This window comes from Chlorocebus sabaeus, chromosome 20 (genome assembly GCF_047675955.1).
Source record: "Chlorocebus sabaeus isolate Y175 chromosome 20, mChlSab1.0.hap1, whole genome shotgun sequence".
Lineage (NCBI taxonomy): Eukaryota > Metazoa > Chordata > Mammalia > Primates > Cercopithecidae > Chlorocebus > Chlorocebus sabaeus.
Window position 1 is genome coordinate 18,030,168 of NC_132923.1, and position 144,179 is coordinate 18,174,346.

The following is a 144,179-nucleotide window of genomic DNA, read 5'->3' on the forward strand; positions in this document are numbered from 1 at the left end:
ACGCATTATTCTTTACTGTTGTGTCCAAATGATGCTGTAAATAGCATGGGAGCTTTTAGCATACTGTCTGTCCCATTCAATTGGGATACACCAGAAGTGCTCCCGTGGCAGAATCATGATGACTGGGTGCCCGTCATGTGATGTCATCACATAAATGTGATATACCCTTTAGTTCATACAGTTCAACTCTGCTCTGGAGAAGGGATAAGTTTCTTGCTAGTTCATTCATATCTTCATTGAAAATTGGCATCTAATGGTGGAAAAGTCAGAATTCTTGGATGTCTCTTGATGTTGAACAGACCCCATACTTTAAAAGGTAAAGGCTTCCAGGGTCTGGAATCTGTGAGGGGAGGGCAAGTGCAATGGCATTTTTCCTTTCAATAACTATTTGGTGGTAGGAAAAATGGAGTTGGAAAAGGAGATTCCCGTTTGTGCTTAGAACAATTGTACATCAGCCTTCTGTGAAGAATTTTTGTCTTGTTCCTTCTAAGTGCATCCAGCAACAAGTTCTTCCCCACTTCCACTCCTTAATTTCTAAGCACTTATTTATCTTAAGGTATTTAGGGGGCATCGAAAGCTGAACACATGTGTTTCTGTTTAATTTATAATTAACTTTTCAAATCTGTTATCTTGTAAGAACCATTGGATCTTATTTGTAGCCTTATTTTCTTAAAAACAGGAAGTCCCATTTCCTCTGAAGTGAATTAAAATTCCCTGGCATTCCAACTGGTTTTGAACTTACAACACAGTTGAACAGAGTGATTTGGAAATTGGGTATAGGTCTCAGAAACAGAGTTGGATTTAGACTGCTAGACTCAGCAAATATTTCTCATTTGTTTTAAGAAAAAAAAAAATGATATCTGGATTCCCAAATTCACTTTTATAGGAAGTTTCAAATGAAAAAACCAGTGACCAAGCTAAATTGCAAAACTGAGAAGATGGTAGTTTGAATTACTTTGAACAAAGAATACTGTTTTAAATTAAATCTGCCTTTAAAGATTGTATGAACCACAGAACTTCTCGGTATCTTAGTTTACCAGCCGGCTCAGAAACCTAAGAGAAAAAAATTGGGAAAAAAACACAATGTGGTTTAAACTACTATTTGGAATAAATATTTCTTTTGCTTTGTTAAATTCAAGACAGATCTCTTCTTGAGCTGAAATGCTCTTCTCCACTTATGGAGGTATGAACACCAGGGACATAGTTTAGGGTACAACCGGGTTGCTATCTCATGGCTCTATTCTTTTGTCTGGGCGTCAACCTTGCTGATGGAGAGAAAAAGCATGGGGTTGGGGAAGGCCTGGTGGGACAGAGGCAGTATTTCCTCCTCTGAGCAAACCAGCCATTCTAGAATGGGAAAAGGAAAGTGAATGCATTATCCTCTCTTAAAATCCACTTGATTCCTGAAGGCAAGGAACTGAATAATTGGCAGTAAGCAACTAAGAGGGTAATTGTCTCCATGTTTTGATGTGCATTACAATAGTTGCACATCAGTGTCCTTATAAATTTAGCCACAGAGGAACTTTCCACCTGGGTGAGTGGAAGACTATATTTCAATTATAGTTATATATATATGTATAATATATATGCATATATATGCATGCAAATATATATGCATATATATATGCAAATATATATATATGACTATAATTGAAATATACAGTCTTCCACTGACCCAGGTGGAAAGTTCCTCTGTGGCTAAACTTATAAGGACACTGATATATATATACACACATATATATACACATATATATACATATGACTATAATTGAAATATATAATATATTTCAATTATATTGAAATATAAATATATAAATATATAACATATAATATATTTCAATTATAAAGGCCAGAATAAATATACATATATATGTATGTGTATATATATCTATGTGTGAGCAAGTTTGTGCTGCCTCTAAATTCATATATATATATATATATATTTTTTTTTTTTTCTGTCATATAGTCTTTACGTAATGTGGCATTGACACTCCTTTACTGAGAAGTAAAGTTCATATTCCCTCCCCTTAACCCTGGGTGGACCTTTGTAACTGCCTTGATCAAGTATGTGGTAGAAGTAATGTTGCATGACTTCTAACATCAAGGTGCAAAAGGCAACGTTGTTTCTGTCTTGACGTTCTCTCTCATTGGATGCTCAATCTTCAAACAAGCCAATGAATCTAGAGGCAGCATAAACTTGCTCACACATAGATACACATGGGCTGGGCATGGTGGCTCAGGCCTGTAATACCAGTGCTTTGAGAGGCAGAGGCAGGAGGACGGCTTGAGGCCAGGAGTTCAAGACCAGCTTGGACATGGTGAGACCCCATCTCTACAAAACAAAAACAAAGATACCACATGGAAAGGCCCATGAGGATAGAAACTGAGACTCAACAGCCAAAATCAGCCACCAGATATGTGGTGAGAGAGCCATGAGATGTCTCAGTTTTCCATCCTAAGAGCCAGTTCAGTGACAACATAGGAGCAAAGATTAACTATTTCTACTGAGCCCTATACAGATTGTGGATTTTGTAGCAAAATAAATGATGTAACAATTATAGAGTTAGATAACAGGAATAGAGATCATTAATAAGTCTACAGAGAACTTCCAGTACAGTTAGTATCCCCAGGGGATTGAGTGCAGGATTCCCCAAAATACCAAAATTCATGGATGCTCAAGTTCTTTGTATAAACCCTATAAATATAAACACTTATAACCTACACACATCTTCTTGTATACTTTAAATAATCTCTAGATTTCTTAAAATACCTAATACAATGATAATGCAATGTAATAGCTGCTATACTATATATTTTTTTATTTGTGTGGTTATTTTTTGTTTTTAATTTTTTTTGAATATTTTTGATCCGTGATTGGCTGAATCAATGGATGCAGAACCTGTTGACATGAAGGGCTGACTCCCTAGTGTTTATACCAACCTGACTTCTTACTATAGGCTTTAAACTCAAGCTAAAAAAAAGGTAGTATTAACATATTTTTAGTGACATCAAATTGTGTGTGTGTGCCTGAATGTGTCAGCCTCATTTATTTTTCTCCATAAAAGCTAAGGAGAAAGCAAAAGTAATTATCCTTTTCGTGACTTTTAAAAGAACCTGTTTAAACTGAGCCACTAGGTAGAGGAACAGAAAAGAAAGAACCCTTTGGTAATGCTATTTACATTTCCAGCAGCTACTAGCCTGCTGTTTGAGTAACTGTTTTAATTTTTCAATCATAAGCCAAATTTACCTTTGCAGCAAAACAACTTGGTCAAATTTTGCCTAACAGCAATTCTGTAAATTTTTAAATAAAAGAGGAAAAAAGCCCACTAATTGCAACTTTACCAGGTGCTTTTTACACAGTGAAAAAACTTTATCCCTAAATTAATAAAATCCACAGGCTACCAACAGAAATCCAGTTAATAAAACTATTCCTAAAAAGAAAACCTGAAAAATAAAACTTTAAAACTATTTAATATATGAGGTGTGGGGATAACCGGAGTGGCAGAAAGTGCACAAGAGAGAAGGTGACAGAAATCTCAGCCCAGTGGTTTGGATGTGGTATAAGGTCAATGAATGAACATCACAGTGATGACAAACCGTGATAATGATAAGGAATATAGCTTGATCACTTAGAAGATTATATATTATCCTGAAATTACTTTCATCAAACCTTACCATGCACTTAGAGTTATGGAGTTTCTAGATCAGTTCCCTGAAGAGACCCAGTCAGAGCCAACTCTGCCCTTCCCTCTTGATTTAGCTGCCTTGTTTCCAGCAGTCACAGGCCCTTGTCACCTTGTTCACCTATATGGATTATGTATGTCTTGAACCAATACTTCATTTTTACAATCTGCTTTCCAACTTCTCCCTGATCTTCTTTGTGCCTAACTACTATTTTTATTTTCCTTATTCAGTTTACACTAATATATTGGACTTGGGAATTAATATTTCTCCTTTGGCTCTGATCTGTGGCTTCCCTCTGAAGGTATACTTTGATCTCGCCCATTTAATAATGCTGTTTCCAGTCTCCCTCAGTCCAGTCCAGGGTTGCCCTTCTCTCCTATTCTTGGCATCATTTCATGTGGCTAGCAGCCCGGCTCTACAAGTGGGATGTAGTCAGGGACCAATTTAACAATCATCAAGACAGATTCTTACTGCATAAATATGAAACCACAACCCCAAAGAGATGGAAGCCCTATATCAGGTTACATACTCAGCATCAAAAGGATCAAACTTACCCTTGATCTCTTGAATCTACTCATTTTCTAATTTTATCTTTACATATCACTGTGTTTGCTTCCTTACACTTGAAACCTGGTCTATCTTGGACTATTCAAAGAACTCAATAGCCAGATCTTTGTAGGAAGATGCAATAAGAGTTCACACAATGTTCTCAGACTTACACATTTTAAATACTATTTCGTATAGGTGTGCACATGGTTAGAACTGATAGCCTACCTGCCTGCTTGCCTGGCCTGTACTTCAACCTAGAGTTTGGTATCACATTAACACTACACTCCCCTAAAGTCAAACTGATCTTGATTCTTCTTTTTCAGTTTTCCAAATGAAAGACTGATTAAAGACACAAACTTATTGCATACTGCAACCAAATACAATATTTGATTCTAATAGAAAGTTGGCATAGACAACTTCTCCATGGTTCAAGTTTATATCCACCAAAATTAAGGGTTCTCTGCAATTTTTCTGACCACTGTACCTAAGCCCAGAGAAGAGACTGACTGGGAGGAGGAAAGATGCCACTTCTGGGCAGCTAGCACTGCAGGGCCCTTCCCCAAGAGCTTACTGATAAAATATGCTCTCCTGGAGCTCTGAGATTTAACAAACCTGTATGGATCACAATGGAGATTTTACACTCAAAGGCTGCAAGTTGAACATGACAGACTAAAAAATGTGTCCAATTGGCATAAAATACCTTGTATTTTTTACGAGTGAGATTTATACTTTTACATGTGTTCATGTTGCTATTTAGAACCCTTTCTCTTCAACTTGAAGAGTTCCCTTCATCATTTCTTGTAAATTAGGTCTAACGGTGAGGAACTCTTTCAGTTTTATTGTTTGTCTTGGAAAGTGTAGATCACTCCTTCATTTTGAAGGTATAGTTTTGCTGGTTATAAAAATCTTGGTTGACAAGATTTTTTTCTTAATTTAAGCTTTAACTATATCATCTCACTCTTTTCTGGCATGCATTTTTTTCTGCTGAGATATCCATTTATTGAGAGTCTTCTGCAGATTTCCCTATGTGCAACAAGTCATTTTCTCTTGTGTTTTCAATATTTATTTTGTCTATGACTTTCGACAATTTAATTATAATATCTTGATGTAGGCCCCTTTAGGTTTAATCCACTTGGGATTTTGGGCTTCATCAATTTGGGTTTTCATTTCTTTCTATAGATTTGGAAATTTTTCAGTCACTGTATCTTTAAATAAGCTTATAAGCTATTTTCTCCTTTCTGTCACTCTTTTCTTTCTGGTGCTATTATAATACATATATTAGCTTACTTAATGGTGTCCCATAACCTCAGTTGATGGTGTTCCACAATTCCGAAATGCTTTCTTTGCTCACCTTTTATTCTTTTATTTATTTTTGTTCTTCTGACTGTATAACTGCAAATGAGTCATCTTCAAGCTCATTGATCATTTCTTCAGTTTGATTGAATCTGCTGTTGAAGCTCTTTATTGAATTTTTCAGTTCAATCATTGTGTTCTTCAACTCCAGAATTTCTGTTTGTTTCTTTTTAATGATGTCTACCATTTTGATGAACTTCTGATTTTGTTCATGCATTTTTTGTTTCATTTTGTTGTCTATCTTTATTTCCTGGCAGCTCAGTAAGCTTCCTAAAGGTGACTATTTCGAATTACTTGTTGGGTAGTTTGAAGATCTCTATTTCTTTAGGGCTGTCTCCAGAGCTTTATTTTGTTTCTTTTGTCGTGTCATGTTTCTCTCATTCTTCATAATCATTGTGGACTTGCATTGGGATCTGTTTATTTGAAGAAGTCATCATCCCTTCCAGACTTAACAGAGTAACTTATGTATGGAAAGCTCTTCACCAGTCATCCCAGTTAAGGGTTTTGGACAAGCCTGCCTGCTGCCAAGTGGACCTGATGCCAGAATTCATGGCTAGCAGGTCTGGTGCCAGTGTCCACAATTGAGTGGGCCCATTGTCTGGGATCATGGCAAAGTTGAATACTCACTTCACTCTCACTTTCCTGGCTCTGTGCCTAGGATTGCAACAAAGCTGGACACTAACTTTACTCTCACTTTTCCCCCATGGGAGAACTCTTAGGTTGAGGGATCTCTCTCAGTGATGCACTGTGTGGGTTATATTCTGGAGCTCTTGTGAAGATATTTTCATCTGTGGATGATTGTCAAATTGGTAAGGAGATAGATGGGGACTAGAAACTTCTACTTCTACGCTGCTGTCTTGCTGATTTTGCAAATAAGTTTTTATTTTAAGCAGATCCAATTTACAATTGTTTCTTTTATATTTAGTGCTTGGTATGGCCTATATAAGAAATCTTTGCTTGCTCAATGATGACAAAGACACTCTCCTATATTTACCTTAACCTTTTTATGATTTTATATTTTATGAATGGAATTCACCTTCAATTAATTTTGTGTATGGTGTAGCTTTATAGAAAATTTTGAAATCAGATAGTATAAAACTCCAAGCTTCTTTTTACTTTTAAAGATTCTTCTGGCTATTTCTTTCCATTTTCATATAAATTTTAGAATCAGTTTCAGTTTCTTCAGAAAAACCTTTTTGGCATTTTGATTGAGATTGTGTTGTAGATCAACTGAGGACAACTGACACCTTAAAAATGAATCTTTGACTGCATTAAATGTCAAATATATTCATCTTCTTTACTTTCTCTGCAATGCTTTGAAATTTTCTGTGTATTGTATTTCCAGTCTTTTATTATGTTTTCCTATTTCATGTTTTTGGATGCTTTATACATGTTAATGTTAAAATTCATTTTTCTAATTATTTGTTGCTAGATTCACAAAAGTACAATTGATCTGATATATTGATCTTGCATCTTGCAAATAAGCTAAATTCATTTATTCTCATAGTTTCTTTGTAGAGTTTTTAGGATTTTTCATATAAACAATAAAATTTTTTATGAAAATGATAGTTTTATTTATTTTTAAACTCTATGCATTGTAGTTTTCTCTCTTGCTTTATTGTACTGGCTAGGGATAGCTGCACAACATTAAATGCAAGTATTAAAAGTGGACCTTCTTGCCTTGTTCCTAACCTTCAGGGATAATCATTACATCTTTCTTCATTAATTATGATGTCCGTCATGACTTTTGAAGTTCTCTTACATTACTGGTTCTCTCAGGGATTTTTAAAAATCATAAATTGACACTGAATTTTGTCAAATGTTTTTTCTAACATATTGAAGTGATCATATGCTTTTTGTTTTAGTCTACTAATGTGGTAAATACATAGATTTATTTTTGAAAATTGAACCAGCCTTGCATTACTGAAATAAATCCCACATGGTAGGGTATGTTATCCTCTTGGTAATTATTTTGTTCACTTTCTCAGGAATTTGTGCATCTGTGTTGATATGTACTATTGGTCTGTAATGCTAATTTTTTGCTATGTCTTTATCAGGTTTTAATATCAGCATTGTGTTGGCCTCATAAAATCAGTTGGAAGTATTTTTTACTCCTTTTTCTACAGTGAGGCTGTTCAGTAAGTGTAGAATGAATATCACACTACAGGCAGAATCAGGTTTCTTTTTCTGCATTGCTGTCTTTTCCATTCATGTCAACTTTTACTAGTTTCTCCAACAAATAGACAAAAACCAGGTATGACTCACACAAAATATTCATGAATGTACAAAATACTATTTAAAAGTTTGGACAGTGATAGTGTCACAAGAAAGGGTCACACAATAAACAAGAAAGGGTCACACAATAAAGAGAATAGAATTGATAATTCTATTCTCAATTATCCTTGGTGTTCACCCTTGCTTCCAATAAGGTTCTTTTTCCCTTGTTTTTGTCCTCCACATGACACCTATTTTCTTCTCCCTCCTTTGTTTATATTTTAGCTTTCCATCTTCGTCTCTAAAAAAAAAAAAAAAAAAAAAAAAATTTCTTATTTTCATCCAGTACAGAGTAATTGTATCATTTCCTATTATATTCTGAACCCTAAAATACATAGGCTCTTAATAGCTTGCCTTTATTTCTAAGCACAGAGCAAGGTATTTTTCCAAATAGAGAGTGTTCCTTTTTTAAAAAGAATTTTGATGCTAGATGATAAGATAGTTTTATTACATAATCCCATGAAAAATATATGTATGTGGCATGTTGGTCTTTAAGGAAATGTCTGCTAGAATTTCCCTATCAAGCCTGGTAGTCCTCTGTAACATGCCCCTGATACCCCTAGAAGAGGAAAATATCCTCATACTTCTCTCAAAACTTTCACTGTTTTTGATGTCACCTGGACAATGTTAAAAAATTCTTGGAATTTTAGCTGAGCACATGCAGAAATTTTGATGACCAGTTTACACACTGGCTTGAAAGACTGCTTTTATAATTGCCGGAGTAAAGTGGCAGGGGTAGAGCTAGCATCCAAAGCCTTATATGTCTTCTTAAGAGAGTGACAAGATCTCTTAGCTGGGGGATACAACCACTGATTTCTGTGCTACTTCTGCCATTAACCTGCTGTAAAATCTATCATGTTTCTCCTCCTTCTGGACCAGGTTTTCTTGGACATGAAGTGAAACAGATGGCTTAGATATAAGTATAGAATCTAAACTTAAGACTCTGAATGGTATTAAGTTCTAAAATCTTACATGCTTGTATTATTAGCAAGCTATATACCTTAACCTTGCCCAAAGTTCTACCACAAACACTTGCATGTGTAGGGTTCAGTGGTGAAGGAATAAAACCAGGAGCATTTTCTTCCTGTTTCACTATAAAATGTTTACAGAGTCACTCTTGATCACTTCTTTTATGTTAATCTTCATTCTGATTTGGTTTTTAGTTGAAGAACCAAAGTTGACATGGTTTATCCTTAACCTAAGTAGAGAATCGTTCTCCCTGTAAGCTATCCTTTCCCACTACATACACCACTACTTGAGTAACTTAGGCTCTTTAGAACTTGCTTTCAGTTCAGTGAAAGTTACAGAAACTCAGACAATTAGTGAAAGTTAAAGAAATAGCAAGAAAGTTATAAGAAATCCAACTTTAAGTATCCCTAAAAGCATCCACTGTCTACTATATTGTGTTACAGTGGATTCATTTATAATGAGTACTGAGTTAGGATTCACATTTTCAGCACACTTCTTCCCACATATAGCTACTTTTTCTCTCTGCCTTCTGTCTGAGGTGGGGAACAATGGGGAGTGGTCATTTGCTGAGAAAGGCATGGTATACTAGTGGGAATTGCTTTTGAATCAATCGGATCTGAGCTTGAATGCTGCCTGTGCTTGCTGCCCATACTTGGGCACATGATTTACTTTCTCTAAGCTTCAGGTTTTTCCTCTGTAAAATGGGGTTAGTAAGTTCTACTTCAAACAATAGCAACAAGGAAAATGTATCCAAATGGTCTATTATGATGTGTAACACATGTGAAACACCAAATAAAATATAGTTCCTTTCTTTCTTTCTCCTGATTCTTGCTTCTATAGCCTTTAATAATGTAGCTCCATTGTAGAACTCCATTCTTTTAACATTGTGTAATAGACATTGTGTTTGGTTTCAAGGTTACAGAGGTAAGTAGGGCAGGGACTCTGATCTCAAACAGCAGGGACACTGCTTTTAAGGAAAACGTGTCTATCATGTTTCTCCTCCTTCTGGACAAGGTTTTCTTGGACATGAAGTGAAACAGATGGCTTAGATATAAGTATAGAGTCTAAACTTAAGACTCTGAATGGTATTCAGTTCTAAAATCTTACATGCTTGTATCAGCAAGCTATATACTTCAACCTTGCCCAAAGTTCTACCACAAACACTTGCTTACATAAGGTTCAGTGGTGAAGGAATAAAAAACATTATGTAATTGACATTGTGTTTGGTTCCAAGGTTACAGAGGTAAGTAAGGCAGGGACTCTGATCTCAAACAGCAGGGATGCTGATCTCAAATCTAGTCTACTAGGAGCGTCACACATATAGACGAAGAGCTGTCCTCTGGCATGCTAAGGACCCTTTGACAAGCCACAGAGGCAGTATAAAGACGAGAGGTTTAGTTCTCAACTCCATTTGTCCTTTTGCTTTTTTCTCTCTTCCCACCTAATCCCTTCCCTTCCTGTAGCCCTTCTTTTCCCTACAGCCCAAAGTGACAGATGGGCCAGGCTGTGGGGAGCAGGAAAGTTTCAGTTCCTTTTTCTCCCACCTCAAGGCTAGTGTATGGTAACATTACACAGAGAACCATAAAAAAGTTCTTTCTTGTAGCACATTTCAGGGTTTTTTCCAGTGACATCATGGGCCATCTGGATTTGAAGACAGCAGCCTCATCCAGGAGACACACACACACACACACACACACACAGACACACACACACGCACCCCCCTGCCAGGCTCTGCAGGCCTGCCCTTTAGGATCAGGAGCACTATAAACGTCCTGTAACGCTGTCTTTTTAATAGCCTCCTCAGAAGCAGCCTAAGGAAGATGGTCTTTTCCTCCTGCAGTCACATGGATGGCAGATAAAATGGATTCTCAGCACAGAGGCCTCAGAGGAGAAGGTGAGAAGTGAGGTTTCCAGATTTTTGCCAAAATATCACACTGCCTCCTGCTGGGAAAAAGGAAGCCATTTTCCAACAGGAAACTTAATTTAACCCTTACGACATAAGAGATTTAGGTTAGATGTAAGTACATGCTTTTAATACAGGAATGTTTTAGATATTATTTCTGAAATTGTTTCAGAGGATTTTGAAAGAGAAACAAAAACCACTGTATCTAAAACCACAGAGCTGTAGTTTGATCCTAGCGTTTTCCTAAGAGGGAGAAGATTCAGAAGTTCTTTCAGGGTAAGTTTCTGTGCTGTCTTTGAGTGATTACAATTCCTATGCATGATTGGAAGATACCATACACATTAGCTGATTGCCTTCTGTGAACTAGAAAACATGAATCCCTCTTCTTACCCGAGACATATATTCAATCCATGGAACTGATTGGTTCTATCACCAAAATATAACTTGACTCATTCACTTCTCCTCATCTCCAGGGTCCCCTCTCCGAACCCAGGCCTCTCTCATCTCCCATTTGCACAGTGTATACATTTTCCTAATTAGTCTCCAGTTTTCCACCCTTGCTCCCTTCCATTCATCCTCCACACAGAAGCCAGAAGGATCATTAAAAAAAAAAATCTAAACAGAACTGTATTATTTTCCTGCTTAAAACCCTATAATGGCTTCCAGTACACTTAACATAAAATTCAGTCATGAGTAATCTGCAAAGACCTGTAGGACTCCCTCATCTCTCACCCCTGCTCCACCTTAGAGCTTCAGCTCCTCTCACTGTCACCTGACTCACCACTGACACCCTCACTGCCCCTGTTTCTGCTATTCTAAGCCCATGCTCCTGTCTTGTGCTTACTTCTACCTGGAGGGCTTTTCTTTCTAGTCTTCTCTTCATCTTTCAGCTTAGATAGCACTTCCTCTATTGCCCTTGCTGATTACCCTCCTAGCTTAAACTGGCTCTTCCCCTCCCATATTATTCTGTCTCGCAGACACTGTTATTTCCCATCATAGCGTACACCATTTGTAATTGTATGTTTGGAATTGTGTTTATTTGTTGACTATTGAGTTTGCACTAAACTTGAAAAGTTTTCACTAAGATTCATGTCTGTTTTATTGGCCACTGAATCTTCAGTGCTCTACAATGTAGGCGTACAGCAAGCATGGGATGAATATTGCAATTGGGTGGGAGCAGAGCTAAGAAAGGAATGAGGCCTGGAGCTCACTCTGCCTGTGCCTGAGAACACCTTGAAACATGCTCTACATGGAGTTCACTCATACTACACATCCTCTCTTTGGAGGGACAGCATGGTGCCATGATAGGTGTGTAGTGGTACATCACTGTAGTTTTAATTTGTTTTTTTAAGATGACTAGTGAGGTTGAGACCTTTTTAATATATTAAATTAGCCTGGTACCCTGGATTCTTTCTTTTATGCCTAGCATATTTTGTAACATGTTTAAGAAACCTTTGCCTACTCAAAATTATGAAGATGTTTTATATCTTATTCTAAAAGCTTTGTTGTTTTGCATTTCACATTTAGATCAGCAATCCATTTAGAGAATTAATTTAGGAGCATAATGTGAGACAGGTTAAAATTCCTTCCCCCTCCCCCTTATTTATATCCACTTGACCAGAACCATTTACGGAAAAGGCATGCTTTTCCCAAGGCGTGGTCATGTTTTGTCAACAGGTCTGGGTTTGTTTCTGAATTGTTATTCTATTCATTATTTACTTAGTTTTGTTTATTCATTTCCTGTATTATTCTTCCTCCTTCTTCCTTCCTACAACTTTCACCCTCAACCTGAAATAAAGCAATTTACATTCACCACTGTGTCTTGAGGGCCTTGAACGTTGCCTGACATATAATAGATACTTAATTTAAGAGTATTTGTTCATGAATGTGTCATATAAACCAAGGTGAATAGCCAGACAGTATACACACTGCGGCTGAATTTACTATGAAAATCTCACAGAGACAGCAGCAGAATGGCATACAAGGATATATAGCAGGACCAGAGTCAGATCCGGGGATAGGATCTGAATGAACTTCCTGTGGCTACTATAACAAATTACCACAAATATATGGTGGCTTCAAACAGTAATTCTGGAGACCAGGCATCTGAAATCAGTATCACTGGCCAAAATTGTGTTGTCAGTAGGGCAGTACCCTGTCCAGAGGCTGTAGAGGGAATCTGTTCCCTGCCTCTTCCAACCTCTGGGGGCTGCCCAGATTCCTCAATTTCTGGCTGCATCACTCCAATCTCTGTCTCCATGGTGACACTGTCTTCTCCTCCTTTGTGTGTCTTTCTTCTCTCAAATCTCCTTCCACACTTGTTCTATAAAGACAGCTGTGGTTCCATTTAGGTCTCACCCACATAATCTAAGAAAAATCTCTCATCTCAAAAATCATTAATTTAATTTAATCAGATTTGCAAAGATCCATTTTCCTTACAAGGTAACATAGGCACTGATATCTTTGGGGGACTATTGTCGTGCCTACCACAGAATTTTTGACTTGGTTGTGGGGCTTTTAAACTGTGTGACTGGGGAAGCACAGTCTGTCTCCTGGTATAATCGGAGCTGGGAACCCAAGAGCAGCATTGTGAGCAGCACTTGGCCACAGCCTTATTCCATCAGCTCAGCACTTTTGGTTTGGAGTTCACCTCATGCAGTGATTTTTAACCAAGGGTGATTTTGAGTCCTGGGAGGATGTTTGACTACGTCTTGAGACACTTTTGATTGTCTTGCTAGGGAGAGATGGTTGCAACCGGCATCTAGTAGTTAGAGGTCAGAAATGTTGCTGAACATCTTATAATGCACAGGGAAATCCCCCATAACAAAGAATCGTCCAGTTCAAGATGTCAATGGTGTGAGGTTGAGAAGCCCTTCCCTTGTCATGAGGAATCCAAACTGTTTAACTGCAACTGTATGACTTGGTGTGCAGATGGCATCATTTATCACCTCAGCATTCATGGATGTAGAAGCACAAACCCCTCTCCATGGCATCATGAGGACTGAGATCAAGGACCTGGGGCTGCAGCTTTTATCCCTTAGCAGTCTGGAACTTGATTTGCCCCCTCAATGTTCTGCCAGGATTGATCACCTTAGGTATTTGGCTGTATGTTGCTGGATTCCATTGAACTTCTCAAGGAGTCAGGCCTTGGGGAGTAAGTCTCAGACAAATTAACCTTAAAGCTCAGGATGACTCTTTACCTTCACCCTATGTGGGGGATTCTCTTATTATTTTCATGAGGAAATGAGTCTTGGGAAAATTAAGTCTCTTGTTCAAATTGAGACAGTAGTGGAGACAGAATTCAGCCCAAGGACATTCTGACTCAAGAGCCCTAGTTTTAAATCTCTGCAGCACATTACTTCTCATGGATCCAAAGAAGGTCAGGCCGAGGCCCTGCAGATTAATTAGTTTTGATTTTTTCACACTCATTTTGAAGAATTGAAAAGAACTGAACCCTTTTCCACAGAATTCTTATACAGACATTCTGAAATGTTAAAGAAAGAGATAAATAAAAGTGATAAACCAATGGGTTCCTCAGGAAACAGAAGTCTTTATTATCTGGTAGAAAACATCTTTTTGTTTGCTGAAATCCTAAAGCACCTCTGTAACACTTAGTAGTTTGGAAAGCATCATTTGAAAACAAGCGATGTACTTCTAGGACATCATCTTATGGATGCAACACTGAGCTGTAGTTAGGTAATGGGTTGGTTTAGGCTACACAGGTAGCTAGCTTCACAGTCTCAGCTGGACTTCTGGATTTCTCATTTTTATTTCATACTCTATGGAGTCTCTCTACACCCACTGCATCTCAAGTAGCACTGCTCCTTCAGAATTGGTTATGTTGTGTTACAAATTTGCATCTGAACAGAATTACATGCCGGTAGATAGGTGTCCTCTGAAACTCATTGTTAGGACAATTCCTTGACATGGATATTAAAAAGGCATGCTCCAGTATAATAAAGGCAACATCACTAGGGGTCAATAGGTCAAAAAGAAAGTGCTTTTTCAGCACCTTAATAACTGTGTAACTGGAAGAGTGGGGCTGCCTACAGTGGCTATCATGAGTTGCTCATCAAAAGAACAGTTGTTTGAGAAAAAGAAATAATCTTCCCAGCAACTGTTCATGCCAAATGAATGACACATATCCTCACCTACCTTTCCTTCCTGTGGTGAATATACCCTAAGGTGACCCCCCAGTGAGTCATGCTCTTATATAATCCCATTCCTTTGAATGTAGACAGAACCTACATTGCTTGTAGCCAATAGAAAAATGGCAAAGGTGATGGGAAAGTTTTCCTCTGATTACATTAGGTTTGGTGAGATTTCATCTTAGTAGACTGTATGACAGAGTGAGACCCCATCTCCTAAATAAATAAAGGACAGTTCCTTTATTTGTTGTCAAACATACTTTTGAACTATTTACATGCATTATTTTTCAATACTCATAACTTTGTACAGTAAGGTTTTATGGTTGTTCACCATTTTATAGATGAGGGACTCAACCTTAGGACATTAATTTGTGCACGTTTATGTAGCAAATAAGCATTATACATAACAATATAAAGGGCTTTATAAACTGCAAATTACTCTACCAATGTGAGTTGTTATCATTATTGTCTTTTGCTTTTGTCTTTGAGCCCTTTGTCTTCCCAGATTTCTCCCAATTCACTCATGCTTCATATGTAGACAGGAGGAAGCACAATTCCAAGAAAGGGAGAGAAAGTAATAATATTAAATGGCTGCCAAGGGATCTGAGCAATGGATTCAACAGGCTGGATCAGTTCAGCTCACCAGGGTGGCCCTTTCCTAACTGGGATCCTGGGCCCACCACAAGCTACTTTACAGCCTGAGAGAGGCGATGACACAATTTAGTGTTAGTGTTCTGCCTCATCGAAGACATGGCATTGTCATTTTTCATTTTGGAGAACAGCTTGCAGTACAGAAAGAAATCATGTCAGACAGAAAAGGGGAGTCTTTCAACATAGCATTCCATCCTGAGGGAGAAAAGAACCAGAACAAGTAGGCAGTACTGACATCTGATTCCATCCTCCAATGGCAACACATATGCTAAGCCCCAGCCTTCATCCTCTGCCCAGTGAAGAAGCAACAATGGGAAAGTGACATTTTACATTATTCAGTGATTTCCAATTTGTAAACTTCTTTAACACATCTTATCTCATCATCTCCATAATTAATCACGAAGAAGGCAGGGTAGCTACAATTATTTTCATTTTACAAATGAGGATTATGAGACTTTACACGTTTGAGATTTATTCAAGTGCTTGGTTAATATGCAGTCAAGATACTTTTGCATATATTATCTTAGAAACCGCTCACAGTAAAACTATTGCATTATTTTATCCCCATTCTGCAGGTGTGGGAGTTAGATCTTAAAGAAATAAAGTGTCTTGCGTAAGGTCATGTTGCCAGTATATGGTAAAACTGCATTTGGAGCTTAAGTCTTTTAATTCTCTATGTCCAACATTCTTTCCAATAAGCAAATGATATACCTAAAGTGAGTAACCTTGGAGTTCTATGTCTGGTGATCTTAGAGAGAGAGGAGAAGAAAAGACCCAATGAAAAGTGCAGGAAGGATTAGACAGAGGGAAATAGTATGGGGAAAGAAGAGGTGAAATAATATGGGGAGAGAATCATTTAAGAATGCATTAAAATCCCCAAAAGGCATTCTACATTTTGGATTTAAGCTGTTAAGAGTGGATGGGATGGGATGATACCCCAGATAAAGTACGAAGGAAGCCAACTATGTATAGCTTAGGCCCTGACTGGTGAAATCTCAGAGGAATCTCGGTCTGAAAGGGCTTCCATGGAATATGAGGCAATGGGAACAATTTTGCCAAAGAATTTCTAAAATATTCAATTCAATACAAAATATGCCTGAGCATGCAGACAAAGCAAGGCAAAGAAATGGCCAATTATATAACGTAAAGTGCCTGTGTTTGCCATATAATTTAAGGTCTAAGTCTCCCCTTGCTCTTTGTGGTGTTGTTGTTTAAATTCAGACCACAAAAAGCAGGCAAGGAGAGACTTTGTTTTTCAGACTTTTAAATCCCAGGAAAGATATAACTTGTTCAGATGCCTAGGCCCTAAACTCTAACCATGAAAATAAAACAGCAGATCTACATATAATCCTGTGCGCAAAGCTAAGCAAAGGCCAAAATAAAAGCTTTACAGCCAAATTCCTTGGTGTTCCACAGCTCAAAAACATCCTAGTGGGTGAGTCTAGATTCTCTCAAAATATTTCCTTGAAATCAAGTCTCAGAAATTGTTGCTTGAGCATATAGTGATGTAAATGCTTGAGCTACCCAGCTTGCGTGGCTGAACCTTCAACTCACTCAGCTCTTCTTTCTTGCTAAGGGACCCCAAAGACTCTGCTTTTGCCTTAATTCACTGTCACAGCTCCTGGGAGTGAAAGATGATATTCTATCCTCATTTGCTGATTAGGAAATTGAGCTGTGGAGCCACTAAAACAGCCAAGGCCACACAGCAAGTCCAGGGGAGCGCCAAGGCCAGACCACTCCTCCCCAGCTCACACCTCTGGCCACACTCACAGACTAAAGTTCAGCTTTACTCATCCCAGAAGGGAAAATTTAAACTCAGCTTTCACACAAACATCTCTCCCTGGACAAGATTTACTTATCATTCCTTTTGCTTTTCGGAACAGTTTTCTGTCCAGTAATGATGTATTTATGTCCTGACTATTAGCAACATGCTACATGCTGGTAGGACTTGAAGGCCAAGATATGAAAATCCCAGGAGAAAGTATGCCACGCAAGGGAGCGTTGATCAGAAAACTCAGATCACAATTTTTCAGTGTTATTTGGGCTCAAAGTCACTCTTAGGGCAGTGAAGGCTTTGACTAAATGTAGTATGTAGAACTCTCCCCTCAACTGACATTTTAATCTTGATATAATAAAGTTAGAAAGGCATATATTTGAAGAAAAAGGGCAGTCACAAAAGAGGGTAGTGGAGTGGGTAAGAAGTAGTTTCTGAGATGATGACTTCAGGGGCTGATGATCTTCACTGTGTCTGAAAAGGCCAGTGTGTTTATCTCCTGTCACACTCCTCAGATGAGGACAGATAATTAATGCTTGCAACTGCTGCTCTTGAGTGGACATTGATTTGGGCCTTTGTGAGAAGGCTATTATTAATTAGGAGGCTATTATTAGAAGGCTATTATTAATGCTATTATTAATCTCATTTCATAAATGGGGAGAGATTGAAACACAGAAAGGTCATGCCATCTGCCTAAAGTCACACAATAAGTAGCAAATCAAGAATCAAATTCAGACGGTCTGGCTTCAGAATCAACATGGAAGACTTATTACACCTGTATCTGGGTAAAGTAAGGAGAGTGCCATGGATAAGTTCTAATTTTTCTCATTATGTAATCAAATGTTTGAGTGTAATGAAAATAAAAAAGTGTCACAACTTGGCAGTGAGCTAGAAGGGGTCAGTTTGATGCTTGAAAATTAGGAAGGATATTTAGACGAGACCTGTGCTATGTACAGCTTTAATATTAGATCTTAGGTTTTTATTGGTAAAATAATATAATGCAGTGATTAAAAGTCTGAGCTCCAAAGTAGACAAATCTACATTATCCTAGATATAACTAGCTGTATATACTTGTTTCACTACTCATATTCCATTTCCTTATCTGTAAGTGGAGCTAAAACAGGTATCTATATTAAGGAAAATATGTGTAAAGCATTTCATTTTATGTAAAGTAGTATCATTCAGTGAATGTTGCTATTATTATTACTGAGCTTTTCACTGGGACCAGCTAGTATCTGAGTCAATAAAAAAATAAAGGTCATTCATATTTACTACTTCATACCCATGTGTCTATTAAGTTCCTGGGTAGCAATGATGCCTCAAATGGGTGGAAGTGTTCTACAAATAAGCAGGATTATATTGCTAGCCATCGTATTAATTTGGCCACTGTGGTAATGTAAATGCAGTGTGTGTGTGTGTGTGTATGCGTGTGTGTTGGGGATGGATGGAATACAGGGATGATGGAGAAATGCTATACACTTTAATCATGAGTTTTTTGGTACATACTCCGATGGCGTTCCTGCCTCTTTCTTTGGTGGTTGCCTCCATAAATTATGACCTAGCCTGCCCACAATAAGAAAACTCTAAAGCACCGGAGTAACAGTCCTGATTATGTCCCAGGAAATTTTTTGGTACTCCTGTTCATGAAGCCGTTTCTAATTATTAAAGCTTAAATGCTAAACTTCCCTTCTCTAAGTAATAGTTTTCTTCCTAATTCACTAACAATCTCATTAGACAAGTCTGTTTCTTTGGGATAAAGGAAAAGGGCAGAATGCAGAGCCCAGATTGTTTTCCTTGGTGCATAGCCCTGGGACGATAGATCACCAGAGTTGAAGAGTGACCTGCTGAGAAAGTATGGGAAAGCTTCTGGGTAATGCACGAAAGAAACTCAGGATGAGGGAGCAGAAGGGAACAAGCACTGGAGAAACCTACACTGTTATCACTTGAGTTAGGTGGGCCTTCTTGATATGGGTGGGAGTCCATCCATCAAGGTGATGATCTGGAAGTGGAAGAATCATAGATAAATGGGATGCTGAGCATGCAACAACTTTAAAATAATTTAATATTTGCTCATACCTATTCCATTGGCAATACTTGGTAGAAAACTGATTTTATAGAAATTTATTTATTCATTTCTTTCTTCCTTATTGAGGTAAATAAATTACTCATGTCTAAAATCTCATCTTTTTTTTCTTCTTTTTCTTGTTCAATTTTTAGATTTTTATTTTAGGTTTGGGGTACATGTAAAGATTTGTTACATAGGTAAACACATGTCATGGGGGGTTATTGTACATATTATTTCATCACCCAGATATTAAGCTGAGTACCCAATAGTTATTTTATTTTATTAATTTTTTTGAGACAGAGTCTTGCTGTGTGGCCCAGGCTAGAGTGCAGTGGTGCAATCTCAGCTCACTGTAACCTCCGTTGCCTGGGTTCAAGCCAATCTCTTGCCTCAGTCTCCCGAGTAGCTGGGATTGGGATTACAGGGACTTGCCACCACATTCAGTTAGTTTGTGTGTGTGTGTGTGTGTGTGTGTTTTCTTTCTTTTATTTATTTAATTATTTTTTTTTTAGTAGAGACGGGGTTTCACCATATTAGCCAGGCTGGTCTCGAACTCCTGACCTCGGGTGATCTACCTACCTCGGCCTCCAAAAGTTCTCGGATTACAGGCATGAGCCACCACATCTGACCCCCAATAGCTATCTCTTCTGCTCCTCTCCTTCCTCTCACCCTTCCTGCTCGAGTTGACCCCAGTGTCTGTTGCTTCTTTGTGTTTATAAATTCTTATCATTTAGCTTTCATTTATAAGTAAAAGTATGCAATATTTGCTCTTCTGTTCCTGCATTAGTTTGCTAAGGATAATAGCCTTCAGCTCCATCTGTGTTCCCACAAAAGACCACATTTTCTTTATCTAATCTGTCATTGATGGGCATTTAGGTTGATTCCATGTCTTTGCTGCTATGAATACTGCTGCAATGAACATTCACATGCATGTGTCTTTATGGTAGAATAATTTATATTCCTCTGGGTATATACCCAGTAATGGGATTGCTGAGTCAAATGGTAGCTCTGCTTTTAGCTCTCTGAGAAATTGCTTTCCACAATGGTTGAACTAATTTACACTCCACCAACAATGTATAAGTCTTCCCTTTCTCCATAACCTCATCAGCATCTGCTATTATCTTTTTTTAATTTATTTTTTATTTATTATTATTATTATACTTTAAGTTCTAGGGTACATGAGCATAACGTGCAGGTTTGTTACATATGTATACTTGTGCCATGTTGCTGTGCTGCACCCATCAACTCGTCAGCACCCATCAACTCGTCATTTACATCAGGTATAACTCCCAATGCAATCCCTCCCCCCTTCCCCCTCCCCATGATAGGCCCCGGTGTGTGATGTTCCCCTTCCCGAGTCCAAGTGATCTCATTGTTCAGTTCCCACCTATGAGTGAGAACATGCGGTGTTTGGTTTTCTGTTCTTGTGATAGTTTGCTAAGAATGATGGTTTCCAGCTGCATCCATGTCCCTACAAAGGACACAACCTCATCCTTTTTTATGGCTGCATAGTATTCCATGGTGTATCTGTACCACATTTTCTTAATCCAGTCTGTCACTGATGGACATTTGGGTTGATTCCAAGTCTTTGCTATTGTGAATAGTGCCGCAATAAACATACGTGTTCATGTGTCTTTATAGCAGCATGATTTATAATCCTTTGGGTATAGGCACAGTGGCTCATGCCTGTAATCCCAGCACTTTGGGAGGCCGAGGCGGGCAGATTACGAAGTCAGGAGTTAGAGAGCAGCCTAGCCAACATGGTGAAATCCTGTATCTACTAAAGATAAAAAAATAAATAAATAAATTAGCCAGGCATGTTGGCATGCACCTGTAATCCCAGCTACTTGGGAGGCTGAGGCAAGGGAATCACTTGAACCCAGGAGGCAGAGGTTGCAGTGAGCCGAGATTGCACCATTGCACTCTAGCCTGGGGGACAGGGCAAGTTTCCATCTCAAAAAACAAACAAGCAAACAAAAAAACAAAGAACCATTCTGACTGGTGTGAGATAGTATCTCATTGTGGTTTTGATTTGCATTTCTCTAATGACCAAGATATTGAACTTCTTTTCATATGCTGTCAGTTGCATGTATGTCTTCTTTTGAGAAGTATCTGTTCAGGCCCTTTGCCCACTTTTTAATGGGTTGTTTTTCTCCTGTATATTTGTTTAAGTTCTTTATAGATGCTGGATATCAGACTTTTATCAGAAGCATAGTTTGCAAATATTTTCTCCCATTCTGTAGGTTGTTAGTTTACTCTGTTGATAGTTTTTTCTGCTGTGCAGAAGCTCTTAAGTTTAATTAGATCCCACTCGTCAATTTTTGCTTTTGTTGCTGCTACTTTTGGTGTCTTTGTCATGAAATATTTTCCTGTTCCTATATCCGGGATGGTATTGCAAGTTGTCCTCCAGGTTTTTTATAGTTTTGGGTTTTGCATTTAAGTTTTTAGTCATCTTGAGTTGATTTGTGGGTACAGTATAAGGAAGGGGTCCGGCTTCAATCTTCCGCATATGGCTAATCAGTTATTGCAGAACCATTTATTGAATAGGGAGTCTTTTCCCCATTGCTTGTTGTTGTCAGCTTTGTCAAATATCAGATGGTTGTAGATGTATGGCTTTATTTCTGAGCTCTTTATTATGTTTCATTGGTTTCTGTGCCTGTTTCTGTATCATTGTCATGCTGTTTTGGTAACTAGCCTTGTAGTATAGTTTGAAGGTGGGTAACATGATGTCTCCAGCTTTGTTCTTTTTACTTAGAGTTGCCTTGGCTATTTTGGCTCTTTTTTTGGTTCCATATGAATTGTAAGGTAGTTTTTCTAGTTATGTAAAGAATTTCATTAGTAGTTTGATAGGAATAACACTGAATTTGTAAATTGATTTGGGCAGTATAGCCATTTTAATGATATTGATTCTTTCTACCCATGAGCATGGCATGTTTTTGCATTTGTTCGTGTCTTCTCTGATATCTTTGAGCAGTGTTTTGTAATTCTTATTGTAGAGACCTTTCATTTCCCTGGTTAGCTGCATTCCTAGGTATTTTATTCTTCTTATGGTGATTGTGAATGGGATTGCCTTTCTGATTTGGCTCTCAGTTTGGCTGTCATTGGTGTGTAGAAATGCTAATGATATTTGTACAATTATTTTGTATTCTGCAACTTCACTGAAGTTGTTTATAAGCTGGAGGAACTTTTGGACTGTGACTATGGGATTTTCTAGATATAGGATCATGTCATCTGCAAACAGAGATACTTTGACTTCCTCTCTTTCTATTCCTCTTTTATTTATTTATCTTTCCTGATTGCTCTGGCTAGGACTTGCAATACTATGTTTAATAGAAGTGGTGTGAGAGAGGGCATCCTTGTCTTTTGCCAGCTTTCAAAAAGAATGGTTCTGACTTTTGCCCATTCAGTATAATGTTGCCTATGGGTTTATCATAAATGATTCTTACTATTTTGAGGCATGTTCCTTTAGTGCCTAGTTTATGAGAGTTTTTGACATGGAGAGATGTTGAATTTTATCAAAAGCCTTTTCTGCATCTATTGAGATAATAGTGCTTTTTATCTTTAGTTTGTGTTATAAACCACATCTATTGATTTGCATATGCTGAACCAATCTTGCGTTCTGAGAATGAAGCCTACTTGATCATGATGGATAAGCTTTTTGATATCTGAAGATTTGGTTTACAAGCATTTTGTTGAAGACTTTTGCACTCATGTTTATGAAGGATATTGGCCTGAAGTTTTCTTCCTGTGTGTGTATTTCTGCCAGGTTATGGTATGAAGATGACTGGACTCATAGAATTATTTGGGAAGGAGTCCCTCCTCCTTCATTTTTTGAAATAGTTTCTGTAGGAACCATATCAGCTTATCTTTGTACATCTGGTAGAATTAGACTATGAATCCATCAGATCCTGGGCTTTTCTCCATTGGTAGGCTATTTACTACTGATTCAATTTCAGAACTCATTATTGGTCTGTTTGGAAAATTAATTTCTTCCTGGCTCAGTCTTGGAAGGGTATATGTGGCCAGTAATTTATTCATCTCTTCTAGGTTTTCTAGTTTGTGTGTGCGGAGGTGTTTATAGTAGTTTCCGATGATTTTTTTTATTTCTGTGGGGTCGGTAGTAACATTTCCTTAGTCATTTCTTATTGTGTTGATTTGGATCTTCTCTATTTTCTTCTTTGTTAGTCTAGCTAGTGGCAAACCTATTTTATTATTTTTTTCAAAAAACAAACCCTGAATTCATTGATCTTTTGAATGGTTTTCTGTGTCTCAATTTCCTTCAGTTCAACTCTGATTTTTTGTTATATCTTGTCTTCTGCTAGCTTTGGGGTTGATTTGTTCTTGCTTCTCTAATTCCTTCAGTTGGGAAGTTAGGTTATTAACTCAAAATCTTTCTAAATTTTTGATGTGGGCATTTAGTGCTATGAATTTTCCTCTTACCACTGCTTTATCTATGTCTCAGAGATTCTGGTATGTTGTATCTTTGTTCTCATTATTTTCAAAGAACTTCTTGATTTCTGCCTTAATTTCATTATTTATCCAAAAGCCATTCAGGAGCATGTCATTTAATTTCCATGTAAATTCCATGTAAAATGACATTGAGTTATTTTCATAGTCTTGACTTCTGTTTTTATTAAACTGTGGTCTGAGAGTGTGTTTGGTATGATTTGGATTCTTTCATATTTTTTGAAAATTGTTTTATGTTCAAATATGTGATTCATTTTAGAGTATGCGCCATGGTGATGAGAAGAATGCATATTTTGTGGTTTTTGGGTGGAGAGTTCTGTAAAGGTCTATCAGACCCATTTGGTCCAATGTTGAGTTTAGGCTCTAAATATCTTTGTTGATTTTCTGCCTTGATGATTTAATACTGTCAGTGAAGTATTGACATCTCCCACTATTATTGTGTGAGAGTCTATATCTCTTTGTAGGTCTCTTTATGAACCTGGGTGCTCCTGTGTTGGGTGCATATATGTTTAGGATAGTTAGGTATTCTTGTTGAATTGAACCCTTTACCATTATGTAATGCCCTTCTTTGTCTTTTTTTTATCTTTGTTGGTTTGTAATCTATTTTATCTGAAATTTGGATTGCAACTCCTTCTTTTTTCTGTTTTATATTAGCTTGGTAGATTTTCCTCCATCCCTTTATTTTGAGCCTATGAGTGTCATTACATGTAAGATGGGTTTCTTGAAGACAGCATACCATTTGGTCTTGCTTTTTTTTAATCCAGCTTGCCACTCTGTGCCTTTTAAGTGGGGGCATTTAGCCTATTTACATTCAAGGTTAGTATGTGTTAATTTGTGTGGATTTGATGATCTTGTCATTGTACTGTTATCTGGTTATTTTGTTGGCTTGTTGGTGTGGTTGCTTTACAGTGACATTGGTCTGGTCTGTGTGTGTAAGTGTATGTTTGTATTAGCTGGTAGCAGTCTTTCCTTTCTATGTTTAGTGCTCATTTCAAGATTTGTTGGGAAGCAGATCTGGTGGTAATGAATTCCCTCAACATTTGCTTATCTGAAAAGGATCTTATTTCTCCTTTACGTAGAATGCTTAGATTGGCTGGATATAAAATTGATGGTTGAAGATTTTTTTTTTCTTTAAGAATATTGAATATAGGCCCTTAATCTCTTCTAGTTTGCAGAATTTTAGCTGAGTGGTCCATTGTTAGTCTGATGCAATTCCCTTTGTAGGCAACATGTCCTTTCTCTCTAGCTGCATTTAACATTCTTTCTTTCATTCTGACCTTGGAAAATGATGATTATGTGTTTTAGGGATGATCTTGTATAGAATCCTGTAGGAGTTTTCTGTATTTTCTGAATTTGACTGTTGGCTTTTCTAGCAAGTTTAGGGAAGTTTCCATGGATGACAACCTGAAATATGTTTCCCAAGTTATATGCTTTCTCTCCCTCCCTTCCAGGGATGCCAATGATTGTAGATTTGGCCTCTTTACATAATCTCATGCTTCTCAGAGGTTTTGTTCATTTCTTTTTATTCTTTTTTCTTTAATTTTGTCGACTATCTTATTTCAGAGAATCAGTCTACAAGTTCTGAGATTTTTTTCCTCAGCTTGGTTGTTCTGTTGTTAATACTTGTGATTGCACTGTAAAATTCTTGTATTCTGTTTTTCAGCTCTGTCAGACCCATTAGGTTCTTTTTTATGCCAGTTAATTCATCTTTCAGCTCCTGTTTCAGTTTATTGTGATACTTACTTTTTTTAAATTGGGTTTTGTCATCCTCCTAAATCTCAATGATCTTTGTTCCTATTCATATTCTGAATTATATTTTTGCATTCTAGCTAGTTCAGTCTGGTTAAGAATTCTTGGTGAAAAACTGGTGTGGTTGTTTGGAGGATATATGACGCTGTGGTCATTTGAGATACTGAAGTTTGTTTTTGTTTTTGTTTTAATTATACTTTAAATTCTAGGGTACATGTGCACAATGTGCAGGTTTGTTACATAGCTATACATGTGCCATGTTGGTTTGCTGTACCCATCAACTCATCATTTACACTAGGTATTTCTCCTAATGCTATCTCTCCCCCAGGTCCCTGCCCCCCAAACAGCCCCAGTGTATGATGATCCTCGCCCTGTGTCCATGTGTTCTCATTGTTCAAATCCCACCTATGAGTGAGAACATGCGGTGTTTGGTTTTCTGTCCTTGTGATAATTTGCTTAGAATGATGGTTTCCAGCTTCATCGATGTCCCTGCAAAGGACATTAACTCATCCTTTTTTATGGCTGCATAGTATTCCACAGTGTATATGTGCCACATTTTCTTAATCTAGTCTATCATTAATGGACATTTGGGTTGGTTCCAAGTCTTTCCTATTATGAATAGTGCCATAATAAACATACATGTGCATGTATCTTTATTGTAGAATGATTTATAATCCTTTAGGTATATGCCCAGTAATGAGATTGCTGGGTCAAATGGTATTTCTACTTCTAGATTGTTGAGGAATCACCACACTGTCTTCCACAATGGTTGAAGTAATTTATACTCCCACCAACAGTGTAAAAGTGTTCCTATTTCTCCACAACCTTTCCAGCATCTGTTGTTTCCTGACTTTTTAATGATCGCCATTCTAACTGGCATGAGATGGTATCTCACCTTGGTTTGATTTGCATTTCTGTGATGACTAGTGATGATGAGCAGTTTTGCATATGTCTGTTGGCTGCATAAATATCTTATTTTGAGAAGTGTCTGTTCACATCCTTTGCCCACTTTTTGATGGGGTTGTTTGTTTTTTTCTTGTAAATTTGATTGAGTTCTTTATAGATTCTGGATATTAGCCCTTTGTCAGATGAGTAGATTGCAAAAATTTTCTCCCATTCTGTAGGTTGCCTGTTCATTCTGATGATAGTTCTTTTGCTGTGCAGAAGTTCTTAAGTTTAATTAGATCCCATTTGTCAATTTTTGCTTTTGTTGCCATTGCTTTTGGTGTTTTAGTCATGATGGCTTTGCTCATGCCTATGTCCTGAGTGGTATTGCCTAGGTTTTCTTCTAGGGTTTTTATGGTGTTAGGTCTTACATTTAAGTCTTTAATCCATCTTGAGTTAATTTTTGTATACAGTGTTAGGAAGGGATCCAGTTTCAGTTTTCCACATATGGCTAGCCAATTTTCCCAGCACCAATTATTAAATAGGGAATCCTTTCCCCATTTCTTGTTTCTGTCAGGGTTGTCAAAGATCAGATAGTTGTATATGTGTGGTGTTATTTCTGAGGCCTCTATTCTGTTCCATTTGTCTATATATCTGTTTTGGTACCAGTACCATGCTGTTTTGGTTACTGTAGACTTGCAGTATAGTTTGAAATCAGGTAGCATGATGCTTCCAGCTTTGTTCTTTTTGCTTAGGATTGTCTTGGATATGTGGGCTCTTTTTGGTTACATATGAACTTTAAAGTAGTTTTTTCCAATTCTGTGAAGAAAGTCAGTGGCAGCATTGAATCTATAAATTACTTTGGGCAGTATGGCCATTTTCATTCCATTTCCAAATGGAATGTTCTTCCATTTGTTTGTGTCCTCTTTTATTTCATTGAGCAGTGGTTTGTAGTTCTCCTTGAAGAGGTCCTTCATATTCCTTGTAAGTTGGATTCCTAAATATTTTATTCCCCTTGTGACTCTGTCTTTGTCTGTTATTGGTGTATAGGAATGCTTGTCATTTTTGCTCATTGGTTTTGTATCCTGAGACTTTGCTGAAGTTGCTTATCAGCTTAAGGAGATTTTGGGCTGAGACAATGGGGTTTTCTAAATATACAATCATGTCATCTGCAAATAGGGACAATTTGACTTCCTCTTTTCCTGATTGACTACCCATTATTTCTTTCTCTCGCCTGATTGCCCTGGCCAGAACTTCCAACACTATGTTGAATAGGAGTGGTGAGAGAGGATGTCCTTGTCTTGTGCTGGTTTTCAAAGGGAATGCTTCCAGTTTTTGCCCATTCATTATGATATGGGCTGTGGGTTTGTCATAAATAGCTCTTATTATTTTGAGATATTTTCCATCAACACTTAGTTTATTGAGTTCTTAGCCTGAAGGGCTGTTGAATTTTTGTCAAAGGGTTTTTCTGCATCTACTGAGTTAATCATATTGTTGTTGGTTCTGTTTATGTGATGGATTGTGTTTATTGATTTGCATATGTTGAACCAGCCTTGCATCTCAGGGATGAAGCTGACTTGATCATGGTGGATAAGCTTTTTGATGTGCTGCTGGATTTGGTTTGCCAGTATTTTATGGAGGATTTTTGCATCAGTGTTCATCAGGGATAGTGGTCTAAGATTCTCCTTTTTTGTTGAGTCTCTGCCAGGCTTTGGTATCAGGATGATGCTGGCCTCATAAAATGAGTTAGGGAGGATTTGCTCTTTTTCTATTGATTGGAGTAGTTTCAGAAGGAGTGGTACTAGCTCCTCTTTGTACCTCTGGTAGAATTCGGCTGTGAATCCGTCTGGTCCTGGAAGTTTTTTTTGTTTGTTTGTTTGTTTGTTTTTGGTTGGTAGGCTATTAATTATTGCCTGAACTTCAGAGCCTGGTTATTGTTCTATTCAGAGATTCAACTTCTCCCTGGTTTAGTCTTGGGAGGAGGTATGTGTCTGGGAATTTATCCATTTTTTCTAGATTTTCTAGTTTATTTGCATAGAGGTGTTTATAGTTTTCTCTGATGGTAGTTTGTATTTCTGTGGGATTGGGGTGATAATATCCGCTTTATCATTTTTTATTGCTCTATTTGATTCTTCTCTCTTTTCTTCTTTATTAGTCTTGCTAGTGGTCTGTCAATTTTGTTGATCTTTTCAAAAAACCTACTCCTGGATTCATTGATTTTTTGGAGGGTTTTCTGTGTCTCTATCTCCTTCAGTTCTGCTCTGATCTTAGTTATTTCTTGCCTTCTGCTAGCTTTTGAATGTGTTTGCTCTTGCATCTCTAGTTCTTTTAATTGTGATGTTAGGTTGTCAATTTTAGATCTTTCCTTCTTTCTCTTGTGGGTATTTAGTGTTATAAATTTCCCTCTACACACCGCTTTAAATGTGTCCCAGAGATTCTTGTATCTTGTGTTTTTGTTCTCACTGGTTTCAAATAACATTTTTATTTCTGCCTTCATTTCGTTATTTACCCATTAGTCATTCAGGCACAGATTGTTCACTTTCCATGTTGTCATACAGTTTTGAGTGAGTTTCTTAATCCTGAGTTTTCTAATTTGATTGCACTGTGGTCTGAGAGACAGTTTGTTATGATTTCTGTTCTTTTACATTTGCTGAGGAGTGCTTTACTTCCAATTATGTGGTGAATTTTAGAATACATGCGATGTGGTGCTGAGAAGAACATATATCCTGTTGATTTGGGGTAGAGAGTTCTGCAGATGTCTATTAAGTCCACTTGGTGCAGAGTTGAGTTCAAGTCTTGGGTATCCTTGTTAACCTTCTGTCTCATTGACCTGCCTAATATTGACAGTGGGGTATTAATATCTGCCATTATTATTGTGTGGGAGTCTAAGCCTTTTTGTAGGTCTCTATGGCCTTGCTTTATGAATCTGGGTGCTCTTCTATTTGGTGCATATATATTTAGAGTAGTTCTCTCTTCTTGTTGAATTGATCCCTTTACCATTATGTAGTGACCTTCTTTGTCTCTTTGGATCTTTGTTTGTTTAAAGTCTTTTATCAGAGACTAGGATTGCAACCACTGCTTTTTTTTTTTTTTTTTTTTTTTTTTTCTTTCCATTTGCTTGGTAGATCTTCCTCCATCCCTTTATTTTCAGTGTATGTGCATCTTTGCATGTGAGATGGGTCTCCTGAATACAGCACACTAATGGGTCTTGACTCTTTATCCAATTTGCCAGTCTGTGTCTTTTAATTGGGGCATTTAGCCTATTGACATTTAAGGTTAATATTTTTACATTCAAATTTGATCTGTCATTATGATGTTTGCTAGTTTATTTTGCCCATTAATTGATGCAGTTTCTTCATACCGTTGATGGTCTTTACCATTTGGCATGTTTTTGCAGGGGCTGGTACCAGTTGTTCCTTTCCATGTTTAGTGCTTCCTTCAGGAGCTCTTGTAAGACAGGCCTTGTAGTGACAAGATCTCTCAGCACTTGCTTGTCTGTAAAGGATTTTATTTCTCCTTCACTTATGAAGCTTAGCTTGGCTGGATATGAAATTCTGGGTTGAAAATTCTTTTCTTTCAGAATGTTAAATATTGGCCCCCACTCTCTTCTGGCTTGTCAGGTTTCTGCTGAGAGATCTGCTGTTAGTCTGATGGGCTTACCTTTGTGGGTAACTGACCTTTCTTCCTGGCTGCCCTTAACATTTTTTCCTTCATTTCAACCTTGGTGAATCTGACAGTTATGTGTCTTGGGGTTGCTCTTATTGAGGAGTATCTTTGTGGTGTTCTCTGTTTTTCCTGAATTTGAATGTTGGCCTGTCTTGCTAGATTAGATACATTCTCTTGGATGATATCCTGAAGAATGTTTCCCAGCTTGGTTCCATTCTCCCTGTCACCTTCTGGTACACCAATCAAATGTATATTTGGTCTTTTCATATAGTCCCATATTTCTTGGAGGCTTTGTTCATTTCTTTTCACTCTTTTTTCTCTAATCTTGTCTTCTAACTTTATTTCATTAATTTGATCTTCAATCACTGATATCCTTTCTTCCACTTGATTGAATTGGCTATTGAATCTTGTGCATGTGTCACTAAGTTTTCGTGCCATGGTTTGCAGCTCCATGAGGTCATTTAAGGTCTTCTCTACACTGTTTATTCTAGTTAGCCAATCGTTTAACCTTTTTTCAAGGTTTTTAGTTGCCTTGATATGGGTTAGAACATGCTCCTTTAGCTCAGAGAAGTTTGTTATTACCAACCTTCTGAAACCTGCTTCTGTCAGCTCGTCAAAGTCATTCTTCATCCATTTTTGTTCCGTTGCTGGTGAGGAGCTGCGATCCTTTGGAGGAGAAGAAGCATTCTGGTTTTTGGAATTTTCTGCTTTTCTGCTGTGGTTCTCCCCATCTTTGTGGTTTTATCTACCTTTGATCTTTGATGTTGGTGACCTACAGATGGGGTTTTGGTGTGGATGTCCTTTGTGTTGATGTTGATGCTATTCCTTTCTGTTTGTTAGTTTTCTTTCTAACAGTCAGGTGCCTCAGGTCCCTCAGACCCTGCAGGTCTGTTGGAGTTTGCTGGAGGTCCACTCCAGACCCTCAAACAGGGAATTCTTGGTGTTTTTGCATTGATTCTTTCTTATCTTTACATGTGGCTGTTCCTTTAACTGCAGTGTAGAGTGAGTAGTCAATAGACTTCTTTTCTGTTTTTTTTTTTTTTTTTTTTTTAACCAGGCCTAGGCTTTGTGTGGGGTCTTTATTTGAAGCTGCCTTCTTATCTCTGGTTTCGGTAGAGGATATGTTAGTGAGTTATTTTTGGTGTTAAAGCTTTATAGTATAATCCAGCAGGTGGCACTTAGGCTTATTAGTCAGTTGATAAACTCTTGCTTGGTTGAGTGGCTCCCCTGTTTCCTCACAGTTGCAACCATGTTTCCTCTCAATGCTCTGAAATCATGGGTTCCTCTTCCCCTTGAATGCTGGCTGTAGATTGTGACTTGGCACTCTTGAGTTGCCTGCTGCAGCTCTGGGACAATCTTAGTGTTTATGTTACTTCCCCAACTTGTAGGCAGTAGAGGAAGGGATCTTAGTAGTGGTTTTGGTCAAGGGTCATTTGATTGCCTCCTGAGGGGCTCCATCCTAGAGAGATGCAGGTCATCAGTCGCTCAGCGGAATCAGCACAGGATGGAAAGTCTGTGCTATGGTCCCAAACCAAGGGTTCCCTCTCTGGTGATGAGCAGTGAGGGGGTGTGAGACCAGTGAAAGGTGAACTGGCCTCCTCTGATTAGGTTGACTGCCACTTGTTGGAGGTGTGGATAAGGCACGTAAGGTCTTTGCTCCTTCATTAGTCTGAGGTGGCAGTTCCACTGCAGAGGCAGTGGCAGAGAGGTTTTCAGTTGCCCCTGGAGGCTCCATCCAAGGAGATGCTAAGTTGCTACGGGCTCAATAGCTCTGGTCGGTGGTGGATGGAGGCCCAGACCTGCCCAGTGAGGATATATGGGAATGGGCATCCATGTAACAGTCTGGTCTGTTTTCTGTAGGGCTGCTGTGTTATACTTGGGGCCTGCTCCAGTCCCTAGTCACCTTAAATTTTCTAGTACCTGGAGGTATCACCAGTGAAGGCTGTGAAACAATAAAGATGGCAACCTGTCCCTTCCTCTGGATGCTTTATCCCAGGGAGGTGTGAGCCTGTTGTCATCCCAAAGGCACCTGTAGGAGGTGGCTGGAGACCCCAGTTGGGGGGTCCCATCCAGTGAGGAGGAATGGGACAGGAGACCCTCTCAAAAAAGCAGTCGGGCCATGTTTTGGTAGAGCAGCTGTGCTGACCTGGGGGTCTACTTCAGTCCCCGGTCACCTCAGATACTCTGAAGCCTGGAGGCTGGAGAGGCTACATAGCCCAAACAGCAAAGATGGCAAACCACCCCTCCCTCTGGGAGTGCTGTCCCAGGAAGAATTCAACTCTCTGTTGGCTGGAGAACATGGGCAGAGGTGTCTGGAGGCTCCGGTGAGGAGGAACAGAATGGGCACTTGCTTAAAGCAGCAGTCTGGCCACATTTTGGTAGAGCAGCTATGTTTTACTGGAGCATCCCTTCCACTCTTGGTTGGCTTGGACCCTCTAAAGTCAGAAGCTGGAACAGCTGTGGCATCCAAACAGCAGAGATGGTGACTCACTTCTCCCCTGGGAACTCCTTCTTAGGGAGATGCAATGCCCCTATCATTTACTGACTGGAATTCCAAGCCAGTGGGTCTTATCTTGTGATGTGCAATGGCAGTGGAGCTTGCAGGCTGTCTCTGCTCAGCCCTCTGGATTCAGCCTCTTCCCTAGGGGTATGCACAGGAGTCTAATCTTTCACATTGCTGGAGATGCAGCTTTTTTGCTGAAAAGCCTGAGTATTTAAGTCTCCAGGGTCTCCAAGCATACCTGAATGGCCACTCTGCTGAGACTCCACATAGCTCTGTCTGTCTGACTGAAGGCCCTGGTGGAACAAGTTGGCAAGGACATCTTTTGACCCACGCATTTCAAAGATCCATGGGAGAAGCATGGTTTTCCAGGTTTGCACATTCGCTCACTGCTTCCTTGGTCTGGGGAGGTTCCTCTAGCTCTGTATTGCTCCCCAGTGGGCCATTGTCCTGTCTTGCTTTTCTTTATTATCTGTGGGCCAAGTTGCTTCCTTGATTAGTCCCAAAGTGAGTACCTGGATATTTCAGTTGAAAGTGTTGTATTTACTTTTCCCTTCCATTCTTCACCATGAGAGCCATGAACACTAACTCCTTCTAGTTGGCCATTTTGGCCACTCCCTCTCTCATCGTTTATTCTAGTTTTTACCTCTCTCATTTAGTAAATCATAGATTTGGTAGGATCTACTTCTTTATTATAGAGGTAGTTTACCATAATTATGTAATTATTGAATATGTCACAGACACTTCAACCACTAATCCTAACACTGCATTTTAGCTCCTAAAACTTGTATTTAATTATAATACTTCCCTTTTAAAATATTCAATGTGCCTTCAAAGCCTAGCAGATAAAATACAAACATCTTATACTGGCCTGTGAAGTTCAAAGTCTGTCTTCAATTGATATTTCCAACTCCAAGAAGCTACTACAAGGGTTCTACATTCCTGAACTCACCAAATACTTTTGTGCCTCTATGTCTTTGCCCATGCTATTTCTAGTACCTGGAATACCCTTTCTATCTTGTTCCATTTCTCCATCTTCTCAAAGAATGAAGCCATCACCCAAAATGATGAGACAAATAAACAAAATATGCTGAATTTATTGCTTGGTTAGGTAAAGAATATCTAGGCTGTTTGGTTACAGTTTTTCCAGGCAGGAAAACAATTATCTTCTATAAGGATTTGTAACAATCATAGAATTCAAAAGAGTTGTGAGTAGTTTGTTGTCAATTGTAGAAATGTGGTTATTTGAAGAAGACTTTTCTTGATTATATGGCAATTGGAAGTATGTTTATGAAATGAGTCCATTTCTGATTGACTGACTTTCAAAAGCAAGGGGTTGTCACTAATTGATTGACTTACAGAAAAGTGTTCATTAAACAAGTTGTATTTGATTTAAGTAAACTTTAATTTGACTTGATTAAACATTTGAAATATGTTTAAAACTGATTCTGATGGTTTATGGCTGTGGAACTCTTACTCATTAAGTAGGTTTAAAACTTATTCTGGTCACTATTTGTTACCCTGGCTTCAGAACAATTAGTCTTCTTCTAGGAGTGTGGGAAGTTAAAATTTTTTTTCAATCACCCTTTTACATCTTTCCTCAATTAAAGTTTCAGGAAAGACAGCAAGGACTACCCATAGTTACATCCTAGTTGTTGATTCTCCTTGCAGATGCGGTTTTGTTTACACATATCTAAATTTCACTCAACCATTAATCAGCATGGCTTCATCTTCTTCTTTATTTTTGTTATTTGGTCAGTCATTGTTTGGGATGATGGCTACATGACAAATTTAAGACTCTGGAAAATACATATTGAACAATTTCATGACAAATATAAAAAGAATATTATTAGAAGAAACTGATAGACACTCTCAAATAATAAACCAAGATTTCTGAGAATTGACCAAAAAACAAATTCCATTGACTGCTTGAGTCTTCCATAGATAGATAGATTGTCTTTTATTTTAGTTTTGATATGAAATGCTCCATTTAAACAATGTTGTTAATTCAGGTACAACATAAATTATGAAATAGTACTAATTTCTTCTAATTGGCCAAAAGAAAATCTAAGGTTAGTTTATTTTTCATAATTACTTGGGTGAAGGAATTTTAAAAGGTCAGTTGTGTATCCAGGACAAGAGTCATAGTAGAGAATTCATTTTTGATGACCATTTCAAGTTTTCTAGCTTCTATGAATGGGATCATTACCCGTAGACTTTGTTTCACCAATTACTACTCATTTACATAGCAAAGGTTGTATCCATACAGATGCTTTGTAAGAAACAGTACATTGAGGGTACTGATGAATCATAAACTCGAAGTAGTCTAACTATTAGCACTACAGAACAAGCAGTCTTAGTCATGAGTTGGCACTGAAGGTGCTCATTTTCTCATAGGAAAAAGAACTCAGAGACTTCATAAGAGATATATACAAACTTAATAGAACTGTGAATATATTATCTCTAGGTGTCATCATGACAGTCATTGTTGCATCCCAGTAGTACCTGTATCACCTTGTATTACATGGGCATTTAATTTCATTTATACATTGTCTGTAAGTAGTATTACTATTGGCAAGATCAGTGTAACATATCTTTATACTGTTTTTCAGAATGGCTGCATTAGCAATAACCTGGATGAGCTAAATTATAGACTGGTAATTGTATTTAACAAGCCTAGACTTAAGAATTATTGATAAGAAGGCATTATGGACTAAGTTAGAAGCATGTAAGTTAGAATAGCAAAGAGAAACAATACGACTAAAAGGAAAACAGACAAAATCATTTACATGAGAGTTTGGAAATCAGTGCTTTAAAGTATCTAGGCCAAGGGTTGGCAAATTATGGCTTGTGGGCCAAATGTGGCTTATCACCTGTGTTTATAAATAAAGTTTTATTGGTATACAGCCATGCTGATTTTGTTTATGTATAATTTATGGCTGCTTTTGCAGTACATTGCAAGAGTTGAATAGTTTTGGCAGAGACTTAAAGGACTGAAAGCCTAAAATATTTATTATCTATTTCTTTATAAAAAAAATATGGCTAACCTTTAATAGACTAATTATTCCAGTGGGTCTAGGTGGAAGCTATCTGCTTAATGTAGTCATCAACTTGTTCCAAATATCTTGGGTTAATAGTTAACTTCCATTAACCATCTGAAACCAGGGTTTCTCCACAGACCCCTATTTTAAAGTTTCCAGTTCCTTAAATCAAATTGGGGTTCTAGGATCTAGATTAATACCTGCTATATTGAAAGCATGTAATAGGTAGTTGGTAAAATGGCTTTGAATGCCTACTCTTCTCCAAGCATTGAACTCAGTGCTGCAAGAATACAAGGGTAATACAGACATACAGCTTTTATCCAGTAAATATGTGGGATAAAAGTATAAAAATTGCTTTAATACAAGATTAAACATCATAAATGTTTTAAGAGGGCTATAGGCCAATAACTATGAAGACCCAGAAAACATTTGAGATAGGTCTTTAAGAGATGAGGGAAAAGGGCATTTCTAGAAAATAGACCATTATAAGGAAAGGCACGGTGATAGGATAGCAGAGAACATCTCTGGGGTATGATAATCAATCCTTTGTCTACCAGTATATAAAGTACCTACTAGAAAGCCTTAGAAGATCTGGGGAAAGTGAATTAATTTTTTCTGGAGTTAGACTTACACAGTGGCATGCTGGAGCTGGCTCACGCCAGCTTATAAAAGCTGATTGCTAATATTAAAGACTCTTTTAAGCTGGTCGTTAAATCTTTGGTAGCTTGAAATTGTCCATCTTAAGAGTATTTACTCTACCAAACATGTACATGCTACATAAATAAATCAGGGCTTTCATTCTCTCTCTTTCTCTTTCTATCTCCCTTCCTTCTCCTTTCTTCTTTCTTTCTTACTCTTTTCTAGATAACCAGCACACTACTGGATTTATATAATGCCAGAAATTACATTGTTATGGACCACTTGAACAGTTGAATTGTTTCAGTTTTCATTCAGATTTAAAATGTTGCTTGTGGGTCTACTCCCTAGCCTAATAGTTTGCAAGTGAGAAGAGCCATGGAAACTGTAGAAGAGAGGAGCTCCTGACTTTCTGGCCTCCCTAGGATCATGTGTAGGCTGATGCTCCCTCTTATAGTTGACAGAAATTCTTCCAGACTCCTCAGAAATAGAACTTTACAACTATGGGTTAGAATCATGCAGCCCTATAGGTGGTCACAAAGCAATTGTGAGAGGAAAAAAAAACAGACTTGGAAGTATCTCAGCAAGAAAAAGAAGCAGTTAGAGAGAAAGAGAAAGAGCGATGGAGGGAGGAAGATGGGGATTAAGCATAGTGTTCTCACACTGGTATAAAGAACTACCCAAGACTGGGTAATTTATAAAGGAAAGAGGTTTAATTGACTCACAGTTCCACATAGCTGGGGAGGCCTCAGAAAGCTTACAATCATGGCAGAAGGGGAAGCAAACACATCTTTCATCACATGGTGGCAGAAAGGAGAAGTGCCAAGCAAAGGGGGAGAAGCCCCTTATCAAACCATCAGATCTCCTGAGAACTCACTCACTCTCATGAGAACATTATAGGGGAAACCGCCTCCATGATTCAGTTATTCCACCTGGTCCCAGCCCTGACATGTGAGAATTATTACAATTCAAGGTGAGATTTGAGTGGGGACATAGAGCCAAACCATATCAGGTAGAGAGGAGGAAGATAGAGGAGGGACAGAGAGAAAGACAGTGAGAAAGTGAGAGAGAAGAAAATAGCAATAACAATAATGGAATGAATTGAATAAAAATAAGGCAAAGTCCAAGGGGGAGCTGAGAAGATGAGCTTAAACGTGCAGAAAAGATATCAAGTTTTTGGAAAAGGGAAAGAGCTTATTTTGAGCTATGTCTATGGTTTCATAATTTCTACGGCTCTTATGGCACTGATTTATGGCATGGATCTAAACAGAAATTATGTATATAGTTCAAACTTCAGATGAATAACTTTAACTTTAATTGTTTAAGTGAGAAAGTGTGATTGAGAAAACCTAGGAAATATAAGAAAACAGCTACCATCTCTTGTCTTGAGAGTTAGAATTGAATTAACTGAGATTTCATATCTGGGCCTCCCAGATTGATATGCTGATCTCACATTTATTTCTAAATAAAGGTGCATAGTAATACCCCACAGGGTTATTGTAAAAATTAAATGAAATAAATTGAGTTTCCAAAATTTTCTTAATGATAATAATCACAGAGAATGTTATACTTCACAAAAAAGGGGGTAAATCCCCTGGCGTGCTTGTTAAACACATAAATTCCTACGTCCCATCTCAGACCAACCGAATAAAAAATGTTCGGGACAGGGGTCATTGAAGTTGTTTAACAAGAGCTCCGGGTTATTCTTATTATCAAGCAAATTTGGGAAAAAAATGAGCTAATATATGTGAAAATATCTTATTGTACAAAAATAAGGGCAGAATTAGAAAAATCAATGGAATGCATGAACCAACAAATGACAGGTGTTATTCAGCAAGCCGTTACAAGTTCCTTGACTCGATCTTTTTCTTATATATTCAGGGGAACAATATTAATACTTATTGCTATCCGGAAGCTGGGGAAGGATTAGAGTCTGCCACTGAAAATTGCTCTGAGCTCTCTAGAAGGTAAATGCTATGTAAACATCAGTTGCTAGGTTTATTCATTCATTGAAGGCAGGCAGGAGAGGTTGAAAAATATTTGTTTCAGAGAGCTACTCTCTTACAAAGAATAGCGTGCATAGGTTGTAGCTCTAACAGACCACACACTGCTGGGGATATATGCAGTAGAGAAGAGCAGGGTCTGTAATAATACCCAGCAGTTGAATCTCAGATCTCCAGGGGCCAGGCACCAAAGGAGGCGGAGACATCCTTGAGAGCAACAGAACCTGTCCCATTGACAAATGCTTTCAGGAAAAGAAGATGCTTGATTTTTCTAAGTGAAAAAATCTAGTCTCTGGGAAGAGGATCATTTTTCATGGCCCGGAACACCTCACTGACAGTTCTCTCTGGGAAGTCATGAAGAGGGATGAGGTTCAAAGAAAGGCATTCCAGGACCTTCGCCCTTCACCATCAGCAGCATGTGACGGAGTCAGCAAAGTTGTTCCTCTGTCTGGGCTAGGTGAGGACAGCCTACTCTGGGTTCCACAAGTGTGCTTCTTTCCTTCAAAGAAGTTCTGGAAACATCTGCCAGTGGGGAGGAAGTCTACTCTGAGCAACTTCTAATCAACACAGCCTAGGACATTCTTCCTTCTCTCTGCCAACTTCATCCTTCTTCACCTGCCTCCAAAATTCAATTAAGAACCTGTCTTAGTACATTCTGGCTGCTATAAGAAAATTCCATAGACTGGGTAGCTTATAAACAACAGAAACTTATTCTTCATGGACCTGGAGGCTAAGAAGTCCTCCAGATCAAGGCACCAGCAGATTCTGTGTCTGTCGAGGTCTGGCTTTCTGGTTCATAAATGTTGCCTTCATGCTGTGCCCTCACATGGTGAAAAGGGCAACGCAGCTCTCTGAGGTTGTTTTTATAAGGGCACTAACCCTAATCATGAGGGCTTTTCCCTCATGACCTAATAACTCCCAAATGCACTGCCTCCTAATACAATTGCCTTGGGGGTTAGAATATCAGCATATGAATTTTAGAGGAACACAAACATTCAGACCATAGCAAAACCTATTCCTTTGAATGTCTTCCCTGACTCTTCCTGCCTCAGTTTCCTTTCATTCCCTAGATTCTACTCAGTTCTTGGAACACTGTTCAATTTTTAGGCTGCGGAACAGTTTAAAACTCAGGGATCTAAAGCCAACCTTGTCAGTTTCATGGTCATGTTATACTTTGAGTATTTCAGCCAAAACGACAATATCTCTTCTCTCCTTTTTTATTCTAGATTTGCGTGTGTGTGTGTGTGCACGTGTGTATCTGTGTGTGTTTCACTTTCTTTAGTTACTAACAAATCTTATAAAAATAGGAGTAGATTTCTTCACTTTCCATGGCCCTTTTCTGGAGCAATGGGTTCATAAGGTTTACTCTTAATTATCTAGAAAGGGCCATGATATGAGTAACCCCTAAATATCTAATAATTCAAAAGTAAGATGCCAAAAACTAGCTTTTAATTCAGTCTGATATTAACATTGGATATTCCATAAGCTTCCCTACCAGATAGGAGGCCAAGAATAGCTACCAGAAGCATGCTGTAGAGTAGAATCCATGACTAAAATGTAACTGGCATGTATGTCAGCTGTGGAAAAGGCACAGAATTAAAAATTCACTTGGATATTTAAGAGTTAACTGAAATGGGACCTGATTTCCTTTGGGAATCTTATAATAATGAATAATTTAAAAATATAGAAAGTAATTCCTACTCACTAGAAGGAATGTTTTACGTATTAATTGAGTTTTCCCAAAGGGTAGAAAAGTAGTACAATAAAATCTTCATTATTCAAAATTTATGATTACTTGACCAGGAGATGGTCTGACATTCACCTTTGTCCTCACTATCATTAAAGAACAGTTTGAATACAAACGTTATGTGTTGGAAATATCACCTGAAAATATTAAAATTGAGAAAATATTTTGAAGACAGGTTCAATTCACACTTAAAATTTATTGTAAATCATCATCATATATTCATTTTACAAATATCCCTAGAAAATAGATAATTGGGTAATTGTAATAATGTTATAGGCCTTACTAATAAAAAGAATATATTTGTGTTCTTTTAGAGGCTTCTATAATTTAGTCTTCTAAATTAAAACAAGTTAGCCTCCTACAAATTAGCCTTTTAGTATCTTTTTCAACTCTTCCTACACTTTGATGAGTATCATACCGAATTTGAAGTTGAGATACATCAAGTAATGACAGTAATGGTGATTATGCAAATTCCACAGAAAATTGTCCTACCTAACCTGATTATGCTTGAAATTTATACTACACTTATTTTTCACTGATAACCTGATTTTGGGGAGACATCTATGACTTTTAAGATGGTTGGTTTACAGGATTAACATAATATCTTTGGGACTCTGTATGGGCTGAAGCTCCTGTTCCTATTAAAGTATTAGTGAGCTCTGTGAATCTCCGTGGGGATAGCTGGTCTGACTCACGTCAAACTTGATGGGAGGCTGTGATAAAGAGAGTGAAGAAGGAAGGATGTAGATTTCATCATTGCCAAGAATTAGCTTAAGGAGGGGGATAACTTACAGCATGCAGCTAACAAGAGGCACCAAGATCAAAGGCTAACTGCCATGCATCCCGGAAGCATAGGACTATGCGGGGAAGAAAGAGGAAAGCAGATGTTAAAATCAAAGAAATCTCAAAAAAGTTTGGTAAATGGCTCTAAATGGGCCACGGGGGACATCTTCATAGGAAAAGTTGAGAAGAACCCTGACAGGTGTGGGAGATTAGTTGATTTCTTTTTTTTTGTTTGTTTCACTCCTTCCTTTCCTCTTCACTCTTCTTCCACACCCCCTCTCCCCAGAGTCAACAATTAATTGACTAAACCACAAAAGGTCCCTGGGTAAATGTTGACTTTCATCACTTCACCTTCCTCCTCTATCAGCTGGGCTGAAGATGGTGGCTGCAATGAAAAACAGGTCATGCCCTAGAAAGAAAAGAAAACTAATTTCTCCAAGGAAGACAGAAAAATATAGAGCTGGTATTTATAATTTAACAATAGATCCAGAAATCTTTCCTAATACTGTGTGGATATCTTGTCATCTCTGGACATCTCTACTCAGCACCCTCAGAAGTTAACCAAAGTCACAGTGTAGAAAGAGATCCTCTCTTCTATTAATGGTATCAATTTCTCCATTCCTCCCTTATTTCCCTGTACCTGAAGATGAGAGCAATACAGGGTAAAGAAGCCTGGTTTTGCAGCCACATACATCTGAGCTTGAATCCCAGCTCCAGTTCCTGCTAGCTATGTAATGTAGAATGAGTTAACATTTGATTCTCAGTTTCCACATATCTACCTTGCAATGTTGCTATGAGGATTAGAAACAATATATAAAATACTGGCACAGGCCGGGCGTGGTGGCTTATACCTGTAATCACAGCACTTTGGGAGGCTAAGGCAGGCAGATTGCTTGAGCTCAGGATCTTGAGAAAAGCCTGGGCAACATGGAAAACCCCTGTCTTTACTAAAAATACAAAAATTAGCTGGGTGTTGTGGTGTGTGTCTATAGTCCCACCTATTTGGGAGGCTGAGGTGGGAGGATGGCTTGAGCCCAGGAGGTGGAGGTTGCAGTGAGCCAAGATTGTGCCACTGCACTCCAGCCTGGGAAACAGAGTGAGACCCTGTATCGAAAAAAACAAAACAAAACAAAACAAAACAAAAAAACAAAAACAAAAACAAAAACAAAAACAAAAAACAAAAAAACAAAAAAAAGGAAAGAAAGAAAAAGAAAATACTAACACAGTATTGGGATGTAAGTAGACAGACTTTGAATAGATCACATAACAGCTTTAAACCTCAGCTTTTTCTTCTGTCAAATGAGATCACAATAGTGCTTACTTTGCAGTATTACTGGATGGAATAAGAAAGTGATAGCATAACACAGTGGTTAAAAGTGCAGGCTCTAGGGTCAGACTACAGGTTCAAATCCTGACTCCATCCTCAATGGTGTGACTGTGCAAGTGTTTAATCCCTTCATTCTAGGTTTTCCAATTTATAGAGTGGACATAATAATAGCATGTAATTTATGAGATTGTTAAAAAATTAAATTAGGTTATATCCTTAATGCACCAAGAACAGTGCCTGGTATATAGTAAGTACCATATAAATGTTAAATTTTGAAAAAAAGAGGTCAGGCGCAGTGGCTCACACTTGTAATCCCGGTGCTTTGGGAGGCCAAGGCAGATGGATCGCTTGAGGTCAGGAGTTAGAGATCAGCCTGGCCAACATGGTGAAGCCTCATCTCTAGTAAAACTACAAAAATTAGCCAGGCGTGGTGGCGCACACCTGTAATCCCAGGAACTCTGAAGGTTGAGGCAGGAGAATCACTTGAAACCAAGAGGCTGGGGCTGCAGTGAGCTGATATTGCACCATTGCACTCCAGCCTGGGTAACAGAGTGAGACTCTGTCTCAAAAATAACATAAAAATAAAAGAAAGAAAAAAGTGATATCATATATGGAATATATTGATATAGTACCTCATACACAATCAGAACTTTAATGTCAGTATTGTTAATGACGATTATATTATTGTTTTCGTTTAAGTGAATTCCTCTCATATGACTTTTGAAAACTTCTGCAATAAAGCAAATTGCAGAATTATAAATCCCAGGGTAATAGAACATAGCTAAAAGGTTATTTTGTGTGGTGACTGTAAAAAATGACCCTAAAATTATTTGGCTTTCATCTCATTAGGTGGTTGAGTTTACATTCCCTTCCACCGAATTGGAAGGGATTCTGTAATTCTGTAAGGCATTCTGTAAATGCCTACATGATATGATAATGTGGACGTGATGCTTCAACTTCCTGTCTGCTGGGATACCTGTTCTTGGGCCCCAGCCACAATGCCATGAGGAAGCCAGTCGTAGAGAGATCCCTTAAGGAAACATTGAGACCCCCAGCTCACCTAACTCTGGCATATGAATGAATCATCTTGAAAGTGCATCCTTATTCCCCCAGTCAGCCACCCCAGAGCTGACACTGCATAGAACAGAGACTGGCAGTTCCTGTTGTGCCCTACCCAAATTGCAGATTTGTGAACAATTTTTTTTTGTTTGTTTTTAGCTATTAGTTTTGGGAAGGTTTATTATGCAACAATAGATAAGTGGAATATTTAGCTTTTTTCTCATCAGATGTCTGCATCTCCTCTGCACTATTGCTTCAGTTATCTAACCTCCACTTAATTATTCACCCATTAAACACATATTTATTGATATCTATGTACAGACATTTTTCTATTCACTAGGAGATACATCAGTGAATAACAAAGGTTATGGTTGCAGATTTCCTCATTCTAGGGAGAAAGAAAGACAATAATATATGTAATATATAAATATATAATATCTATATATTATAATGTCTTGGATTGGCATGCACTATGAAAGGAAGAAAAGATAAAGAGTGATGAAATGTGTGTGTGTGTGCGTTGGGGACAGTTGTTGATATTTTAGAAAGGATGTTTCAGGAGCACTCTAATGAGGTGACATTTGAAAAAGGATCTGAAGTGAATGAGGGAGATGATTACACTGATCCACAGAGGAGGAAGGTTCCTAGCAGAAGGAAGAGCAGCATAAGGTTTTGAGTTAGGAGCATGCTGACGACGAATCAGGAAAGAGACTTGTGAAGTTGGAAAGGAGCGTGTAAGGGGAAGACTGATAGGAGATTAGGTCTAAGAGAAAGTGAAAGCTTAGATCGCATTGGCCCTTAGAGGACATTAAAAAAAATTTAATTCCAAGTGAAATGATAAGCTATTGGAGGGTTTTGATAATTTCATTATTTTAATTGAAGTAAAATCTACATGAACTAAAATGCACATATTTTAGGTGTACATTTTGATGAAGTTTAACAGATGCACTCCTGTGTACATAACCTTAATCATCCTAAAAGTTTTCTTTTGATCCTGACCCATCAACCCCCACCTGTGTCTAATAGGCACTCACTATTCTGATTTCCATTACCATAGATTAAGTTTACCTATTCTTGTATTTAATATAAATAGAATTATACTTATACAGTATTTACTATTCTGTTTCTGGTTTCTTTCACTTAAAAATGCTTTTGAAATTCATCTACATTGTTGAATCTACCCACAGATTTTTTTTTTTTTTTTTTACTGCTGAGTAATATTCTACTCTATGAATATATCACAATTAGTTTATTTATTCACCTATTGGTAGGCATTTGGGTTGTTGCCAGTTCTTATTCTCTATGAATAAAGGTTTTATAAACATTCTTGTACAAGTTTTTTTTGTGTGTGTGTGGGCATATGATTTTGTTTCTCATAGGTAAAATGCCTAAGAGTAGAAGTGGCGGGTTATAGGATAGGTGCATGCTTAATTTTATGGTAACTTAAACCATTTATCAAAGCATTTGTACCATTTTTTACTCCTACCAGCAGCGGGTGAGAATTCCAGTTACTTAACATACTTGATTATTACATAATCTTGTTGCATTAACATTTTCATCTAAATCTGATTTTCCAATCTCTCTAGTCATGTTTGTGACTATTCTAAGTGCTTCTAAATGGGCTATATCTAGTTATTCAGTTTATTCCATAGGTTCAGGTTCCACAGTAGTGATTTCAGCCGTAAATTTCCTTTAAGCATTTCTGAATTTATATGCATGTAAGCTAGTATGATTTGAATTTTATGGTTTGTACAATTTTTCTACTTACACCATTTTTAAGAATGAAGGTATGAATGATCTCTAGCCACATGTGTTCTGTATGTATATGTGCAATGCTGCATACTTGAATAAACACAGGCACATTTATTAAATTGTATGCCTACACAAACACATATACACATCAAACACACACACAGACACAAACACACACAGACACAAACACACACACAAACACACACACATACACACACTCTTGAGCACATAAAACATTCAGATAAATGCAGTTAGGGTGTTTATTTGAATGGGTTATGGTGTGGTCACTCAAATATGCCCTTTTCCTTGGTTTACTGGGCTCTTGTGTTGTTTGATGACATAAAGACCCTGCCCTAGACTTATAAGGGTCCTTTCTACCACACAGTTATTTCTCATTTTCATTCTTTATGTTGCCTTCTCTTCTATTCCATGAAATGGAAACATCCACACCATCCTATATGAATCTTATGTGAATGGGATGAGACAATAGCCAGTAATTGTAAAACAAACAAAAAAATCCCTTTGCACTGTGTAAGACTTTTATATGTAAAACTATTTAATGATTTAGGTTCTCTGTTTAGAAATATACAACTTGAGGGAGAAAAAAAAAAAACAAAACATGTTTTGATGTATTTTATAGGCTTCTGACAGTTTCCAGATGGCTTAAACCCTCATGAAGAAACATGACTGAGCACATATTGGATATGTTTTATTTCAACAAAAGAATAATCTGTTTCCTATATTGGGTTATGATATGGTTTGGATACTTGTCTTCTCAAAATATCATGTTTGGATGTAATCCCCAGTATTTGAGGCAGAGCCTAGCGAAAGGTATTGGATCTGGGGTGGATCCCTCATGAAAATCTTAGTGCCATCCCCTTGATGATGAATAAGTTCTCACTTAGTTGGCTCATGAGAGATCTGGTTGTTTGCAATAATCTGGGACCTCCCTGCCCCTCTCTCTAACTCCCTTCCTGCCATGTGATGTGCTGGCTCCCCTTCACCTTCCACTATGTTTGTAAGCTCCCTGAGGTCTTATTAGAAGCCAAGCAGATGCCAGCACCAGGATTTCTTTACAGCCTGCAGAACCCTGCACCAATTAAACCCCTTTTCTTTATAAATTACCCAGTATCAGATATTTCTTTATAGCAACACAAGAAGAAACTAATACAGGTTAAAATTTATTATTTTGCTCATCTGTGTTTGCTATTTGATGATGAGTGAAAAAACCAATGCTTCATTAATCTATTGTATATCTAGTAGGAAGCACAGTCCTTGACACATAATAATTGTCCAGTTAAAACAATGTCATGCTGAATGAATGAATTTCACTAGACTCTCAAAGCCAGCTGATGAAAGAAGTAGTGGGACATGGACTGCACAGAAAACTGTTGTCTCCACCAGTCTAATAAAGCTGTTCTCATCAAGGTCACTAGTAATCTCCATCATGTGAAATCTAAAGGTCAATTATGAGTCCTTTATTTTCTCAATTACTTCTACTATTCTCCCTGTGTCCTCTCTTCTATGCCCCACCCATTCCCCACATTTCACTCTCCACATGTTATCAAATTATTTTTGAAGACCCTATAATGGTGAGGGTTTTTTCTAAAATATAAACTAGATTATGTCTGTTTTCTCCTCAAAACCTTTCAAAGGCTTTAGCTCATGTAGAGTTAAATTTAGAGCTCTTACCATAACCTCCAAGACTCTACAATTTTTGCCCCCAACCATCTTTCTGACCTCATCTGTAATATCCCCTTGCTCACTCTGCTCCAAACACACTGAACTGCTTGCTGTTATTTGAGCTTGCCAAGCATGCTCGGACCATAGGACTCTGCATGTGCTATTTTTCTATAACTTTCTTCTTTCAGAGTCCACATAGCTTCTTTCCTCACTTTATTCAATGTTAAATTGTCACTTCTTTGGCATCCCTACTTAAAATAACCCATCTCATTCTATAGTCAATTGTTTTATTTTCACATCTACCGCCACCAGCCATAAAATATCTTGATGTTTGTTCATCATTCTTTTCCACTAGATTGTAAACCCCATGATTGCAGGAAATTGTTCAGATTTATTTATTGCTGTTTCCTTGGAGTCTAAAACAGTGCCTGGCAGATTGTAGGCATTCCTAAGCATTTTCTGTAGAAATGAATAAAATGAAAGTCTATTAGGCACTTGCTGTCCTGAAATATAGTTAATGTGATCTCTTACGTTTTCAAGAAACACCCTGTCTCAGTGTTCCTTGGTACATAATCTTTATTCCTGAAAAGGAAGTGGACAAACTTAAAAAATTTTCCTTGAATGAGAAGAAAAGAGACTCATTTGAAGTTCAATGTTATCATGAAGAATAACCTAATTGAGAATTACTGGAAGAAAGGAAAATAAGGGCTCCAAACTAAATTCATAAGGATAGAAGTAAGATTCTGATATTGATTTGGGTTTTTTGAAGAAAAGCTGGTAATGGCCCAGATTGTGGCTGAGGCTAGAAACTTCCTCAGGCCCAGCCAACTCTTGAATAACTGACATGCTTGAAAAATAATGGCTGAGCTTAGGCATGTAAGTTAAACACAGCCATAACTTGTTAATCTCAAGCATGTTACATCACCTAACCAATGAGGGAGCAGCCATGAATAAAAACTCATTAAACCATGTGGCAATAGAAGTAATGGGACCTGAAAATGGCAAGCATCCAGTTCCTTCCCTGCCTGGCAAATGGAAGCAAGATTGACTCCTTTGTGCAGTCACCTTAGCAAAATGGAAGATTAAGAGTTCTCCATCTTTTCCTCTCAACAACTAGTAACTATCCAGAGGCAAGATTACCCACCACAAACATCCCAGAACTTGGAGTGAAGCTGTGATATCCCTTTGGATTGTAGAACTGAGGAAAAATGCACATTTAGACAGTAAGGGAACAAATTATCTTTTACTGCTGTATTCATCCCCAGAGTCTGCACAGCACCACACATGGCGAAGTCCCCTGGACTTACTGTCTCTACAACAGAAAAAGTAAGTTGACATGGACATTCAGCTTCTTCATCATTCTGGAACCCTTTGTCAAAGACTCACTCTGGTCTTATTCCAAGGGAAGCATCTTAAGTGCTGGCAGGGCTAGCTCATCAGCAGTCATTTTGAAACCAGAAATGGGGTTGGGGCTGACAGCAACTAATTCTCAAACCTTGGTGCCAGGAGTAGCAGAACTGAATTTAGCATGCCCTCTTGCACTGCAATGGCTGTAGTGGTTGAAGACTAAGAGACTAAAACAGTCAGCACAGAATTTCTGGATAACCCTACTCCCCAAAGATGGATGGGTACAGACAAAGTCAGACTACAAAGACTGAAGACAAAATACCCCTACATATTCAATGCACATACATCAACAAGGATTAAGAACAATCAGAGAAACATAATATCACCAACCAGACAAAATAAGATGCCAGTAACTGACCCTAAAGAGGTGGAGAGGTATGTTCTGCCTGACAGTTCAAAATAGCTGTCTTAAGGAAGCATGGTGAATTTTAATAAAATATAGAGAAACAATTCAGAAATGTATCAGAGAAATTTAACAGAGAGTTTAAAATAACAACAAAAATCAAATAAAAATTCTGGAGCTGAAGATACAACAAATAAACTAAAAATTGCAATAGAAAGTATCAACAGCAGAATTGATTAAGAAGAAGAAAAAATCAGTGAGCTTGAAGACAGTCTAATTGAAAATATACAGTCATAGAAGAAAAAAATAAAAAAGGAATGAAGAAAGCATGCAGAATGTATGGGACAACACTGAAAGGGCAAAGTTTTGCTCCCTGGAGTTAAAGAGGGAGTAAAGAAACACAAAGGGATAGAAAGCTTATTTTAAAAAATAATAGCAGAAAACTTTTCAAATCTGGGGAAAGATACTAGATATAAAAAGGTCAAAAGTCACCAATTAGAAGCAATTCAAATAAGACTACCCCAAGAAATATTAGAAACAAACTGTGAAAAATCAAAGACAAAGAGAAAATCCTGAAATCAGCAAGAGAATAGAAGAAAATAACATATAGGGAAGTTCCAATATGCTTAACAGTATACTTCTCAGGAGAAAGCTCACAGGCCAGGAGGGAGTGGAATGATGTATTTAAAGTGCTGAAGTAAAAACAAAACTGTCTACTCAAAATACTATACCCAACAAAGCTATCTTTCAGAAATGAGAGATAAATAAAGACTCTCCCAGAAAACTAAAGCTGAAAGAGTTTATCACCATCCAGACCTATCTTACAAGAAATGCTAGGCAGCATTTTAAACTAAAAAAAAAAACACTCTAATGAGACACATGAAAATGTCCAATGGGCATAAAATTCACTGGTACAAGTATGTATGTGGGTGAATTCAAAATACTCTAATACTACAATCATGGTATGTAAATAACCTATATCTTTAATATAAAGATAAAAAGACTAAACTATTAAAAATAAAAAAACTACAAAATTGATTAAGGAATAAGCAATGATTTGTAATGGTTATAATGATTTGTAAGTTATTTACAAATAGTTATAAATTATGACATCAAAAATTCAAAATGTATGTGTGAAGGTGGAAATAAAATGTAGAGTAGGATTTCCAGTTGTTGGTTATTTTTATTTTTAGCAACCAGAGAAAGTTGTTATCAATTTAATTTAATGTGTTATAACTATGTTTTTTTGTAAGCCTCATGGTAAGCATAAAGCAAAAACCTATGATAAATATATATACCAAAAATAAAAAGCAAGGAATAAATACTTCTAGAGAATATCACTTAACCACAGAGAAAGACACTAAGAAGGAAGAAAGGAAAAAGAATCTATGAAACAACTAGAAAACAATGAACAAAATGGCAGTAGTATGTTCTTACAAATTAATAATTACTTTGAATGTAAATGAATTGACATTTTTAATTAAAAGAGAGTGGCTGATGGCATAAATAACAAGAGCACTCAACTATATGCTGCCTACACTTCACTTGTAAGAAAATGCATAGACTGAAAGTGAAAAGATGGGAAAATATTCCATGCAAATGAAAATCAAAACAGAGCAGGGATAGCTACACATATGTCACATAAGAAAGACTCCAAGTCAAAATCTGTAAAAAGAGAAGAAGTAGGTCATCATATTTATAATAAAGGGGCAAATTCAGCAAAAGGATACAGCAGTTGTAAACATATATACACCCAACACTGGAGCACTGAAATATATGTGACTATTAATAGATTTAAAGGGAGAGATAGACTGCAACACAATAATAGTTGAGGAGTTTAAGACCCAATTTTTAGCAATGGAAAGATCACCTGGACAGAAAATTAATATAGAAATATTTAATTTAAACTGCATTCTAGACCAAATGAACCTAACAGGCATTTACAGAATACTCAATCCAACAGCTGCAGAACACACAGTGTTCTCAACTGCACATGGAACATTCTCCAGGATAGATTATGTTAAGCTACAAAGCAAGTCTTAGAACATTTTAGAAGAAAAAAACTTGTGTCATGCATCTTTTGGACAACAATGGTATACAATTGAAAATCAATAATAGGACAAATACTGGAAATTTTAAAAATATGTGGAAATTAAACAACATGCTCTTGAACAACTAATGAATCAATGAAGAAGAAAGGATATTTAAAAAACTCTTAAGTCAAATAAAAATGAACATAAAATATGCCAAAATTTATGAAAAACACTAAAAGCAGTTCTAAGAGGGAAGTTTATAACAATATATACTTACATCAAAAAAAGAAAGGTTTCAATAAACAACTAACAATGACACCTCAAAGAACATAAAAACAAGAGCCAAATGAACTCAAAATTAGTAGAAAAAGAGAAATAGCAAAGCTCAGAGCAGAAATAAACAAAATAACATCTCAGAGCACAAATAAACAAATAACATTCGAGGTCAACAAAACGAAAAGTTGAATTTTGAGGAAATAAAATTTTCAAAAAATCCTTTAGCTAGCCTAAGAAAAACAGAGAAAAGTCCCAAAGAAAGCAACTCATCCATGAAAAAGAAGAGATTACAATACCACAGATGCAAAGAATCATAACACTAATGAACAGTTAAACAAATTGGAAAATCTAGAAGAAACGAATAAATTCCTGGACACATACAACTACCAAGACTGAACCATGAAGAAATAGAAAACCTGAACAGATCAATAACGAGTAGCAAGATTAAAGCAGTAATCGAAAGTCCCTGATCAATGAAAAGCCTAGGACTAGATGGCTTCACTGCTGAATACCAATTCTTGTCAAACTATCCCCCAAAATTAGAAGACTACGGAATACTTCCAAATAAATTATAGCAAGACCAGTATTACTGTAATGTCAAAACCAGATAAAGACACAACAACAACAACAACAACAAACACTACAGGCTAATATCTCAGATAAACATAAATGCAAAAATTTTCAATAAAATACTACAAGCCAAATTAAACAACACATTAAAAAAAGATCATTCACCATGATTAAATGCCATTCATTTCAGGAATGCAAGGATGATTCAACATATATCAAACAAAAATTATGATTCCTCACATCACCAGAACCAAAACAAACAAACATATAATCCTTTCAATTGGTGATGAAAAAGCATTGAATGAAATTAAACATCTTTCCATGATAAAAAGGCCTCAAAAAACTGGGTATAGAAGGAACATTCCTAAAAGCAATGAAGGCCATATATGATAAACTCACAGTTAACTTTATATTAAACAGGGAAAAATGGAAAGTCTTTTCTCTGAGATCTGGGACAAGATAATAAGACCCACTTTTGCTTCTGTTCAGCATAGTACCAAAAGACCTATCTAACCAATTACACAAACAAAAGAAAAAAAAGGCATCTAAATCATAAAAAAGAATGTTAAATTGTCCCTATTTGCAGATGACGTGATCTTATATGTAGGAAACCCTAAAAACCACCAAAACCTGCTAGAACTAGTAAATTCAGTAAAGCTCCTGGATTCAAAATCAACATACAAAAATCAGAAAACTATTTGAAAAAAATTAAGAAAATTCCATTTACAACATCTTCAAAAAATAAAAATAAAATACCTAGAAATAAAATTAAAACTATAAAACATTGTTGAAAAAATTGAAAAAGGTACAAATAAATAAAATAATATTCTGTGTTCAGAGACTGGAATAATTAACAAAGTTAAAACATCCATACTACCCAAAAATATCTATAGATTTAATGCAATCTCTATCAAAATCACAATGACATTCTTCGAAGAAATAGAAAAGAGTCCTAAAATGTGTAGGGAACCACAAAAGACCCTTAGTACTCAAAGCTGTCTTCAACAAAAATAACAAAGCTGGAGGCAACATATTGCCTTATGTGAAAGTATATTATACTCATCATGACTTGTCAAAGAAGAATTTTTTTAAAAGTATACAAAGTTATAGTAACCAAGTGGCATGATACTGGCATAAAAATAGACACATAGACCAATGGAACTGACCAGAGAGCTCAAATATAAATCCATGCATTTATATCCAGCTCATTTTTGACAAAGATGTCTAGAACATACATTGGAAAATGATAGTCTCTTCAATAAATGGCTTTGGGAAAACTGGATATCCACATACAGAACAATGAAATTAGACCCTTATCTCTCACCATATTAAAAAATCAACTCAAAATGGATTAAAGACTTAAATGTAAGACTTGAAACTATAAAACTATATAACTATAAAACTTTTATATAACTATAAAACTCGAAAGTACAAAACTCCTGGAAGAAAACATTGGGTAAATGCTTTATAACGTTGTTGTGGACAGTAATTTTTCAAAGACCTCAAAAGCACAGGCAGCAAATGCAAAAACAGACAAATTGTGTTACATCAAACTGTCTCTGAACAGCAAAGGAAACAACAGAGTGAACAGACAACCTACAGAATAAGAGAAGATATTTGCTAATTATACATCTGACAAGAGGTTAATATCCAAAGTATCTAAGGAACACAAATAACTCAATAGCAAAAAATCCAAAAAACTTGATTTAAAAATAAGCAAAAAATATGAACAGACACCTCTCCAAAGAAGACATCTAAATGACTAACAGGCAAATGAAAAATGCTTTATGTTGGGGGCATTCCAAGATGGCTAAATAAGAACAGCTGCAATCTGCAGCTCCCAGCATGATCAATGCAGAAGATGAGTGATTTCTGCATTTCCAACTGAGATACCTGGTTCATCTCACTGGGACAGGTTGGACAGTGGGTGCAGCTCATGGAGGACAAGCTGAAGCAAGTCAGGGCATCACCTCACCTGGGAAACACAAGGGGTCAGGGGATTTCCCTTTCCTAGCCAAGGGAAGCCATGAGAGACTACCTGGAAAAACTGGACATGCCTGCCCAAATACTGCACTTTTCCCAAGGTCTTGGCAACCAGCAGACAAGGTGATTCTCTCCCATGCCTGGCTCAGTGGGTTCCACGCCCACAGAGGCTTGCTCACTACTAGCACAGCAGTCTGAGATAGAACTGCAAGGCAGCAGCCTGGCTTGGGGAGGGGCATCTGCAATTGCTGAGGCTTGAGTAGGTAAACAAAGCCACCAGGAAGCTCAAACTGGGCAGAGCCCACCACAGCTCAACAATGCCTACTGCCTCTAGACTCTACCTCTGTGGGCAGAACATAGCTGAACAAAAGGCAGCAGACAGCTTCTGCAGACTTAAATGTCCCTGTCTGACAGCTCTAAAGAGAGCAGTTGTTCTCCCAGCACCACTTTTGAGCCCAGAGAATGGACAGACTGTCTCTTCAAGTGGGTCCCTAACCCCCATGTAGCCTAACTGGGAGACACCTCCCAGTAGGGGCTGACAGACACCTCATATAGGTGGCTGCCCCTCTGGGACAAAGGTTCCAGAGGAAGGATCAGGCAGCAATATTTGCTGTTCTACAATATTTGCTGTTCAGCAGCCTCTGCTGGTGATCCCCAGGCAAACAGGGTCTGGAGTGGACCTCCAGCAAACTCCAACAGACCTGCAGCTGAGGGACCTGACTGTCAGAAGGAAAACTAACAAACAGAAAGCAATAGCACCAACATCAACAAAAAGGACATCCACACAAAAACTCCATCTGTAGGCCACCAACATCAAAGACCAAAGGTAGATAAAATCACAGAGATGGGGAGAAACCAGAGCAGAAAAGCTAAAAATTCCAAAAATCAGAGTGCCTCTTCTCCTCCAAAGGATCACAGCTCCTCACCAGCAACAGAACAAAGCTGGATGGAGAATGACTTTGACAAGTTAACAGAAGTAGGCTTCAGAAGGTCAGTATTAACAAACTTCTCTGAGCTAAAGGAGGATGTTCAAACCCATTGAAAGGAAGTTAAAAACCTTGAAGAAAGATTAGACGAATGACTAACTAGAAAAAAAGTGCAGAAAAGACCTTAAATGACCTGATGGAGCTGAAAACCATGGCACGAGAACTTCGTGATGCATGCACAAGCTTCAATAGCTGATTCAATCAAGTGGAAGAAAGGGTATCAGTGATTGAAGATAAAATTAATGAAATAAAGTGAGAAGACAAGGCTAGAGAAAAAAAGTAAAAAGAAATGAACAAAGTCTCCAAGAAATTTGGAACTGTGCAAAAAGACCAAATCTACGTTTGATTGGTGTACCTGAAAGTGATAGAGAGAATGGAACCAAGTTGGAAAACACTCTTCAGGATGTTATCCGGGAGAACTTCCCCAACCTAGCAAGGCCAACCAACATTCAAATTCAGGAAATACAGAGAATACCACAAAGACACTCCTTAAGAAGAGCCACCCCAAGACACATAATTGTCAGATTCACCAAAGTTGAAATTAAGGAAAAAGTGTTAAGGGCAGACAGAGAGAAAGGTCAAGTTACCCACAAAGGGAAGCCCATCAGACTAACAGTGGATCTCTCAGCAGAAACCCTACAAGCCAGAAGAGAGTGGGGATCAATATTCAACATTCTAAAACGAAAGAATTTTCAACCCAGAATTTCATATCCAGCCAAACTAATCTTCATAAGTGAAGGAGAAATAAAATCCTTTACAGATAAGCAAATGCTGAGAGATTTTGTCACCACCAGGCCTGCCTTACAAGAGCTCCTGAAGGAAGCACTAAACATGGAAAGAAACAACCAGTACCAGCCTCTTCAAAAGCATGCCAAATGGTAAAGACCATCGATGCTATTAAGAAACTTCATCAATTAATGGCTGAAATAACCAGCTAACATCAAAATGACAGCATCAAATTCACACATAAGAATATTAACCTTAAATGTAAATGGGCAAAATGCCCCAATTAAAAGACACAGACTGGCAAATTGGATAAAGAGTCAAGACCCATCAGTGTGCTGTATTCAGGAGACCCATCTCATGTGCAAAGATGAGAAACAAAACACAGGGATGGAGGAAAATCTACCAAGCAAATGGAAAGCAAGAAAAAACAGGGGTTGCAAACCTAGTCTCTGGTAAAAGAGACTTTAAACCAACAAAGATCAAAAGAGACAAAGAATGCCACTACATAATGGTAAAGGGATCAATTCAACAAGAAGAGTTAAGTAACCTAAATATATAGGCACCCAATACAGGAGCACCCAGATTCATAAACAAATCCGAAGAGACCTACAGAGAGACTTAGACTTCCACACAATAATAATGGGAGACTTTAACACCACACTGTCAATATTAGACAGATCAATGAGACAGAAGATTAACAAGCATATCCAGGGCCTGAACTCAGCTCTGCAACAAGCAGACTCTACAGAACTCTACACCCCAAATCAACAGAATACATATTTTTCTCTGCACCACAGCACACTTATTCTAAAATTGACCACATAATTGGAAGTAAAGCACTCCTTAGCAAATGTAAAAGAGCAGAAATCACAACAAACTCTCTCTCAGACCACAGTGCAATCAAATTAGAACTCAGGATTAAGAAACTCACTCAAAACTGCACAACTATATGGAAACAGAACAACTTGCTCCTGAACGACAACTGGGTAAATAACGAAATGAAGGCAAAAATAAAGATGTTCTTTGAAACCAATGAGAACAAAGACACAATGTACCAGAATCTCTGGGACACATTTAAAGCAGTGTGTAGAGGGAAATTTATAGCACTAAATGTCCACAAGGGAAAGCATGAAAAATCTAAAATTGACACCCTAACATCACAATTAAAAGAACTAGAGAAGCAGGAGCAAACAAATTCAAAAGCTAGCAGAAGGCAAGAAATAACTAAGATCAGAGCAGAACTGAAAGAAATAGAGACAGAAAAACCCTTCAAAAAAATCAATGAATCCAGGAGCTGGTTTTTAAAATGATCAACAAAATTGATAGACCACTAGCAAGACTAATAAAAAAGAAAAGAGAAAAGAATCAAATAGATGCAATAAAAAATGATAAAGGGGATATCACCACCAACCCCACAGAAATACAAACTACCATCAGAGAATACCATACATACCTCTTTGCAAATAAACTGGAAAATCTAGAAGAAACTGATAAATTCCTGGACATATACACCCTCCCAAGAGTAAACCAGAAAGAAGTTGATCCCTGAATAGACCATTAATAGGCTCTGAAATTGAGGTAATAATTAATAGCCTATCAACCAAAAAAAGTCCAGGACCAGACAGATTCACAGCTGAATTCTACAAGAGGTACAAAGAGGAGCTGATACTGTTCCTTCTGAAACTATTCCAATCAATAGAAAAAGAAGGAATCCTCCCTAACTCATTTTATGAGGCCAGGATCATCCTGATACCAAAGCCTGGCAGAGACACATCAGAAAAAGATAATTTTAGACAAATATCCCTGATGAACATCGATGCAAAAATCCTCAATAAAATACTGGCAAACCGAATCCAGCAGCACATCAAAAAGCTTATCCACCATGATCAAGTCAGCTTCATCCCTGGGTTACAAGGCTGGTTGAACATATGCAAATCAATAAATGTAATCTGTCACATAAACAACCAACAATAAAAACCACATGATTATCTCAATAGATGCAGAAAAGGCTTTTGACAAAATTCAACAACCCTTCATGCTAAAAACTCTCAATAAACTAGGTATTGATGGAACATATCTCAAAATAATAAGAGCCATTTATGACAAACCCACAGTCAAGAGCATACTGAATGGGCAAAAACTGGAAGCATTCCCTTTGAAAACTGGCACAAGACAAGGATGTCCTCTCTCACCACTCCTATTCCACATAGTGTTGGAAGTTCTGACCAGGGAAATCAGGCAAGAGAAGGAAATAAAGGGTATTCAATTAGGAAAAGGAAGTCTAATTGTCCCTATTTGCAGATGACATGATTGTATAGTTAGAAAACCCCATTGTCTCAGCCCAAAATCTCCTTAAGCTGATAAGCAACTTCAGCTAAGTCTCAGGATACAAAATCAGTATGCAAAAATCACAGCATTTGTATACACCATTAACAGACAAACAGAGAGCCAAATCATGAGTCAACTCCCATTCACAATTGCTACAAAGAGTATAAAATACTTAAGAATCCAACTTGCGAGGCTTGTGAAGGACCTCTTCGAGGAGAACTACAAACCACTGCTCAACGAAATAAAAGAGGACACAAACAAATGGAAGAATATTCCACACTCATGGATAGGAAGAATCAATATTGTGAAAATGGCCATACTGCCCAAAGTAATTTATAGACTCAATGCCATTTCCATCAAGATACCAATGACTTTCTTCACAGAATTGGAAAAAAATACTTTAAAGTTCATATGGAACCGAGAAAGAGCCTGTATAGGCAAGAAAATCCTAAGCAAAAAGAACAAAGCTGGAGGCATCATGCTACCTGACTTCAAACTATACTACAAGGCTACAGTCACCAAAACTGCATGGTTCTGGTACCCAAACAGATATATAGAACAATGACACAGAATAGAGGCCTCAGAAATAACACCATATGTCTACAACCATCTGATCTTTGACAAACCTGACAAAAACGAGAAATGGGGAGAGGATTCCCTATTTAATAATCGGTGCTGGGAAAACTGGTTAGCCATATGTAGAATGCTAAAACTGGATCCATTCCTTACACCTTATACAAAAATTAATTCAAGATGAATTAAAGACTTAAATGTTAGACCTAAAACCATAAAAACCCTAGAAGAAAACCTAGGCAATATCATTCAGGACATAGGCATGGACAAGGACTTCAGGACTAAAACACCAAAAACAATGGCACCAAAAGCAATGGCAACAAAAACCAAAATAGACAAATGTGATCTAATGAACCTAAAGAGCTTCTGTACAGCAAAAGAAATGACGATCAGAGTGAACAGGCAACCTACAGAATGGGAGAACATTTTTGCAATCTACCCATTTGACAAAGGGCTAATATCCAGAATCTACAAAGAATTCAAACAAATTTACAAGAGAAAACCCCATCAAAAAGTAGGCAAAGAATGAACAGACACTTCTCAAAAGAAGACATCTCTGCAGCCAGCAAACACATGAAAAAAATGTTCATCATCACTGGTCATCAGAGAAATGCAAATCAAAACCACAATGAGATACCATCTCATACCAGTTTGAATGGCAATCATTAAAAAGTCAGGGAACATCAGATGCTGGGGAGGATGTGGAGGAATAGGAATGCTTTTACACTGTTGGTGGGAGTCTAAATTAGTTCAACCATTGTGGAAGACAGTGTGGTGATTACTCAAGGATCTAGAACTAGAATTACCATTTGACCCAGCAATCCCATTACTAGGTATATACCCAAAGGATTATAAATCATGCTACTATAAAGAGGCATGCACACATATGTTATTGCAGTACTATTCACAATAGCAAGGAGTTGGAACCAACCCAAATGTCCATCAGTGATAGACTGGATTAAGAAAATGTGGCACATATATACCATGGAATACTATGCAGCCATAAAAAAGGATGAGTTCATGTCCTTTGTAGGGACATGGATGAAGCTGGAAACCATCATGCTCAGCAAACTATCACAGGTACAGAAAACCTAACACCACATGTTCTCACTCATAGGTGGGAATTGAACAATGAGATCACTTGGACACAGGGCAGGGAACATCACACACTGGGGCCTGTCAAGGGATAGGGGGCAGGGGAAGGATAGCATTAGGACAAATACCTAATGTAAATGATGAGTTGATGGATGCAGCAAACCAACATGGCACATGTATACCTATGTATCAAACCTGCACGTTCTGCACACGTACTCTAGAACTTAAAGTATAATAATAATAACAAAATTTAAAAAATGCTCTATGTCATTAATCTTCATGGAAATGCAATCCAAAAATCACAATGAGATATCACCTTACTCCAGTTAGAATGGCTACTATCAAAAAGACAAACAATAAATGTGTTGGTGAGGATGTAGAGAAAAGAAAGCCCTTATACATTGTTGGTGGGAATGTAAATTAGGACAGTCATTATGGAAAACAATATGGAAATTCCTTTAAAAATTAAAAATAGAACTGCCATATGATTCAACAATATCACTACTGGGTGTATATCTAAAGGAAATCAAATTAGTATGTTGGAAGATCTCTGTACTCCTAGGTTTATTGCAGCAATATTCACGATAGCCAACCCAAGTGTCTATCAGCCAATGAATTGATTTTAAAAATGTGGTATATACACACAATGGAATACATTCATCCACAAAAAAGAATGAAATCCTGCCTTTCATGACAACATGATATACCTGGAGGACATTATGTTAAGTTAAATTAACCAGGTACAGTAAGACAAATACTGCATGATCTCACTCATATGTGGAACCTGAAAAAGTTAATCTCATAGAAGTAGAGAATGGTGGTTATCAGAGGCTTGGGTGGTTACAGGGGAGTGATGAAGAGAGATGTTGACTGAATGACACATACTTTTAGTTACATAACAGGAATAAATTTCAAGAGATCTATTGTACAGCAAGATTACTATAGTTAATGACAACATATTGTATTCTTGAAAAATGTAAAGAGAGTGGATGTTAAGCGCTCTCACCCCCCAAAATGATAATGTTGTGAGGTAAGGAATCTGTGAATTATATTTAACCATTTCACAATGTATGGTAAAACATCAAAGCATAATGTTACATGTTATAAAACATACAATGATATCTCTCAATTAAACAAAAAGATTGACTCCTCTAAAATAAATAAGTACCCCACTTTACTGGAAAACCTGGGTTGAGACCTTCAAAGACTATTAAATGGGTACATTTCTAGCTTTGTTTTTATACTGCCCCCTTAAAAATCAGTCAAATGTAATGCCCCAATATCAAAACCATTTACAATACCAGTGCATTCAAGATCTTTCAAAAAGTTATTTTAGTATCTATTTTATTTTTATGTCCTGTATTTCTGGCATTTAATCCATGATTCTACTAAATTCTTTTGGAAGTTAGCAGGATACAAAATGCATGTATATCTACTTGATAATTTAGATGACTTTTCCACCTTATAATTTTATAATTTTTCTGTGAGTCAAATACGAAGTCAGTGACAGAGACAAAAATCAGATTTTAGGCCTCATAAAAGTGTGCATTTCATGTCTTTTCCTGGTCTTTCTCATGGAATTCCAAGTCTGTATTACATTCAGCAATTCCTGTTGACCACAAAACATTTTATTATGCCACCAACAGAAAGCTATTTAGAGATACACAGCATCTTTATTTATGCGACATAACACCTATGGCAATAGAAACCATGTATATTGTTGACAATAAATCTTGCAGCCTTGATTTCATAATTTCAGAGGCATGAAGAAAAATGGGGTTTTATATAGTTTTTAATGTGGAGACCACTTAAATGGTCCATTAAGTTTAGCAATGTTAGTGTTCTAGGGTCAGACTATTCTAAATGAAATGTCTCCATACAAAACAGTACAGCCATGTCTATACATTGCAATAAAATTGTTCATTGAATAGTTGATTCAAAACTCAGACCACCTCGTTGAAACACTGGGGTTCAGTTGGTGACATATGGCAACTCATGTGACCCTCCAGACCTCTGGAATGACTAGATTGTCTAAAATGTTAATCTTCGTTGTTGTTATCTAGTTGTAATCTACAAGGATGAAGCAAAGGTATACTGTGCTTTAAGTAATAATAAAATAAATAAATGTATGTTTTGGCATTAATGTAAACTAAACCATGGGAAGAATACAGTCTTAAACTGCATTTGGTCACTAGGCACAGTGGCTCACGCCTGTAATTCCAGCACTTTGGGAGGCCAATGCAGGCAGATCACCTGAGGTCGGAAGTTCGAGACCAGCCTGACTAATATGGAAAAACCCCATCTCTACTAAAAATATAAAATTAGCTAGACTTGGTGGCACATGCCTGTATCCCAGCTACTCGGGATGCTGGGGCAGGAGAATCACTTGAACCCGGGAGGTGGAGGTTGCAGTGAGCCGAGATCACACCATTGCACTCCAGCCTGGGCAACAAGAGTGAAACTCTGTCTCAAAATTAAAACAAAACAAATAAACACAAACAAAACAAAACCACAAACAAAAAAACTGCATTTGGTTTATGAGTTCTGAATAAAAAGAGATGACTGGATTGTAAGATAAAATAGTTAAATAAGTGCTATAAAAGGGGAGAAAGGAAAAGTATCTAGTGCCCTCCAGAAAAAGACTGCTATTAATAAAGAACAATAAGCTCAAGACCTAAATCAGTTACATCCCTTGAGGCAGTATTCCAATTCTGATTCTTTTTTTCCCCAGGCTCCTGAAACCTACTTTCATTTCTAATTTAATGTCTCCTACATGATATCTGCGACTTTTTAATACATTTTATTGAGTAATTACCTCTTTTAATCTCCCTTTTCAAAGTCTCAGAAAAATAGTGACTTAAAATAATCGGCAGCCATAATCAGTGGCAGCGACAATCAGCACACTGTTTAGTTGTGTCCTAAATACAGAAATCGAGAGAAAATCAATTCAGTGATTTTTTTTCAAGAAAGCAGACTAATTACTAAAATAAGTTAAATGGAAGGAAATTATGCAAACAATACCCGGAGTAATGCTGTAACCCTCCAAAATTACTCAATCATAAATAATTGATTTTACCCTTTTTGAGCATCTGCTCAGTGGCAAATCTAGTGTTGAGTTCTGAAGACTACAAACTATGGCCTCTGTCCAACAGCCTTTGGTGTAGTGGGTGAAATAGACCTATAAATCATTAAAGAAAAGTAATAGTAGAATGGCATTTTCACCTTTTAACCAATTGTGCTAGTGCCAATTCACTGGAAAAATACGAGCAACTTGTTTTTCAATCAACTATTTGTTTGACTAATATGACCTATGAAGTCAATAAAAATCATTCAACAAGTAGGCATCTATGTAAACATACCAAAAGTGTAAGTAACATCTACTATGCTAAATTTGCAACTATTATCCAACTTATCAAATCAGAGTTATTCAATAAATATTACTTAGTAGGTGCCTAATAAACATATGCTGAATAAATGAATGAATGAATGAAATAATCAATTTCAATCCTTCTTAAATTTTTATGTACATGTAGATCACATGTTAACCTTATAATAATGCAGATTTGATTTAGTTAGTGTGGAAGAGGATTTGAGATTCTGCATTTCTAACAAGCTCCTAGAAGATGGCAGTTACTGGTTCATGAATCTTACCTTTAGTTAAATAATCATCCTCAATAAACAATAATGATATTATAGAAAGCCACTAAAATCATAACTCTGGTAAGATAGTCTCTTTCTGTCATTTATCAGCAGTGAGACCTTGAAAAAGTTACTTATTTTCTTTGAATCTTACTTTCCTCATCTTTTAGGTAGCGGTAATGATACCTACCTCACTGATTATGGCAATTAAATGATATGATAAATATAAAAGTATAACTTGAAAGTATTCTACATATGTAATCCCTTTTATTTTTGTAGGAATTCTTATGATTAGTCCTTAAGGAGAGGCAATTGAGAAAGAGAAGATCTTCCTTCTCCTATGAATGCATAACAACTTTACTGGCAAACTAATGCAAATGAATATTCTAAGATGGCAAATCTTAATAAAGTTCTTCTTAGGACATATAGGCAGACACATGTGTAGCATGTTTCTTAACTATCAAAGCAGTTAAATATGTGACCCTATTTTTGCATGGTTTATAACAGGATACTCTTTCATTGTACCATATTAATTATTATTTATAAGGTCATTGTAAAAAATGAGATGCTCTTTTATAACAAAGGCCCACAGCCAATATTTTATGGAAAGTACACAAAGAGGTTTGAAATTGATGATTTATAGATCAGGAAATAACAGTTAATCAACTTTCCTGACTTCCCAAGCCACGCTGGGCAGTTTTGCATCACCTTTTGGTTGTCAGCTCTGTTTGTATTAATGGTGATACCTTTGCAGGCTGAAACAGGATATGCTCACTCTTGGAAGTGCTGTCTGGAAATTCTCCCAGCATGACTGGGAGGCCAGGGGCAAACTGTTGCTGCCCATCCATCAGAAGCATCTTGTGTTCTGACCTTAAACACAGCCCATTGCATTCATTGCCATAGGACAGGAATAACTGTATTCCCACATACCAGTGCCCACCAAACACTATACGATGTCACATTCACTTGGGAACACTTATACATTCATTTTTGCATTTACAGCAGGTCAGGTATTGCATTCTATGGGATTTGAAAAGCATGGAAAGTGATTTCAAAAGAGAGCTGTAAATATTTAAAGATTTGAGAAACAGAATGTGCGAGAATAGTGAGAGGCAAGGAAACTTCAAGGGCATCTTAACACACTTTCTTATTTGAAACTTTTGGAATCAATCCCCACACCCTGAATCAGGTATAAGTTTTGTTTTGTTTACTTTCTTCTAAGAATTTGCTTATATTGGTCTTATAACTTGTATTTAAATCTATCCTATGTGAAGTTGTCTGATACTTCATTTTATCTAGCAGGTTGTTTAGTTACGTGTCTTACTCACCCTGGTTATCTCCCTGAGTGCTAAAGATTAGTGATTTCTTTCAATAAGCGTTTGATGGGTAAACGGATGGCAAATGAATAAGCCACATATGCAAACATACAATTAATAAAGGTTTAGAAATTCCTAAGCATCAAGGACATAGAAACTGTGGAGGAGACTAGAACTCAGTGTTGTCTACAGTCTCAGGTTATCATAATATCACCAGGATTTGGAATAACACTAAGAGATTCAGAATGTTTTCTGAGAAAAATCTAAAATTTGCTTGCAAGGACACTTCTTTGCAGGCAAGTTGATATGCTTCATTAAGTCAAGAATACATAGTTATCTCTGTATTTACCACAGCAAAACATCTTTGCCCACTCATGTCTGGTATATCTGAGCGTATGCTCTTCTCTTAGACGGAACCATACTACTAGCTTGTCTTCAGGTTCTCCAAGGAAATCCATTTTATTTTATTTTATTTTTTTAGAGACAGGGTCTTGCTCTGTCACCCAGGCTGGAAAGTAGCAGCACTATCATAGCTCACTGTAACCTTGAACTCCTGGACTCAAGCACTCCTCCCACCTCAGCCTTCTGTGTACCTAGGTCTACAGGCGTGTGCCACCACATGCAGTGAATTTTTTAAATTTTCGTAGTGATGAGGTCTCACTATGTTATCCCGGCTGGTCTTGAAATCCTGGTCTGAAGTGATCTTTCTGCATTGGCCTCCCAAATTACTGAGATAAAAGTGTGAGCCACTGTGCCCAGGTCCAGAATCTAGTCTTTGTGTGCCACCAGTTGGTTATCATTGCTTCTCTGAAACAGCTAATATATGAGAGACACGGCTCAACTATTCCTATGTCCATCCTCCTGCCACACTAAACTAGTCTTTTAACAGTCTCCAAGGATCTTATTACTGCTAAACTTTAAGGACACCCCTTAGACTTTGTGTACCTGCTACAATTAACCTAGTTGACTACTCTCTCCTTAATAGCCTCTCTTTACTTGCATCCTGCGTTACCACTCTCTCCTCTCCTCAGTCTACTTTTCCTTTAGCATGCTTTAACTGTTGGTGTTTCCCAGAGGTTTGACTTCTGTTCTTCTCTTTTTTCTTAATCTCCATGCTCCTCTGGGTGCCCTCATCTTCTTTCAAAGTTTAATGTTTCATTTGTCTTGCCTTCATATGTAGTGTTATCTCCAGATTTAGTCAACACTGCATTTTCAGTTTCTAAAATGCAGGTAATACATGCATCAGGAAAACCCAGTGTAAAGGCTGAAGAATAAACAATACATGTATGCATGATTCTGCGTCTGGAAACTGTGTATGCATCTTGTAGCTTAGGTTAGGAATCATACAGGTTTGCTTGATGATCTGCCCACTCCCTCCCATAACCTATTGCTTCCTTTACCTTCCCTAGCTGCTCCCTGAACTTTGCCTAGATTCCACTCTTGGGAAAACTGACAAGCACTTCTTTCTGGCCAGGCAGACTTGTCATCAAGTTTTTCACAAATTTTTCACCATTCAAAAAGAGTTTATGCTTTACCAAAAGAATTCACCTTGGGACCCTTTCAAATAACCTACTCTCCAAGGAAATTTAATATCTGATTCGACTAACCAAAATTAGATTTACTCGCATTTGGAAAACATCTATAGTTCTGCCTCACTCTGTGTAACTGGTGTGTTCCTGAAATATGTACAGATCAGACCCTTGTAAGTTGAATGATAGTCCAAATGTATTAATCAATTTGCTAAAGAAGGCAAAAGTACTTTTATAAAATAAATAATATGCCTCTAACATATCTGTTGTATAAATTAGAATTTTATGCATTACATGTACTTATTTTTGGAGACATACTCCTGCATACTAGTGTACAAAGGAAGGGACAAGGAAAGATTAACACTTGCTCAGAGACTGCCAGGTGTCAGGCATCATGCCAGGAACTGTGGCCTCCCACTATCAGAGTACTTAGGGTTTGGTTTTGTTTCTTCTGCTTATGTGTGATAGATTATAGGTCAGAAAAGCACTATTTGTTCCACAGTCGCAGGATTTTTGCTCTCCCCATCCAAATTCATTTAATTTGAGTTTCCTTTTTCCCTATTGCCATTACCAGGCAGATTCTTGGGTGCGTACCTTCCTTCTTTCCATTCATTTCCTTCCCAGTCCCTGCTCATTTTCTAAGATAGTACAAAAGGGACAAATCTCACAGCCAAGCTTATTTTCTATTAGGTCTGTTATTGGTACAAAAATATCTACTAAATATATATGATATATAACGTAATATATGCATGTGTGTATATATACATATATACATATATTTGGGGGGAGAGAGAGATTGAGAGATAGAGAGGAAGTTAGCTTTCTCTGCCTTGGATAATGTAGCTTAGTTGAAATGATAGTAACCCCGTAAGGCCGCCTGGGAACTGATTCCTTCTGTGTCTGTGGCTACATGCAAGCCTCTCTGCTCACATCTGGTTGCTGGGACAGCCTCTTAATTCCACTTGTCACAGAGAAGGGGGCGGTCCATGGGTCACAGCTACTACTTCTCTGACAAGAGTTTCTTAACTAGAGGCATAATGAGCTATGAGAGACTCTGGAGAGTACTTAGCTGCATTAACACTTAGAGACGGACTCAGACTTCACCCTCCACTTCTGATCGCTTTCCAACCATCTCCTTCCATCCCCTACTCCCCCATCTCCCACACTCGTATGGGCCAACAGATATGAACAGCAGCACTTGTGTTAACAACTTGGCGGCTGCAGGAAGCCAGACCCCAGGAAGCAACAAGATATTTCCCACAGGGAGGCCCTGGCTTGGGGCTTGCCTTCCTTTCCTATGTCAACAAAGCTTCGTTTCCTAACTTGCAAGCCACAAAATAAGCCAAATTCTTGTTTTTTCACCTTCTCCTCTGGATGGAAAGGGCCCTATTAGAATTTATATAGCTAGGCTGTGTTGATTTTACTCTCATTAATGGCTCCAACTCATAAAAAAATTGGGGATTTTATTTAAAAAATGTATTTTAAAAATAAACAAATACATGAACTCTAGTTCTTATTCCAGAATACAGACAGAGCAAACAAAATACTCTGAGTAGCAGTGCTGCATTATGTTTCACACAGGATAAGGAGCTCTCAATCAATCACACAGCAGCTACATAAATGTTTACACTCTCTGGGGAGGAGAGTTAGCAACCCCACAGATGAAGTAAACAAGTGTTTATTTATCAAGTAACGGGAACGCTGAAATAAAACAAAATAAGCCTATCAAAATTTTAAGGAATGTAAAATTAAACCTTCATCAATTTTTGTTCTTTAAGAAAAAACAGTGTAGAAGGATGAATTAATAAGCAAGATAGTTTGGCCGGGTGCAGTGGCTCACACCTGTAATCCCAGCACTTTGGGAGGCCGAGGAGGGTGGATCACGAGGTCAGGAGATTGAGACCATCCTGGCTAACATGGTGAAACCCTGTCTCTACTAAAAATACAAAAAATTAGCCGGGCATGGTGGCAGGCGCCTGTAGTCCCAGCTACTCGGGAGGCTGAGGCAGGAGAATGGTGTGAACAAGGAGGCAGAGCTTGCAGTGAGCCGAGATCGTGCCACTGTACTCCAGCGTGGGCGACAGAATGAGACTCCATCTCAAAAACATAAAAATAAATAGGCAAGATAGTTCATATTGTGGACTATCTTTAGTCCACATTAAATATCCACATACACAACTGAACACAGACATAAACAGATACAGAGAGGACTGGTCCCTGTATCCTCTAGTTCTGCCTATTTGAACTATAGAAAAACTTTTGCCTCATGCAGAGCCTCAACTTGATATTGTGACCTTATTCATCACTGTAATCATACATAAATCCATTGCTCTAGCCAAATGTCTCCTGAACACCTTGCACATTTCCTATTGACATTTAATGACGTAACTGTCCTCAGTTTCTTCCCACTTATCCACATTCTCCGTCCAAACCCATTTCATTCTTGAAGCCCTGTTTTCCAATGTCCAGTGAATATTTAAAGTTTGGGCAAGGGCAAAAACTTACCTGTCATTATTTTTCTTAAGGAAGATAGTAAATTATTCTCAATGGCATAAATTTCTGAATAGCAGGTAAAGGAATTGTAGGCAGAATTGTAGGTACTAGAGTGAGGGTTGACAAGGTCAAAAAGATGGATTGTCATTGCAAAAGTTTTATGTTTGTAGATAGGTGTGTTGTTTTATGTTTGTAGATAGGTGTGTTGTTTTATGTTTGTAGATAAGTGTGTTGTTTTGTGTTTGTAGATAGGTGTGTTCTTTTATATAGTGTGTTCAGTAAAGTTCTCACTGATAAGAAGACACATGAACAGAGACCTGAAGGAAGGGAGGAAACAAAACTTGGGGGCTTTTTGAAAAACGGAATTTGAAGCAGAGTATGCAGCAAGACTAAAAATGGCAAGGTGGTCGAATGCTTGGCATGCCTTAGGAATAGCAAAGAGACCAGAGTGTGCTGAAGGGAGAGACTAAATAGTGATAGACAAAATCAGAGAGCTAGTTAGGGTCTAGATCCTGTAGGAGCTTGTAGAGACTTTAGATTTTATTCTGAATGAGAACAGAAGCCATCGAAGTGTTTTGATCGGTGGAACAAAATAATACTACATGCTTGAAAATCTCAGCATAAAATTGGATTTGTTGTCAACTTTAGTTCATTACACACTACCATCATTGCTATGTGTGTGGCATTAGTTTACATTATTATTTTTCATTTATTATTTATTATTTATTTTTATTTTTTGGAGACAGGGTCTCACTCTTTCATCCAGGCTGGGCCACAGTGGCACTGTTGTAACCTCTGCCTCCCAGGCTCAAGATATCCCCCTACCTCAGGCTCCTAAGTAGCCCGGACTACAGGTGCATGCCACCATGCCTGGCTAATTTTTGGTAGTTTTTTTGTAGAGATGGGGGTTTGGCTGTTTCCCAGGCTGGTCTGGTAGTCCTGGGCTCAAGCAATCTGCCTGCCTCAGCCTCCCAAAATGCTCAGATTACAAGAGTGAGCCACCATACCCAGCCTATTTTATATTATTTTTAAGAAGCAAAACCTGAATACACTTGAACTTACCATTCATCTTAACAAAACAGAGATGAGAGAAAATCCCTGTTTTAAATGTTTCATACATGGAAAATGACCAACCTTATGCAAGTGTGCTTCTAATGTAGAAAGTCTAGAGAGAAAAGAATAATTGAATAGGCCTAAACCTTAGCAAGTGAATGAGCCTGGTGAAAACAAATAACAATTGTTGTCCCTTTCTTAGAAATATTCACATATGAACAAGTCAAAAAGTCAAAATGAGTCTATGAATATCATCAAGATAAATCTACTTCTATTTATTTACACCCTGAGGATGAAGATGGTGAAATTAGCTTGCATTAGAGCAGGAATAAAATCTTGGAGCAAAGCCTATTTCCTGATTTTCCTTTGGGTCTATATATCTCAATAGAGATGCCTGTTTTCACGTATAAGCTTTTTTTGTACATTTATTCAGTTTACAATATGTAGAGAGGCAAAGGAGAAGTGTAAAAAAATCACAGTTATACAATCTAGTTTTAAAGTAATTTTGCTCAGAGTCTTCCTGCTGCTGCTCCTACTTTTCTCATTGCATTTATTCCTCATTACACCTGCCTCAAATCCCCTAAATCATAATATACTACATAGGGTTTTTATTAAAAGCAATCTGTTGCTTTACACCTTCATGAGCTGCTCTTCTGCTCCTCATATATGGAATCTCCTTCTTGTCCTTTCCCATCCAATCACTCTATTAAGCTTTTTCTGATCTCTTTTCCCAGCGAATATATATATATATATATATATATATATACGTGTGTGTGTGTATATATATGTGTGTGTGTGTATATATATATGACCGATTCCTTTGTGTTTTTGCTATACTCTGTAATACCTCAATTTAATCACTTGTTATTTTATTTTATATATGTATTTATATGATTTTATTGTTGGAAAATAAAGACTTAGAAGAAACCATTTGAGGCATCTTTGCAACTTTGGTGCTTGGCAGGTAGTATATATGCACTTTTATTAATATAACTGTGATTTCAATTTGAGGCAAAGTTATGTTCTTTATAGGATTAAAATATTTTTGCCCTGATATAGTGATTCATAACTGTAATCCTAGCACTTTGGGAGGCTGAGGTGGGAGGATATGGCTTGAGTCAGGCAAATCAAGGCTTCAGTGAACTGCAATCACGCCGCTGCACTCCAGCCTGGGTGACAGAAAACAAGACCTTGTCTCAAAAAATATATATATTTCTAGGTATGTTTCAAGGACTGATTAGGGCAGGCCATTCAAGAGTCTATTCTAATAAGGAGGAAAAATGGCTCTTGGCTTAGTACTTATTGTGAGGCATAAAAGGGCTGAAGAAAATGAGGTTTATCTTAAAACTAAGCTTCATTCACTAGAGTGTGTATTCAATTCGCACAGAATGATTCAGTCACTCTGATGATTGCTTGGCTAGGACCCAAGTTCTTATGTGATGGCCAGGAAAATGAGCTGTAAGTACACACAAAATAGGCTACACGTGGTGCAGGGATCAGTATGCAACTTCTCTATTTTAAGATGTGTGTTATAGAACCCAACACAAGAGTGGAATACATGTATTCTTTTCTTTTGATCAGAAAAGAATGTACAACATCAAGTCATTGTCAGTGCTACCAGTGTTAGTATATTTGCTCAGTGAAACATTGGTAGAAATCCAGAGGACCTGGTGCCAGAGCTTATGCTTTGCGAGAACAACAAAGCAACTTTACAGAGGTTCTGGGCATGCATGGGTATCAGCCACAAACCTCACTATAGGAATTCCAAGCCAGAATATGAGAAAAATAAAAAAACAAAAGCCGCTTTGTGATAAACTACAGCTGTCTGTAACAAAGATGTGTTAATGAGCACGCATCCAGTGGTATTTATAATTTATTTATTTTTATGTTTACATTATATTTATGTTTCTCTTTTGCCAGTTGGTCCAATGCTAGGCAATAAAGTAAAAAGCAATAAAAAGGAATAAATTATATGAACATATAAAAAGAATCTTACATTGTAAACACTCAATGTAAAGAGTATTACATTGTGTGGATAGAACCATCACAGTTTTGTTTATCCATTCACCAGGTGATGGATATTTGGTTATTTTCCCCCAGTTTCTGGTAAATGTCAATAGAGCTATCTAGATGTTTAGATATTCATATACAAGTTTTTTGTTTTTGTTTTGTTTTGTTAAGACAGAGTCTCGCTTTGTTGCCCAGACTGGAGTGCAGTGGCCAGATCTCAGCTCACTGCAAGCTCCGCCTCCCGGGTTCACGCCATTCTCCTGCCTCGGCCTCCCGAGTAGCTGGGACTACAGGCGTCCGCCACCTCGCCCGGCTAGTTTTTTTTTTGTATTTTTTAGTAGAGACGGGGTTTCACCATGTTAGCCAGGATGGTCTCGATCTCCTGACCTCATGATCCACCCGTCTCAGCCTCCCAAAGTGCTGGGATTACAGGCTTGAGCCACCACGCCCGGCCTTCATATACAAGTTTTTGTATAAATGTGTTTTTATTTCTCTTGAGTAAATAAATAACTGAGAGATTGATGGGTTGTATAGCAGTTTATATTTAACTTTATTAGAAACTACTGAAGTGTTTTCCAAAGTGGCTGAACTATTTTGCATTTCCACTAGTAGTGTATGAAACTTTCAGATGCCCTATATCCATGTCAGCATTCAATAGGAAGTACTGGAATATAATTGTGGTTTTAATATGAAATTGCCTAATAAATAATGTTGATCATCTTTCATTTGTTTATTTGTTAACTGTATCCATTTTTAGTGAAGTATCTATTGAAATAACTTGCTTATTTTTAATGAATTATTTTATTATTGAGTTTTGAGAGCCCCTTATATAATTTTATCAGATGTATGTTTTGCAATTATTTTCTACGCTGTGAATTATTTTTTTTCTTCCCAGTGTCTTTCAGATTTATTTTTACTTGGTTAAGATTTTTTTATCTTCTGATTCATGATTTTTGTGTCTAAAATTTTGCCTGATTCAAGGCCACAATGATTTTCTCTTCTGTGTGCTTCTAGAAGTTTCATAGGTTTATGTTTTATATTTAGATCTATGATCCATTTTGAGATAATTTTGGTTGAGATATGGTTCAATATCCTTTTTTTCCCTTTTTGGGTATAGATGTATAATTATTCCACACTGATAATGAAAAAAACTTTATTTTTCATTAAATTCCTTTGGTACGTTTGTAACTAATCATTTGACCACAGGCATATGTGTCTATTTCTAGAATCTCTATTCTATCCCATTGATTCATATGTTTATTATTTCAGCTATACTCATTGCCTTGATTAATAGAGATTTGTAAGTGTTGCAGACAGTTAGTGTGAGTTCTCAAACTTTAATCTTCTTTTTCAAACTTGTTTTTGCTGTTCTGGGTCTTCAGTATTTCCATATAAATTTTAGGACCAGCCCATCATTTTCTACAGTAAAATCTGCTAGCGTTTATATTAGAATTGCATTGAAACTATAGATTCAATATTAGCAAAGTTATTATCTTCACAATATTGAGTCTTCTAAACCATGAATATGGAATCTTTCTCTACTTATTTAAATCTTCAATTTCTCTCAGCAATGATCTATATTTTTTTGTATCTTGTGCTGGTTTTGTTAAAATTATTTCCAAGTATTTTATTTTTTGAAATTATTATTAATGAAATTGTTTTCTTGGTTTCATTTTCTAGTTATTCACTCATAATATATAGAAATATAATTAATTTTTTTGTACAATGATCTTGTATCCTGCAAACCTGTTAACCTCTTCTATTAGCCTTTTTGCAGATACCATCAGATTTGATACTACAGATCATCATGTAATCTAGATAAAAAGATAGTTTTATTTCTTCCTATTCAATATATTCAAGATGGATGGCTTTTCTTTTTATGTGTTATTTCATAAGCTAAAAACTCCAATATAATGTTGAAGATAAATAGTGACAATGCAAATCTTTGTCTTATTCCTAATCTTAGACAGAATGTATTCAGGCATTTAACATTAAGTATGACACCAGCTGGAATTTTGTAGAATTCTTTTTTATGTTCTTGTATCCAGTTTAATATTTCGTAAAGAATATTTGTGTTTATGTTGATGAAGAATTTTAGTCTGTACGTTAAAAAAAAAACTTTACTATAGTTGCCTTTGTTTAATACCAGCTTCACAAAATGAATTTGGAAGTGTTTCCTTCCCTTTTGTTGTCTAAGAAAGTTTGTGTAGAATTGAACTTTTTCTTTAAATACTTGAAATAATTCACCAGTGAAGCCATCTAAGCCTAGGTTTTAGATTCTGGTAAGATTTTAAATTACTGGTTCAATTTATTTCCTTATAATAGATCTACCCAGATTTTCTATTACTTTAAGTCATTTTTATAATGTGTAGGTTTCTTGGAATTTTCCACTTCACCTAAGTTGTCTAATTTGTTGGCACAGACTTATTCATATTCTTTTATGATTCTTTTAATTTTTGTAGGTATGATACTAATATCCCTTCTTTGATTCTCAAATTTGGTAACGTTCTCTTCTCTTATTTTATCTTAGCCTAGTTAAAGTTTTATCAATTCCTTTTTTACCTTTCTCTAGGCATAACTTTTAGTTTCATTTATTTTCTATGTTGTTTTTCTCTTTTCTATTTCATTGATTTCCTCTCTGATCTTTATTATTTCCTTTTTTCTACTTACTTTACATTTAACTTGTTCTTATTTTGTTTCAAAGGTGAACACATTTATTTGAAAACTTTTTGCTTCTTAATATTGGGTTTAAAGCTACAGATTTTCCTCTAAGCACAGCTTTAGCTGTATCCCATACATTTTAATATGTGGTGATTTTGCTTTCATTCGATGCAAAATATTTTCTAATTTCTGATGTGATTTCTTCTTTGCTCCTTGGGTTATTTAGAAATGTGTTGTTTCATTTCCAAATATTTAGGGCTCTATTTAATTTTATTTCTGTTATTGATTTTTAATTCAGTTGCATTGTGGTTTGGGTACATACTTGAAATAATTTCAGTCCTTTGTATTTGTTGGGATTTATTTTCTTTCACAGCATATGGTTTATCCTGAAGAATATTTTATGTGTTCTTAAGAAAGATGTGAATTCTTTTGTACTTGGGTGATATGTTTTGTCAATGCCATTTAGGTTATATTTGTTATAGTGTGATACAAATCTTCTATAACTTTGCTAATTTTTGTTCTAGTTGTTTCCTCAGTTACAGAAAGTGAGACACTGATATTTTCAATTTTAATTTTTGAGTTGTTTATTTTTCTTTTCAATTCTGTCTGTCACTTTTTCTTTGTATATTTTACTGTTTATTGTTTGTTGTGTGTATATTTATAATTGTTTTCTAATTTATTGATCCTTTACCACTATGGCATATTCCTCTCTGTCTCTAGAAATATTTCTTGTCTTTATGTCTATTTTGTCTGATATTAGATAGCCATTTTAGCTCTTGCATGGTTACTGTTTGCATGATATATCTATTTCTGTATTTTTAGTTTCAAGCTGTGTCTTGAGTTTAAAGTTTATCTCTGGTAAACAGCATATAGTTGAATCTTGTTTCTTAAAATTGAGTTTAACTTGATTGAAGTAGTCTACACTCATTTAATATAATTATTGAAATGCTGGATTTTTATCTGCCATTTTCATTTTTTTCTAATATGTCTTGTAACTTTCAAATCCCTCTACTCCTCCTTCACTGCGTTCATGTCAAACAAAAACTTTTTAGTGTACCATTTTAATTCTTCTGTTAATTTTCTAATTATATTTTTGAGTTATTACCTGAAAGTTTGCTCTTGGAATTATAATATGTAGCTTATCACACTCAATTTCAGATAAAGAAATAACTTAATTGTACCAAATATAGCTATTTTACTTAAATATACCTAGATTTTCCACCTCTTCTGCTATTTTTTACAAATGTGTATTACATCTCTATGTTATAAACTCAACAATACGGTGTTATAATTAAGGCATTGTGCAATTTTTTTTCTTTTGAAAGAAACAATAAATGACAAAAGACATTTATTCAGATTGTGTCATTTCTATTCATCTATCTTCAAGTTTATTCCTTATTTCTATTTCCATCTCAAATCAAATGTCAAGTCTGTTTGGTGAGCTTAATATTTTGATATAGTGCCCTTCAGTTCTGTTCTAGAATATCCTTTTTCTTCTTTTTAATGATATATTCAATGTTTTATCACTATTCCCTATTTGTTGAGTAATTGCCACCATATTTTCCTTTAATTCTTTACAAATGTTTCCTTTAGTCTTTATACATATTTATAATAATTGCTTCAAAATCTTTGTCTTCTAAATCCAATATCTAAATACATTCGGAGGCAGTTTTCCTGGGTACTTTAAAGTATGACCCACACTTTCCTACTTCTTAATGTGTCTCACAATTTCTTGTTGAAAGCAGAACATTTAGCAACTTGGTTCTGATTTTTTCCCTTGAGTTTTGTTATTGTTGCTGTTTATGTGTGTATATGGGTGATAGGGTGCTATTTTGTTTCCATGAAACTTGACTGATCTGTGGAATCCGTCATCCCTACAATGTTTGGTTGCTGGTGTTCCTGCTGAGTTAATTTTTTAATTATTACTTTCAAATTTTGGCCTTGTTCAACAGCCCTTCATGCTAAAAACTCTCAATAAATTAGGTATTGATGGTATGTATCTCAAAATAATAAGAGCTATTTATGACAAACCCACAGCCAATATCATACTGAATGTGCAAAAACTGGAAGCATTCCCTTTGAAAACTGGCGCAGGACAGGGATGTCATCTCTTACCACTCCTATCAGCTTAAGGATTATAAATCATGCTTCTATAAAGACACACGCACACGTATGTTTATTGTGGCACTATTCACAATAGCAAAGACTTGGAACCAACCCAAATGTCCATCAGTGATAGACTGGATTAAGAAAATGTGGCACATATACACCATGGAATACTATGCAGCCATAAAAAAGGATGAGTTAATGTCCTTTGTAGGGACATGGATGAAGCTGGAAACCATTATTCTCAGCAAACTATCACAAGTACAAAAAACCAAACACCAAATGTTCTCACTCATAGGTGGGAATTGAACAATGAGATCACTTGGACACAGGAAAGGGAACATCACACACTGGGGCCTGTCATGGGGTGGGGGAAGGGGGAAGGGATAGCATTAGGAGATACACCTAATGTAAATGACAAGTTAATGGGTGCAGCACACCAACATGGCACATGTATACAAATGTAACAAACCTGCACGTTGTGCACATGTACCCTAGAACTTAAAGTATAATAAACAAAACAAAACAAAACATCGCATTGTACCCCATAAATGTATAAAATTATTATTTATCAATTAAAATAATGTTAATTAAAAAAAAAATTTAGCCTTGCTTCCTGGGGATCATCCCTGTTTCTGAACACATTTGTGGCCAGTCAATGATTGATAAGAGATTCTGCTGAAGCATTTCCAGCCACTAAGGCTTCTACTCTCTGTCAATGGATTTGAGTTTACACTGGATAGAACAAGGTTCAGGCAGTTTTCAAGGCTTCCACAGCTTATATTGTTTCTCCATGAAGTTTTAGGTTTGCAGTGGATAGGCACACAGTCTACCAATCAGCCAGGATGTATGGAAAGTTTATCAAGCCTTTCTATTTTTCTCTCATTTCAAGAACCTTCCTTTATTGCTGGAATAAACCCAGTTTAGTTATGTTACAGTATCTTGTGGTGCGTAAAAGTGTGTTTAAATTACAAACATTTTGTTTAATATTTCTGTATTTATGTTTATGAGTGAAGTTAGCTTGTAGTTTTAATATTGTGTAATATCCATGCCAAGCTTTGGTTTCAAAATTATTCTGACTTCATAAAACTGGTTGGTAATTGTTTCTTGTTTTTTCTACTTTCTGGAAAGTCTTATATAAGATAGTAGTTATATTTTGCTTAATTTTTTAGTGAAATTCATTGCTGAAGACAATTAGACCTCAAGTTTTCTTTAGGAATAGATACATTTGAAATTATAGATTCAATTATTTAAATATAAGAGGCTTCTCAGATTTTCTTCTGTCTGTTTTAGAAAGTTTGTTTAGGAATGTCTATTGCATTTACATTTCCAAATGTATTGCCATAAAGTTGTTCATAATAGTCTTTCATTATATTTTAAGTTCTATAGAATTTGTAGTAATATCTAACTTTGAATTATTGCTATTGGTCATTTTTCCTTTCTATTTCTTCTTTCTTGACCAGTTTTGATAACAGCTTTAATTTAATTCAAATTTTGTAGTCTTTTCAAAAAATTTTTTTGGTATGATTGATCATCTTTATTGTATATTTATATTTCTATTTTATTAATTTTATATCTTTAATGTGTCCTGTCTCCAGGTTTAATCTGATTTTTTTCTTGATTTTTCTTTTAATTTTTAGGATGGATACAGGGAAAATACAGGCATAAACTTCATACTGAGCACAGTTTTAGTTGCATCCAAGCTTTGCTATATGGTAGTAGCATTTGGGTCAACTTATTTTAAAATTTTTATTGTAATTCTTTTTTTGTTGTTGTTTTAATCTCATTGCTGTCCTGAAGTTCAACTTTTTAATTTCTAAGCCTGGTAGTTTTCTAGTTATATTTTTGTTGTGAAATTTCTACAATAATGCTACTGTGTTTGGAATGTGGACTTTAAATGATTTCATTTCTTTGATATTTTCTGAGCCTTGTTTAAGGTCCAGCATATATCATTTTTATAAATACTCTGTAATTGTTGGTTATAATGTTCTCTATATATCTATATATCTAATATGTCATTTTCTTAATTGTATTATAAAAATCTTCTATACCCTACTATTTTAGACAGTAGATCTATCTGTGAGAGAGGTATGCTAAAATATTTGTCATTATAGACTTACTTATATTTATTCTTCATTTCTGACAATATGCTTTGAGAGTATTTTAGGAGCATACAAATTAGAATTGTATTAAATCCTTAATCTTAGGATTAAGCTTTTATTATTATGATATATCTATCTTTAGTAATGCTTTATTCCTTAAAGTTTACTTTGTCTGATATTAGTAAATCTGTGCTAGATATTTTTAGTTCATGTTTCGAAGGTCTATCTTTCCTTAGGTCTTTTCACTTTCAACTTTCCTCTATTTTTGTATTTAAAATGTATGTCTTGCAAATATCATGTAGTTTAGTTTGTTTTTTTCATTCTGACCACCTTTATCTTTATATTGGGGCATTTAATCCATTTTTATTGAATATAGTTAATGTTTTGACAAAGCACTTAAAAATTTTTGTTTCCCCTCACTATTAACTTGTTAATTCTACGTTCTTTTTTTCTTAAAGGATCTCTTTTGATTGTTTTTCTTTTCTCAGTGAAACAGGAGTAAGGTCATCAACAGAGAGTAAAACTTAGAGGAGGGGATAATGGAGGTTTAAAGGAGAAAAGAAAAGGCTAACAATAGCATCTATAAGAGTAGAAATGGGGGGCAGAGCAAAATGGCTGAATAAGAACAGCTCCAGTCTCCAACTCCCGCACCAGCGACACAGAAGACAGGTGATTTCTGCATTTTCAACTGAGGTATTGGGTTTATCTCACTAGGGAGTGCCTGACAATCAGTGCTGGTCAGCTGCTGCAGCCCGACCAGCCAGAGCTGAAGCAGGGCGAGGCATCACCTCACCTGGGAAGTGCAAGGGGGAAGGGAATCCCTTTTCCTAGCCAGGGGAACTGAGACACACAACACCTGGAAAATCGGGTAACCCCCACCCCAATACTGTGCTCTACCAAGGATCTTAGCAAACGGGCACACCAAGAGACTATATCCCACACCTGGCCAGGAGGGTCCGACGCCCACGGAGCCTCCCTCATTGCTAGCACAGCAGTCTGCAATCTCCCGGCAAGGCAGCAGCGAGGCTGGGGGAGGGGGCACCCACCATTGCTGAAGCTTAAGTAGATAAACAAAGCTGCTGGGAAGCTCAAACAGGGTGGAGCTCACAGCAGCTCAAGGAGTCCTGCCTGTCTCTGTAGACTCCACCTCTGGGGACAGGGCACAGCTAAACAACAACAACAACAACAACAACAACAAAAAGCAGCTGAAACCTCTGCAGATGCAAACGACTCTGTCTGACAGCTTTGAAGTGAGCAGGGGATCTCCCAACAGGGAGGTTGAGATCTGAGAACGGACAGACTACCTGCTCAAGTGGGTCCCTGACCCCTGAGTAGCCTAACTGGGAGAGACATCCCCCACTAGGGGCAGACCGACACCCCACATCTCACACGGTGGAGTACACCCCTGAGAGGAAACTTCCATAGCAAGAATCAGACAGGTACACTTGCTGTTCAGCAATATTCTATCTTCCACAGCCTCTGCTGCTGATACCCAGGCAAACAGGGTCTGGAGTGGACCTCAAGCAATCTCCAACAGACCTACAGCTGAGGGTCCTGACTGTTAGAAGGAAAACTAAAACCACAAACCCTATCAGTACGTCACCCTCATCAAAGACCAGAGGCAGATAAAACCACAAAGATGGGGAAAAAGCAGGGCAGAAAAGCTGTAAATTCAAAAAATAAGAGCACATCGCCCCCTGCAAAGGAATGCAGCTCATCGCCAGCAACGGATCAAAGCTGGATGGAGAATGACTTTGACAAGATGAGAGAAGAAGGCTCCAGTCCATCAAACTTCTCAGAGCTAAAGAAAGAATTATGTACCCAGCGCTAAAAAACTAAAAATCTTGAAAAAAAAGTGGAAGAATTGATAACTAGAATAATTAATGCAGAGAAGGCCATAAACGAATGGACAGAGATGAAAACCATGACAGGAGAAATACGTGACAAATGCACAAGCTTCAGTAACCGACTCGATCAACTGGAAGAAAGAGTATCAGCGATTGAGGATCAAATGAATGAAATGAAGCGAGAAGAGAAACCAAAAGAAAAAAGAAGAAAAAGAAAAGAACAAAGCCTGCAAGAAGTATGGGATTATGTAAAAAGACCAAATCTACGTCTGATTGAGGTGCTGAAAGTGAGGGGGAAAATGGAACCAAGTTGGAAAACACTCTTCAGGATATCATCCAGGAGAACTTCCCCAACCTAGTAGGGCAGACCAACATTCAAATCCAGGAAATACAGAGAACACCACAAAGATACTCCTCGAGAAGAGCAACTCCAAGACACATAATTGCCAGATTCACCAAAGTGGAAATGAAGGAAAAAATCTTAAGGGCAGCCAGAGAGAAAGGTCGGGTTACCCACAAAGGGAAGCCCATCAGACTAACAGCAGATCTCTCGGCAGAAACTCTCCAAGCCAGAAGAGAGTGGGGGCCAATATTCAACATTCTTAAAGAAAAGAATTTTCAACCCAGAATTTCATATCCAGCCAAACTAAGTTTCATAAGTGAAGGAGAAATAAAATCCTTTGCAGATAAGCAAATGCTTAGAGATTTTGTCACCACCAGGCCTGCCTTACAAGAGACCCTGAAGGAAGCACCAAACATGGAAAGGAACAACCAGTACCAGCCATTGCAAAAACATGCCAAAATGTAAAGACCATCCAGGCTAGGAAGAAACTGCATCAACTAACGAGCAAAATAACCAGTTAATATCATAATGGCAGGATCGAGTCCACACATAACAATATTAACCTTAAATGTAAATGGACTAAATGCTCCAATTAAAAGATACAGACTGGCAAATTGGATAAAGAGTCAAGACCCATCAGTCTGCTGTATTCAGGAGACCCATCTCACATGCAGAGACATATAGACTCAAAATAAAGGGATGGAGGAAGGTCTACCAAGCAAATGGAGAACAAAAAAAAGCAGGGGTTGCAATACTAGTCTCTGATAAAACAGACTTTAAACCATCAAAGATCAAAAGAGACAAAGAAGGCCATTACATAATGGTAAAGGGATCAATTCAACAGGAAGAGCTAACTATCCTAAATATATATACACCCAATACAGGAGCACCCAGATTCATAAAGCAAGTCCTTAAAGACTTACAAAGAGACTTAGACTCCCATACAATAATAATGGGAGACTTCAACACCCCACTGTCAACATTAGACAGACCAACGAGACAGAAAGTTAACAAGGATATTCAGGAATTGAACTCATCTCTGCACCAAGCAGACCTAATAGACATCTACAGAACTCTCCACCCCAAATCAACAGAATATACATTCTACTCAGCACCACATCACACTTATTCCAAAATTGACCACATAATTGGAAGTAAACCACTCCTCAGCAAATGTACAAGAACAGATATTATAACAAACTGTCTCTCAGACCACAGTGCAATCAAACTAGAACTCAGGACTAAGAAACTCAATCAAAACCGCTCAACTACATGGAAACTGAATAACCTGCTCCTGAATGACTACTGGGTACATGACGAAATGAAGGCAGAAATAAAGATGTTCTTTGAAACCAATGAGAACAAAGATACAACATACCAGAATCTCTGGGACACATTTAAGCAGTGTGTAGAGGGAAATTTATAGCACTAAATGCACACAAGAGAAAGCAGGAAAGATCTAAAATTGACACTCTAGCATCACAATTAAAAGAACTAGAGAAGCAAGAACACATTCAAAAGCTAGCAGAAGGCAAGAAATAACTAAGATCAGAGCAGAACTGAAGGAGATAGAGACACAAAAATCCCTCCAAAAAATCAGTGAATCCAGGAGTTGGTTTTTTGAAAAGATCAACAAAATTGACAGACCGCTAGCAAGACTAATAAAGAAGAAAAGAGAGAAGAATCAAATAGATGCAATTAAAAATGATAAAGGGGATATCACCACCGACCCCACAGAAATACAAACTACCATCAGACAATACTATAAACACCTCTACGCAAATAAACTAGAAAATCTAGAAGAAATGGATAATTTCCTGGACACTTACACTCTTCCAAGACTAAACCAGGAAGAAGCTGAATTCCTATATAGACCAATAGTAGGCTCTGAAATTGAGGCAATAATTAATAGCCTACCAACCAAAAAAAGTCCAGGACCAGATGGATTCACAGCTGAATTCTACCAGAGGTACAAGGAGGAGCTGGTACCATTCCTTCTGAAACTATTCCAATCAATAGAAAAAGAGGGAATCCTCCCTAACTCATTTTATGAGGCCAACATCATCCTGATAACAAAGCCTGGCAGAGACAGAACAAGAAAAAGAGAATTTTAGACCAATATCCCTGATGAACGTCGATGCAAAAATCCTCAATAAAATACTGACAAACTGGATCCAGCAGCACATCAAAAAGCTTATCCACCATGATCAAGTGGGCTTCATCCCTGGGATGCAAGGCTGGTTCAACATTCGCAAGTCAATAAACGTAATCCAGCATATAAAAAGAACCAAGACAAAACCACATGATTATCTCAATAGATGCAGAAAAGGCTTTTGACAAGGGGGGTTCACCAGCCCTTCATGCTAAAAACGCTCAATAAATTCGGTATTGATGGAACGTATATCAAAATAATAAGAGCTATTTATGACAAACCCACAGCCAATATCATACTGAATGGGAAAAAACTGGAAGCATTCCCTTTGAAAACTGGCACAAGACAGGGATGCCCTCTCTCACCACTCCTGTTCAACATATTGTTGGAATTTCTGGCTAGGGCAATCAGGCAAGAGAAAGAAATCAAGGGTATTCAGTTAGGAAAAGAAGAAGTCAAATTGTCCCTGTTTGTAGATGACATGATTGTATATTTAGAAAACCCCATTGTCTCAGTCCAAAATCTCCTTAAGCTGATAAGAAACTTCAGCAAAGTCTCAGGATACAAAATTAATGTGCTAAAATCACAAGCATTCTTATACACCAGTAACAGACAAACAGAGAGCCAAATCATGAATGAACATCCATTCACAATTGATTCAAAGAGAATGAAATACCTAGGAATCCAACTTACTAGGGATGTAAAGGACCTCTTCAAGGAGAACTACAAACCACTGCTCAGTGAAATAAAAGAGGACACAAACAAATGGAAGAACATACCATGCTCATGGATAGGAAGAATCAATATCATGAAAATGGCCATACTGCCCAAGGTAATTTATAGATTCAATGTCATCCCCATCAAGCTACCAAAGAGTTTCTTCACAGAAGTGGAGAAAACTGCTTTAAAGTTCATATGGAACCAAAAAAGAACCTGCATTGACAAGACAATCCTAAACCAAAAGAATAAAGCTGGAGGCATCACGCTACCTGACTTCAAACTATGCTACAAGGCTACAGTAACTAAAACAGCATGGTACTGGTACCAAAACAGAGATATAGACCAATGGAACAGAACAGAGTCCTCAGAAATAATACCACACATCTACAGCCATCTGAAATTTGACAAACCTGAGAGAAACAAGAAATGGGGAAAGGATTCCCTATTTAATAAATGGTGCTGGGAAAATTGGCTAGCCATAAGTAGAAAGCTGAAACTGGATCCTGTCCTTACTCCTTATACGAAAATTAATTCAAGATGGATTAGAGACTTAGATGTTAGACCTAATACCATAAAAACCCTAGAAGAAAACCTAGGGAATACCATTCAGGACATAGGCATGGGCAATGACTTCATGTCTAAAACACCAAAAGCAGCGGCAACAAAAGCCAAAATTGACAAATGGGATCTAATTAAACTAAACAGCTTCTGCACAGCAAAAGAAACTACCATCAGAGTGAACAGGCAACCTACAGAATGGGAGAAAATTTTTGCAATGTACTCATCTGACAAAGGGCTAATATCCAGAACCTATAAAGAACTCAATCAAATTTACAAGAGAAAAACAAACAACCCCATCAAAAAGTGGGCAAAGGATATGAACAGACACTTCTCAAAAGAAGACATTCATACAGCCAACAGACACATGAAAAAATGCTCATCATCACTGGCCATCAGACAAATGGAAATCAAAACCACAATGAGATACTATCGCACACTAGTTAGAATGGCAATCATTAAAAAATCAGGAAACAGGTGCTGGAGAGGATGTGGAGAAATAGGAACACTTTTACACTGTTGGTGGGACTGTAAACTAGTTCAACCATTGTGGAAAACAGTGTGGCGATTCCTCAAGGATATAGAACTAGAAATACCATTTGACCCAGCCATCCCGTTACTGGGGATATACCCAAAGGATTATAAGTCATGCTGCTATAAAGACACATGCACACGTATGTTTATTGCGGCACTATATACAATAGCAAAGACTTGGAATCAACCCAAATATCCATCAGCGACAGACTGGATTAATCAAATGTGGCACATATACACCACGGAATACTATGCAGCCATAAAAAAGGATGAGTTTGTGTCCTTTGTAGGGACATGGATGCAGCTTGAAATCTTCATTCTCAGCAAACTATCACAAGAACAGAAAACCAAGCACTGCATGTTCTCACTCATAGGTGGGAATTGAACAACAAGAACACTTGGACACAGGAAGGGGAACATCACACATTGGGGCCTATTGCGGGGAGGCAGGAGGGGGAAGAGACAGCATTAGGATATATACCTAATGTCAATGACGAGTTAATGGATGCAGCACACCAACATGGCACATGTATACGTATGTAACAAATCTGCATGTTGTATACATGTACCCTAGAACTTAAAGTATAATAAAAAAAAAAAAAAAAAAAAGAAGGAAAGAAAGCAAAGCTCTCTCTTATACTATCAAAGAGTGTCAAAATACCTTCTAGACCCTCCAACACTCATCTGGCCTCAAGGATAGCGACACATTATTATTCACAGTTTACAGATAAGAAAACATGTAAGTGTATTTTTATGAATTAAAAAATAGATAACTTGCCCCAGTTTTAATTAGAAGAAATGCATGATGTTTCTTTTCAATATTGTTTCAAACTTTAAGTTAGTATGAGACATCTTAGGTTGTCAGAGTTATTCACTATTTTCTTTTTTAAGATTAGAGACTGTGTATAAAGATAATTAAGTTTTGAAACTGCCTCTCAAAAAAGTTAGAATACTGAATGTTTTTTAAAACTAGCATCAGTGAGTTTTATGATATTACTTTTCTTCTATTATCAAATTCACTATTTATAATTAAATATTTTCCCATACCCTGACACCTATGTTCTGGCCCATGTCGGATAGAGTAGAGTTTGCTCTTAAATGGCACAAAGGAATAAGGATTATATGTGTCAGAGGCGTTTGAACCAGAGCAACTCCATCTTGTGTAGGAGCTGGGTAAAATGAGGCTGAGACCAACTGGCTGCATTCCTAGATGGTTAGGCATTCCAAGTCACAGGATGAGATAGGAGGTCGACACAAGATACAGGTGATAATGATCTTGCTGATAAAACAAGTTGCAGTAAAGAAGCCAGCTGACACCCACCAAAACCAAGATGGCGACGAGAGTGGCCTCAGGTTGTCCTCAGTGCTATGCTCCCACCAACACCATGACAGTTTACAAATGCCATGGCAACATCAGGAATTTATCCTACATGGTCTCAAAAGGGGAGGCATGAATAATCCACCCCTTGTTTAGCGTATCATCAAGAAATAACCATAAAATGGGCAATCAGCAGCCCTCAGGTCTCCTCTGTCATTCTTTTATTCCTTTACTTTCTTAATAAACTTGCTTTCACTTTATGGACTCAGCCTGAATTCTTTCTTGTGCAAAAACCCTTTCTTGGGGTCTGGATGGGGAACCCTTTCTTGGGGTCTGGATGGGGACCCCTTTCCTGTAACATATGTGTTATAGGTTTAATATTTTTCCTCCATTTTAAAACCAAGGTTCTCTTAGGATCATTCACGAGTCACAGAAAGCTATTGAGTTTGGGTGCTTACCATGGGAGGGTTACGATATTTGATGTTTTTGCACAAACATCTGATTCCTTTAGCTGCTGATTTTCCATTGGTAATACTACACAAAGGAAATATTGATGAGAACAACGGTGGTGAAGAGATATAAGCTGGCATAAGAAGTCCTTGATTTACCTCAACCAGTTAAGGAAGGAAAAGCTCTTCAGTAAGGTGGCATTGGGTGATGAAGTCAGGCTGTGTTCTGTTACTAAGAGATTGGGTGGCCTTTGGCTGATATTTTAATTCTTCAGAGCTTCAGTTTCTCAGCTGGAGAATGAAGATAACAAAGTTCATCCTGACTGCTGCAGAGGAACATGATTATATTCGAGCACAAAAAATATGTGACTAACGTTAATTATGTAATTTCTAATCTCTATTTAGAATCTGATGCCCTCTGCTTCCTCCCCTCTCTGAGGGCACCCAGTCTGACATCCTCCACTCGCATATCTGTGCTAGAACAGGGTTAAGGCGTGGCAGGAATTCTAGGTCTGGGACTCCTGCCCTATTCAGTCAGCCACCCGACACAATGTATGGCATAGAAGTGACCCTCTAGTACATGAATGAATGACTAAATTACAGACTGAACTGAATTCATTAATTAATATTTCCTCCTCTACATTAACATTTAGGCCCTTTTAGCAACAGGGTCACTTTTTTCCTGAACAACAGTAGCTGAAGGGGTTGGTGGGGGTTGGGAGGATAGATGTTTGTGCTGAACAATTTGGAATGCTTTGTCAGTGGATGCTACTCTACTGACATGTTCCTGATCATTTTCTTCCAGCAATGTGGATGGATAACCAGTATTCAGTCTTCCTCTACGTATAGTGGAATTACCTTTTGAGACCCCACCTTTTGGGACTTCCATTTCTGAAATCACCTGTGTCCTTCTAATACCTTCTAACTGGACTCTTGAACTTTCTGAGTTTATCTGAAAATTAGTACTTAGCTTATGATGTCCTGTGAATGTCACATGAGTTGAGTTGTGAAAAGTTATTCCCCTGACCTGAATGAAGTTCAATCATTTTGCGGGGTACTTATGTTGTCCCCCCTTCCACCCTTTCCGTTATTCCTGTCTTCCTGTTCCTTAGGAAATACCTCTGTTTTCCTCTCCTTCCTAGAACTAAGTCCCCAATCTGCCTCACTCTTTCTAGTAATTCAGCAGGTCAGTAATGGACCATGCCCTGCTGTCTTCTGCTCTGCTCCCTGGAGAGTCACTCTTTCTGAAGCCCAAACTGGGACCAACCAGGCTCTTCTTTACAAAGAGCAAGACGAAGCACTAGAAAGCTTTGCCCACAGGAGTGTGAGATCTTGACTGAATGATTTGACCAGCGCTGAGAGACTGAGGGCATGGCAAAAGTTTTGTGTGGGTTGGTGCTGGCTTATATCCAGGGGGTGGCGGGGGGAAGACTCTCTTCTTCCCAGTCACAGCTCATACCCTTTATCCCCTACACATGAACTTCATTGAGCTAAAGCTGTACAACAGTGCAGGCTTGATTTATGAGGGCTGTGTTTCTTCCCTGATCCTGGCTGGCACAGTGTTGGAAGCTTTGCTTTTATGTGTCCACGTCAAGGGGCAAGTGGCGACCAGCTGTTGGAAACTGGTTTAAGAAAATAATAAAAATAAAAATACCCATGGACTATCCTGTCATTTCAAGTTTCTGGTACCTGCCATCAGCCTTGGAATAAATAGGGGAGGTTTTCCCCCCTTGGAATGAGATATCTCTGTGACAAATAGATTTATATTGTGCTGGAATTATTGCTAGGTACCAAGGAGTCTTGCCTGAGGGCTAGTTAATAATTGAGATTGTTAGAATAATAACACACATGATCCTCACCCCTTTTATTCCTGAAGTGTTCCTAAGTAACATATATGCAATATACTCCCAAGTTTTGTGCTTCTGCTAACTCGGCCACCTCTGAAGTGGAATTTTACATCTGGGAGAGACGGGTTGCAGGGAGCGCCAGAACCCTACAAGCTCAGCACCCAGGTGAGGGGTTGTGGTGGGGCAGACGCCAATGGCAGACAAAAGGGGACTGCTTGTTTTGGGGTAGTGGCACCCTCACACACACGAGCAATTTTGTAGAGAGGGAAGAGGAAAAGAAGTATCTTTAGTGACCGTGATTCTCTAAATATCCTGTGTCACAGATCCTTCATAAGTAATTTGTGCATATGTGTATATGTTGACTCATATATGTGATACACGTCAACATCTTCAGGGCATTTATTTACTTATTTGTTTGTAATTTTTTGTTGCATACTTTCAGAAAAGATGTGAGAAGGCTTGCAAGGAAATACGAGAAGAAGAACTCAGTTAACATTTAAATAGAAGATAAAAATCACGTAGACTGAGGGGAAAAATAAACATATCAAAACCGTAAGTCAGCATTTGTCAACCAGTTAATCAGTCAATTAGTTCTGCTGGATGTAATAGGTATTCTTGAAAAGGCTGTTCTGTAATCAAACAAATCAAGCAACTCTGGGTGGAAAAAAGATAAACAGGTTTTTTTATTGTCAAATTCCCCAGATCCTTTAATTTGCTAAAACATACTATAAACTTCCAAGAGAGGGACACCACTACATGCTTTTTTTCATAAGGTTATGTAGAACAGACTTTGTAAAAAATGGACCTATGCCAGAATGATTTCTGAAACAGAGCAGCAAATGTAATTTACCTTGAGAATCAGGCAAATAGGACATTTATGATGAAGGAATATTTTCTGTCTCTTTTAGATAAGAATGACCCTTATTCTTGAATATAAACTTTCAAGTGATTTACTTAATAACTCTTTATTCAAAGGGCGTTAAATACTATGACGAGTCATGAGCGTGATTTCCCAGAAAAGAGCAGGCATTCTTTCATTATGGACATTTCTTGTTTTGACCCATAGCACAACATGAAAAACATTGGGGAAGGTATCACATTTGAAAAAATACAAGCTCCTAGAAAGTAGATAAAGCACAGGACACTTAGTAAAATTTGAATTTTAGATAACCACCAAATTTTTAGTATAAGTATGTGCAAATATTGGATAAGACATACTTATACTAGTACAAAATTAATCTTTAGTTGACATTCAAATGTAACTGAGTGCCCTGAATTTTTACTTGCTAAATCTAGCAACTCTACTAAAAGGTCAAGGTCTGAGGCATATGTTTGAATCATCCAGAAGCCTCAACTATGCACTAATCACCATGCTTGGCATTGCCACAGCCTTCTTTCAATTGACCCACTCTGATTGGGGAGTCTACAAGTTGTCAAATCTGTCTTCACCTGCCCCACCACCAAATCTCAGGAGTTCAAGCCCTTATCTCTGCAATTCCCTGAGGAAATCATCTTGCTAACCCATTGGAATAGTCTCAAGTTGGCACTCAGCCTTTCAGTTCCCTGGAGTTGATGATCAGCCTTAGGAGGGAACATTTATTTGGTTATCACGGGCCAGCGAAGATTTTGCCTTCTAGGCAAGCACCGTAATATTTATCGCGCCATCTCTGTAGTATATTATTAGCCTTTTATGCCTGCTCTGTCACTTGTTGAAATGAGAACGCGAGGTCTCTGGGCCTCTGCAGCCCTTTCTCTTACATTAACTTAAGTCACACCAGATGTGGGCCTTTACTGCTTAGGAAGACTAATTGATTTCACCAATCACAATACTTCTATTGTTTTAATTTTTTTAAACACAAATAAACACTGTGGTGGGTTTTCTCCTCTTTCTCTCTCATTCCTCTTGCCAAGAAAGCCAAAGGTTATTCAACTAAAGGCATCCAAAAGTGTAACAAAAATCCATAGATGGAGTACAACTACTGCTAAAGAAGAAGAAAAGAAAAGAAAGGAAAGAAAGCAGGAGGATAAAGGGTTGTAGGGAAGAGGGAAGGAAGCCTCTCGGGGCCCAGCAGTAACTCTGATGGATTGCTGGGGTGTGTGAGCCGTTATTATTTGTTATGTGAGTGCAGGGAGATGGCAGCTGAGCTGAGCAATACACCTGCTGGGCTCCAAGAAACCAAAACAGCTGCACGCATTGATTTAGAAGCTTGCTACTTGGGGCTCCAGGAACGAATCAAGCGACAGCTCATAAAAAAAGAGGGTTTTATGATTTTCCCCCCTCTCTCTATAAGCAAACGACCACATCATATGTTTTCCTAACGCGGTCATAACTCAAAATTAAATCCCAGCCCAAGGTGTCAGCCTGGTGCCATGTCAGGATTGTAACGGCTTGTTTTAGAGGTTGCCATGGAGATGATAGAGGAAAAATGGGGGGCTGGTTCAGGGAAGTGAGAGGGGGTACAAGGTTCTCTTTGCCTCAGTGTGGCTTAGGCACTTAAGAACAATTAGTTGTTATATTTTAAAGAAGTGAGCAAATGAGCCGAGAAAACTAGCAGTATTTGGCTGGTGATTTTATGCTATTATAATTACAACCTCTAATTTATATTGTTAAAATGCAAAGTACAGTCCCACTAGGAAACCACTCCTGCCAGTGTGAGTAAGGAGCAAGGGTCGTGGAGCATGTTCTTAGAGGCAGCCTACTGTATCCTTGCCCATTCCAAAACTGCTCATTGATTACATAACATGGCATGGAGTCAAAATACTTAAATGTTGAATGAAAGTGTTTAGTTGTGAAGTAAGAAAAAAGGAGGAGCCCCTCAAAAGGGCTATCAAATTACCCCAAAGCTACAGCATGAATATGCGTGATCAAGGTGCTATGGACCAATGATGTCAGACATAGGCAGGGCAATGCTCACCCCAAAGGTGATAACAGTCTGCATGGAGATATGGAGGCAGGTAAGTTCTTCTGTAGGATTTGATAGTATGATGGATTTTATTCATTTGTTAAGTAGTTACTGAGCATTAGATAGTTTAAATGCTGTAATGAATGTTCATAAATGAACAAATGAAAGAAAGAAGTCGTTAATGAAAAGTATGTATGTATACCTCATTGCTAATATTTCTGCAACAGCATACCCATGGCAAAGGAGAATAATATATTGCTATTCTTTTAAAGCCCAAATCACCAAGTCTCTGCACAATCCCCAAGGTTCAGACTTAAGGTTAGTCTCTTACCTTCACAGTTTTGCTTGCAGAGAAGTCATTCATCAACCTGCTCTCTACCATTACTCAGAAGACAACATATCCCCAGCCAACCTCTCCCCTGAATTCTCATTCTGCATCTCCAGGTGCCTACACTACATTTCACTTAAATTTCACGTTACCTTTTGAGCTAATTATGCCCCCTCTTCTTCCCTAAATCAATTTTTCCCTTCCTTTTCTGCTTTTTATTCTGGCACCATACTAGTCTTAGTTACTAAAGCACAAAACATCAGACCCAACTTTGGTTTTCCTTCCTAGATTCAAACTGACAGCACACACTCTCCCTCCTTCTTTTACAATGTCTCTCACATCTATAACTTCCTTCTTATCTCTGCTGTCATTTTGAAGTTCAAGACCATATTACCTCATCCATCAGCTAGCTGCAGCCATTGCTTCCCATTCCATCTTTCTTCCTCTAGCCTCCAAACCCCAATTCCACCCAGCACTTAGATCATATCCAATCCCTTGTGGCAGGACAAATTTATCCAATTATGACATGCTTTCAAAAGCTCCCTCACTTCCCACGGAATAAAATCCAGATATTGTCATCTAACACTTAAGAAACAATCTTGCCTTTTTACTTCCATTTCCTACTGGTAACATATAAATTACTGAATCAGCAAAAGTAATATTAAATAATCATAAAATTTTCAAATAGATGTATTCATCACTTTACTGAGCATTTAACATATTTCTCCTCTTCTTAGAGCATTCTTATGAGGTAGATACTGTTATTATTTCTTTTCAAATGATGAAATTGTGTCACAATGAAGCTATGTCTCTTGCCTAAGGTCACCAATGGGAGAGGTGAAATTTGACCTAGGCAGTGGGCCCTAATCCCAGCGGTGCCTAAAAACTACCACTACCTCTTTGTATCAGCTTACTCTGCCCCCCAAAGACATCTTATGTTTTGCTACCTCACAGCCTTTGCTTACCTACTTCCCTTTTCCAGATTGCCTTCTTGCCTCTTCTCTTTAACATAATCTCAAACACTTTGAAGTTCTACTCATCTATCTATTTCACTAAACACAAGTGCCCAAAGGGACTTCTTTTCATAGAATTTCTGTACTACCTACTACCTTCATCACTCCTTGACATTCAAGTTTTATTAGATATCCGTGTGTCTTGCTATTCTTTGGATATGTCTCATTACCTGGCACCGTAATTCGTACAGGCACTTACTCAATGAATGGCTAATTGAAAGAATGAAAAACTCTAAAATGAACTATACTAGAATCACCTTTCACACTTCATTCTTCATCCCCTTTTCCTGGTATTAAAAGTTGATTTTGCACCACTATACTTTTTTTAAAAAATTATCTTTTAATCTTTGGACTATGGTATAACACCCCTTGACATTCTCTGGACACTTTCATATTTCCCAGATTCCTAGGGAATGCTGAGCAGGTCAACAGGAAGGCATTGGGTCTAACAGATACAGATGATATCAGACATTGGGGTCATTCCATGAGGCCATTCCATAGTACTTCCCTTCCTCTGGCAGCCTTTAAGATGGCAGCTATCTCCTACTTCCTCAGTTAGTCTTGATTCCTCTGCCACCTCATCAATGCTTTCACTACAGTAGCCTCCTTGGGCAGTGCCTCACGCTACAAACTTAGCCTCGGCCGGTCTCAGGTTAGCTTCCCTTAACTTGTAACATATTTCCTTGGGAACCTTCTTGGCTACTGCCCTGTGAGAAAGCAATCAAATAATAAGTACTTTTATTTTAATGACTTAAAGGTTCTACCTCCTCCAAGAATGTCAAGAAATTTTTTTAAGTGTGTCTGATAGTCTTTCAGCCTAAAGGAACGAATTTCTAATGGTGTAACATTTCGGGCTTTCTGGGGGAAGGGCAATCAGGGCATTCTGGGTATAGCAGGGAGAACATTATGGCATACTTGAATCATAACTCCTCTGCCACATGAAAGACTGGCCCTGAGTCTGCCCTCTCAGGCACCACAAGCAAATATGTCACGCAAAATGAGAGTTACTAGAATCCAAAGGATTAGTACCAACACTTAGAAGAATAGCTGCTTCTAGCATACTGGAAATTCTGGTTTTTGAACTAGGTTCTCTGACATGTGAATTATACCAGTGATAGGTAGGAAAAGCATTTCAGGGAAGCTGAGGAGGGATACTAGATTTTAGCAGTGGTAGGAGAGAGGCAGTTTGTCAAATCCCTCAACATAAAGTATCTAATCATCTACCATCATCTGTTAAGGTGGTGATGCTCCTGGGAGAGATGACATACTAGGCCAGCACCAGTAACAAATAAGAAATAAAGAAATGAAGTTTGTTTACCAACCAAAGATTAAAAAATGTTATGTATCTGATTACTGAAGGATTGGAGATAAAATGGGTCAGTTTTAATTTTTGTTAAGGATGGGAGGAAAAGGAATGAGAGTTTTATTTTGTATGAGGTGTTGCCAGGGTGCCTGATTCTAAGGGGGTACAACCTATGGTAAGAAGTAAAGAAAACAGCGGAGAAAAGCAAACAGCCTGAAGAAAAAAACACATACACAAAGGATTAATATCCAGAATCTATAATGAACTCAAAAAAATCAGGAAGAAAAAAACAGTCTCATCAAAAAGTTGGCTAAGGCATGAAGAGACAAATCTCAAAAAAAGATACACAAATGGCCAACAAATATAGGAAAAAAATGCTCAACATCACTTATGAGCAAAGAAATGCAAATCAAAACTATAATGTGATGCCACCTTATTCCTACAAGAATGTCCATAATCAAAAAATCAAAAAACAGTAGACGCTGGCGTAGACGTGGTGATCAGGGAACACTTCTACACTGCTGGTGGGAATGTAAACTAGTACAGCCACTGTGGAAAACAGTGTGGAGATTCCTGAAAGAATTAAAAGTATAACTACCATTTGATCCCAAAATCCCACTACTGGCTATCTATCCAGAGGAAAAGGAGTCATTATACTAAAAAGATACTTGCACATGCATGTTTATAGCAGCACAATTCACAATTGCAAAATGGTGGAACCAATCCAAATGCCTATCAATCAACGAGTGGATAAAGAAACTGTGGTATATATAGATGATAGAATACTACTCAGCCATAAAAAAGAATGAATTAACAGAATTTGCAGACCGGAATGAGATTGGAGACTATTATTCTAAATGAAGTAACTCAGGAATGGAAAACCAAATATCGTATGTTCTCACTGATATGTGAGAGCTAAGCTATGAGGACCAAATGCATAAGAATGATACAATGGACTTTGGGGACTTGGGGGGAAGGATAGAAGGTGGGTGAGAGACAAAAGACTACAAATAGGGTGCTGTGTATACTGCTCGGGTAATGTGTGCACCAAAAGCTCACAAATCACCAGTAAAGAACTTACTTATGTAACAAAATGCCACCTGTACCCCAATAACCTATGGAAAAATAAAAAATAAAATAAATAACACAGAAGACAGCTGCAGAACCAACTTAGTAACAGATCCCAAAGACACATTTCCTCTAGTTTAGACCCTTCCTTCAGTAAATGAATCATTTGTACATTAAAGCTTCAAGTAATTTAAGCAGATCACACATATGTATCCTGAACCACAGATCACTTAATTCTAGCACTTAAATGTAGTATCTCAGTTCAGTCTCCACGCTCAGCTGAATATTTCTATAATTACTTTTGTGACAATGTGATATATTAAACTTTTCTGTTTGTTGGTTTTCTCAGTTATGAAATATGAATACCATTATAGAAATCCTATAAGTAATTGATACAATGTGTTTGATAGAACTTTGCACATATAAAGTACTACTTGCTACATAAGAGAGCTGTATTTCTAGGAATACATTGTTAAGTGTTTTCTTATGAAGATTGAATTTTCCCCCAGGATACTCCTAAAACCAATCTGCTATATGGATAAAATTATTAAGCTGTGTGTCTATGTAGGGGTTACGAGGTTGCCAGACTAAATAAATTGACAACTTGTTTTCATTATGTCTATGACTCCCTCCTATGATAAGTATTTTATTATTCTGAATTTTTAATGGCCTAAATCCCACAAGGGATATTTTCAAAGCATTCCACTATCTGCCTCTAAAGCCTTATCTCCCATTAGTAATAAAATGAAGCCTGTGGTTTTCAAGTCCCAGCCCGAGGGTTTTCAATCCCTACTTTTTGTTCATCCATTCATCCGGCAAACATTTACTGAATGTCTATTATGTCAGGAATAGAGCTATGTACTGATGATAAAATTTGCTACCTAATTGCTTTAGTCCATCTAGTCCTAGGTACAAATATTTATCATCTGGCTCTCTTGTTTGTCTAAGTCCTGTTTATGATCATTGGACAACTCTAATAGTTTACAAATTCCTGGGGGTTTATTCTGCCATTAATTGTTATTTTTAATTGAAAACAATTTGTGATTATACATCTACTTGTGGTTTAAAGAATAATAATAAAAAAACCATATACCCATCACTCAACTTAAAAAAATATGTCAACAATTCTTTTGAAGTTTCTGCTGTCTTCCTAAGTCACATCAATTTTTTCCTTTCCCTCAGAAGTAAATACTAACCTGACATTTTTTTGGCTCAACATTATTTCTGAGAGTCATCTATGTTTTTTTTGTGTTTCATGGTGCAATACTTTTCACTGCTGTGTACTATTCTACAGTTTGTTTTTAATTTCTTCAGGAAATAGGTATGTGGGTAGTTGCCATTGCTTTTTGGATGATTCTTTGTTTTTTGTTTGTTTTTTTTTTGTTTTGTTTTGTTTTGTTTTTTGGCTATGAAGAAGAATTCTGCTCACCTGTCCTATTGTAGTATAGGTGCTTCTCCCGGGAGTGGAATAACCGTTTTGGAGTGTTCACTCTTCTAACTTTGCTGGATAATGTTAAATTATTTCGTACAATATTGGTACCAAACTACACTGGCAATACATGTATAAGAGTTCTCATTATTCCACGGTCTTTCCAAAAAGTCGGTGTCAATTTAAGTTTTGACAATATGGTGAGCTTACACGGTATAACACTGTAATTTTATTATGTGTTTTCTTGAGAAGTACAGATATGTCTTCTCATGTATTCACTGGCCATTTGTGTTATTTGGGTTTCCTTTTCAGGGAATGTTTATTTGTGACATTTGATTTTTTTTTTTTCCCCTTGATTCGTACATTGTGTGTGTGCAATATTTCTCTTTTATCCGCTACTCCTACACAAGCATAGCCTCCCCCATTATGCACACCACCCCCCAACCTGGGGTGGTGCACTTGTTATAACCGATGAACAAACTCTGACATATAATAATTATGTTCATGTCTTTATATGTTTACAAACTATTTGTTTTTCCTTTTCCGTGACTGGCATATAAGTTTTTATTTTTATTTTTATGTTCAATCTATTCATTTTTTGTAATTATTTACATGAGTTCTTTATATATTAATCAAATTAATCCTTTGCCTGTGATATGTTTAAAAAATATTTTGTCTAGTTTGTAATCTGTCTTTTGATTTTTTCCCCATGATTTTCTGCCATGCAGATAGTTTGCATTTTTTCATTGTTAATCTATCAATCTTCTATTTTATGATTTTTGGGTTTAATGTACAGTTAGAATGCTCTTCTTCTCACTCCCACAGTTATAAAAATTTTCCGTGATTTCTTATAGTACCTTATGGTTTCATCTTTCAAATTTGAATATTTTATTTGGAATTAATTCTATTATAAAGTGTGAATAAGGTATGAATCTGAATTAATTTATTGCTAGATGACTACCAAGTTCTCCAAATACATTTACTAAGTAATGAATATTTTCTTCACTGATTTGATATGCCGTGTTTGTCATATACTGTGTTTCAGTTATTTTTGCTGGGTAATAAAGCAGTCAAATATTTACTGGCTTAAGACAATACCATTTTATCTGCTCATAGTCCTGTGGGTCAACAGTTTGGACTGGATGCAGCTGGGCAGTTCTGCTGGTCTCACCTTGGGAACCCCCTTGTGGCTGGGAAATGATTGAGTTAAGGGGCCTCTGCTATCTTCCTGATATATCTTACAGTTTATAATTTTTAAAATATTGCTATTTTGGGTTTTCCAGGTAAACAATCATATTGTCTTCACATGAAGATAATTTCTTTCTAAACTTCCATTTTAAAATTTTGTTCTATTGTTTCCTTGTGTGTGCTAGTACATCCAAAAAAATGTTAAATAATGGCAGTAATAATGAGCATCCTTCCTCTGTTCTTTATTTTAGTCGGAATGTTTCTAATGGTTTCTCCATTAAGTGTAACCTGCATCTTAACAGGAAGATAGATATATTTTATCATATTAAAGAAACAACTATCCCTGTTTTAGAAGTAAATTTTAATAAACAAGAATGAATGTTGAATTGTATCAAATGATATTTCAGGATCAACGAAGATGATGGAAGAGTAGCAGCTCAGTGAAGTCAGGCACTTACCTAGGTTGCAGAAAGTATCTCTGTCAATTATCAGGGTATATAATCCTGGATGGATTTTAAATGTCTTTCCTTAACAGTTTCTTTATCTATGAACTGGAGAAAATAATGTTTCTTATTTCATATGGAAGCTGTGAGATGTTGGTAAGTGAGTTAACATATTTAAAGTGCTTAATATAATGGCTGGTACATAGTAAACACCAGAGAAGTGTTAACTATTAGAACATTATTATCATTTTCTCATTGGATCTGTTTATACCACAAATTATATTATTAGATTTAGTCCCACGGGACCATTCTGCATTTCTTGAATAAATCCCATCTATTTAATAGCAATTAGTCTTCTAGTGGCTAAATTATATTTGTTCATATTTCATTTAGGATTCTCACACTGATATTAATACGTCAATTTGATCTATAATTTCCTTTTCTTAGGTAATCTTTTAGAGAATGTATGCAATTTTTGCATTCAGGAGCAGTTAGGAATTCCTTAAATGTTTGGTAGAATTTTCTTATCAACATCTGGATCTGGAGTACTTTTGGAAGGGGTAGCTCATTGACAACTTCTATTTCCTCCATGAATATTGTTTAAATTTTCCATTTCTTCTGGAGTTAGATCTTATCTTTTATACTTATCTAAATAAATATCTATTTTAATCAAGTTTAAAAACATTTGCATGCACAATGTTAAGCAGAGTATCATAGTCTTTATTTTTCTCTAACTCTGTGATGATTATTTCTTATTTTGTGATTTTGTGCTTCAGAGAAAGCACAAAAGTTTATGCCTTTTTCTTGATTTTGGTAGCAAGTAGTGACCAATGTGTTTTCCCCCAACTGCCAGCTTTGAGTGCATTTTTGTATTATTTTCTCTAATTATTATCTGTTATCTAAATCATAAATGTTTACTCTTTCTTTTTTAATTCCTTCCTTCCGCTTCCAACTTCAGGTGAAACCGATTTCATGGAGGTTGAGGGCAAAAACACAATTGAACACAGTTGGAAGATCAGTTCCCAGGAGGACACTGCAGCAGTGTGTACCACTTTACCCCAAAGCTTGAGAGTGAAGGAGACAGAAATAGGAGGATCACTCAAGAACACAGGGGTAAGGGAAACTTTTTAAAATGGAAATGATTGGCATATTTACACTCTGATTAGAAGGACCGAGTAAAAGGAAGGACATCAAAGACACAGAAGAAAGAAAAGATAGATGGTAAGGTCCTCTAGATGGATGTAAAGCACAGATAGAAGGATTAACCTCAGGCATGTGGAGGTTACATCATTTTCGGGAGAAAGAAGCAAATCTGGATGCAGTTGGTTAAATCTGTACCTTTGGTGGTAGAAAATTGACTTAGGTTTTAAGTGGTTGCTCCCATTTTCTCTGTGACATGGGAGGGAAGTTCATCAAGTGAGAGAGAAAAACAAAGGAGGGTCTGAGATCTGAAGAGTTTGAAAAATATTTGGAATAGCTTCTATGAAGAATAGGCACAAAATATGGGTAGAAAAATTCAAAAAAGTTCCCAGCAACAACTCTGAACTTACCCAGGAATTGCTTACAAATGTGAGTCCATATTACACCATTAAACATGTTCACTTAAAGCTGCCTGGCTCTAACATGAGATTCCAAAATTTCACAAATTTGCTTCTGCCTTATATGTAAGAATCTATCCTTGCATTTACTCAATTTTTTACCACTGTCTCTGTGGTTTGTTCCCAAGACTGAGATTTTCTGTTTACTGAATTCTTGTTTCCAAAGAACTTGACTAATGACCTATCTGGAACATTTGAATTAATATATCAATTATTTTTTGATGTATTTAAAAGACAAAAACCACTTTGAAACTTAGTAGGTGAAAACAATATCACTAATTTCGTTTTTAATTCTGTGTGTGGACAATTTGGACTTTGCTTGGCTGGGCACTTCTTCTGCTGGTCATAGCCAAGCTCACTTGTGTGCCAAAGACAACTAATTGCTGGTCAGTTAGATCAGAGTTCCCTAACCCCTGGGCCACTGACCAGTACCAGTCCATGGCCTGATAGGAACTTAAAATAATGCCTAGTACATAGTAAACACCAGAGAAGTGTTAGCTATTAGTACATTAGTATTATCATTTTCTCATTGGATCTGTTGATACCATGCAGCAGGAGGTGAGTGGCAGGTGAGCGAGCATCACTACCTGAGCTGCACCTCCTGTCAGATCAGCAGCAGCGTTAGATTCTCATAGGAGCATGAACCCTGTTGTGAATTGCACATGCAAGGATTCTAGGTGTGTGCTCCTTATGAGAATGAGAATCTAACTAATGCCTGATGATCTGAGGTAGAACAGTTTCATATCAAAATCCACCACTGGATCTGTGGAAAAATTGTCTTCCAGAAAACCAGTCCCTGGTGTCAAAAAGGTTGGGACCCTGATTTAGATGGTTCTGCTTATGGGGGTAGACTGATGTTTGCTAGCTTGAGTGGTAAGGGTGATTAAAATATATCTCTCTCATCACACAATAGGCTAGCCTGGAAATTGTCAAATGGTGATGACAGCAGGACCTCTAACAACAGCAAGAGAAAAGACAAGCCCCAATAAGCAAGTCATTTTCAAGCACCTACTTGCAACATATTAGACAAAATAAGTCCAATGAATGGGTGGATAATAGATGGGAGGAGCTGCAATCTTTACATTTCAAAGGGCATGGGTAGAGGGGACGAGATGAAAATAATTTGTGACCAGATTTTGTAATTAGCTACAGTGCACTTCCCAGCAAGATTGGGGCATGCCTAGATCTCACCGGTCAGTCCATTTCCAGTGCCTGGTCTTCAAAACTTGGGGTACATTGACTTATTCACTGGTGGATCTCCAAGTTGCTGACTTCCTGAACTCCCTAGTTAGACACACACTGGAGTCTCCCATTCCTGTTTGCCCACGTGATAATACAGCCTTCATATTATCTTAAATACCCTCCACTGCATCCCATGGCTACTAGATACTTGTATTCACTGTGATATAAAATATATGGTGAGTTTCTTGGCTTGCCGATCAGATCACACTGCCTTTAGCAATGGCAGCTGAATAAATAATACCCTATCTTTCCATTTCTCTTTCTATGCTAAGCCATTCTGTCTTTGATCTATCTTGCTATCCCTTTTAAATATATTGAACATCCTAAACTCAAAAACCCCAAATCTAAAATGCTCCTAAATCCAGAACTTTTTAAGCACCAACCTAGTGCTCAAAGGAAATGCTCATTGGAGCATTTTGGATTTAGGATTTTCAAATTTGGGGTGTTCAACTGGTAGGTATGATGCAAATATTCCAAAGTCCAAAATTCAAAACACTTCTGGTCCCAAGCATTTCGGAGAAGGGATATCCAGCCTATACATATTTTCACCTCATTTTCCCTCTATTTACTTCCCAGTCTCAGAACTTCCTCCTCTGTGGGCTTCACTCAGGTTTGAAGAGGCAGCTATGTCTTACCAACTCATCCTAAAAATGATGCAGAATATTAAATTGTCCAGATAATGAAGTAAACTCGGTTAAGCCTTGTTTGCATTTTCAAAACAAATGAACTAGCAGGAGAATGAGAAATTTTGCTGCGAATGTTGTTAGTCTTCGGTTTGCTTTTAATATAAGCAAAATTGATTTATTATATCTCTATATCTTTTTGATCCTGAGGGGTGTGTGTGTGTGTGCGCGCGTGCGCACACACACACACGTATATGTAAAAATGGGCGGGGATGTAACAAATGAACCAGAAAAGTGAAGGACAAAAATACGAAAGGGAACGCAAAGGAAAAAGTGTCTAAACACATGTCTCACACCAGAGGACTGTAAATCTGTGAGCATGTGTGCTAAGTTGTCTGTTATAGACTTATGTTTTATCAGTCACTCAACATGTGTTTATTGGGTGCTTGCTATGAGATCCACATCATGCTAGAGGTTATGAAGTTGAACCCAGGGGTGAGTACTGCACTGGATAAAATTCTATCAGTGGCATGGTTCAGCCTTTTTGTAGTAAGATTCTGGCATAAGAAAAGGTGAAGGAGAGGAGCCAGGAGGTTCCCACATGCAACCTCAGCTGATTGAAACCATATCCTCTTTCATGAAACACTCATTGTGACTTTACTATCAGGAGATAAAACATCATTCTTCTCCCCCCTACTCCCACTGCCTCCACCATGTGTTTTCTAGGTAATGCTGCTTTTATTGGAAAGAATATCTCTGTAAGATGATGTTTATTCCCTGTCCCTCTCAAGTGTCAGGCCATCTGGGTGACTAGAAAAGAAGGACCAGAAAGAACCAGGTTGGAGTCTATTAGAATTACTTCCACGTGAAAAATAAAGAAGCTAGGAGTGCTAGGCAAAAACTAGTCGGTCCTGGAAGTTGTTCTCAGAGCCTTAAGATCCTCAACTTCAAAACAAGATTGAATGACTTACCACCCATCAGGAAGGCAAGTACAGAAGTGAGACAGTGAGTCTAACTCTCTTCTTCTGACTGGAGAAATGGCACTTTCCATGGAAACAGAGCGAAAGAGAAGTTACTTTGGTCTCAAATTCCAGGTTTTTCACTCTCACCTAAGTTGTTTATTGTTATTATTACAATTAATTACTAAAATGTGCTACCTCCTCTATAACAAACACTGTATTAGGCAACTTACACAGACCATTCTATATAATGTTCTAAACAAGTCAGTTTGATCCATACTATTATTCCCATTTTGCAAATTAAGAAACTGATTTTACCAAGTTCTAATCAGCTTATTATAAGGTGGTCATCATGGAATTACAAAATATTAAGTATCTAAAGAGAACTTGAAGTCAACTCGTCCAGCTTCCTGTATAATCCAGAACTTCTTTCTGCAACTCTGATTAATGTCTACTCAGTCTTTGTTTAAACAAACCTCCAGACAGGAGCTGCTGTGGTAGAAAATACCTGGATGTAAAGTCAGAAGCTTGGATTCAAATTCTACCTCTGTGATGTACTAATTAATTGTGTATCTACATTGACCAAGGTACTTAACATTTTTAAGCATCACTATCTTCATCTATGAACAGGAGAGAACACCCAAATCACAGAGTTACTATGATGATGAAATGAGATGATACATTTGCATTACTGGTGAAATCCCTAACATTTCATTCAATGATTCAACAAATTCATTTGTTGCTTTCTCCATGACAATTAATCTGTTGCACACAGTGAGTATAGCAGTGAACAAAACAGGGATGGTCCGGACACCCCTGAAGTTTACTTACAGTTTGGTGGGACGGAAAATGACCAGTACTGGAGAAGGGTAAGATGAGCGAGGCACTTGTCTTTGGTGAGAATTTTAAGGGGACACCAAAATACTCAGTAATCAAGATAAATAAAATTTTAATACAATATTTTTAAAATAAAAATTAATGCAAAAATTCCATCATGGGAAAAAATCAAAATATTACATAAACTCAGAGTCAATATTACTGATTTTTCCTTTTACGTCGGATTCCAGTATGGCTCAGCATAGTGCTTCAGATAACAAGTAAACACACACAGCTTGAGATCAAACATGTGTATGTGAGAACTTAGTTGATAAAGAACAGGAGGTTGAGCATCGATCGGTAGAGGAAATAGCATTCGCAGAGACCTGAGATAGGGAAGTGCTTAGAATATTCCAGGGCCTGCGAGAAAGTGGATGAGTGCATGTTGTTGGACTATAATGGCCAAACGGTGAGTGGTATGAGGTGAGCAGGAGCAGTGACCAAGGCCAATACAAGGCTAGTGCCCTAGGAAAGGACTTGGGGTTGTATTCCAAGTACAGCAGGAAACCATTGAAAGATTTTGAGCAGAGGAGTGACTTTTGTTTATGTTTTCAAAAATATTCCAGCTGATCAGTAAAGAAGAGATAGGCAGGAAGGAGAAGTACGAAGACCTCCTGAGAAGCTATTGCAACTGTCTACACTAGAGAGGAAGGTCCTGGCCTAAGCCAGTGTGATGATTTGTGTATAATGTGAGTTGCTAAGAAGATAGTGTGGGCTTCGTTACTCTCTAACTGTGTAACTGAGCAAATTATTTGACCTCTCTGATCTTTCTTGTTCTCATCTGCAAATTAGAGAAATAATAGTAACTACCTGATAATGCACGTAAAAGGCTTGCAATAGCATATGGCAAAGAGTAAGTTTTGAAAAACTTCTAGTAGTTGATCAATATAGACTTCTGAAAGTCTTCTAGTCAATGCTGATCTGTTGCATTAAAATGTTGTTACTTTGTATGCTGAGTTATTTTTTAATTAGCAGAGATAATACTGTTAACGACACTTTCTAAGTATTTCCCAAAGTTATCTATTGCTCTCAAACCCCTCCCTAATTCTAGCTTACATAATCTCTTGCAGAAACTATTGGAATAATATATAACTCATCTTTCTGGCTCCAGTCTCCCTCTGCTCCAGTCTGTTTTTACATGTTACTACAATCCTTGTTTTTCTAAATACAAGCCAGTTCGTTAAATTCCTTTTCTCAAAAAATTTCAGTGACTTCTTAGTACCATAGAATTAAGTCCAAATTCCTTAGCCTGTGCTTGAAAACCCTCGATGATCAAGGCCAACTTCTCCATCTTCACCTGTTCATCCCATAATACCTCTCTGATCTGCTGCCACTCACCAAACATACACACGCTCTCAAGCTTCTATGCTTTTCTTCAGGCTGTCTCCTTTACAAGAAATGCACAGTCCACCCCATCAGTCTGTTAAAATTTATCAAACAAGATCCAGAGAAGGATTCTCTGCTCCTGCTATAAGAAAAAACAAAATCAAATCTCTCTCCCTCTCCTCGTTCCATTGCTGATACATATTATATTCTCATCTCTTGTAGGGCACCTACCATGTTACCCATGCACCACATCCTGTTTCAGGGTAAAATGAAAAAACATGACTCAAACTAATGCTTAAAATAGTTGTAAGTCATTTAGCAGAGTAATTAAGAACACATTTCTATAAATCTGGCAGACTTGGTTTAAATCCCAGCTCACTGTATGGCCACAGGAATCACTTAACCTCTCTGATTCCCTGTTATCTTACATGTAAAGTAGAAATAGAAAATTTTGATGCATTATACTGTTGTAAATAATACATTAGAAAATATATTTAAAGCTCCTAGTATTGTAGGTGGTTCAGAACAGGCATATGATAAACAGTCCTGTGTTATTGGTGTGGAACGTAAAACCATATGAGACTTGTAATTACATAGAGCTAGAGCCAAATACCAGCTTAATCATATTATATATTATATGTGTCTTTGGGCAAGTCTTTTAACCTCTCAGTTTCTTCACTGGAGATATTGATACCCACGAATCAAAGAGATTTTTATGAAAAGAGAAAAATGGCAACAAAAATATATCAATAGCAAGTATTTAATAAGAAGTCACCAGGAATGAAAATTTATTCTGTTTTACATGTATGGACTGATTTCATTCCGAAAACAACTCTGTGAAGAAGATATTACTACTATCCCTTTTCTCTAGATTAGGGAACTGACACAGAGAGGTTAAGTAATTTGCTGAAGATCAAACAGATAGAACTGGCATTTAAGCACAGGTAGTATGGATTCAGAGTCTAAGCTCTTATAACAAATAGAGAATGGAATTGAGTACCTGGCATCTGGTAAGTTCTTATAACAAATAGAGAATAGAATTGAGTACCTGACATCTGGATATCGAAATAAATGTTACAGAGCCCCCTTCTTCCCTTCTAATTCCCTATGTCAGGAAAGGGACCATGTTTTACTTAACCCCATAGCTTTGGCACAAAGCACTATGCCTAGCATATAGGTAGACATGTGCTGGAGTTGGTTTGTCCTAATTTTCAAAAGCTAATTGTGCACCTCTCTTCCCAACTCCTTGTTCAGTGATGTCACATTGTTAGTGTGAAATTAATTATGTGGAAGTATTAGGTCACAGGAATAGGCCAGTGCCTAAATGAATCCTGAACTTCATAATTGAGTCATTAAATTCCCTTTTTTTGTCAAGCTGGTTTGAGTTGGGTTTCCATCATTTGCAATCCAAAGAGGTCAGGCTAAGAAATCTGTTATTTCAGATATTCTTAGGAAGGCTAATAATGAGGAAATGTGCCATCCAGCAATATTCCACAAAATTAATTTTCTAGGAAGAATTCATGGAAGATTATTATAAGGATGCGGCTTTCATATTATAGAAGAAGAAGGCAGTTGTTCTAAAAGTTCTGCTTCATCAAATTATTTAAACACTCAAATCTTCCATCCCATATGCTTAGCAGACAATCTGAGGTAGGTAAGGAAAAACTAAGCACATAGATTTTTAGTGTGAGTTTTTAACTATTGGTCACTGGTGGTATGAGATATTTTATAGACGTAGTTGATGGCTGAACAGACTGCTGTTACCATTGATGCTTCTATTATGACTCTAGCAGCTAGACATGTTGTTGCTTTTGCCAAAGAGTACGGCAAGAAAATAAAACAAAACAAAGAGCTTCTCCTTTCTTTTGCAGATGGCAATGTGGGTGGTCATAAGGACCCATAAGATTTTGTTTAATTTGTAAGACTCTACTTTATAAAAGTTTGTTTTGTAACAATGCTTTACACTTGCATTATGTTTTATATTTTTTGAAATGCAAAGTTTAAGAAAATGCATTATTTGTTTTGAACTTCATAGAACTTATAGTAAATAAAGACAGATACAGGGAGGTTAAGTGACATGTTCAATATTACAGCCACGTAATTGCAGAGATGGAAGAATAATTCAGATCTATAGTCTCAATCATTGGTCTTACACTATCATGAGCTTCTGGTAAGTTTCAGATCTTGTTCCTCTGGGTGGTCCACATTAGCTTTCCAGGTGTTTGAGAAACTAATCAAAATGAAAAAAAAAAAAAAGAAGCAAAAGCATTCTTTTCTTTTGGATTTGAACCTATAATAAAATGAAAAAATTAGCCAGAACTGGAAAACCTGTGAAATGGCAGTCTAAGTCCAAATACCTATCTAAGGTCTCAGGAAAAGAGTTACAAGAGTTTATTTTATTATCTTTTATTTTTTTAAAGTGGTGTTTTATTATGCTTTCCCTAAAGCAGCCTTCTTACCTATTTTAAGTTCAGCTCAAGGGTTTCGCCATGCATAATGAATTATAACCCAACTTGATGTGTAAGCAGCCTGAAACTTACTGTTGTGGTAAGAATCATAGCTAATTATGGCAGCCCAACTTCTGTCAACCAGAGGTAGCCAAACTGTTCAAACCAGGTTCAAATAAACACTCAGTTTTAACCAATTCGTCTATTTCTGTACCTCAATTATATTTTCTGTACATCACTTTTCTTTTCTGACTATAAATGTTATCCAACCACGTGGCAGCCCTGGAGTCACGCTGAACGTGTTCCGGTTCTAGAGGCTGCCTGATTTGTAAACATTCTTTGCTCAATTAAACTCTGTTAAATTTAATTGGTCTAAAGTTTTTCTTCTAACAGTGGGATGCAAATATATGTAGATGGCCTAAAAAGTCTTTAGCCCTGCCAAGTAGATTTTTAAACATTAGGTAATATATACTAAAATACCTCAACCAAATCAGAAAGATAACCAGGACATATTGCATATGTACTATTAGAACATTTCTTCCTTTAACAAATGTTTATTGAACATTGAGTATTGTGCTAACTATTGTGCCCAATGCTGAGAATAACTCAAAGGTACATAGATTGAGAGTTTCTACTTTTAATTAGCTAAGATACAGCCATTAAACAACAGGATTCTAAATGAAAATGAGTTGATGTACCAGTAATATTCACCAAGAAGTCTGAGTCTTAATTTGTTGACTGTAGAACAGAAAACACAGAGATTTGGGGGAAAAACAAGCAACTAATTGACATTCAATGTTGATCAGAAAGTATAAATTCTTTTAAGTAGGCCTTTAAGGTTCTGGATTCCAGTTCTTTATTTTTTGATATACTCGGAGATCATTTGTGTTGGTCCTTCTTTCCCTCTGACTAAATTCAATAGTTGGAGGCTAACAGGTGCCCAACAATCATGGGGATATATGTAATTCTGGGAACCAGTATTCCCACAAAGGTGATACGAATGATTTTCAATAGCATAGGTAGTTATCTTTCTTTAAAGCAATTTACAAAAAAATCCACTAAAATTGACAAAATTAAACATAAACATAAACACAGTCATATCCATAAGGGTAAGATGTAGTATAAATTAGAGTAGTGGGAAAATGACATTCCATCTGTTGCCCTTACTTTTTTATGGTAAAATACACATTACATAAAATGTACCATCTTAATCATTTTTAGATGTTCCATTAAGTTATATTACGCACATCAATATTGTTGTACAACCATCAGCAACATCCATCTCCAGATCTCCTTTCATCTTGTAAAACCAAAACTTGATACCCATTAAACAATAACTCCTCACTGTCCTCTACCTCCAGTCCTTGGCAACCACAATACCACTGTCTGCCTCTGTAATTTTGATTACTTTAGTTACCTCATATAAATGGAATCATACAATATTTGTGTTTTTGTGGCTGGCTTATTTCACTTAGCATAATGTCCTCAATGTTCATCCATGTTGTATCATGTGTCAGAATTCCTTTCCTTTTTAAGGTTGAATAATATTCCATTATATGTATATAACATTTTCTTTATCCATTCACCCACTGATGGAAATTTAGGTTGCTTCAACTTCTTAAGTATTGTGAATAATTCTACAATGAACCTAGGTGTACAAATATCTCTGTGAGATCCTGTTCCCAATTCTTTTGAGTATATGCCCAGAAGTAAAATTGCAACATCATATAATACATCTATTTTTTGTCTTTGAGAAACTGCCATACTGTTTTCAATAGTGACTGTAAAATTTTGCATTTCCTCCAACAGCGCACAAGGATTCAAATTTTTCCACATCCTCGCCAATGCTTATTTTGTTTCTGTGATATTATTGTTCCTAATGTGTAAGGTGATATCTCATTGGTTTGATTTGCATTTCTCTAAAATTAGTGATGTTGAGCATCTTTTCATATGCTTTCTAGCCATTTGTATATTTTCTTTGGAGAAATGTCTATCCAAGTTCTTTGCCCATATTTGTATCAGTTCTGGCCTTTTTTGTTGTTGTTGAGTTTTAGGAGTTATTGATATATTATGGATATTAACCTCTTATCAGATATATGATTTGCTGACATTTTCTTGAAGTCTGTAGTAGGTAGATTGCCTTCTCACTCTGTCAAATGTTTCATTTGATGCAAAAAAAGTCTTTAATTATTATGAAGTCTAATTTGTCTACTTTTTATTGTTGCATGTGCCTTTGAAGTCATATCCAAGAAATTATTGCCAAATGAAGTGTCATATAGCTTTTTCCTATGTTTCATTCTAAACATTTTCATATGTCAGCTCTTATGTTTAGGTCTTTCATCCATTTTAATTTTGTATATGATGTTAAGTGAGCATCAAAATTAATTTTTTTCATGTAAACATCCAGTTTTCCCAGCACCATTTGTTGACAAGACTGTCCTTTCCCCATTGGTCTTGATACCTTTTCCAAAAATCATTTGACCATACATGTGAGTGTCTATGTCTGGGCTTTCTATTGGTATATTCCATTCCATTGGTATATATGTCCGTCTTTATGCCAGTGCCACATTGTTTTAATTACCGTAGCCTTGTAGTAAGTTTTAAAATGTGGAAGTGAGAGTGCTACATTTTGTTCTTTTTTTTTTCAAAATTGTTTTGATTATTTGGGGTCCTCAAGTTTCTATGTAATTTTGGGGATGGGTTTATTTTAATATCTGCAAAAAATGTTGCTGATATTTATACCAATATTGCATTAAATCTATATAAGACTGCCCACAGGGCAGTGTTGACATTCTGACAATATTACAATATTGTCTTTCAATCAATGAACATGAGATATATTTTCAATTATTTTATGTCTTCAATTTCTCTTACTACACTTTTATACTTTTTACTGTACAAGTCTTTTGCCTCCTTGGTTAAATTAATTCCTAACTATTATATTCCTTTTGATGCTATTGTAAATCAAATTTTATTAATTTCTTTTTCAGATTGTTCATTGTTAGTGTATAGAGATGAAACTAAATTTTGTGTGTTGATTTGGTGTCATGCTACTCTGCTGAATTTATTAGTTCTAACAAGACTGCTTGTGGAATCTTTAGAGGATTCTATATATAAGATCATGTCTTCTGCAAATAGAGATAATTTTGCTTCTTCCTTTCCGATTGGATTATTTTATTTAAATTTTTTCTTGCCTAACTACTTTGCTAGGACTTCCAGTACTATACTGGATAAAAGTTTCTGGGCCATGAAAAACATGAGAAAACCAGAACAATGTGTATTAGTTCGTTCTCACATGCTACAAAGAGCTACCTGAGATTGGGTAATTTATGAAGAAAGGAGGTTTAACTGACTCACAGTTCCACAGACTGTACAGGAACCATGGCTGGGAGGCCTCAGGAAACTCACAAGCATAGTAGAAGGGCAAAGGAGAAGCAAGCATGTCTTAACATGGCAGCAGGAGAGAAAGCAAGTGAAGAGGAAAGCACCACACACTTTTAAACATCAGATCCCCTGAGAACTCATTCATTTTCACAAGAACAGCAAGGGGGAAATCCACCCCTATGATCCAGTCACTTCCTACAAGGTCCCTCCCCCAACACTGGGAATTATAATTCAACAAGAAATTTGGGTGGAGACACAGAACCAAATCATATTAAGTGATATAAAGGGATAATTTTTAATGGCCTTATTTTGCCTCACAAATGTAAGAACAAGACAAAATGCACTAGAAAGACAGATAATCACTGAAATGCAAACAAAATATACAGAGTGGGTAGAACATTAAAACAGATATTAAACCTAATGTTTTATGTACACTTTCTGTGCTCTAAACATTGTACTATTTATATAAACTATTCCATTTGATTTTCACAATAATTCTATGAGATAAATATCATGATTTTTATTTTACACTAGTAAATAAAATATCACATAATTATTGAATGGAGGTCTAAGACTCCAAATCAGGTCTACCTGCACCCAAAACCCAGTATGTTCACTTCATTATTGAGAGGCAGGAAATGGAGGGCATAATCTCAACACTACTATTACCTTATTGTGTGACTTGGTGCAAATAATTTCTGCTATCTGGTCTTCATGTTTTTTATTTATAAGATAAAGGAAATGAATTCAATGGTTTCTAAGTTCTCATTTAATTTTAACATCCTAACATTCTGATCAAATTTTCCTTCATTTCCTTGCAGAATTTTTTTTTTTAAACAGAGTTTCACTCTTCTTGCCCAGGCTGGAGCGCAATAGTGCAATATCAGCCCAGGTTCAAGCGATTCTCCTGCCTCAGCCTCCTGAGTAGCTAGGATTACAGGCACGAGCCACCATGCCTGGCTAATTTTTGTATTCTTTGGTAGAGACAGAGCTTCACAATGCTGGCCAGGCTGGTCCAGACCTCCTGACATCAGGTGATCCACCCGCCTCGACCTCCCAAAGTGCTGGGATTACAAGCATGAGCTACTGTGCACGGCCCCTCACAGATTTTAACGTATCAAAATATTGTTGGAAAAAAAATATGATGAGCTGTTTTTCTTTTGTTCTATTTTCCCCCCACCTCTCTTGTTTCATGAACCACAAAAGGATTTGATATGGATTGCAGTAACATTTCCAGATCCTCCCTGTGAGTCAAACATTAAAAAAGATTGTTTCACATTCTTCTAAAAAGGTTAAAGAGATATTTTCCTTTCAAATATGTAAACATACAGGTGATCCCAGTGCTTTAAGAGTGATAACTTGCCAGCAACATAAAACATCAGATAACTGCTTTCCTGGAGTGGGAATTCACTCCTGAGGAAGGCTTTCGACAGGGACAGGGGCCAGTAGGCAGTCCGTAATAGGACTTTTTGAAAAAGCATATTAAACAGCATGATAAAGAAAAGCGTGCTTTTTGGAAAAATGGGGGGGGGTATATTTTATTTCGCTATTATTAAGTAAAACTAAAACTCTGCTTAGCTGGTGATGAATATATGGGAGCAGTGATTCTCTATGCGGAAGAGAGGAGAAGACAGAAGAGAGAGGGGAAGATGAGCAGGAGTCAGGAAAGGACATGAAAGGATATGAAACTAAGTCTTCTTGGGAGTTAAGATTTTTTTCTTTTTGTCTTATTTTACTACAAAAGAAATACGTGCATATTGTAAAAAGTCAAACTATAAAGAAATAAAGAAAAACTTAACAGGTTCTTGGTCACAAAACTCACACATATAGACACTGATGCACATATATAATTCTTTCTTACTTTCTTTCACTCTATGCCTTTTGCTCCCTCTCTTTCTTCATGATTTTATTTATTCTTTCCTTGCTTCTTTACAAAAATCAGTTATAAATATTAATCTGCAACATATTTTCTTCATTTAACTATTCATCATGAATTGCTGTATGTATGATATATATTTATAACATATAAATGTATAAAAAATTAAATTGGATATATATATTTGTTATGCACAAGTATTCCATTTTTCTACATTAAATACCTATATAATATTTCATAATGTGGGTCTACAACCATTCCTATATTATTGTTATTATTTTAGATGGAGTCTTCCTCTGTCAGTGCAGTGGTGCGATCTTGGCTCACTACAACCTCCGCCTCCCAGGCTCAAGTGATTCCCCAGGCTCTGCCTCCTGAGTAGCTGGGAATACAGGTGTGCACCACCATATCTGGTTAATTTTTTGTATTTTTTTAGTAGAGATGGGGTTTCACCATGTTGGCCAGGATAGTCTCAATCTCCTGACCTCATGATCCACCCTCCTCGGCCTCCCAAAGTGCTGGGATTATAGGTGTGAGCCACCACGCCCGACCCACCATTCCTATATTAAAGGGCATTTGTTTTCTGAGATATTTCATGCGTATAAAAAAAAGATGAGGAAATTAAGTCTTATATTCACATCTGTATTGAAACTGGAAGATCTGGACTGTAGCGGGCACAAAGCTACATTAGACAGCTCAAAGAACTATATAGCCAGGGCTGCCTTAAAAACAGACAGTTCATATGGCAGAAATGGAATAAATTCCTAACATCATAAAGTCATGAGATGAAACAGCTGAAAGGGACTTAAAAATAACTGTCTCCAGTCCCCTGATTTTACCAAGGAGGAAATTGAGTCACAGAGAGGTTGTCTTCCTCAAGGTCACATAACTGGTAAAGTGTCACAGTCCTCATTAAAGTCTTGTGGGCTCTGGACTAGCCTTCTGTAAAAGAAAGTAATAAAAGGATATTATAAGCACACCTATTATCAGGTGCTGATGTGTTTCCTTCTCTGAGTGGTTTTAGCTATACACAGGCAGATTTTAAATCCTATATATTTTGGCCCCCATTTTTGTCATCTTTCCATACACTTTCCCATTTATCCTACACATAGACGTAACATTTCTAGATTTATGCATTTTAGATTTAAAAAACCATTAGTAAGCCTCCTGTACCAACTGAGGAGGCAGCAGCATTGGTCAAAACTAGTCATGGTTAAAAGCCTGGATTCCAATCCTTACTGTACCTCTTCCTGGTTTCATGATCTTGGCTAAGTTAATTGACCTCTCTGAGCTTCAGTTTTACCATCTGTAATGGGAGCAAATTACAGATTCTGTCTTATGTTGTCGTTGCAAGGATTAAATGAGAAAATAAAGGGTAAGACCAGGGAGGGAGGTGGGAGGACTGTTGCTCCCACACATCCCAGGGATGGATTTTGCTGCCAGCTGTTGCAGCTTGCTATGAGATTGAGGCACATTGGAACCATGTGCCCCATGCCTACTGGTCTTCCCCAAAGCTGCCTACTTGATTGTTCCCGTGGAGAGGAGCCTGCCCTTCCTGGCAGCAGGGTGGCAGTGCGGCCGCAGTGCCTGAGTATTCTGCTGACCCTGGACCAGCCTGCCCCTATCACAATCTGTGCTTGAGTCCTGAGTCCAGGGGGCCTGAGAACAAGTCTGCTGATCCAGTCCCATCCCCCTGGGACTCAAGCACACTATCCACAGGTATAGTGATGAGATATGTGAACTGACATCAGGCAGAGAGATATTTTCATGGTCAGAACTGAGAGGAGAGTGTGGCATGGTTTGCACTGCTGTGTGAGAGCTGGGGACCCCTCCCTTCACGGACCAGACTGGAAAGAGTATAGCCTGAGAGCCACACTTTGTGCCCCTAAGCATGGATTCTTTCAGCCTGGGGCATCTTCATGATCTAAATGCAGTCTGCTAAGAACTGGGCTAGCTGTTGTGGCCTGCTGCTGGCTGCCTGACACTGGAGAGAGACCCATCTGGTAGAGGGCATGGGAACTGGATGAGTCCCACTACCATCTGCTGGGCTGTGGATTCCAGGATGTCCCCCAGTGCTTCATAGGGTTCTTTGAAATGGTAGAAGCACTTCCATCCCTCCCTGGAAAGTTGGCCCAGTGGCCTGAACTCTGAACCCTTCCAGGTTCAGTGCCTGCACCTGCCATTAGAGGGCCAAACCCTGCCAGGGTCAGTCCTTGCACCTGCTGTTAGAGAGCCTGATCAAGGGTTTGCTTGACGCAGCCACACCCAGCTTTGCCCCCTCCACCTGCCTCAGTGGTAGAACACTAGATGGGGATCCCTGGGAGTCCCATAGCCCCACTCATCACCTAGGATATCAGAGTATTTCTCCTGATTAACAAGGGCCAAGCATAATTCCCACTGCTACCACTGCAGCTGCCTCTACTAAAATCACCACCTACTGGCTGGGAATTGGAACTGTACAACCAAATAAACTACCTACTGACAGATATGCACACCACTGAGGAATTAGATAAGCTTCATAAGAAACTCTTCATTTCTGCAGGAGACAGTGAGCTTGCTCACATACCCAGTACACTGCTACTACAACTTACAAACAGCCAGTATTTGAGAAAATCACCCCACTAAGGCTATTTATAAAAGAATTCATAGAGAACCTTGACTTCTTAAAAGCACCCAGAAGCAAAGCCAAAGAACCCACCCAACATATGCTACAGTCACACTCTCGAAGAGTGAAAAGAAAAAGTCCCATTCAAACAAAAGTATATGCAAAAATAAGAAGTGACAGCTTCTCCAGGTGAAAAGGAACCAGCATAAGAACTCTGGCTGTATAAAAAAAACAGGTCATTTCAACACCCTGAAAGGATCACACTAGCTCTCTAGCAATGGATTCTAACTAAAATAAAACTTCTGAAATGACAGGTAAAGAATTCAAAATATGAATTGTAAGAAAGCTCAATAAGATCCAAAAGAAAGTTGAAAATCAACACAAATAAATCAGCAAAACAATTCAAAATATTAATTAAAAATTTACTAGAGAAAGAGATATTTAAACTCTTCTGGAACTTCTGGAAACAAAAAGTTCATTGAAGGATTTACAAAACACAGTTGAAAGCATTAATAGAATAGACAATACAGAAGAAAGAATTTCAAAGTTTGAAGACAAAAATAAAAAAGAATGTAAAAAATGAACAAAGTCTTCAAGGAATATAGAATTATGTAAAGTGAGCAAAACTATAAGTTATAGGTATTCCCAAGGGAAAAGAAAAAAAAGGTTGGAAAACCTATTTTAGGGAATAATTCAAGAAAATTCCTCTGGTCTTGATAGAGATTTAGACTTCACGATAAAAGAAGATCAAAGAACATCTGGAAGATACTTTGCAAAATGAACTCCATCAAGGCATATGGCCATCAGACTATCCAAAGTCAACATGGAAAAAAAAAAAAAAAAAAAAAAAAAAAAAAAAAAAACGTAAAAGTAGCAAGATAGAAGTGTCTAATCACCTCTAAAGGAAATCTCATCAGACTAATAGTAGAATTCTCAGCAGAAACCTTACAAGCCAGAAGAGATTGGGGTCCTATTCTCACTTTTCACAAAGAAAAAAACCTGTGGGCCAAGAATTTTGTATCTTACTAGATGAAGCTTCATAAATGAAAGAGAAACAGTCTTTTACAGATAAGCAAATGCTAAGGAAATTTATCACACTAAACTGGTTCTACAAGAAATGCTCAGAGTTTTAAACATGAAAACAAAAGGGCAATACTCACCATTGTAACAACACCCAAAAGCATAAAAATCACAGGTCTTATGAACCAATTACACAATTGAAACTACAAAGCAACTAGGAAACAATTAACATTATAATGGGAACAAAACCTCACATAACAATAGTAACCTTGAATGTAAATGAACTAAATGCTCCACTTAAAAGATACAAACTGGTGGAATGGATAAAAAACAAGATCCTACTATGTGATGCTTACAAGAAACCTATCTAACTAGTAAAGATTTACAGATCCAAGAGAAAGGGATGGAAAAAGAAATTTCATACAAACAGAAACCAAAACTGTGCAGGAGTGTCTATATTTATATCAGACAAAACAGACTGTAAACCGGTAACAGTAAAAAGCAAGATAAAGAAGGTCATGACATAATGATATAGGGATCCATTCAATGGGAAGATATTTCAGTCCTAAATATGCATCCTATGTGACAGCACCCAGAATTATAAAACAAACAAAAAAACTGACTTAATGAAAGAGATAAAGAGCAATATAATAATAGTGAGGGACTTCAACACTTCACTGACAACACTGAACAGATCATCAAGGCAGAAACATCAACAAAGAAACTGTGGATAAATTGGACTCATGACCAAATGGACCTAACAGACATTTACAGAACATTTTGCCCAACCACTGCAGAGTTTACATTCTTCTTATGGAACATCCCCCAACATAGAACATATGCTGGGGACAATGTAAGTCTCAATAAATGTTTTAAAAATCGAAATCACATCAAGTGTCTTCTCAGATAGCAGTGGAATAAAGCTAGAAATTAATACCAAAAAGAACTCTCAAAACTATGCAAGTGCATGGAAATTAAACAATCTGCTCTTGAATAATCTTTGAATAAATAATGAAATTAAGAAAGAAATTTAAAAATTTTTGAAATCAATGAAAAGAGACACAACATACCAAAATTTCTGGGATACAGCAAAAGCAGTGCTAAGATGAAAGTTTATAGTGTTAAACATCTACATCAAAAAGAGAAAAGCACAAAATTAATAACCTAACATGGAACCTCAAGAAACTAGAAAAACAAGAACAATCCAAACTCAAAGCTGGCAGAAAAAAAAAAGAGTAGAGTGGAACTCAACGAGATTGAGACCAAAAAAATATACAAAGGATTAATGAAATTCAAAATTTGTGATTTGAGCTGGGCACAGTGGCTCACGCCTCTAATCCCAGCACTTTGAGAGGCTGAGATGGGTGGATCATGAGGTCAGGAGATTGAGGCCATCCTGGTTAACATGGTGAAACCCTGTCTCTACTAAAAATACAAAAAAATTAGCCGGACAAGGTGGCCAGTGCCTGTAGTCCCAGCTACTTGGGAGGCTGAGGCAGGAGAAGGGCATGAACCTGGAAGACAGAGCTTGCAGTGAGCCAAGATCGTGCCACTGCACTCCAGCCTGGGTGACAGAGCAAGACTCTGTCTAAAAAAAAAAAAAAAAAAAAAAAAATTGTGATTTGAAAGGAGAAACAAAATTGATAGACTGCCATCTTTATTAATGAAGAAAAAAGAAAGAAAATTAAATAATCACAATCAGAAAGATTCACAGCTGAATTTTACCACACATACAAAAAAGAACTGACTCCAAATATGCTTCTGCTTTTCACTTTATCAAACAATGCAATAAAACTTTATTACAATGTATCTCCTGTGTTTTTGTTCTGTGTGGTTTTTAATGAGATGACAATAATGATAACAAGGAAAAGCAGTTTTGATTTATGATAGCTGAGGAGTTCTGTATCTGTATAAATGTGATATAATTCATTAATTAGATAGGAGTTTATCTTTAGTGTCATATTCAACTTTGGCACTTTTATAATTCTAAGCTTTACACTAGATAAAACATCTTATGCCCTTGAGAAAAGAGGGATCTGGAACACTGGCTCAGATTTCTGGCTTTACCAGTACCGTACGCAGGTTTTAGAAGCATATCTGGACCCAGATGCACACCAGTGTTTGGCCAGGCCTGTCATAATCCCAGTCAGGGAGCACACTAGACATCTTTTTCTTTTGCCCGTGACTAGGCCAAGGTATTCCCTGTGCTCAGGGAGCCTCTATCTTTTCCAAATTCCATCAAAAGCAGTAACTGAATAAACAAGAAGAAAAAAGTTGAGTGTAGCTGTTAAGCATCTTATTAAAAAAAAATGAGGCCCCATCTGCCACAGCAACAAACTTACTCATCACCAAGTCATCCGCAGATATGTGATGTATGCAAAGGCTCACAACCCTACCTGTGAACTCCCTAGACATAAACTTTTCATCTCAAACAGATGGATAACATGAAACATTTTCCTTAGTAAAAATTACCCCTTCTTTTATCAACTGGTCAGATCATATGAGATATCAAAGTGTTCTCATATCTAGCCAAACACAGAAGTCTGTTTTTGTTGTGCACTGGGTAATGAGAAAGGGTTAAAGCAATATTTTCCAAGCTTAAGACCTATCCAAGACCAACACACCTGGCCTTTTTTTATTTGGTGCATAGGCTTGTTCAAAGTTAGGCTATTGTATGACCTTAAAGAAGAAAAATTCATCTTCAGCTGAAGAAAGGGCTTTTATATTAATGGAGTAATTATTACTATTATTATTATTTTACTTCAGTACATTTTTGGGGAACAGGTGGTGTTTGGTTACATGGATAAGTCCTTTAGTGGCGATTTTTGAGATTTTGGTGCACCCATCACCCAAGCAGTGTACACCACGGTACTCAGTGTATAGTCTTTTATCCCTCACCCCCCTCCCTCCATTTCTTCTGAGTCCCGAAGTCCATTGTATCATTTTTATGCCTGTGAGTCCTCACAGCTTAGCTCCCACTTATAAGTGAGAAATTACAATGTTTGGTTTTCCATTCCTGAGTTACTTCACTTAGAATAATTGTCTCCACCTTCATCCGGGTTGCTGTAAATGCCATTGTTTCATTTCTTTTTATGGCTATTATTCCATGGTGTGTGTGTGTGTGTGTACATATACACATACATATACATATATATACACACATATATCACATTTTCTTTATCCACTCATTGATTAGTTGGCATTTGCGTTGCTTCCATATTTTTGCAATTGTAAATTGTTCTGCTATAAACATGTATGTGCAAGTATCTTTTTTGTATAATGGCTTCTTTTCCTCTGCGTAGATACCCTGTAGTGGGACTGCTGCATCAAGTGATAGATCCACTTTTAGTGCCTTAAGGAATCTCCATACTGTTTTCCATAGTGGTTGTACTAGTTTACATCCCTGCCAGCAGTTTAAAAGTGTTCTATTTTCACCATATCTATGCCAACATCTATTATTTTTTAATTGTTTTGATTATGGCCATTCCTGCAGGAGTAAGGTGGTATCGCACTGTGGTTTTGATTTGCATTTCCCTAATCATTAGTGATGTTGAACATTTTTTCATATGCCTGTTGGCCATTTGTATGTCTTCTTTTGAGAATTGTCTATTCATGTCCTTATCCCACTTTTTGATGGGATTATTCAGTTTTTTTTCTTGCTGATTTGTTTGAGTTCCTTGTGTATTTTGGATATTAGTCCTTTGTTGGATATACAGACTATGACGATTTTCTCCCACTCTGTGGGTTGTCTGGTTACTCTGCTGATTACTTCTTTTGATATGCAGAAATTTTTTTAGTTTAATTAAGTCACATCTATTTATCTTCGTTTTTGTTGTATTTTCTTGATCATGAAGTCTGATAACGGTTTGGCTGTGTCCCCACCCATATCTCATCTTGAATTATAACTCCCACAATTCCCACATGTCCTGGGATGAACCCAGTGGGAGGTGATTGAATCATGGGGGCAGATCTTTCCTGCACTGTTCTTGTGATAGTGAGTGAGTCTCACGAGATCTGATCGTTTTAAAAATGGGAGTTTCTCTGCACAAGCTCTCTCTTTGCCTGGTGCCATCCATATAAGATGTGACTTGCTCCTCCTTGCCTTCCACCATGATTTGAGGCCTCCTCAGCAATGTGGAACTGTGAGTCCAATTAAACTTCTTTCTTTTGTAAATTGCCCAGTCTCAGGTATGTCTTTATCAGCAGCATGAAAACGGACTAATACAGTAAATTGGTACCAGTAGAGTGGGGCATTGCAGAAAAGATAAGCAAAAATTGGAAGTGACTTTGAAGCTGGGTAACAGGCAGAGAGGTTGAACAGTTTGGGGGGCTCAGAATAAGACAGGAAAATGTGGGAAAATTTAGACCTTCCTAGAGACTTGTTGAATGGCTTTGCCGAAAATGCTGACAGTGATATGAACAATAAAGTCCACACTGAGGTGGTCTCAGATGGAAATGAGGAACTTGTTAGGAACTGGGCAAAGGTGACTCTTATGTTTTAGCAAAGACTCTGGTGGCATTTTGTCCGTACCCTACAGATTTGTGAAAATTTCAACTTGAGGGAGGTGATTTAGATTATCTAGCAGAAGAAATTTCTAAGTAGAAAAGCATTCAAGAAGTTACTTGGGTGCTGTTAAAGGCACTCAGTTTCATAAGGAAAGCAGAGCATAAAAATTCATAAAATTTGTAGCTGGACAATGTGATAAAGAAGAAAATCCCATTTTCTGAGGAAAAATTCAAGCCAGCTGCAGAAATTTGCATAAGTAATGAGGAGCCAAATGTTAATCCACAAGACAATGGGGGAAAATGTATCCAGGGGATGTCAGAAGTCTTCACAGTAGCCCATCCCATCACAGAATCAGAGGCCTAGGAGGAAAAAGTGGTTTTGTGGGCTTGGCCCAAGGTCCCCATTTTGTGTGCAGCCCAGGGACTTGGTGCCCTGCATCTCAGCTGCTTCAGCCATGGCTGAAAGGGGCCAATGTAGGGCTCATGCCATGGCTTCACAGGTTGCAAGACTCAAGCCTTGGTAGTTTCAACGTGGTGTTGAGCCTGCAAGTGCACAGAAGTCAAGAAATGAGGTTTGGGAAACTCCACCTAGATTTTGTAAGATGTATGGAAATGCCTGGATGCCCAGGCAGAAGTTTGCTATAGGAGCAGGGCTGTCATGGATAACCTCTGCTAGGGCAGTGTGGAAGGGAAATGTGGGGTTGGAGCCCCCACACAGGGTCCCTGCTGGGACACTGCCTAATGGAGCTGTGAGAAGAGGGCCACCGTCATCCAGACCCCAGAATGGTAGACCCACTAACAGCTTGCACCATGTGCCTGGAAAAGCTAGACACTCAACACCAACCCATGAAAGCAACCAGAAGGGAGGGTATACTATGCAAAGCCACAAGGGTAGAGCTGCACAAGACCATGAGAACTCACCTCTTGCCTCAGCATGACCTGGATGTGAGACATGGAGTCAAAGGAGATCGTTTTAGAGCTTTAAGATTTCTGTTTGTTTGTTTTGTTTTGCTTTGCTTTGAGACGGAGTCTTGCTCTGTTGCCCAGACTGGAGTGCAGTAGCACAATCTCAGCTCACTGCAAGCTCCTCCTCTGGGGGTTCAGGCCATTCTCCTGCCTCAGCCTCCCGAGTAGCTGGGACTACAGGCGCCCGCCACCAAGTCCAGCTGATTTTTTGTATATTTAGTAGTGACGGGATTTCACCATGTTAGCCAGGATGGTCTCGATTTTCCTGATCTCGTCATCCACCCGCCTCAGCTTCCCAAAGTGCTGGGATTACAGGCGTGAGCCACCGTGCCCAGCCGAGCTTTAAGATTTTACTGCCCTGCTGAATTTCGGACTTGCATGGGACCTGTAGCCCCTTTGTTTTAGCCAATTCCTTTCTTTTGCAATGGCTATATTTACCCAATGCCCGTACCCACATTGTATCTAGGAAGTAACTAATTTGCTTTTGATTTTACAGGCTCCTAGGCAGAAGGGACTTGCCTTGTTTCAGATGAGACATCAGACTATGGACTTTTGAGTTAATGCTCAAATGAATTAAGACTTTGGGGGACTGTTGGGAAGGCATGATTGGTTTTGAAATGTGAGAACATGAGATTTGGGAGGGGCCAGGGACAGAATGATATGGTTTGGTTGTGTCCCGACCCATAACTCATCTTGAATTGTAACTCCCACAATTCCCACATGTTGTGGGAGGAACCCAAGGGAGGTGATTGATTTATGGGGGCAGGTCTTTCCCATGCTGTTCCTGTGGTGGTGAATGAGTCTCATGAGATCTGATGGTTTTAAAAATGAGAGTTTCTCTGCATAAGCTCTCTCTTTGCCTGCCACCATGCTCATAAGATGTGACTTCCTCCTCTTTGCCTTTTATCATGATTGTGAGGTCTCCCTAGCCACGTTGAACTGTGAGTCCAATTAAACCTCTTTATTTTGTAAATTGCCTAGTCTCTGATATGTCTTTATCAGCAGTGTGAAATGGACTAATACAAAGTCTCTGCTTAAGCCTTATAGTATAATTTGAAATCAGGTAATATGATGTCTCCAGATTTGTTCTTTTTGCTTAGTCTTGGTTTGGCTATGCAGGCTCTTTTTTGGCTCCGTATGATATTTAGGAGTTTTTTTTTTTTTTTTTTCCTTGTTCTGTGAATAACAATGATAGTACTTTGATGGAAATTGCATTGAATTTATAGATTGCTTTTGGCAGTGAGGTCATTTTCACAATATTGATTCTACTCATCCTTGCACATGGGATATGTTTCCATTTGTTTGTGTTGCCTATGATTTCTTTCAGGAGTGTTTTGTAGTTTTTCTTGGAGAGATCTTTCATATCCTTGGTTAGGTATATTTGTAAGTTTTTATTTTGGTTTTGTTTTGTGTTTCTTTGCAGCTATTGTAAAAGGGGTTGAGTTTTTTTAATTGGGTTTCAGCTTGACTGCTATTAGTCTATAGCAGTGCTACTAATTTGTGTACATTAATTTTGTATCCTGAAACTTTACTGAATTCATTTTTTCAGTTCTAGGAGCTTTTTGGATGAGTTTTTAGGGTTTTCTTAGGTATACAATTATATTACCAGTGAACAGCGACAGTTCGACTTCCTCTTTACTGATTTGGATGCCTTTCATTTCTTTCTCTTGTCTGATTGCTCTGGTTAGGGCTTCCATTGCTATGTTGAATAGAAGTGGTGAAAGTGAGCATCCTTGCCTTGTTCCAGTTCTCAGGGGGAATGGTTTCAAATTTTCCCTGTTCAATATAATGTTGGCTGTGGGTTTGTCACAGATGGTTTTTATTACCTTAAAGTATGTTCCTTCTATGCTGATTTTGCTGAGGGTCTTATTCATAAATGGATGCTGAATTTTGTCAAATGATTTTATTTGCATCTGTTGAGATGATTCATGTGATTTCTGTTTTTAATTCTGTTTATGTGGTGTATCGCATTTTTTGACTTGTATATTTTAAACCATCCCTGCATCCCTGGTGTAGAACCCACTTGATCATGGTGGATTATCTTTTGATATGCTGTTGAATTTGGTTAGTATTTTGTTGAAAATTTTTGCATCTATGTTCATCAGGGATATTGGTCTGTAGTTTTCTTATTTTGTTATGTCCTTTCCTGGTTTCAGTATTAGAGTGATACTGGCTTAACAGAATGTTTTAGGGAGGATTCTGTCTTTCCCTATCTTTTGCATTAGTGTCAACAGGATTGCTACCAATTCTTTGAGTGTCTAAAGTAATTAAATTTAAAGATACCTTAAAGCTCACCCAGCCAAAGCTCCTCTCCATGACAAAAACAGTTTCTAAAGTACCAAAGATGGGTGTGACCACCAACATTTAAAAAAATATTTTTAAAATATAATTTTAATTATTTTTGAAGTTATGGAAAATTCAACAGCATAATAAATGCCTGATTTAACAAATGTTATCCTTTTACCTTTTTGATCTCAGATCTTTTTTAAAAATAAAACTTTACTGGCACAGGTGTGCATATATATATATACACACACATGTAATATTCTACATATGTATATGCTTATATATGTAGTATTGCTTTTTGTTGCAAATTTTACATAAATTGTATCAATGGGGTATACATCTATTTGCAACTTGACTTTCTTCACTTATTATTATGCTTTTTTCCAGTTTTTTTTTTTTTTTGGTTAACACATATTATACTAACACATTTATTTCAATGATGTAAATAACTATTTAGTACTTCAGTGCATGAATATATCTAGAATGCATATATAGTTTATGATCCAATGAAGACCTCTTTTGAAAACTAAACTTGGTTTAATTACATCAATGTAATAGGCATAAATTAAGATTGTCCCAGGATGTAGGATCACTCTGAATATGCTAAAATATATGTATATTTCTAATCATTGACATTGTTTCCAGTTTTCAGGTATTACAAGAAATGATGCAGTATCTTCAAACATGCTTTCTGGTGCCCAAATGAGAGAGTTTTCACCAACATTCCAGGGTAAATTCTGGGCTGTAGATATGCATAATTTCAGTTTATTATGTATTGACATATTGCTTTGAAAATTTATACCTGCATTAGTTATGCATAGAACTTCCTTTTCTCCACATTCTCACCAACACTTGCGGAATCACTTGGGAGGTAGAGTTTCATCATTGTTATAATTTGTACTTCCTTGATTAACAATGAGATTGCACAACCTTCCATATGTTTATTAGCCATTTGGATTTCCTCTTCTGGTAAACAACTCATTTTTGTGTCATTGTATTTGAGTTAATCTCAAGCAAACAAAATATGCCTATTTGTTTTTGCTTGTTTGTTTGTTTTTTGAGATTGAGTCTCGCTCTGTCACCTAGACTGGGGTGCAGTGGCGCTATCTCGGGTCACTGCAAGCTCCGCCTCCCGTGTTTACGCCATTCTCCTGCCTCAGCCTCCCAAGTAGCTGGGACAACAGGTGCCCACCACCACACCTGGCTAATTTTTTTGTATTTTTAGTAGAGACAGGGTTTCACCGTGTTAGCGAGGACAGTCTCAATCTCCTGACCTCATGATCCACCACCTCAATCTCCCAAAGTGCTGAGATTAGTGGCATGAGCCACCGTGCCCGGCCTTGTTTTTAATCCTATTTAAAAACCTCTGTCTGGGTGAGTTTGAGCAATTTACATTTTGTGTAATTATAAATATATTCCACTATATATTTTTTTCTTGATCAACTGCAGTAAGGGTTTATTAATGTTATTAATCTTTTAAAATAAATAGATTTTGGTTATAGACAAATTTGGTGAGAATTTATAACAACACAAGTCTTTCAAACCATGAAAAAGGGGTATTTGTTCTTAATTTTCTCAGCAATGTTTTGTTAGCTTTATATCTCATAGTCACAATTTTTGAAGCTATTTTAAATATTTTGTAATTCATTTTCAAATTTTTGCTAATATATATAAATACAATTGATTTTAATGTATTTATCTTGCATGAATTAACTTAGTAATAATGACCTTGATAACTTATTAATTCAAATTGTAGATTCTGGCTGTGTGTGGTGGCTTACGCCTGTAATCCCAGCACTTTGGAAGACTGACGCAGGTGGATCACCTGAGGTCAGGAATTTGTGGCCTGCCTGGCCAACATGGCAAAACCCTATCTCTAATAAAAATACAAAAATTAGCCAGTGTTGTGGCACGCAGCTGTAATCCTAGGTACTCCGGAGGGTGAGACAACAGCATTGCTTGAACCCAGGAGACAGAGGTTGCAGTGAGCTGAGATCATGCCACTGAACTCCAGCCTGGGACTCCATCTCAAAAGAAAAAAAAATTGTAGATTCTGATGATTTTTTATTTTACAAAACAACATGATTATTAATAAAAACAGTTTGACTCTTTTCCTTGCAATCTTTATGCCTTTTATTTCTTTTCCTTCTCTTATTGCACTGGAAGACAATAGTTAATAGACGTGGTAAAAACAAATATCTTTGCCTTGTTTCTGACCTCAAAGGGAACATGTTCAACATTTTCAATGTTACAACATTGAGTATACTATCTGTGTGGTTTTGTAGATGATTTTTATTAGATTGAGGAAGTTCTCTTCTATTCCTAGTTTGCTGATAATTTACATCATATATATGTGCTGAGTTTCATCAAAAGCTTTGCATCTATTAAGATAAACATGTTTTCCCCAGCTTTATCTGTTAATATGGTATATTATTCCATTATCACACTGTTATAAAGAACTGCCTGAGACTGGGTAATTTATGAAGGAAAGAACTTTAATTGACTCACAGTTCCACAGACTGTACAGGAAGCTTGGCTGTACAGCCTCAGGAAACTTAAAATTAAGGCAGAAGGTGGAGGGGAAGCAAGCAGGTCTTGTCATGGCAGAGCAGGACAGAGGGTGAAGGGGAAGGTGCCGCACACTTTTAAACAACCAGATCTCATCAGAACTCACTCACTATCATGGGAACAGCAAGAGAAAAATCTGCTCGCATGATCCAACCATCTTCTACAGATTCCTTCCCCAACATTGGGAATTAAAATTCAACATGAGATTTGGGTGGGGACACAGGCAAACCATACCATTCCACCTCTGAACTCTCCCAAATCTCATGTTCTTCTCACATTTCAAAATACAATCATGCCTTCCTAACAATCCCCCAAAGTCTTAACTCATCCTAGCGTTAACCCAAAAGTCCAAGTCCAAAGTCTCATCTCAAAGAAGGTAAGCCCTTTCCACCTATGAGCCTATAAAATCAAAAACAAGTTAGTTACTTTCAAGATACAATGGGGGTATAGGCATTGCATAAATGCTCCCATTCCAAAATGGAGGAATTGGCCAAAACGAAGGGGTTACAGGTCCCATGCAAGTCCAAAACCCAGCAGGTCAGTCATCAAGTTTTAAAGCTCCAAAATAATACGCTTTGACTCCATGTCTCACATCTAGGACATGCTGATGCAAGGGGCAGGCTCCCAAGGCCTTGGGTAGCTCTGACCCTGTGGCTCTGCAGGGTACAGCCTCTGAAGCTGCTTTCGTACATTGACATTGAGTGCCTGCAGCTTTTACAGACGCACAGTGCAAGCTATCAGTGGAGCTACCATTCTGGGGTCTAGAGGACGGTGGCCCTCTTCCCACAGCTCCACTAGGTAGTGCCCCAGTAGAGACTCTGTTTGGGGGTCCAAACCCTGCATTTTCCCTCTGAACTGCCCTAGTAGAGGTTCTCCATGATATCTCTGCCTCTGCAACAGACATCTGCCTGGACATTCAGCTGTTTCCATACATCCTCTGAAATCAAGGCGGAGATTCCAAAACCTCAACTCTTGTCTTCTGCATACCTGCAGGTCCAACACCACACGGAAGTCACCAAGACTTGGGGCTTGTACCCTCTGAAGCAATGCCTTGAGCATACCTTGTCCTCATTTAGCTACAACTGGAGCTGGAGCAGCTGAGATGGAGGGTACCATGTCCTGAGGCTGCCCAGAGCAGCAGGACCCTGGGCCTGGCCGAGGAAACCATTTTTCCCTCCTACACCCCCAGGGCTGTGATAGGAGGGGGTGCTTCAAAGGTCTGTGCAATACCCTGGAGGCCATTTCCCCATTGTCTTGGCTAGTAACATTCAGCTCTTCTTTATTTACGCCAATTTATGCAGCTGGCTTGAATTCCTCCCCAGATAATAAATTGTTTCTATTTATTGCATGGTCAGGCTGCAAAGTTCCCAAACTTTTATGTTCTCCTTCCCTTTTAAATATAAGTTCTAGTATCAGGTCATTTCTTTGTTTAGCAAATGAACATAGGCTTTTAGAAGGAGCCAGGGCACATATTGAATGCTTTGCTGCTTAGAAATTTCTTTCACCAGATACCGTAAATCATCTCTCTCAAGTTCAAAGTTCCACAGATCACTAGAGCAGGGGCACAATGCCACCAGTCTCTTTGCTAAAGCATAGCAAGAGTAACCATTGTTCCTACTCCCAGTAAGTTCCTTACCTCCATGTGAGGCCACCTCAGCCTGGACTTCACTATCCATATCACCATCAGCACTGGGAAGTTCTAAACTCTCCTTCATCTCTGTCTTTTCTGAGCCCTCCAAACTATTTCAATTCTTCCCATTACCCAGTTCCAAAGCTGCTTCCATATTTTCTGGTATCTTTATAGCAATGTCCCACTTCTCTGGTACCAATTTTCTTTATTAGGTCATTCTCACACTGCTATAAAGAACTCTTGCTGTCATGAGAACAGCAAGGAGGAAATTCACCCCCATGATCCAGTCACCTCCCATCAGGTCCTTCTTCCAACAGTGAAGATCATAATTCAATATGAGATTTGGGTGGGGACACAGAGCCAAACCAGATAATGTGGTGGATGACACTGGTTGATTTTTCAAACCAGACCTGGCCAAACAAACCCCACTTAGTCTTAATATATTATGCCACTTATATATTGGTGGATTTGATTTGCTAATATCATGTTTAGGATTTTTGTATCTATGCTTAAGAGTGATATTGGCTTTTAACTTTCCTTTCTTGTGAAGCCCTTGTTATATTTGATACCAAGAATATATTTGCCTAATACAATATTGAGAAGTGTTTACTTCTCTCCATCTTCTAAAAAAGCCCATTTCAGATTCATATTCTTTCTTAAATGTTTGGAATAGTTTACTAGTCCATTCCTGGTCATTTAATATTTTTTTCCCTTTGTGAGTCTCTCTAGGGGTTTAAAAATTAAACTCTTTTTAAAAAGTTAGCTTTCTTGATTTTTATTGTATGTTTACCTTCTATATTATTTATTGCAACTCTTATTTTTATTTTCTTCTTTCTACTTTTTAAATGTTGATTTTCTCTTCTTTTCCCGGCTTCCTAAGTTAGAAGTTTAAATTATTGATTTTCAACCATTCTTACTTTTTAATATATGTGTTTAAAGCTATAAATTTTACTCTAAGTACTACTTTAACTGTAACCCACAATTTTTGGTGTCATATTTTCATTATTACTCAATTCAAAATATATACTACTTTTAATTTTGATTCCTTTTTTGATCCATACATGTGTTACTTAGAAGTCTGTTGCTTAATTTCCAAAATTTTGAAGATTTTCTACTTGTATATATTTTAATGAGTTCTAATTTAACACCACATGAAGTGGCTATATGCTTTCAAATTTTTTAGTTTGTTTGTTGATATCTACTGTATGCGCTAATGTGTGGTCTATTTTATTAAACGCTCCATGTGCCTTGAAAATAATGTGCATTCTAATGTGTTTGAGTAGAGTGTCCTATATACACCTAAATTAAGTTAATTTGTTTAATTTTGTTGTTCAAATATTCTGTATCCTTACTAATCTTTTTGTTTCCTGTTTGTTCTATCAATTATTGAGATAGATGCATTAAATTCTAACTATAACTATGGATTTTTCTCTTTTTTAAGTTGTGTCAATATTTGCTTTATATATTTTTGATGGTATATTATTAGATGCACACAAATTTAGGATTGTTATATCTTCCTATTGTATTAATCCTAATTTCATTATGAAATGTCCATCTTTGTCTTTCCTAGCAACATCAGCTACAGTAATAGCATTTTCCTTTCTTCAAAATCAGCCAAACTTTGTCTTTCTAATATTTAAATCCAATCTGACAATCTTTGAATTTTAATTGAGGTATCTGGTCTACTTAACACTTTATGTAATTAATAATAAAGTTCGATTCAAATATAATGTTTTGGATTTTTTTCTATTTGTCCATTTATTTTCCTATACCTACTTGTTTTTGAATTAAGCAGATATTTTTATTTTTATTTATTTATTTATTTATTTATTTATTTATTTATTTATAGATGGAGTATCGCTTTGCCACCCAGGCTGAAATGCAGTGGCGCGACCTCAGCTCGCAGCAATCTCTGCCTCCCAGGTTCAAGCGATTCTCTTGCCTCAGCTTCCCAAGTAGCTGGGACTACAGGCATGAGCCACCACAGCCAGCTAACATTTTTGTATTTTCAGTAGAGACAGGGTTTCACCATATTGGCTAGGCCGGTCTCAAACTCCTGATCTCAAATGATCCACCTGCTACAGCCTCCCAAAGTGCTAGGGTTACAGGCATGAGCTACCACACCTGGCCTCATTTTATCTCTCTGTTAGTTCTTTAGTTATACAGTTTTGAATTATTCCTTTAGTAGTTACCCCAAGTGATTACAATGTACTTCTCATATATCATATGATAATCCATGTTAAGTTAGAAATTTAGCAATTTATGAATAATGCAAAAAGTTTACAATTTTATAGTTGTTTAATTCTACTAGTCCTCTCTCCCCAAACCTGGACTTTGTGCTAGAGTGGTCACATGTTTGCTTTTATATTTATTATATACCCCAGAAGATGATGCTATTAATGCTGTATTATGTAGTCAATGTTATTTTGTATTTACCTGTATATTTATCATTCCAGGTGCTCTCCATTTCCTCTTGTAGATCTACTTTTTCTTCTAGGATCATTTCTGTAGCCTGAAAAAAAAGTTCCTTTAGTGTAGGTATGCTGGCAACCAATTATTTTTGCTTTTGTTTATTTGCAAACATCTTAATTTTGCCTTCGTTTTTAGAAGATACTGTCTCTATGTATATAAATCTAGATTAATGTTTTTTCCTATTTTGTTTTTTTTGGTTTGTTTATTAATGTCATTTATTTGTCTTCTGGTTATAGTTTCTGCTGAAAAATTAACCACCAGTTGCACTGTTGATTCTTTAAAGTGTTCCCCCACTACCCAGTTCCATTGCTGGCTGCTTTTGAGACTTCTTCTTTGTCTTTAGTTTTCAGTGTGCGACTCTGGTTCACCTATAGTACTTTTACTTGTATTTACTGTCATTGGGGTTTCATAGATTCTTGAATTTGTGGGTTGGTGTCCTTCATCAGCTCTTCAGCATTCTCAAGTATTATCTCTTCAATTATTGCTTTTATCACTTTTACCTCCTCTTTCTCTCTCTTCTTATCCTGTGATCTTAATTATATACATAGCAGACTATCTCACTGACTCATATATTTCTTATGTTCTTTTCTAATTTTCTCTGTGTACTTCAATTTTTATTTGTCTATTGATCAGTCCTTGAGTTCAATAATCCTCTCTTCTGCTGTGTCCAGTGTACTGTAAAATTCCAACTACCAAGATTTTAATTTCAGATATTATAATTCTTAGTTTTAGAATGCCTACTTGATTATTCTTCAAATTTCATTTCCTGTTAAGAGTCTACATTTTTTTCACCTTTTCCTTTATTTTCTTTTAAATATTTATATAAGTTGTTTTAACATCCTCTGCTAGCTCCAATATCTGTATCATGAGCAGATATATTTCCAGTCTTCTGTTTTCTCTCAATTATTGTTCACATTTTTATGCCTCTTAATATGACTCATATTTTTAATTGTATTGTGGATCTTGTATGTAAAAGACTATAGAGACTGTAGATTGCAAATGATAATACTTATCCCCCCAAAATAATTCCTTCTTTTGTTAGGTAGGTAAGGTGAGAGTATGGTGACCTCAATTCTGTTATTAATTTGTAGTTTTAGTAAGACCAATCTATCTCTGCTTTGTTTCTATTCCTCATTTGTGACTCTCTGAAGCTTTTGATTGACAGTCTATCAAGTGCTAAAATACTATGTAAGATTCAGTCTTGTCATAAAGAGTTTTTGAACTTACCTTTTTAGCTTCTTGTCCCATGCAGCTTCTAAATATAGCAGTTATTTTGAGTCTCCAACTCTGATGGGATTTTATCTTCTAAGTCCTCCAAGGTGACAGAGAGTTTACTCTGATTTTTGAAAGTTTTCAACCCAGCCTAGCCCCCTCTGCATCCTTAGAATTCAGCAAATATACTGTTGGGAAAAGTGGCTATGCATTTCGATCCTTTAAATTCCTATCTAAAGTTTCATTGTTTTCTTTTTCCCTCAGTAGAGTTGCTGAGCTGACGCTAAGCCATATTTTCCATTCTCACTTGAAAACGGTATTACTCCTTAAAGAAGAACATGGCATGTGATTGTCATTTCACCTAGAAATTGCTGTCTGGGATTTTATTTCGACTACTTTTTGTTGCTTTCATGTCTCCTTGATTTTAAAAAAATTGATTTTTATAAGTAATCTTTTCTAGTTCCTGTACTGGGAGTATTGATCTGATAGTGTCAACTATATCCTTTCCACAAGCAGAAGGCTATTTGGTTGTGTTTTTAACATCTTATTTCATGTATTTTTTTTTCTGTCATTATACTTTCTCTTTGTTGCTTTTTTTTTTTTATCCTTTCCTATGTTTATTGATTTGACCTGCTTGTTTGGAACACATAGATATAATCTATTTTCATTCTTTAACGGTTAACTTTAAATTTTTGGCGTCTACTCGTCGGTTAAGAAAACCTGAGGTTAATCTTAAATGTTTATTTAATTAATTTTGAAAACATTAATAATTATTTGTGACAGTTGATTTTAACTTTTGTCAAAAGCTTGGTTGAGTCATTTGTTTTATAGGGACTGGATCTTGCCATGTTGTCTAGGCTGGCAAATCCTCCCTCCTCAGCTTCCCAGGTAACTGGTTTTATAGGCAAAGAGCACTGGGCATGGCTTAGTTTAGTAACTTCTTATTATTATTTCTGCCATCTTATTTCATCCTTCTGGTTCAATTTAATTATTTCTGATATAGGTTTTTAATAGTTTATTCAGTGAGAGGTAGTAAGTTATAAAAATATATTGTCTTCATCCAAAATATTCCTTATTTCACCCTCATTCTTGAATACTGGTTTGTCTGTTTACAGATGTCTAGGTTGTCAATTATTTTCTTTTTACCTTTTGAGAAGAGAGTATTCTAAGTCATCTGTCCTTCCTTTTCACTATTTTGAGAAAAATCAGTCCTCTATTTTTCATCTATTGAAATGTCTTTTGTTAGGCTATTTTTTCTTTATCCTCATAATGTTCTTAAAATTTTATTCCAGAACACTAGTATTCTATTAAAATAGACTTTCATTACAATATACCTAACTGTCATTTATTTTATTTTATTATTTTGTCTTTGACTCACACACTTCTTCAATCTGAGAACTCACAGATTTCTTCAATTCTGGAAAATCCTTATCAATGATATGGAAATTCCCCTCCCCGATTATCCATAATCTCTCCTTCTGAAATGCTTATCAGATGCATACCTGATTTCTTCATTTTACTCTCTACATCTCTTAACCTGTCTTTGATATTTTTCTACCCTTATCTCTCCATACTGTGTTCTACGTATACTTCACATGTATATTTAAAGTCTGTTACTTTTTTATTAGTCTCATCTGAGTTCAATGAGTACTTATTGTTATTGCTTTTATTTTCTATGTATGACCTATAAAATGAGGAGAGTTTATTAAATATTGCTGTTATCCTTTTTGGCCCTTATACACAAACATTCAAAATTCACTAGATTTTTCTAATTTTTTTCTGAGTAGAGGATCAGTCTCTCAAATAATTTTCATTTCAAGTCTAGATAATTCTACAGCTGTCAAATTCTCATAAATAATCTATAGGGCATTAGAAGATCTTTATGTAATACTGAGTTTTGTCCCATAAAAGGAAGACCTTTGAAAACTGTATAGTTCAATTTTTAGAATTCCGGAAGATAGGTTTCAACTGAGGAGTAGAATAAATAAGGAGAAAAGAAATTGTCCATCAGAGAATGCAGAGTTATGCTGACCAATGTCTAGCCTAAGAAATCTGAATCTTTAAGCCAGATAAAGCAAAGGAGGGGCTTAAGGACTCCAGTCTAGGTATTAGATTAATTTAAATGCTATTGTATCCCCAGCACTTGGTCTTAATTGTCTCCTCTTGAACACTCAATACCTGCATTCATGTTGCCTGGCCTCAGGGACACAAAGCAGTCCACTCTCCCCACTGAAAGGAAATGAAAAATCAGCTGATGCTAAACAGATCTCCTTCAGCAACTACAGCCATCTAAGCACTGTACCCTGCAGAGTGATTAATGATTTTTCTTTGCTTTTACATTTCAGAGCAATGTGGTCCAGTAAAGAAAGGAGAAAAATAGAATGAAGAAGGAGTTTGAGAAAGTAAGAAGACAGAGATGTAAAAGTAAAAAAGAAGAAACTATATGAGAGGAGAGGGAAGAAAGTGATTGCTCAATAGAAACTAGAGAATTGACCAGAACTGTAATTTTCTCCTCATCTGTAGAGGAGACATTCTCCTCTATCATAAGAATTGTCAAGTTACTTAGGTCTACCCTATTTAAATCTACTGAATCATTCTACTGAAAAATGTAAAAAGAAAGGAAAGCAGAGCTTCTGTATCCCCCTATAAAACTTGTTTTTAAGTCATCTATTTCCAACCTCAAAATGAAATGAAGCTTCATGATTACTCTCTACAACTGTACCTTAATGGTTGTACTTTAATAGTTTAAATACATTGAGAGGGGCAAATAGTTGAAATAAATTATATTTGGCACGTTGATACCCTTTCTTCCTCTCTTCTTCATCCAGGCTGCCTATTTCTTATTAATGATTTTTTTTTTTTTTTTTTTTTTTGTATAAGGGATATGAGGTTGCAACATCTGTCATCTCATTTATTGCCATAGTTGATTTTCCAGATCTGACTGCCTAGGCCAGTGTCTGCTTTATCCTTCACTTCCCCAAGTGTGTCAAATATTTCTGCAACATAGTAAAAACTTCTGCCCAGGCCTTATACATTATAAGAACTAGTTCTTTTTCATCAGCATCAGCCTAGGCTAAAGGTACAAAAGCTATTTCCCTTCTTCATTTTCAGTACCTACTCTGGGTTTACATGCATCGGATTCTCAACAGCTTCCTATTAGGCTATAGATCTCTTGTTAATATGGACCCCATATACGAGGGTCTGAAGGCTGTGTCAGGGATGACTCCTGGAAAGAATTTTTCAGGGCAACTTGGCAGAAAGAAAATGGTAAGAATATTTAGAGGTATTTTGTGCAGTTAAGGTTTGAAGCAGCCAGTCCAAGAATCAAACACTTGTGCACATGAGAACAAGTAGATTTGCTTGGCTAGAATAGAAAGCAATTATAGGTCAAAGATCAGTCATAAATAAGAACAAAAATACTGGGAAACATTGGTGGACAGTCTTAAGACCAGCATGAAGCATTTGCGTTTGATTTAAGTAAAGACAACAGAAAAACTATGTAAATTTCTGAGAGCCCATTAATAGATCAAAGATGAGAGATACATTCTTAGCAGTCAAAGCATTGGAGTATAATTTGATCAAAATGTTTGAGAAACAAGACCCTTTCTACTGTGTAAAGGGCAGTCAGAAGGGGCAGGCAGCTGGCAAGAGGGATGATTTTGTAATTTTGTAATATTCTAGGTGTCATGTGATTAGAGAAGGCTCAGACTAGAATATTGACTAAAAAGTGGTAGGACCGGATGGATCCGAAAGGTATTTGAGATGAAGAACTAGAAGGATACACACTAGTCATGGGGGTGCTGGAGGAAGAAACCTGGAATACTCCAAGGTAGTGTGCCAGAAGAGTAAGATGGTGGCATGCCATTGATAGGGATGGAAAACTGGGAAGGAGTGAGGGTCCTGTCTAAGCTGCAGTATGAGTCTCCTTGTCACCTCTTTATTAATGCAGGTTTTATGACACAGGTGTAATAATTAATCCAAATGGCTAGCAGATGTGGCTATCCATCTTTGAGCATACTGGCCCCAAACAGTCTTCCAATCAGCAAATTCTCAAGTAAGGCCAAAGAAAATTAAAGAAAATAAATTCTGTTGAGATATTTATGGAGGCCACCTGGATAGAAATTTGACAGCTGAGAACTTGCCTGGATGCCAGGCAGCTAAAGAAAGGTCAGAGCCCCAGAACAATAAGGTTTGGGAGGCCAAAGAACAGAAATGGAGATGGAGAAGTGCTCTGTCACATTCTATGCTTGAAAGATTAGAAATGGAATTTTACGTCGCGAGGAAAAGCATTGTTAAAGTCTTTGTATTATCTGTATTCTCTGGAGAAACCTGCCTTTTCTTCTTGATAAAGGTCCTGGTATTTTCTTAAATTGTACTCTCCGTTCTGACTCTATCAATCAACCAACAGGGGTTTGTGAATACATTAGAAATTTCCTCTCCATTTCTCCTACTACTTTTGATTTATGCTCTTAAATCACCATCCTAATGTACCTCGTCTCTAAGAAGCCCCCTTGCATTCATTCTCTTCCCTCTCTTGTGATAGCAATTGTTCTAAACTGCAGTTTTTAATCATATAACTTACCTGTTTGAAAATATTTAGCGCTTCCTTATTGCCCACAGGATAAAATTTAATCACTATTGTTTGTTTATTAAAGTCCCTACCTGGGTTAGAGTCAATCTATCTTTCTGTTCTCATTGTATACTACCAGTACCTCTACTACAGGAGGCCGCTGCTTCAGACAAACAAATTGATTCCTATCCTTCAAAGTGATTCCTGCCCAATCCCCCACCTTCATGCCATCGCTTGCTGCCTATCCACTGCTCAAGTGACTGGAAACTCCTTTCTCTACACCTGTTCAACACTGTAATGTCACACTTTAAGGACCAACTCACAGCTTATTTTTATTTATTTGGTCATTCAACGAATATTCATTAAATTAAAATTATGTGCCAGACACCTTTGTAGGCTATAAGAACACAGTGGTGAAATTATAGACAGAGTCACTGGACTCATGGAACTTCATTCTAAATGGGAGAATGGAGCTTCGTTCTAAATGGGAGAAATGACAGAAAATAAATAAGCCACAGAAAATAAACAAAACAAACAGACAACGAAAAGAGCTAGGTGAAACTGACATAGCTTCCAGTTCTTAAAGATGGAGTAAACACATTCTACCCTGTTTCTCCTACTGAATACACCTATAAAACCTGGACAGGATGCATACGGCAACAATTTAAGAACGTTGAAAAGTAAATGGCAGCAGGCATATTTGGGAAGAAGACCAGAATTATGAGTATCATGAAGTAGCAATTGGCTTATTATTTTACCCAGTACCCCAGTGTCCCCCAGACTAAACTCAATGTACTAGAAATCCTGAAGTGGACATCAAAGTGCAGACAGAGAGAACACCAGGGAAAACTATTTGTGACTGAAGATGTGGTGAAAGACAAATAATAATTCATGAATCGAGAATGTCGAAATCCCCCTCCCCCAATTTTTTTTCATTCTCTGATTTTTCACTTGCCACACAATCACAGAGTGGCAGTGGCAGTGGAAGGTCATAGAAACCCACAGGAGCCAAAACTCTAAGGGGAGGGAACACCCATCACTATTCAGTTGAGGTGTGGTTCCAAGAGGGTAGGGGCCCATATATTTTGCAAGGTTTTCTCTCATTGTTCTCCTTGTTCTTGCCCCATATGTAGGTGCAGTTGTAAAAGTTTGTCATAGAATGGAAAAACTATACACCTAGCTTTCCCACAAGAGCACCAAGAAAAGAGGAGCTCTAAGGATATGGAAAGTACCAGGGAGATTTCTCAGACAGGAAATCAGAAGTACAACCCCAGCAAGCTACTTATGAATTCCTGGACCCACCCTGAGACTATGCATGCATGGATCTGATCATAGCCAAATGCAAAGGCTTTGTGAACTGAATTAACAGGTCTTAGATTGGGTGGTGCACATGAAGGACAGATCTGAATATCATTGTAATGGCTTTGAAAAGTGAACTGACATTGTAACAACAGCCTGTAGAGAAGGTGGGTTAAAGCAAAAAATATTAACATTCTTTATAGGATTTAAACAAGTATCATGATATTCTACTCAAATTTTCAAGAATAAAATCCAAAATTACTCAAAGTAAAAACCAGGAAAATCTGAAATTGCATGAGACAAAGATTATAGAATTATCTGACAACTGCTGGAAAGTAGTTATTATTACAAAGCTTCAGCAAGCAACTGACTACACTTCTGAAATCAATGGAATAATGAAATGTTGCAACAAAGAAATAGAAGATGTAAAGAATACCTATGAAAATTTTAGAACTGATTAATACAGTTACTAACATTTTTTTAAAAGCTCACCGAATATGTTGAATAGCAGAATAGAGATATCAGAAAAGCCAGTGAACTTAAAGATAAATAATAAAAACTCTTCAATGTGGAAATCAGAGAGGAGAGAAAGACTGAAAAAATAAAACATTACACCCTTGCAGACCTGTGGGATGATTTTAAGAAGACCTAATATTTGTTTCATTGGAGTGCCAAATAAGAGGAAAATGATACACGCTAAAAAAAAAATTAAGAATACAAAGACCAAAACCTTCTCAAATTTGGTGAAAAACACAAGGCTACTCATTGAAGGAGCTCAGTAAACTCTAAACAAAATAAATCTAAAGATATTTATACCTAGATATATCATAATCAAAAACACCAAAAATTGAACACACAACAAAATATCTTGAAAGCCAACAGAGAAACACAATGCATTAGCTTTAGGGCTACAGTGATTTTAAAGGTTGAGATTTTTCTCAGAAACCATGGAGCCAGAAAGAAGTGGTACATTTTTAAAGTACTGAAACAAAATAACTGTTGACTCAGAAGTATATATCCAGTGAAAATATCCTTCAAGGATACAGGTGAAATAAAGATATGCACAGAAAAAGGAAAACTAAAAGAATCTGTTGCCAGCAAACAGTTTAAAACAAACATCATTAACATTATCTTATGGAGTTTTCAAGGTACATAAAAGTAATATATGAAATATCTATAGTGTACAAGTCAGAGAGGAGAGGGAATTATTTGGTAATAAGATTTTTACATTTCACAGGAAGTGACAATTTATTGACTATAAGTAGGTTGTGAAAAGTTATATATAATATATATAGTATTCCTGAGAGCAACCACTTAAAAAACAAAGAGATAAAGATATAAAGCTAGAGAGATAAAGCCTAATCTCAATAGATAAACTAAAATGGAATACTAAAAATGTGGAAATAGCCCAAAAGAAAATAGGAAAAATAAAAATAAAAAACAGAGGTTACAAGCAGAAACCACATAGTAAATGGTATACATCAATCCAAACTTATCAATAATTATATGATATAAAATGATAGTTGAAGAATCCAATACTTCCAATCCAATGTGTATTGGAAGTATCCAATAAACTATATAAATAGACCATTCTTTCTATATAGAGAGAGTATTGGAAGTATCCAATATGCTATATAAAATGATAGTTGAAGAATCCAATACGGATAGAAAATCAGTAAGAATATAGAACATGGGTTAACCAACTATGGCCCATAGGCCAAATACAGCCTATAGCCTGTTTGTGTAGAGCCTACAGGCTTAGAATGGTTTTTACATTTTGTAAAGTTTGCAACAACAACAACATAAAGAATGTATATAGCACACAAGCTTAAAAACTATACTTTCTTGCCCTTTACAGAAAACGGTCATAGGCACTTATATGGAAAAACTGAAAATACCATCAAACAATTGGGTCTCATAACATTTATAGAACATTCTATCCTAACACAGCAGAATACACATTTTTTAAAGAGCACATGGAACATAAACCAAAAATAAGTCATCTTCTGTCTTATAAAACACATCTTAAAAATGTAAAAGAATTCAAGTCATAGAAAGTATGCTCTCTGACAATGATGGAATTAAACTAAACATAAATTTTTATAAATATCAGAAGAAATTTCCAACCCCTTGAAAGTCAAACATTACACTTTTAAATGACCTATGGGTCCAATAGGTAGTCTCAAAGGCACTTTGAAAATGCGCTGACTGAATAAAATTGAAAATACAGCATATGAAAATTTGTTGGCTATGGCTAAAGCAGTGCTTAGAGGGAAACAAATAGCTCTGAAAGCTTATATTAGAAAAAAGAAAGACCTCAAATCAATAAACTATGTTTCCACCTTAAGAAACCAGAAAAAGAAGAGCAAAATAAACCCAGGGCTATCACAGTGTGGCACTGCAAAGGGACAGAGGCATAGAGCAGTGGGCAAGAACAGACTCACACAAATATGGCTGTTTGGTTTTTGACGAAAGTACAGAAATAAATCAAAGTGCAAAAGATAAATCAATAAAGAAAGGATAGTCTTTTAAACAAATGATTTAGAAACAACTGCATTAGATGTGCAGTTGTATATAGACACAAAGTGTGCAGTATCTATGTAGAAAAAAAGAAAAAACTTTGACCTCATTTCTTATCTTATATAGAGATTAACCCAAGATGACTCATAGAGCTAAATGTAAAACCTAAAAGGAATTATAGAAGATAATCTTCATGTCCAGAAGTTAGTTCTTAAATATAACATGAAAAGCTAATATATAAAATAAAAAATCGATAAATTGGAGTTAATCAACATGTAAAACTTTTGCTTCACAAAAGATCCTATTAAAATAGTGAAAAGACAAGCTACAGGTTAGAAGAAAATTAGAAGAAAAATGAGTTAGAAGAAAAATTCACAAATCACACATTTGAAAAGCAGAACTTGCATCCAGAATATATATAAAGGCACTTCAACACTCAACCTCAACACTTGTACTGATCTGTAAGTGAAATGGCCTAGGCTCTACAGGCCAGGGCTGCATTATTTAACTGGATATTGGCCACATGAAACAAAATAGTCCACATTTTCTAGAAGGGAAAGTGAGGGGAGTTATCAAAATCTCTGGGAAAAGGGGAACACGTGTAGCAAAAAGAACATGTTCTAACTTGGCTGTAACTTTAATAGTCACAGTAAAAAAAGAAAAAGAAAGAAAGAAAGAAACAATCTGATTAAAACAGGGACAAATGACTGGTACATACCTTTCAACAAATAGAATATATGGACGGCAATAATTACATACATAAAAAGATATCCAACATCATTAGCTGTCTGGGAGATGCAAATTAAAGCCGTCAGATACCACTATCCATCAATTAGAATGGCTGATTTTTTTTTTTAATCCTGAACACCGACAATACCAAATTGTGGTGGGAATGTAGGACAATTGAAACTCTCATACACTGCTGACAGGAATGCAGTATTGTACAGCCACTCTGGAAAACAGCTTGGAAAATTCCTGGCCTTGGCAACCACTGATCTGTCCTCCATGACTAGTAGTTCTGTCTTTTGAGAATGTCATACAAATGAAATAATATAGTATGTAATCTTTCGAAATTGGCTTATGTTTTACTCAACCTAATGCCTTGGAGTTTCAGCCAAGTTGCCCCGTGTATCAGTAGTTTGTTCCTTTTACTACATGCAAGTTCTTCTTTTCAAATGTGTGATTTGTGAATTTGTCTTCTAAACAGTAGCTTGTCTTGTAACAAGTAGCTTGGCTTTTACATAATGTGAGTGGTACAACTCCTTGAAAAGGCCATGTCTTTCTAGAAGGTAAGTCCTTGCCTTTCATGAATAAGAACAAATTTACTATTTTACTCCTTTCTTCCTTCCTGTTCAGTGTTCTTGCTTAAAGAGTTAAAAGAGCTCAGTTTAGAATCTGCCTAATGATTTAAGAAATACAGTTACCTTTGCATTTTGAAAAGCAAGAAAGACTTTGTCTCTCCCTTGACATGCATGTCAATAGCTTTAAGACAGTAAAATATCCTGGGAGGAAAAAAGGGTGGAAGAAAATATGGACAAATGATTGTACCTGCATTTGAGTACAGACGTAAAGGATGGAGTGATAGATATCCCCATAGAGGTGTTCATACGGGAATCTCCTTCTCCATTTGGTGATGCTTGGGTAGTAACTCAGAAAGCCAGAGCTAAAAGGGATCTTACGAGCACAACCTTTTCCTTTTAGAAATGAAAAAACTGAGGTCAAAAATGGGAACTTGGTCAGGGTCACATAGCCTAATAGTAGTAAAACCATATGGGAACCCAGATATCTTTACCTGACATCTGTTGCTTTTTCCCTGATCTACCTTATTGCACATTTCAAAGAAGCCAGCAAAATATCTCCCTGCAAAGAATTTAGCTGTCTGAACCTGGAATCAAGTTTGAGTTAGTTTCCTTGTTCCTGTGCTCTACCCTGCTTAAAGACTTTGGTGGTCTTTTTCCTATTAATTTTATTTTGTTAAGTCTTCAATTATCCTGTAAGTCTCCAAGCCCTGGCCTGGCCTGACTTATCACACGGGTTACCATGCACTGGCAATTTGCCCCTACTCAGCAGTCTCTGCCTTCTGAAACATGTCTTCCTGCCAATCCCAATGCAAACCATCTTTCCTACTTTTGTCTTACCTTTGAGCATCTGCTATTATTTACCACTTACTCATCTGGCTATTTGTCTACTTCAAAATGCATTTCAGAACTAATGTATCTCCCACTGATCTATAAATGAAATGGCCTAAGCTCTACAGGCCAGGGATACATTATTTAACTGGATTTTGGCCAAATAAAACAAAATAGTCCACAGTCTCCTGAATATCCAGAGTAGAATTTAAAGGAGACTCGGAGGCTTTCCAGGACAAAAAAAGCCTGCAAAAATTGCATGTTGGATGTATGCCAAAACCAAGGCAGCCTAACAGGCTTCGCAAACTCCAAAATACCTACCAAGAGCTTCCCCAAATGTATTTGGAGAAAGAAGACAGGTAGGATAGCTATGATGATGCTCAGGAATAAAAACAAAGTGACAAGACAGCTGTATGACATTTTATCTTGATATTTATTGAGAAAGTTGTTTTTAGCAAAATTTTCACTCCCAAGTTATTTTCTGAAACGGCCATCCCCAGTGTCATTAGGTGGGCCTCTCCACTTCAGTGATCCCTGCTGAGACCCCACCCCCACCCCAGACCATAAAATAATGGACAGAGAGTAGGCACATAGCCCTGTTACCAAAAAGTCATATCTGGAATCAAGAAACAGAATGCAAAGTTTGGAAAGGAAAAATAATAAACTCCAACGCAGCATAGTAATAAAGAATGTCCAGATGATGAATTTTGTTTATAGCATCTCTTTAAAATTCACTGGATCAATTCAAATAGCTATTTACCACAATATACTATTAATAGTTTGAAAAAAGCTATTAATTACCTCATTTGATTCTTATTTTATATGTACTTGTTTAGCAAGGACTGGGATTGTAAACATGCCAAATGAATTTCCACTGAGCACTGTGTAGACCTTCTTGCTTATAATTCCCGTGTTAGGAGAAAGCTTCACACTGAGCATCAAAAAAAAAAAAAAAAAAAAAAAAAAAACCAAACCCCACTGGCAGGTTCCACTTCGATTTGAAAGAGTTAATGTCGTTTTGTTAAAATAATCAGCAACATTAGGGCCATATAGAGTATTGATAGAGGGTGGGGGTTGGAAGAGACAAAGGACCGCCTTAGAGGGTTCAAAGAGGGGGAACTTATTGGAAAAACCATCAGCCATGCTTTGTTTCGGTTATTTCCCACTTGGAGGGTGCAAATTACTCAGCTTCGTCCTCTTGACCTACCCTGCCTCTTTGGCTTTTCCTAAATCTAGTCAGAAACTACGTGGTTATTACTACTTTCAACCTCCCCAGATTTTCATATTTCTCATTCATTATTGTTATTTATTTATTTATTTATTTATTTATTTATTTATTTAGAGATGGAGTCTCACTCTGTCGCCCAGGCTGGAGTGTAGTCATGCGATTTCAGCTCACTGCAACCTCTGCCTCCTGAGTTCAAGTGATTCTCCTGCCTCAGCTTCCCCAGTAGCTGGGATTACAGGCACTTGCCACCACACCTGGCTCATTTTCTTGTATTTTTAGTAGAGATCAGGTTTCCCCATATCGGCCAGGCTGGTCTCAAACTCCTGACCTCAGGTGATCTGCCAGCCTCGGCCCTCAAAGTGCTGGGATTACAGGTGTGAACCATGGCGCCCGGCCTTTATCGTATTTTTAATCATTACTTCTTTTTTCACATGTATTCATGTTTGTGAGTTTAAGCTTAAAAGAATTCCTTTACTATCATTATACGGATATTTCAGGTGCATAGATAAAAATGGGGAAATTCTGATAAGCTGATCCCCACCACCATGTGGTGGTTATAGCCACCAACAGTGTGAAGCTGACTCTGTCATGTTTTATCAGTAAAACTTCGATTTGAAAACTGTAGTTTCCAATTGTCCTCTTCATGTCTATAAACATTTTAACAAAACTGTAGAAAATATAAAACGAAAGATTGTTGATATCTTGTCCAAATACAAACTAGACATTGCTTATCTATCCACATGTTTGACAGTGCAAATCTAAATTCTGGTGAATTCAATACAGTCAATAATCTTCTTTCTACAGAAAATAAAAAGATCTTATGCGCTAAACGCCCTACATACACCTTCTACACAACATTTCTAAAACGAGATATGATTTATTTACCTGTAATATTGAAACTTTTGTAATAAAACATTTTGGTTGCTATTCAGTTTACTTAAAGTATGTAGAAGCACTTACTGAGATTTTTTTACTTGATAGCCTTCTTAGACATGTACATACAAGATGGCCTTCAGTGCTGACAGCCGTAGAAAAGATGTTAACATGTTGGCCTGGAGTAAAAGCATATCTCAAATTGTGGGATAAGAATAGTACTCTTCTCTAACTTATAAACATATTGAGGATGAGTATGGAGACAATAATTACAGCAAAGCAGAAGTTTATATGCTATTTTTCCAAAACTGTTTGATCTTTGAAGAGCCCATGAGGATCCTACATAAGGATGAACTAACTATATATGAGTTATTTAAGGTTATGCAGGTTTTGGCAAAAGCTCATACTGAAAGAAAAAGACTTTTTTGGGTGGTGGAGAATAAAGCAGATTTAGAAGATGGATGGATGGAAGGAAGGAAGGAAGGAAGGAAGGAAGGAAGGAAGGAAGGAAGGAAGGAAGTGAGGGAGGGAGGGAAGGAGGGAGGGAGGGAGGCAAGAAGGGAGGGAGGGAGAGAAGTAAGGAGGTAGAAAGGAGGAAAGGAAGGGAGGGAGGGAGGGAGAGAG